This window comes from Talpa occidentalis, unplaced genomic scaffold (assembly GCF_014898055.3).
Source record: "Talpa occidentalis isolate TD23 unplaced genomic scaffold, MPIMG_talOcc4v2.1 talOcc4.5, whole genome shotgun sequence".
Classification (NCBI taxonomy): domain Eukaryota; kingdom Metazoa; phylum Chordata; class Mammalia; order Eulipotyphla; family Talpidae; genus Talpa; species Talpa occidentalis.
The window spans coordinates 39,262,942-39,397,933 of NW_023604861.1; the positions used below are offsets into that span (position 1 = coordinate 39,262,942).

The 134,992-nt window shown below is 37.8% G+C and overlaps 2 protein-coding genes, 1 long non-coding RNA gene and 1 other non-coding gene across 11 annotated transcripts; 3 read left to right on the forward strand and 1 right to left on the reverse strand.

Annotated features, from left to right (window-relative positions):
• Positions 1-2,912: 2,912 nt before the first annotated feature.
• Positions 2,913-2,988, forward strand: TRNAK-CUU (transfer RNA lysine (anticodon CUU)). The gene has a single exon. It is a non-coding gene; the product is annotated as a tRNA-Lys (tRNA).
• A 5,756-nt stretch (positions 2,989-8,744) lies between these two features.
• MTRF1 (mitochondrial translation release factor 1) lies at positions 8,745-39,491 on the reverse strand. 4 transcript variants are annotated; one of them, XM_037526933.2, is made up of 10 exons: positions 38,307-39,491; positions 36,071-36,487; positions 32,611-32,702; positions 30,555-30,636; positions 30,248-30,355; positions 26,411-26,583; positions 24,236-24,353; positions 20,993-21,129; positions 18,498-18,596; positions 8,745-10,174 (listed from the first exon to the last, which is right to left on the reverse strand). In XM_037526933.2, the coding sequence occupies exons 2-10, from the start codon at positions 36,477-36,479 to the stop codon at positions 10,061-10,063; spliced, it is 1,332 nt and encodes a 443-aa protein (XP_037382830.1). In that variant the 5' UTR covers positions 36,480-36,487; positions 38,307-39,491; the 3' UTR covers positions 8,745-10,060. The 4 variants fall into 4 exon arrangements, with proteins under 4 accessions (XP_037382830.1, XP_037382829.1, XP_037382831.1 ...); XM_037526932.2 differs by having other exon boundaries at positions 38,093-39,491; XM_037526934.2 differs by lacking the exon at positions 38,307-39,491 and adding an exon at positions 38,062-38,093.
• LOC129146953 (uncharacterized) lies at positions 38,386-41,069 on the forward strand. The gene is made up of 3 exons (XR_008554368.1): positions 38,386-38,630; positions 39,650-39,729; positions 40,870-41,069. It is a non-coding gene; the product is annotated as an uncharacterized LOC129146953 (long non-coding RNA).
• A 9,136-nt stretch (positions 41,070-50,205) lies between these two features.
• Positions 50,206-114,906, forward strand: NAA16 (N-alpha-acetyltransferase 16, NatA auxiliary subunit). Of its 5 annotated transcripts, XM_037526937.2 has the most exons (20): positions 50,206-50,478; positions 57,230-57,314; positions 59,308-59,412; positions 61,396-61,553; positions 63,532-63,666; positions 68,423-68,576; positions 73,195-73,314; positions 76,000-76,095; positions 82,216-82,322; positions 89,044-89,116; positions 92,093-92,262; positions 92,585-92,737; positions 96,167-96,295; positions 101,603-101,816; positions 102,855-103,048; positions 104,241-104,349; positions 105,057-105,155; positions 105,512-105,655; positions 109,132-109,229; positions 112,360-114,906. In XM_037526937.2, the coding sequence occupies exons 1-20, from the start codon at positions 50,425-50,427 to the stop codon at positions 112,555-112,557; spliced, it is 2,595 nt and encodes an 864-aa protein (XP_037382834.1). In that variant the 5' UTR covers positions 50,206-50,424; the 3' UTR covers positions 112,558-114,906. The 5 variants fall into 5 exon arrangements, 3 of the variants coding, with proteins under 3 accessions (XP_037382834.1, XP_054557675.1, XP_054557676.1); XR_005128292.2 differs by lacking the exons at positions 102,855-103,048; positions 104,241-104,349; positions 105,057-105,155; ... (1 more) ...; positions 109,132-109,229; positions 112,360-114,906 and adding an exon at positions 96,871-97,012 and having other exon boundaries at positions 101,603-101,642; XR_005128293.2 differs by lacking the exons at positions 101,603-101,816; positions 102,855-103,048; positions 104,241-104,349; ... (2 more) ...; positions 109,132-109,229; positions 112,360-114,906 and adding exons at positions 96,871-97,012; positions 99,747-101,596.
• Positions 114,907-134,992: the final 20,086 nt, after the last annotated feature.

Here is a 134,992-nt window from a genome sequence, read left to right on the forward strand (position 1 = left end):
AGTACTTGAATTATGGCTAGTACAACTGACGAACTGAATTTTATACAAGAACTGGGGTACAGGTCAGAGGCGCGGGAGGGTGAGAGGCTTCACCAGAGACAGAGTGGAAAGCAAAACAGGCAGACTGACAAAATACACCACTGAGGGGAGCAGCAGTAGAGACAGGAGAGGTCTGCTGAGCCTGTGGATTACTCCCTGGCTGGGGATTGAACTTATGCTGTAGTGGCTGCAGAGACTTAACCCCTTGTACTACCAGGGAGGCCCTTAAATGAGTTTGGTTTTTTTTTGTTTGTTTGTTTGTTTGTTTTTGTAGAAATCATGGTTAGGGTTATATTTCTAAGGTTTTATTTCCTTGGATAAATGTTTCTCTTCCATAAAATGTCTGAAAACAGGGCCTCCCCGGTGGCGCAGCGGTTGAGCGCTGGGTTGCGAAGCTGCCCACAGCCTCTGCAACGCCGGTTCGATCCCCGTCTGCTCCCCGGGCACCGGAGGAGAGTCCCACATGGCGCGCAGATCTCTCCTGATGCCCGCTGCTCCCCTCAGCAGTGTACTTCAGTCCTTCTGCCTGCTCTGCTCCCTGCTCTGGCTCTGGTGAATTCTCTCACCCTCCCGCGCTTCTGACTGTACCCAGTGCTTGAATAAATAAATAAACAAATATTTTTTAAAAAAATGTCTGAAAACAAAAATCAGTTTCTGTGTTTCTTTTACCTTGAAACTCATCACTCAACTCGACATTCTTTCACAGTTAATTATTCTCCAGAGGGCCTCCCCAGTGGCGCAGCGGTTGAGCGCTGGGTTGCGAAGCTGCCCGCAGCCTCTGCGGCGCCGGTTCGATCCCCGGCTGCTCCCCGGCCACCGGAGGAGGGTCCCACATGGCGCGCAGACCTCTCCTGCCGCCCGCTGCTCCCCTCAGCAGTGTGCCTCGGTCCTTCTGCCTGCTCTGCTCCCCGCTCTGGCTCTGGTGAATTCTCTCACCCTCCCGCGCTTCTGACAGTACCCAGTGCTTGTATAAATAAATAAATAAATAAACAAACAAACAAACAAATAAATAAATAAATAAATAAATAAATAAATAAATAAATCTTTAAAAAAAAAAAAAAATTATTCTCCAGAGACATTGGTTATCTTGTGGGTGGCAATGCCTACCTCTGGAGATATAATGATATTGTTTCAAATAAAACTAAATTATCTTTCAGCTTAGATAAAATAAGAGGAAAACCAGCGGAAAACTTTCTTAAAAGAATTCCAGCTAATAAATACAGACGAATGAGGATTACCATTTTATAGTTCCCAGTATAACAGTTGATTACCGCAAGCAAGAACCATTAATTGATGTTAAATCAACGAGATGAAAGGTCATTGGATATACAAGTTACATTTTTTTTAAGATTTATTTATTTATGATTACAAGAACTGGGGTACAGGCCAGAGGTGGGAGGGTGAGAGGATTCACCAGAGACAGAATGGGGAACAGAACAGGAAGACTGATGGAAATACACTGCTGAGGGGAACAGCAGGCAAGACAGGAGAGGTCTGCAGTACCATGTGGGTAGCTCCCTGGCTGGGGATTGAACTCGCGCTGCAGAGGCTGCGAACAGCTTCATAGCACCGCGTTCAACCCCTTGCGCCACCAGGGAGGCCCACATGTTACATATTTTGATATAACAATTCATCCTAATAATTAGCAGCTGAAAATAACAAACATTAATTTACTCAGTTTGTGAATGCTACTCAGGTATCCTGGAACAAAGGAGTGGGGTGCCTATGGTTCAAGAACTCTCCTGAAATTACAGTATTGGCTAAGGTCACACTCATTTCAAGACATGACTAGGGCTGAATGACTTGCTTCAAATCTCATTCCTGTGCTAGGTGATGGGCTTCTTCCTGGAGGGCTGTGGAAATATGGGGTTCAGTTTTGCCAAATAATGTGGGTCACTCCACAGGACTGCACACAACATGGAATAACCCAAGAGAAGAGCAGACTGAGAAACAGCCAGAAGAAAGTCTGGGTTTTTTTTAAAGATTTATTTATTTATGCGTACAAGAACTAGGGTACAGGCCGGAGGTGTGGCGGGGGTAGGGTGAGAGGATTCACCAGAGACAGAGTGGGGATCAGAACAGGCAGATTGACTGAAATACACTGCTGAGGGTAGCAGCGGGCGAGTGAGGAGTGGTCTGCTGCGCTATGTGGGTCACCTCCCTGGTAGGAGGCCAGGGATCGAACTTGTGCTGCAGTGGCTGCAGGCAGCTTCATAGTGCTGCATCTTAACCTCTTGCGCCACCAGGGAGGCCCCTGGAAGAAATTCTTTTTATACTCTAAAATCAGAAGTAACAACCCCACCACTTCTATTGTATTCTATTGTTAGAAGCAAGTCAATAAATCTGGTCCATGTTCAAGGCCAGATTACAAAAGAGCAAGGAATCAAAGGTTGATATGACACCAAAGCATTCCCACAGTTTTCGTGCTCATTTTTAAGGAACACTGTTTCCAAACTTAGCATCACTGATAGTGGAACTTCCTGATACGACACAATATGAATCTCAACATCACCTAGGAAGTGGTCTTGCTAAACGTGTTTAATCTGAATTTATTTTTTAAGTGTTTTCATCTTTATTTAGAAGTTTGTTGATCTTTTTGTGACCAGAAATATAAGATGGGGACTTAAATATCAATTCACCTATGGTCAAACTGTTAGGGAGAAAAGGATGTCCCAAAGCTATTTCCATACAGGCTTTGTGGACTCCACCCCCACCCCAGGCCAAAGCCAAAGACACTGGGAACTCCAAATCCCATCACCACCAAAGGGAAGGTGGCTGGGACCTGAGGGTGGGGTTAAGCAGCCAGGTGGATATAAAAGGCAGACACATGGGTTTTGGGGATGCCCATTTTTGGCTCTCGGCCAGCTCGCAGCGCCCGGCTAGCTCAGTCGGTAGAGCATGAGACTCTTAATCTCAGGGTCGTGGGTTCGAGCCCCACGTTGGGAGCCAAGCTGTTATAGAGCAACCCCGATATTAAACGGGTTCCTGGCTGTGGGTCCTCACCCGCACGCTTTAAAGGGACTTATGAATACTCTACTACAGACACACACAAAAGGGTTAATAAAAGGTTTATTTACAAGAGAAAAGGAAATAAGGAAAATGTACAACTCAGGGAGAAAATAGGGAAATAAAGTCTTTAATGCATCCTACCCGATCCAACGACCTGGAAACCCAAAGTCACTCTCCGAGCTGGCCGGATGCTGCGAGCTGGCCGAGAGCCAAAAATGGGGATCCCCAAAACCCATGTGTCTGCCTTTTATATCCACCTGGCTGCTTAACCCCACCCTCAGGTCCCAGCCACCTTCCCTTTGGTGGTGATGGGATTTGGAGTTCCCAGTGTCTTTGGCTTTGACCTGGGGTGGGGGTGGAGTCCACAAAGCCTGTATGGAATTAGCTTTGGGACATCCTTTTCCCCCCAACAAAACAATAAAAAAACTGGATTCCTTATGTAACAGAGTGGTCCCCAGGAAAAAGGGCCCCTCTCCCTGTTCTGTAACACTTACATATTTTTTCCTTTAAAAGTCACCTTTTCCAGGATCCTAGCAAAGTTAAGTGAGGACGTACTGTACTGTTGCTGTGGCTCCGGGGTTTCCACGAACTATTGGGGGTAATGTGGTACTCCAGGGAAGAGAGTGGTGTCTTTTTTTCCCTCAAAGACTTTGCAGGAAACAAAGCTGTGGTCCTTCCCGATTTGAAATCCCGTCCACTTCAGTCTTCAAATACTGTTGGCAGATAAAGGTTTGCTGCTGCCTGAGTGACTAGGTCTGTGTGTCTCAGGCAGCTGGGCTCAGTTTCCATATCTGGAGTTAAACTGTTTTTGCCTCTGTGAAATTCCTTCCAACAAAAGCTACTCTTTTTTTCACTCTGGTCACCGTTTTTTGCATTTGAGGGCAGCCTTCCTGGTTGTTTTGATCCCACTTAGAGCTTGGGATTCAAAAAGCTCAGTATTTTCTTCCTTGTTCTGTCTTGAATTTTCAGGGATTCCTATGTTCTCAGAGTGTTATAGGACAGGGAGAGGGGCAGCCCAAACCCCACAAACCTGCCTATTCTACATGGGTTCTGCCATCCGCCGCATCAACACAAAACATAGGAGACTTTAATGGGAAGGAACTTTAATAAAACTAGGAAACAATACAGGAAAGGCAAAGAGTCTAGTTTCTAAATGAAGCACCCAAAGTTACCCGTCCCCTCGTGGGTAAAAGTCCATCCAAATGGGATTGGCCCAGAACAAGGCCCCAAAGCCTGCCACAAGTCTAAAGCATCTTCCAGTGGGGACCCACAGCAAAGGGTCACAAACAACCGGACAAGCCCGGAAGGAAAAGAGCAAAATCAACATCAAGATAAAAGCTGCCATTGTCACCTCCCCACGGGTCTCACCCACATTTGTGTCACCCAGTCCACGACCAAAAGACAAGCACAGTTTCTTCACGTGTCTCTAGGCTCCATGCGCCTCTTCCAGGTCTCCTGGCTCCATCCTGCTTCCTTCCTTCCTCAGTCTCTTCTTGCAGCTTCTTCTCTTTCTGCTCAGCTCCACCCTCCCTTGGGTGGGGCAGGGAACCTCCCCCTTTCCTGGGGACCACCCTGTTACAAGAGCACTGATTTCTCCAGAATAATTTACAGATAAAAATTCATTTCTTATTTCTTCATCCTTCTCAGGTAAGTGGATAAAGGGAAATTGTCAGTCCCAAATTTGAGGTTTATGGCTTTCTGTTTCCAGTTTGATCACTCTTTTTTGTTTGTTTTCATACTGATTCTGAGCACAAACTCCCTTGTTTCAGACATTAGCTTACATCATGAGCTACTTTAGGAAGCCCTTATAAGCAAACTAGCAGAGTAGTGGATGCTTTTCCCTCCCCTTTATTAAAATAACAATTAAAGTCTATTTGGTTTTGTACCTTCAAAGCCTTTTTTTTTTTTTTAAAGATTTATTTATACAAGCACTGGGTACAGTCAGAAGCGCGGGAGGGTGAGAGAATTCACCAGAGCCAGAGCAGGGAACAGAAAAGGCAGACTGACGAAATACACTGCTGAGGGGAGCAGCGGGCGGGGCAGGAGAGGTCTGTCGTGCAATGTGGGACCCTCGCTGGCGGCTGGGGATCGAACCGGCGCTGCAGAGGTTGTGCAGAGGCAGCTTCGCAGCCCAGTGCTCAACCGCTGCACAACCAGGGGAGGCCCCTTCAAAGCCTTTTGTAAGTTGTTAGCCTGTTTATAATACACCCTGTAGTGGCCTGTACTATTCAGAGTTTATATATAAAAAAATGTTTGGTAGTGGGGTGGAGATAAGAACAAAAAAGAGATTACATTGTTTGCTTATCTTGGTAAATTAGGGCTGATAACCTTTGCACCAGATACTTGATTCAGTATTACCTCTTAGCCTGACTTTCTAGATGCAGACCAATTTGTATTTTAGAATATTTTGTAGTTCTCCCCATAAATGTTGTGTAGTAGAGATGAAGGCTCTATTAATTAGGATTTTATTTCTGGCATTTTTGATTTCTTTTAGAAAGGGGCTATATATAATGTTTGATTGTATTGGTCTTGATTCTATCAGATTATTTGCTTTCAGTATGCCTGGTGATTACTAATTGATTCTGCTTCACAGCAACTATAGTTTCCTTTGCATACTTCCAGAACTCTAGGTGCCAGACTTCTTTGTTTGAACTTCAATTTCATTCAGGTCATGGTTGGTTTCTAACTTACTTTTACATCAATAAGTAGTGATCCTCCCTTGATTTTTTTAAATTAAAAATCCCTTAATTTTGAAATTCCTGGTACCACTATCATCACATATTGTTTAAAAATGAACAACGATGTAAAAAAATTTGAAAATTAATTAAAAATAATAATTTATAGGACAATAAACCTGGTGTAATGAAAAGAAAAAGCTACAGCAGATAAAAGACTCAGGAATATACGTCGGATTGGCACTACATTGCATTAGTCAGTAGTTCCACTTTTTGCCATCTGTGTGGCTTTGACTGTCCTGGATGAGAAGGGTTTCCTGTTTAAGCTGCAGTAACTTTTTTGGCTATGGATCATCGCTCCTTCCTTGGAAGATTTTTATATCTCCTCTAAAGGATTTGGAATGACAACTCCTCGCTCTCTCTTGCTAAGAACTATAGCACTTTTCTGCCAATATTTTAGACCCTTCTACTACAGTAGCCACCACTTCCACAAACAGATACTTAATTAGCACCACAGGGATTGCCTGATTCTTCCACCAAAATTAACCCCCTTCGTGGGTCCATAATTTGATTGCTCTTATCCATTATGATTCCAAAATCATTATAGTTCCCACCACCATAGTTACCACTGCCAAAATTTTCTCCATCATTGTAATCATCATATCTTCCACCATCAGTACCATATCAATCACTCCCATATCCTGGTTTACCACCATCATAGCCTCTACAACTATAACTAGAACCACCACCATTGTCGCACCATCACCTCCAAATCCATTATATCCACTGCCACCTTCTCCACAACTACCTCTGCTGCCACCACCCCAACCACCATAAACTTTTCTTTCACCAGAGTTTCCACTGTGGCCAAAGTACCACCACCACTACCACCTCTTTCAAAGTTTATGATCTGTAGAGTTGCCAGATCCACCTCTACCACCTCTTGGTGTTCCAGCAGACTGCATCTATTGTTTAGAAAGGGCCTTTTTTACTTCACAGTATGGCTGTTAATAGCTTGTTCTCAATAATAATTTTTCAATTAATTTTTTCAGATTTATTTTTATGCATACAAGAACTCAGGTGTAGAATAGAGGTGGGGGGTGAGAGACAGTGGGGAGCAGAACAGGTGGATGTACTGAAATATACTGCAGAGGGGAGCAGCAGGCCACTCAAGAGAGGTCTGCTACTCTGCGTGGGGGTTAGTTCCTTGGCTGGGAATTGAAATCAGGCAGTACTGGTGATAGCTCTAAGACTTAACACCTAGGCCACCAGAGAGACCCTTCTCAATAACAATTTTATCAATTGTATCATTATGGTCAAAAATTACGCAAGCACATCCTCTTTTTTTCCAGTCTGCCTGTCTTCCACAACTTCTGTGATTTCAATCATGCCACATTTTTCAAAGTAGTTTCTTAAATTATATTTGTCTTTAATGCCACCAACAAAAATCTACTGTTAAAGGGGCAACAGGCATTACTGAATCCTCTCTAGGACCAGATCTCTGATTCCGCTACATGCCCATCAACCAACCTTGTGTGATGCAGCACATGTTGGTGCATAGACCTCTTCATCACAAGTCACAAAACCAAAGTGCCCAGAACATTTTGTTTGGGGTCTTCCATCACCACACAATCTGTAAGTGTGCCCCACTTCTCAAAAATGTTCTCTTGAAACTATAACCTGCAGTTTCAAAGCTCAGGCTACCAATAAACAGCTTTCTCAACTGCTCTGCTTCCGCTGAATCATGGTGTCCTCCTGCACCGCTGCCGTGCGGGCCAGAGTTGGGCTGTGGACCCTACTCGACTCTTCCAGCTTTTTTTTTTTTTTTTTTTTAAGATTTATTTATTTGGGCCTCCCCAGTGGTGCAGCGGGTTGAGCACAGTGCTGTGAAGCTGCCCACAGCCTCTGCAATGCGGGTTCGATCCCAGTTGACCGGTGAGAATCCCACATGACGTGGCAGACCTCTCCTGTCTCGCCCGCTGCTCCCCTCAGCAGTGTATTTCTGTTGTCTGCCTGTTCTGCTCCCTGCTCTGCCTCTGGTGAATCCTCTCACTCGCCCGCATCTCTGGCCTGTACCTCAGCTCTTGTATAAAAATAAATAAATCTTAAAAAAAAAACTTATTTATTTATGCATACAAGAGCTGGGGTACAGGCCAGAGATGCAGGGGGTGAGAGGCTTCACCAGAGACAGAGTGGGAAACAGAACAGGCAGACTGACTGAAGGACATTGCTGAGGGGAGCAGCAGGCAAGTCAGAAGTCTGCTGCGCCATGTGGATTGCTCCCTGGCTGGCCATGGATTGAACTCCTGCTGCAGAGGCTGTGGATTGCTTCATAGTACGGTGCTTAACCCCTTGCACCACCAGGGAGGCCCTCTTCCAACTTTTTGTAACAGGTTTCTTCCAAAATATGCCAACGATAGTACTTTCCAGTTCACTTTAAAAGATGCAGATAAAAAGCCAGGTGAAGAGGCACATATGGCAAAATTTGGAAGGATCCCAAAGGTAGTTTCTGTGCCCATGGGCTAGAGTGGCCACCCTCCCAGTATGTAGATTTTGTCACCGACTTGGAAATGCCTGAATTTAATAAATCTTTAATTTTGCTTTATGGTGCATTGAGGGCGTGGATGGAATTTACCAACAGTATCAGGAAGCAGTCAGACAAATTCATAATGTAAGTCATTCTACAAAGCTTTGTGAGACTCTTCAAAAGGTCCATATCATGGGGAAAAATGTTGAGGGATTAATTCTAATAGTAAAGAGATACAATTGAATTTTGATTGGATATTGGATTGGACAAAAATAGCGAACAAATGCAGCTAAAAAGGACATTTTAGGGATAATCAAGTTTAATTATGTAATAGCTATTAGCTCAAATTATATTGTATTATTATACAAGTAGATATAATAGTGGAATTATAATTTTGTAGAATGTCCTTATTCTTAGTATATGCTGAAATATTTTAGTGTTATGAGGTAGGCAACAAATTTTTTTTTTAAAAGATTTATTTATTTATTTATACAAGCAGTGGTTACAATCAGAAGCGCGGGAGGGTGAGAGAATTCACCAGAGCCAGAGCGGGGAGCAGAACAGGCAGAAGGACCGAAGTACACTGCTGAGGGGAGCAGTGGGCGGCAGGAGAGGTCTGCGCACCATGTGGGAAGCAGCCGGGGATCGAACCAGCACTGCAGAGGCTTCGGGCAGCTTCCCAGCCCAGCGCTCACCCGCTGCGCCACCGGGGAGGCCCAGCAACAAATTTTTAAAGTCCACAAACCACTGTGTGTGCACATGTACATGTGTGTGTGGGTGCAGAGAAAACAAAGGTGGCAAAATATTAACCACAGTTGAACCTATAGAGTTTATAGCGTTCATTGAACTGTTTCTTGAAATTATTTCTAAAAATTTTCTGTGTGCTTGGGAAATTTCAAAATAAAAAAATGGGGAAAAACTTATTTCTACCTACAAATAATTCCATTGGCTTTAAAATGCTATTTCAGCAAGTCTCTCTTGACGTACTTTTCTTCCAAGGAATGTCTAAAATAATAACCCCCTCTCTATCTTATTTAAACTTCCTGGTAATAATTGCTAAATATATCATGCCATTAGTAGTAGAGTGGGTGATTTATCATCTTTTGGCTCCCTCACTCAACTGGAAGTTCCCTAAGGTAAAGGCTAGGCTTTATCACCACACAAAACTGATTGCAGTAAATTACTCATATTACATTTATTACATATTAATAACTTAAGCCAAAGAACAACAAGAAATACAAGGCAAGCAGAATCTATTTTAAATATTGTTTATAATTTATGCAGTATAGAATTCATTCTGTTCTCAAAGAGCTGGACAATCTGTATCTCTGAGATACTCACTGTCACTGACTCATAGTCTGCACTTTTATTGAAAAGTAACATGTTAACTCCTAATTTAACATGATTAACAGTATGTTGTCTTTAAATAAGGGCTTAAAAAGCAGTTTATAAATCTGTATCACTAAATTTTGTCATGTGGTATCATCTTGAAGTAATAGATGAAAATGTGCTTAATTTGTAAAAAAAAAAGGCATGGAAAGAGAACAAGTGACCTGTCCTAAATCACATAATCAATTCTCAATATTTTCTCTTATCAACACCACATGATTGTTTTCTACTTTCCTCTGAACTGAATTCTATAAGAAACCTAAAAAATAAAACTTAGTTCAAGAAATGTTACTTGTTTCATTAAAAAATATATTTGTAAGTACAATGTATTTTTAGCTATATTCTAGGAGCATTCAAAGATATTCATGCCTTCGTCTGCTTCTTGAAATAGGTCCATTTCATTTATATAATAAAGCAGCATTTATTTTGGTAATTTAAGAGTTTCATCCAAAAATTCAGTAATGGCTTCTTCATCTGCTGATTGAAGCAATTTCTGAATTAGATGATCCAGGCACTTCTCCCCACATAGAAATTCCTGGTGAAAGAGAGAATTATTAGGAAAACTATTTTCTGCAAATAAAGGAGAACAAAACAAACAATTAAGTGATATTTTGGTTTTTTGCAGTCATTATTTATTTTTAAAGATTTATCTTTATTTATTTTGCATACAAGAATTGGGGTGTGGGCCAGAAATGCGGGGGGGTCAGTGGATTCACCAGAGACAGAATGGGGAGCAGAACAGACAGATTTACTGAAATACACTACTGAGGGGTACAGAAGGGGTACAGACAGGAGAGGTCACTGGGCCATGTGGGTTAGCTCCCTAGCCGGGGATAGAACTCATGCTGCAGTGGCTGGTGATAGCTTGATAGTGCTGAGACTTTAACCCTTGAACCACCAGGGAGGCCCTGCAATCATTATTTATTTATTTATTTATTTATTAATTTTTTTAAAAGTATTTTTTTTTAATTTTTTAATCTTTTTTTTTTTTTTTTTAAAGATTTATTTACTTATACAAGCACTGGGTACAGTCAGAAGTGCGGGAGGGTGAGAGAATTCACCAGAGCCAGAGCGGGGAGCAGAGCAGGCAGAAGGACCGAAGTACACTGCTGAGGGGAGCAGTGGGCGGCAGGAGAGGTCTGCGCGCCATGTGGGACCCTCCTCCGGTGGCCGGGGAGCAGCCGGGGATCGAACCGGCCCTGCAGAGGCTGCGGGCAGCTTCGCAACCCAGCATTCAACCACTGCGCCACCAGGGGAGGCCCTGCAATCATTATTTAATAGCAAAAAGCTTACCAAATGTAGTTTTACAATGTTGAACACAATGGCATACTTGGGATAATTCCTAGTGAGTGTTGGCTTTTTATATAAAAAATGAATCCAAAGAGTAATTGGAATTATTCTCTTTTAAAAATTGTTTAAGGACCTCCCCGGTGGCGCAGCGGTTGAGTGCTGGGTTGCAAAGCTGCCCGTGGCCTCTGCGGCGCCGGTTCGATCCCCGGCTACTCCCCGGCCACCGGAGGAGGGTCCCACATGGCGCGCAGACCTCTCCTGCCGCCTGCTGTTCCCCTCAGCAGTGTACTTCGGTCCTTCTGCCTGCTCTGCTCCCCGCTCTAGCTCTGGTGAATTCTCTCACCCTCCCGCGCTTCTGACTGTGCCCAGTGCATGTATAAACAAACAAATAAATAAAAAATAAAATAAAACATGCCTCTATAAAAAAAAAATTAAAAAAATTGTTTAAATTAGCATTTTGTTTAAAAATCAAATTTTCTAGGACTTGGATTTCCCAACTACTCTGAGAAACAAAACAAACAGATCTGAATCAACTTTTGAAATTTACTACCTCCCTCTCTTTAAAATTCCTTTACTTGACTTTTCTCACAACATTATTTTAGGTTCTCAAAGTACTTCTGAAAGGACATGTTTGTTGAATCACTTCTCCTCTTGTACCCTAAAAAAAAAATAATAAGGCTTTTTATTCTGTCCTGAAAATGGTACCCAAGGCAAAGAAGACTGAAATAACTGAAAGACTTCATGCCCCAGGCACTTGCTGCCACGTCAGTGTGTGTATCACTCCCTGCCAATGTCTGCCTCACCAGTCCCCTGGACTTGGCTCAGAAAGAGCCTCCCCTGACTATTCTAGATCACCTTTCTCAAGTCAACCCTCCAAATTTAAACTATTCAATCCGTAAGTTGTATCATAGTTCCAGTTTTTTTCTTAAATTGAAAATAAACTGTTTTTAAAATCTAGAGATGTATAATCAATAAATATTTATGTTGAAATATTTAGGGAGCCAAGTGTCTTAAGGGCTGCAACTTTTTAAATGGTTAGGTAGAAACACAGGTATATATATAGAAAGAAGAGGTGGAGGAGGAAGAGAAGAAATACTGCATCTAGATTTAGGGTTTCCATTGAACATCTGCTTAAAATTTTCAAAATAAAAAGTTGAGGAAAAAAATTCTGTTATGTTTAACTCCAAATAATTCCATTGAGTGAAAACCCACTTCCATTAAGATTTCCCTGTTGTCTTCCCTGCAGTTCCTCTCTGAAAAATTGACTAAAATAATGACTTCAAGTACCTCTCCTGTGTTACAAAAGTTTCCTGTAATAGGGTTGCTGGGATTAGTGAATTAGGATAGTTTCACATTTTAGAAATGCTCCAAATCCATATATTGACTTAATGGAAAATCTTTAATGTATTATAGAAATGTAGAGAAAAAGAGATTTTTAACATAGGCATGAACTAATCTTTTATATAAAGTTTTTGTATGTTCTTAAAGTTATACTTTATGTTAAGTGTACATGTTTCTCAAACTACAGGTGGAAATATATCTTACTATCTTTCTATTCCACAAAACAGCAGCATATAGCAAATCTCAGTTCAATTTTTAAAATAACTGAAAGCAAAAGCATATGATGAGATTTAAAATTAAGATTTATACCATCTTGGGCCCTCCTGGTGGCATAGGCAGTTGAGCGCAGCATTGTGAAGCTGTTCGCAGCCTCTGCAGCACAAGTTCGATCTCCGGCTAGGGAACTACTCACATGGTGCAGCAGACCTCTCCTGACTTAACCGCAGTGTATTTTGTCAGTCTGCCTGTTCTGTTCCCCACTCTGTCTCTGGCGAATCCTCTCACCCTCCTGCACATCTGGCCTGTACCCTGGTTTTTATATAAATAAATCTTTTTAAAAACAGATTTATACCATCTTGAACATAATATGAAAACGGCTTATAACATTAGTATGCCTCGAGGTCAAATTATGGTATTACCAAGGTGATTTTATCATTTGGAAATTACACAAAAAGGATTATTTCTCTCACTGATGATATCACATTTAGATTCAATTTGATGAACAGACTGCTAGAGATGCCAAGATCAAAGATGAATGAGATGTAGTTCCTAACTTTCAGAAGCTCATAATCTAGTGGGAAAGCTAGGGAAATAGATAAACCTCACAGCACAGTGCAAAAAATTAAACAATAAAATGAGGAGCCATTAATTTTGACAAGAACGGGGCATCAGTGAAGAGTTCAATCAAAAGAATGAATATGGAGAAAGGCATGGAAACAAAGCACATTTAAAGGTCAGGAACAAGGGGAAATTGCAGTGTCACCAGGTATGAGAGAGACTAGACAGGAATCTACATAAGGACTTTGAGAAACACAACAGAAACACAAAACTTTATTACATGCTAGTCTGTGCTTATTATCTAGACAAATGAAAATAAAAATAAACATTACCCTCAAGGGAATTCATAAGAATAGTGGGTAATCTCATAGAACTCAAGAATAGAAATGAATTAGCTGCAGACACCACCCTGGGAGTGTAGGTGGGCCTCAGGAATGAATGTGGGGGTGCATATCATCAGCCCTCTTTCCATACAGTTCTCATTTTTGCTCCTTTCAATAATATCAGCTTCATTCTCTCATAAAGACTGTTTTCTTTCCATGGCTAGAAATGTGGTTTCTAGCCTCTGGTAAATTTTACATATTTCAGTTTCAGTCACCAAAAGAGAATGAATGATTGTCTTTGTCTCCAGTTTAAAATCCTGGGACAAAACTCATTGGCTGGGGCTTGTTTGAATTCCTCCCCAAACAAATCAAATCTTGTGTTTGCTTAGGATCAGGATTATGTCAGAACATAGCAGCTCCACCAGGAACTAGGTGGATGAACTAGGGAGGTCAGGATCTAGAATAAGGGAGGAAGAGCGCCAAGCAGAATGCCCTCCTAGCCTTCACTGTCCTGCACACAGAGTTTAATGTTTTATTACAATTATAATTAATTTATTTTAAAGATTTATTTTTATTTATTTAAGCACACAAGAACTGGGGTACAGGCCAGAGGTACAGGGGGCTGAGAGGATTCACCAGAGACAGAGTAGGGAACAGAACAGGCAAAGTGAGCAAAAGGAGCAGCGGGCAAGACCGAAGAGGTCTGCTGCACCATGTGGGTTAGCTCCCTGGCTGGGGATCAAACTGAGGTCATAGTGGCTGGAGATGGCTTTATAGTGCTGTGACTGTAACCCCTGTGCCATCAGGGTGACCCTATAATTAATTTAAGGCTATTTTCAACCTTTTTCCTTTCACCAATGCATCAACAGATGCTTTCTTTTCAATACGTTGATTAATGATTATTAGAGCATGATAATATCACTTTCCTTAACTATTTCTAAGTCCGGCATGTGAATTTTGTAGTAATTTGTTTGTATTTTGGGCCTTCTCGGTGGCGCCGTGGGTTCAGCACTGTGAAGCTGTCCGCGGCCTCTGCAGTTCGGGTTTGATCCTGGCCCTGCCGGCTGGTGAGAATCCCACATGGTGCAGGAGACCGCTCTTGTCGCGCCCACTGCTCCCCTCAGCAGTGTATTTTGGTCCTTCTGCCTGTCCTGCTCCCTGCTCTGTCTCTGGTGAATCCTTTTTTTTTTTTTTTTAAATAGAGGCATGTTTTATTTATTTATTTATTTGTTTTGTTTGTTTTGTTTATACATGCACTGGGTACAGTCAGAAGCGCGGGAGGGTGAGAGAATTCACCAGAGCCAGAGCGGGGAGCAGAGCAGGCAGAAGGACCCAAGTACACTGCTGAGGGGAGCAGCGGGCGGCAGGAGAGGTCTGCGCGCCATGTGGGACCCTCCTCCAGTGGCGGGGGAGCAGCCGGGGATTGAACCGGCGCCGCAGAGGCCGCGGGCAGCTTTGCAACCCAGCGCTCTACCGCTGCACCACCGGGGAGGCCCTCTGGTGAATCCTCTCTCGCCTCTGGCCTGTACCCCAGCTCTTGTATAAAAATAAATAAATCTTAAAATAATAATAATAATAATGATGATATGTTTGTATTTATTAGGTCAAACTAAGATATTTTATAACTCTAAATGCTGGTTATCCCACCTCTGTTGCATGACTGAATACTATACAAAGCACCTCTTTTATGTGCCTCTTTTATTTTTTTTTAAAAGATGTTATGGGTCATAAGAATGTGGCCATCTCAGGGAAAACCACCACTACTACCAGAAAAGCTACTGAAAGAATATGGTGTAATTAGAAAGTTACGGCCAAACATGTTTGGCTATTACTGTGTGCTTCCTGAGGAAAGGGAAGTTAGTAAATACTTTCTTCTCTTCAACACAGCTGTTACATTCCTGTGCCTTAAGATAGCCTTATTGCTAAGAAAATAGAGGAAGTGGCATAAGATACAAAGAAATTTCTAAATGTATTAAAAACAAATATTTCCCTTATAAATTTAGAACTTTCATTCTGAGTACAGATGAGACAAAACTGAGTAAAGGAGCTCCAGGAATCACATGGCACCAAGGAAAAGAATTAAAACCTTTTGTCTCCTACCTTTTCCAGGTAGTCTGTCATTAAAATTGGATCACTTTTGCTTTCAATGGAAGCAAAATGGACATTTTTCTGTGTTTCTTCATTAATGTTTTAATGTCAATGGTCCCAGTTAGATGGGATTTAGTTAGGTTTATGTTTGAACTATCTTCACAGGGTCTTTCCCCCAACAGCATAACTGTAACACCTAAATCTAATGAACACATACGGTGGCAAGCATAATTTTAAGATGTACCCTTAAGTACAGGCAGACTATGTGAATATGTAGGAATATCACTCCAGCAACGAGGTGACTAAGCAGATTAAAACTGAGTTAATCAAAAGGAGTATTATCATGTTGGGCCTCATCTAAATAGGTGAGCCCTTAAAAAGCTGTGTGTGAGTCACTCTTTCCTTCCCTTACTGTCTGAAGATCCACTGTCATCATGAACAACACAGCAACTAGCTGGACCAGGAAGTTCATGAGCAACCAGGGGCTTCAGTGACAAGTGGTCATTGATGTCCTTCACCCTGGTAAGGCATCAGTATTTAATACAGAAATTCAGGAAAAACTAGCTAAAATGTACGAGATGCCCCTGATATCATCCTGATATCTTGATTCAGAACCCATTTTGGTGGTGGCAAGACAGCTGGCTTTGGCATGATTTACAATTCCTTGGATTACACAAAGAAAAATGAGCCCAGGGCCTCCCCGGTGGCGCAGTGGGTTGAGCGCCAAGCTGTGGTGCTGTCCGCAGCCTCTGCAGCACAGGTTTGATTTCTGGCTGGCCAGGAAGCAACCTACAAGGCACGGTAGACCTCTCCTGTCTTGCCCGCTGCTCCCCTTAGCTGTGCTTTCTGCCTGTTCTGTTCCCCACTCTGGCTCTGTGAATCCTCTCACCCTCCCTGTCTCTGACCCATACCCCAGTTCTTGTATAAATAAATAAATCTTAAAAGAAAAAAAACGAGAAAAATGCTATTGTTTAAAAAAAAAAAGAAAGAAAGAAAAATGAGCCCACATGTAGACTTGCAAGGCATAGCCTGTGTGAACAGAAAAAAAAACAGGGCCTCCCCAGTGGCGCAGCAGTTGAGTGCTGGGCTGCAAAGCTGCCCGCAGCCTCTGCAGCGCTGGTTTGATCCCTGGCTGCAAGGCGAGGGTCCCACATGGCGCGCAGACCTCTCCTGCTGCGCCCGCTGCTCCCCTCAGCAGTGTGTTTCGTCAGTCTGCCTGTTCTGTTCCCCGCTCTGTCTCTGGTGAATTCTCTCACCTTCCCCCCGCTTCTGACTGTACCGAGTGCTTGTATAAATAAATAAATCTTAAAAAAAAAAAAAAAAGAAGTTTAAAAAAAAAAGAAAAGAAAAAACAGCAAAAAAAAATTCAAGCAAAAAAAAGAAAGGAACACAAGAACAGAATGAAGGATGTCAGGGATTGCAAAGGCTGGTAAAAAGGAGTAAAGATTCTGCAGTTACTTTATCTGTGATGATTGTGTAGATTTTTCTTTTTAAATAGAGGCATGTTTTATTTATTTATTTGTTTGTTTGTTTGTTTGTTTATACATGCACTGGGTACAGTCAGAAGCGCGGGAGGGTGAGAGAATTCACCAGAGCCAGAGCGGGAAGCAGAGCAGGCAGAAGGACCAAAGTACACTGCTGAGGGGAGCAGCGGGCGGCAGGAGAGGTCTGCGCGCCATGTGGGACCCTCCTCTGGTGGCCGGGGAGCAGCCGGGGATCGAACCGGCGCCGCAGAGGCCGCGGGCAGCTTCGCAACCCAGCGCTCAACCGCTGCGCCACCAGGGAGGCCCTGTGTAGATTTTTCATGAGAAGATTATAAATTAAAACCTTAAACAAAAAAGGTAAGAGCAAAAAGGTCTGAGTCATTCCTACAAGAGATTCCAAGTGAGATGGGATTCATGGAGGGGACCATATAGCAAATTGCAGGCAATCTTTACCAGTTAAAGGGAATGTAGCTCAGATTTATGAACTATGATAAGCGTGAGAAAATAAATAGGTATTATTTTAAGTCGCTAAATTTATTACACAGCAATAGAAATCTGACATATGTGTATTATCTATATTGTATATATGTTAATACATCGTGATTGAAAAACAGGATTTTGGAATTTAAAAAATAACTGTTTCAAACTGACGTAACGACCATATTTCTTACTACCAAACTAACACAAATATATACAAATTTTAGGGTATTGATTAACATAAACTGGCTAATGATTTAAAATTACTTGGTAATATTTAAGTTATTACTCAACAATTTGATTATACTTTCATCAAAAATATGTTCAACGTCACTTGCAATCAGGGAAATGCAAATCAAAACTACAATGAGATACCATCTCACACCAGTGAGAATAGCACATACTAAAAAAACTAGCAACAACAAATGTTGGCGAGGGTGTGGAGAAAAAGGAACTCTTCTGCACTGTTGGTGGGAGTGCAAACTGGTCCAGCCACTATGGAGAGCTGTGTGGAGATTCCTCAACCTACTAAAGTTAGAGCTTCCATATGATCCAGCAATTCCACTCCTAGGTATTTACCCAAAGGACACAGAAACATCAATTCCAAAGAGCACCTGCACCCCTATGTTTATAGCAGCACTGTTTACAATAGCTAAGCTTTGGAAACAACCCAAAATGCCCAAAAATAGATGACAGGATCAAGAAGATGTGGTACATATACACCATGGAATATTACTCAGCATTCAAAAAAGATAAACACATGCAATTTGCAGCAACATGGATGGCGCTGGAAGGGATCATGCTCAGCGAAATAAGCCAGAAAGAAAAAGAAAAACACCGGATGGTCTCACTCATAACAGGAATCTAGGAAACCTAAATATGGACCAGGAAAAAGAATAACTATAAGAAAGAAAAAAATCAAAATCAACAAACAACTATGAACCAGAGACACTCTTTGAGGGGGAGGGAAAGGAGGGATTGGGGTCAAATCGGGGTTGCAATTGTATGGGGAATATAAAAATAAAAATAAAATAAAATAAAAAAATAAAGATTCATAAAGCATACTCAGTAATATTACCTTAATATCCCGAGTTTCATATGCTATCCTGTGGTCAGTGACTCTATCCTGGGTGAAATTATATGTCCGAATTCTTTCTGACTGGGCTCTTGTTCCCACCTGTGCCAAACAAAATCATGTAAACAAAATGACAAGGAACACAAGTGGACGGAAGTTAATATCTAAGATTACAGTTTGTAAAATTTAGTTATAGAATAAGAATTATTTTTGTGTGTGTGTTTCAAACACTAAAAACCAAGTTATCTTTCTATACCGAATAGTTCTTCCTCCTGGTTTCTACAGTGCTCTCTTTGATCAAAGCAGAAAATTCTGACATTTTGCAATTTAACAAACATTTCACGGGAACTTACAATCAGCCAACCTTTGATACAGACCCTGGGAGAGAAACTAATTTCAGCCCATCCATTCTCTAACTGCTCACTTTGAATGGTTTCAAGGATCTATTATATCTACTATACAGATAAATTCTATTATCTATCATTCAAAAATTCCTTATTTTCACTTACATTCCTGTAAAAATCTTCTCATTCATCTTCTACTTTTCTGGTTAAATTGTGTTGCCCAGCTTAGACTTCCTGATACAGTTTTCTGATACATTTTCTTCTTTACCAAGCAGACACAACTCAACTCAGCATTCAAAACACTTCATAATGTGGCCAATTTTCCCAGTGTTATTTCTGAAAATTATGTGAACCTCTATTATGCCACTTATTATAGCATACCATTATTATGTGTGTGCTTAAGTCTGCTAAACTATCATCTCAATAGAGGCCCTTTCTTAATACTCTACTACCATTTGTGCCTTTCCTGGTCCCAGCAATTGAAATATATTATCTTCCTTCTTTGGGACCCCATATACTTGGACACTTCTTCATGGTATGCACAACTTGCCTTATACTATAGTTGTTTGTATTCTTAGTCTGATCATCTCCCCTATCTCCAGAGTACACAATATACATACCATTCTTTCTTATACATTTTAAGATTAAAAAAAAAAAAAGACATTTCAATAAACAATATGAAACTAAACTCTTGAAGAGCTGATAATCAGAATTTTTAAATATTAAAAACTCTAACCTCAAATATACTAAATAAGGAATTATGCATTTTGGAACATTCCCCAGACCATCCATTGTACAACCAACCAGGTTTGGAAACTACTATTTCAAAGGACCAAATTAAGGCCCAGGATTGCATCCAGACATTCCCTACTCTGGGGTAGGGCCTAGATATTTACAAAGTTCTTTAGGTGATAAGTGGAATGAGAGTTGAGACCTTGGTATAATACTTCCATATAAAAGCTGCTATCTACACTAATTGAAGAAAAAATCCTAAACATTAGAAATAACTGAAAAATTACATACAGGTGGTATAGGAGACAAGGTTTTTGTTTTTTGGCACCTCAAGCCAGATTAAAGAAAAGAGAAACACAATTTGCATATGGCCATTCTTGAATACTTACCTTAAAAACTACTATGTAAAACATCTGATGCCAAAATGTCAAATGACAGGTAAGTTTCTATGTGTTTTATTAATTCAAATGTGGCAGAACTGATGATGCTTCTTATTACTTACTTGCCATGAAGTAATGGTTTTTAGATGAGCATCCCTATTTCCAAATGTATATGCTGATGTTACTCCACAAACTGGGAGTACCATAAATAAAGCATTACTATATTATTTATCCTGACAGTTTTATAACTTGCAACTGAGAATATGTGGGTAAGGAAAGCTGAAAGGGCAAAAGTGTGAAAAGCCCAGGACATCGAGGCAAAAAGGATAATTAATGTTTAGCTTCGTACAAATCATTATTCTAAAAAGGTCATAAAATTGTCTAAATTTACTGTAAGTCACCTCTCTGGAAATAACACAAAACAGTTATTTGGGGATTCTACTTTCTCTTTCAACCACTCTCAAAGACAAACTTTACCTTCTTAGAATGTAAATCATACTACACTTGTTTTACTTAAAATAATGACACCTTTACTTTGCTTAGAGCTTCTCTAATTATATTGTCTGAGTAAATTATAATGTGCATGTATATAGTAGACACCAATAAGTACAATAAGTACCCCTTGTTCCCAGATTCCAGCAGTAAAATTCACTGTTACCTGTCTTTTACAGCTTTATTTGTTTCTGATCCTACATAGAGTTATAATAGAAACACTGTCTTTAAATAAAAAAATCTAAAACTCTCTTTTTTTCCAGAGATTTGTCTTTTAAACCAATTTCCTCTCAAGTCAATTCTCATATAAACCCTGGAGGGAAATAACTGGGAAATAATTTTTAGTTTATGTATGTCATATATTATTTGTAAATTGGCATGTCCAAGTTTAGCCATAATCTGTCAGTTCATATGCATTCAAATTATTGCTTGTTTACAAATGAAAATGTTTCTCTAAGATATTACCATTCAATCAATAATAAATACTACATTTGCCATCTAGAATGATGACTATTTGTAGCTATTAAATTATTACACTAAATAATCTTACCTGCAGTTTTCTAGCACTTTGTTGTTGACACTTGTCTTTTTCAATAATCTGCTGGTAGAGTCTAGCTCTTAATACACGCAAAGCTATTTCTTTATTTCTTATCTGTGATCGTTCTTGTTGACATTCTACTACAAGTCCTGAAAAATAACAGGGATCAGAGGTAAATTGCAGCTTCCACAAATCAAATTTAGATAGAAGTGAGGAACACTTTAAAGGGGGAAATATGCATTGGGACAAGATGACAAAGGATTAAAAATATTTTAGACTTAGCACACTTTGCAAATTTTACCTGCGTTACGATAGTAATAGCTGTAGATGGTAGTTAGATTCTGATATCTTTTTTTTTTTTTAAATTCTAACAGGTTTTTTTTTTTTTTTAAAGATTTATTTATCTATTTATACAAGCACTGGGTACAGTCAGAAGTGTGGGAGGGTGAGAGAGTTCACCAGAGCCAAAGCAGGGAGCAGAGCAGGCAGAAGGACCCAAGTACACTGCTGAGGGGAGCAGCGGGCGGCAGGAGAGGTCTGCGCGCCATGCGGGACCCTCCTCCAGTGGCCGGGGAGCAGTCGGGGATCGAACCGGCGCTGCAAGGCTGCGGGCAGCTTCGCAGCCCCGCGCTCAACCGCTGCGCCACCAGGGAGGCCCAGATTCTGATATCTAAAAGAGATATTTCAGATTATAAGCAACATCTGTAGATGCTTACGCACTCCCCCCCTCCGCCACCCACCCGACCCCACCCCAGGCACTCTTTAATTCCTGGAGCTCTGCCTATCTGTCCTTGCTCATTCAGACACTGCCAAAGCTCAGCAAAGAGCAAGGTACTGCCACCTCTATGCCATACTGCTCTAGACTGTCTTATTCAAATAGCACTCACCTTTTCCCCTTTCAGTCACCAACACAGAGCTGATCTTTTTTTTTTTTTTTTTGTGGGACCCTCGCAGGGGGCCCGGGAAGGAACCGGTGCTGCAGAGGCTGCAGGCAGCCTCGCAGCCCAGTGCTCAACCACTGAGCCACCAGGGGAGGCCCCAGAGCTGATATTTTTAAAATAACTTTATATACAGAAGCGAATGAAGCTACTTAAAGTCTCTAAAAGGAAGAGTTTATACTGAATCTGTTCCTCAATAGTTTGGGTTCTAAATTCAGCTAGTCAGCACATCCAACTATATACATGTTTTGGCTATCCAATTTCTGGATTTGGGTGGGTTTAATCCACACTACATTACTAGCATAAACCTAGTCCTGAAATGGTGATCCCTGGAGCTTCAGGCTGTTCTAGTCTTAACTTTGTAACAACTACAGTGAGAGTCTTTGTTCAATCCTGTTCACAAAATCCAAAAACTATTAGCTTAGGCCAGCTGCATTCATATTGTGGTAATTATTTTGCTGAATGTTTCAGAAATTTAATTAAAATTTTTGTAAACTCTCCAAAGAAGTTTATATCTTTCAGGCATTTGCCTGGTGTTCGCTTTAATCTAGTATCCTTTTTCTCTACGACCCAGAATAATATAAAAATTTCCATTTCAAGATGGCCAGATATTCATGAGCTTTCATTCAAATGCTTGCCAGCTGATTTTGGTCAAAATACCTTCACTACTCCTCTGGCTTAAGCCAGAATGTTTAACTTAAAACTCTTATGTACTAGCTCAGTAATAATAAACTAGTTAATAAACTCATTACAGAGGAGTATTCAATCCTAAATATTCTCTTAGGTAGGAGTAGAGGATTTGGGGAGAGGAGGGTATGTTGAGTAACAGAAGCCCTATTTAAATAAGTTGCTGGGATTGTTTAAAAACTATAAAATGGCTTTGGAATAATCAGTTTTTTCAGTATTATTTCAATACACTACAGGAGATTCCAAAATCTTAGATGGTAATAGTACTAAGTGAGCATTTAACATATATTTTCTGTATAACTAAAATATCTTTTTGAAAGATTTATAGTTATTAATGAGAAAATATCATGTTTTTATTCTAAAAAGCCTGCCCATTAAATTTTTTTTAAAGATTTCTGAAATTGGGATATATTTTTACAATCACTGACTTGCCATAGCTTAATTGTCTATTTTCTTAATTGGCAGTTAAAAGAAATAATTTTTTATTTTTTTAATTGGCAGGTTTTTTTTACATTTCTTTATAGTTACAGTGATTTTCTTTACTGATCGGTTCTTAGATTAGATGAAATAAATTATCTCTTAAATGTTAAATAAAAATCCTTTAATCTTAAAGTATAGGATGATATAAAAGATTAAATCTGATTAGGAAGAATTAGAATTATCCATTACCTATAATGGAAGAAGGCAAGTGCAGGGACTACAACGGCCCACTTTCCCTCACTAAGTGGTAACAAACTAAAGAGGTCACTTTAAAACATAAAATATTAATTCGTCTTCATCCTTGTTTTGATCATTTTTTAAAAAAATAACTTTTCCCTGTATGAACATCTAACTATACTCCTATAGTACTATTCCTCCAATGGTAGAAAACAGAGCTGTTATAGAAGCAGTAGGTTAGAAAAATTGTGACTCTTCAAGAATCTGTGTGCAAGGAGAAAATGGAAAAATGACATACAGTTCTCACTTTCAATTTTAAACAGGAACATAAATCCCAACCTCAGGATCTTGGGGTGTAAGAAACTAAAGAAAGACAGAGTTCTCTTTGTAGTAGACATTGAAATCATGGCAAGCCTCAAAGTATGAAAAAAACAGACTCAAACAATCAATTGCTCATAATTATGTGGATTCATAGGAGTTAGTGTACCTCCACATGTCTTGCCTAAGGCAAGGTTTAGGAGGAAGTTAAAGGTTTGAGAGGAAGTTAAAGTTAAACAAAATATAAGTGGCTACAAAATAATTTGGCCCAAGGTAAGTTGGCAACAGAAATATCAGTTACTTTGTGCAAAGTACTTTCTGGCTGCCCACAGCATAATTTTACAATCTTTCAATATGTTTTCAAGTATTTTGGCTCATTTTATCAGAATTTTTATTGTCTTTTGCTCTAGCTTTTCTCGTTTTAACTTTCCTCTTAAACTAATTATTACTGAAATGGACTTCTTATAACAATTTCCAATACAGGCTTTGGATGAAACTCACTAAGTACCTAGGAATTCATGGCTTTAGTAGGTAAATTATAGTAAGGGTTGTACAAGGTACCAGACACTAAAACAGTACTATTTCCTTCCAAATGTTTTATGAGACTTGGAAAAAGGGTTAAAAATACAAAAGTAAACCTGTGAATTTTGCTTACCTGTGGGGACATGGACAAGTCTGACAGCACTATCAGTTGTATTGACATGTTGCCCTCCTGCTCCTTTGGCTCGAAATGTGTCTATTCGCAAATCCTTGGGGTCCACTTTCACATCTACCTAGAACAAAAGGTATAGCATATAAGGTCAATTCTACACTCAACTTTAATACTATATTTATTCCAAGATTTCTCAAATAAAATATACTGTTTTGTGTTGACATATCATCACCATAAAATTATGAAATAACTTACATGAAAGAAAGAACCATAAATTCTCTATTCTAATGGATGTTATTTTTGACACTGAGTTAGGATACTATGAGATCAATGAGTTTTACAATCTTTTAAGTTTCATCATCCATCATCCCACAAAGCTACATAGGATAGAATATATCATATATATAAGACCTTTATATATTTTTATACATGTAAAGTTGATCCTCATTATTCCTGATTTGGTATCTGAAAATTCACCTAATCATTAAAATGTGTTCCTCTAGGGCCTTCCCGGTGGTGCAGCGGTTGAGCGCTGGGCTGCGAAGCTGCCCGCAGCCTCTGCAGCGCTGGTTTGATCCCTGGCTGCCAGCGAGGATCCCACATGGGGTGCAGACCTCTCCTGCCATGCCTGCTGCTCCCCTTAGCAGCGTGTTTCGTTGGTCTGCCTGTTCTGTTCCCTGCTCTGGATCTGGTGAATTCTCTCACCCTCCCGTGCTTCTGACCATACCCAGTGCTTATATAAATAAATAAAATTTTAAAAAAATCTTAAAAAAAAGTAAAAAAAAAAAAAAAAGTGTTCCTCTAAATCAGTTATTGTAGCACTTTTTTTTTTTTTTTTTTAAATAGAGGCATGCTTTTATTTATTTATTTATTTTATTTGTTTGTTTGTTTTGTTTATACACGCACTGGGTACAGTCAGAAGCGCGGGAGGGTGAGAGAATTCACCAGAGCCAGAGCGGGGAGCAGAGCAGGCAGAAGGACCGAAGTACACTGCTGAGGGGAGCAGCGGGCGGCAGGAGAGGTCTGCGCGCCATGTGGGACCCTCCTCCGGTGGCCGGGAAGCAGCCGGGCATCGAACCGGCACCGCAGAGGCTGCGGGCAGCTTCGCAACCCAGCGCTCAACCGCTGCGCCACCGGGGAGGCCCTATTGTAGCACTTTTACAGTCATATGCAGACAAGTGCAAAGCACAAAAAATTTAACTTGCTTCATATACACATGTTCCCAGCTGAAGATGAACAAGGTGACACTCTACTTTCCTGGTGAAGATCCTACAAAGTGGCCAAAAAACAAAGATGAGAGGGGGCAGAGTCCTGCAGTACAAAAAGCCCAGGGCTAGCTGGAAGGAATCTGAATCCCAACCATGGTACCTGTTAGTGAACAGCCTCAGGTAAGTCACTTGATGCTTCTGAACCCCATTTTTTCTTTTGTAAAATAAAATAGAATCTATCAGGATGGACTGTTTTAGGATTTAAGATCATAATCTATGGGATACAAGTATAGAAATATAGCTATTTATTTATTTGTTTCCACTAGGAAACACTAGGTTCCTTATGTGCTAAATCAGAGTTCACCATGACATTATAGAACATTATGGGAATCTGTGGTGTATGTGTGTGTGCTCATACATGTACTTATTAGTGAACTGAAGAGACATCCAAAAAGATGTTTGTGTTCTAACCATGGGAAAATTATTTGGGAAGAGTCTTTGCGGATTTAATTCAGTTAAGATGAGATCAAAGGGCCTCCCTGGTGGCGCAGGCAGTTGAGTGCTGCACTGTGAGGTTGTCCGCAGCCTCTACAGTGCGGTTCAATCCTGGCCTGCTGGTGAGAATCCCACATGGCGAAGCAGACCCCTCCTGTCTGGCCCGCTGCATTGTATTTCTTCAGTGCCTGTTCTGTTCCCCGCTCTGTTTCTGGTGGATGCTCTCACCCTCCTGTGCATCTGGCCTGTACCCCGGTTCTTGTGTAAGTAAATAAATCTTTAAAAAAAAAATCAACAATATAGGTCAGGGATAAGTGGGGCAACTTTACCGGGGGGGAAGAGTTAAGGATTTCCCAATAGAAACTGTACAATTCAATCTGAAACACTGAAAATCACAGATTTTTCTAGAAGCTAAGCTTCTCAATACAATGCTCATTGATTAAGATGAGTTTTCATTGCAGCTTCACAAGGTTACCTCATCTGGCTGAGGAAGAACAATGACTGACATTGTTCCTGTGTGAATACGCTGCATCCTTGATGACAGGCCCACCTCAGGGATTCGCTGAACTCGGTGGATTCCACCTTCATACTTCAAATGCTTATAGACATCATCACCGGAAATTCGGGCAGCCGCATGATGCAACCCACCTAGGAAAAAGATATTATCTAGAAATATTAATGAATTATACTTTGAAAGGTCAGGATCCTAAGTGGTTCTTAAGCTAAGGTCTAAATGTGAGGTTAGAGGCTGAGATGAAAACATATACAAAAGTATATTTTCCCAATATAAATGTAATTACAGAAAGGAGCATATCAAGATATGATTTATGATTATCTCTGGGGCATAAAAGAACAGATATTTTTATTTGTATTTTTTTCAATTTTTTTGTTTCTAACTTTCTATAAAGACAAGTTACTTTTTATCAAAACGCTATTAGAAAAAAAAAGCACACTGGAAGTTTTCTGCATTAAACTATCCTATGCAATCTTAGGCAAATATGCCTTACATTAAAGATACTCAAAAAGATATTATTAATTTGATAATAATAAATAAATTTATAGGTCTTCCCAAGTTTCCAAAAATCTACTGAAATTTAACTTTTGCTTATCTGTGGAGCAGAGAGATTATCACAATAAAATCTTAACACCTAGGCTAACTTCTTTTTTTTTTTTTTTAAAGATTTATTTATTTATGCATACAATAACTGGGGTGTAAGCCAGAGGTGTGGGGGGTGAGGATTCACCAGAGAGAGTATGGCACAGAACAGGCAGATCTACTGAAATAAACTGTTGAGGGGAGCAGTAGGTGAGACAGGAAGGTCTGCTGCGCCATGTGGGTTGCTCCCTGGCCAGCCCGGGGATCAAACTTGTGCTTCAGTGGCTGGCGATAGCTTGAGAGCATTGTCTTTAACCCCTGTGCCACAAGCGAGGCCCTAGGCTAACTTCTAATTGGACATGTTTTTTTAAAAATACATTTATTATAAAATGCTATATAGACATAGAAACCATATGAATCATATGGATGATTAAAGAATTCCAAGGTCAAGAAACAGGTCATAGTTATCTGAAAAGCCCTCCTATATGCCCCTTCCCAGTTACAATCCCCTCCTTTTCTCACAGGTAACCATAATCTGGACTTTCATTCTTTCTGCAGTTATAATTTTATTACCTAATACTCAGCCCTAGGCACTACTGTTTAGTCTTGTCCATTAAAGATTTTGATGTCTTTTAAATCTCATAATCTATAGGTTTGATTCTTTCATTTCCTACAAATAGTCTGTTGAGGAATTTGGGCTATTGACCTGTAGAATTTCTCACTGTCTGAGAAATTTTGCTGATTGTATTTTCTTTGTGCAGTTCAATCTGTTCTCTGTATTGGCTGCAATTTGGCAGTTAGATCCAGAGACTGGATGAGCACTAACTAGCTCAAGTCCCTTGGAAATACTACAGGGGGCATATAACATATAATTGTTTCTCTTTTTAGGGTCTTGACAGTCTTTGATGCTTAATGTATCACGGAAATTGTAAAATGGTGATAGTCTAATTCTGTAATTTCTTTCTCACTTATTAGTTAAAATACATTTATAAAGAGACACTTGTACTCTTATAAAATCCTTAACCTAAACTACCTTTTTTTGAGTGCACTCCACTAAGTGTTTCTGGCACAAAATGTTGCTATTAAAAAATGTTGATGGAAATCTCATTTTATTTCCTGTATAAGTCACTGGCTCTTTTTTCTCCATGTCCAAAATATTTTTTTTTTCTTTTTAAAAAATATCCAATAATTTTACTGAGTATGTCTTATTCTAGTGTTGGTCATTTTGGCTGGATATCTTCATATGTGCTCTTTAAATATAAGGCTTCAAATTCATTTTTTCTAATTCAGAAGCGTTTTCTTAAAATATAGATGTTAGTATTTATGGCAGGCAGCCTCAGAGATGACCCCAGTGATCTCTGCCTCCTGGTATTTACCTTTAGTACCCTCTCAGATAATCTGACAGTATTTTCTCCAAACTAATTATAATAAGTAAATCAAAATTTAAAAATTATTTTTATAATTTTAATGAAAAAAGGCTTATTCTTTGTCTTTGATTTTAAAGTTGTATTAGTGAAATATTTCAATTTTCCCCTTTTTTAAAAAAAAGCTCTTTATTTAAAAAAAAATCTTTATTCTGCCAGTGACTTAGTATATTTAAAAGAAAGGATTCCCACACATTTTTTTAGGTATGCTCTATATACCTGGAACAAAATTGCTCTTCTTCATTTATTCTTAATATTAGACATTATCTCTGTGCTAACAGCCATCAAGTATGTCTCCTCAATTCTGTTCTCTCACCAAATCTGGTTACATAACTTCAACATTTATTGAATATTTCTAAGTGAATGCTCGCCATTACCTCAATCTACATAATTCAAAAACTACTTACCATTATTCTTCCCAAATGAATTCTGCCTTCCAACTTCTATTCCATTCAATGGCATGAATGAATGTCAAAATCTTCCTGGCTAGAAAGATTAGAACCCCTTGAGGTTCATCTCCATTGTGTCAGAATAGACTAGTGGGATACAGTGGCTCTCAATAAGACAGACTTAAATTCAATCCTAGGATTGCTATAATTATTGTGTGAATTTGGGTTAGTTCATATTCTCTAAGCCTAGATCTTCATCTATAAAATGGGATTAACAGTACGTATCTCAAAAAAAAAAAACCTCACAGGTTAGAGGATCAAATAATCTATATTGCATATAAGATATCAGGCAAGCAACAGCCCTTCGGGTATTTAGTCAGTTACCAAATTTTGCCCATTCTTCCTTTAAAGGTTTCTCACACATTTCCCTACTCCCAATTCTAACTCTTAGTCCTACCTGAACTATTCTAATAACCTCTCTGCAGTCTGCCTTAAATATAGTCTCTTTGATCTATCCTGCATACTGTTATCTAAATAATCTTACATATATATACACACATATGTATGTTACATCATATTGTAATTAATAAAGTCTTCAATAGCTCCTATTCCTTAACAATCAAGATCTGTTCAGCTTCTAAGGCTGTTAAAACTGTACTCACTCAAAGCTATTTCCTGTTACTTCCCATCACAGTATACTCCAGATAATCAGCTTTATTATCCTCATATACACTAAGATCTTTCCCACCACCATGGTGTTGCTCAGGTGATTTCTTCCCTTGGCTGTTACTACCATTCCCTTACCCACTAGCTATATTTAAAATCTGTACCGAGCACAACTTACATCAACTTTCAGACGAGTTAGGGGGCAAAGAGAGGGAAAGAAGATTACTATCAGATTTTCTGATTTAACATACTTGAGTATCTTAAAGTTTAAGAAAATGCAGTTATCATTATGTTGTACAATTTTTATCAGCCCAACAAAAGTGGAAACTTTTTGAAAATAAAGACAAATAATTAATTTTTTCTGTGTTGCCATGAAAATCTACTACATCATTAACCACATAGTTTAACTAGTAATATTTTCCAACTGTACCACATAAATAATAAAGTTCTTTGGGATAAAAACCTTAATTTATCTTTTTAACAAAAAGCAATGCTTTTCAAGGAAAGGTGCATATATATCCTCTCCAGTGAAATTTTCTATAATTCAGATTTTCCTTCCTTCCCTCTATTCTACTAGCTAAGAATTCACCTATAGTAAGCTACTGTCATAGTATTTGATGAGCCCATGTCACATTATACAGTAGATATAGTGAAAATGTTTTTTAAAAAAGGACAAAATGATTCTAATCAAAATCAGAAATAAAATAATTTTCAGTATCATCTATGGATGCGCCTACCATAGTCAGCTGGTGTATAATTCAGAAGTTCAAATTTCCAGTGCTTAAAACGTGAATAATTCTGGTACATGTCAAATACTTCCCGGGTAAACTGTTGGCAGATATCACCTAAAAGAAAATACATAAAACATCCAGTCAGCAGAAATGTCTAAGAGAACAATTACTGGGTATAATAAGCCCCTTAGGAAAGGAAGAGTAACTATTCCAAAGTGAAACATATTTAACCGATTTTTACAGTAATAGCGTGTCAAATCAAGGTAAAATATACTATTTTTCAGATCATTCATAGTGGAATTATTTTACAGACCTCCAGTAGTTCTTCCAGATGTCACCTCTAAAATAACATCATTTTTGTCGTACTTCTCCTTTGGCACTAGAATCTGGAAAAGCTGCAAAAGGAAAAAAATCAGCTTTAGTGTGCATACTTTCCACAGCATACTAATATACTTGAACTTAGATAAAAGGACCCCAAACATCAAAAAAATCAGTAATTAACAAAATCATATAGCATCCCAATGAGATCTAGTCCTAAGATACTGTATTAAGTAGAACTAATTAGACCTAAAATAAGTAATCAACAATTCATGTTAACAATGAAGTTACTTTTCATGATATTCTCTACAGTACTATCATATTATCTTAATTTTCTAAAATGCAGAAGTTTAGATCAAAGTCTAGAGTGTTCCATTCAATTTTCTTCAGATTTTGCCTCTTATTAGTTCCAAACAATAGCTTCTTTCATCTAATAAATGAAGTAAAGCTTTGAATACCTTCATTTGGAGAAAATGAGGACTCTCATATATGAATGAGTATTCATAAATGACAGCAGACATCAGGCCATGTGCTGTATCTTTTCAGTGGAGTCACTCAGTTTAGACTATGTTGAGCACTCCTAACAAAAGGCTCAAATTGTTTCTTGGCTGTCACAAGGAAAAAAGGGGCTTTCTAAGGGCCCTCTTTGGTGGCACAGCGGTTAAAGTCTCAGTGCTATCAAGCTCTCACCAGCCACGGCAGCATGAGTTCGATCCCCAGCCAGGGAGCTGACCTACATTGAGCAGCAGACCTGTCCTGTATCACCTGCTGCTCCAGTGTATTTCAGTCAGTCTGCCTGTTCTTCTCCCCACTCTGTCTCTGGTGAAAACTCTCACACCCTGTACCTCTGGCCTACACCCCAGTTCTTGTATGCATAAATAAATAAAAATAAATCTTACAAAGCAGGGAGGACTTTCTAATAAAGAAAGTAACCAGGGCCTCCCCTAGTGGCGCAGTGGTTGAGGGCTGGGCCGCGAAGCTTCCCGCAGCCTCTGCAGTGCCGGTTCAATACCTGGCCACCGGGTGAGGGTCCCACATGGCGCCCAGACCTCTCCTGCCATGCCCACTGCTCCCCTCAGCAGTGTTCTTCGGTCCTTCTGCCTGCTCTGCTCCCCGCTCTGGCTCTGGTGAATTCTTTCACCCTCCCGCGCTTCTGACTGTACCCAGTGCTTGTATAGATAAATAAATAAATCTTAAAAAAAAAAAAAAAAAAAAAGAAAGTAACCAACTTCCTCTCGGAAGAAAAGGGAAGCAATTTGGTTATTACTGAAAGGTCTTTCAAATCAAACAAGCACCTACTTGTTACCACTCTCCTTATTGTCTATTCAAATATTCCATCTCTGCTAGAACTGACACAGTCTGCAGGAGAATTAGACTGAGTCAGACGTCTTACTTCTGCCATTGATTAGCTAGTTAAATCAGTGGTACATAATAACTGATACCTTTGCCTCACCTCCCTCAACCTTTCCAGAAGCCCCTCAACTAGATTCCCAGAGTAGGGAAGACTGAAGGTAAGGGTGACAAATATGACAGAGAGGATCATGATTATAGTTCTGTTTTTCAATGTTTTAAACAAGTCATTCATTAAGCTAGGAGCTAAAGACTTGTGGTAATTAACTGTCATTATATCCTTCAAGTCTCTCCATTCTATCCAGTTTGCAAATTCTTTAATCTTTAATTAAAATCACTCCACTTTCTAAGACATAAAACCTTGACCAAAAAAACTTGACAGTCCCCCATGGTAAATGAAATTTATCAACCAATGTTCCCTTTCTTGAAAATTAATAGATTCAGCTTTGTAATATATTTTTGCTTGGGGTTGGGGGTGGAGGTGTATATGTGGGGAGCGGGTTGTTGTTTTTATTCTTTGACATCATAATTTCTTCCATCTCATTTTGTAGCAAATTACAGCACTAAAATAGCTTGATCATTTATTGTAAAAGACTTAAAAACTGGTGTATGTAAAATACTTCAGTAAAACATTGTCTGCCAAGGACAGTATTCCCTTATATTAACACCTACTGAGATTAGTATACCTCTCAAAAACATACCTCATTGTATAACATGTTGATTTTTTGAGCAATGGTTTGCCTTTCTTCCAAAGCAAGTTCTTGTAACTGTTTTTCATCTTGTTTAATTAGACCTATAAGACAGCAAAAATAGATAATGGTAAAAATTTTCAAATACAGAGAAACTCCTAAATATCTATCTAATCTCTGTCTACTAAAATTTAGTTTAGTTGTAAAGGAAAGGGATAAAAGAACAGATAGATATAGTTGAAAAATGTCAATGAGTGTTTGCTAAGTATATCCAAAACTGTCTGTGAGAAAAGAAGTATGATCTTGCTCCCAAAAACTTGTGATTTGAATGTCTGCAAAAAATTATAAAAATTAGTGATTAGTCAAACAGTTTTTAAAGGTTAATTAAATATGAACTCAGATAAGGTAAATTTGATAGTAAATTGACGTTATCACTTTCCTGTCTCAAGATAATAGCGACTACTTAGTACACTGAGTAATTTAGCATAGCTACAGTCAGAAGTAAAAATGCATGTAATTTTGCAATCTCTTAATATGTTCACATCTAGTAAACATTTTTTAAAAACAGTGTGAATCGGGGCCTCCCTGGTGGCGCAAGGCGTTAAGCACCACACTAAGAAGCAATCCGCAGCCTCTGAAGCATGAGTTCCATCCCTGGCCAGCCAGGGTGCAACCCACATGGCGAAGCAGACCTTTCCTGTCTCGCCTGCTGCTCCCCTCAGCAGTGTATTTGAGTTCTGTTCCCCACTGTGTCTCTGGTGAATCCTCTCATCCCACTGCATCTCTAGCCTGTACCCCAGCACCTGTATGCATAAATAAATAAATCTTTAAAAAAAAAACAACGGTGTGATTCAAACAAAACACATCTTAGTAACCTTTGCTTTATGGAAACAATGGTTCTTTTCACATCATTTCAAAATCTTATGATGCAAAATTGTACTCGGTTTGGAGGTCAGACTACAAGTGGTAAATTTATTGTAATCATCTAGGATGAGATATAATGAAGCTACAAATAATGGGAAAAATAAAAGGGAACTCGTGGAAGAGACAAACGCTACTGGACTCTGAATTATTGTGCAGTGGATAAGAACAGAGTTTTATTGCCATGTCTTGACTGACTTCAAGTCAGTTTTGACTGACTTCAAATCCTTGCTCCTCTCCTGATTGACTGAGCAACCTTTAGTATTTCAACTTCTCATCTCTTTCTTCAACTATAAAGTTGGGATATGAATAATAATTCCTATCTCATAAGGTTATTGTGAACATTCAAATGAAATAATATTTGTAAAATATTTAGCTTATACCTGGCTCAGTAAGAATCAGTCCATGTAGCCATTATCACTATTATTATAAAACAGCAGAATTGTAAATCAGGAAGTGACTTTAGAAACAATGTTATCCAATCTAGTAATAGGGAAAGATGTTATTTCAATATAATTTAGAAAGCATTTAGTAAACTCCTATTGTTATTACTATTGCTTTCCCAAAACTAATTCATAAATTGAGTGGCCTTATGCAAAGAAGTTAAAGGTTAGGTGGGATAATTCTGATGCCACTAACAGTAGGCAGGGAAATGTAAGGCTTAGGGCATCCAGGAGTTTACAAGTGTAACTTGACTGGCCTTGACATTTCATACTTCTTTAAGGCTTTATGAAACAGACTGGAGCACAGTCAAAAATTTAGGAACTAAAAGGCAACAGCAAAATTAGGATAAATATTGAATACAAAATTAGCCCATTGTGCTTTTCTCTCAGCTTCTATATATTTTGAAAAAATTTCCTGAGAAAAAATGTTAAGGCATATTTCATATTAAGAAATACTAAACTTAAAAACACTCTTCATATCATAGACAAAACTAACTCAAATAGATCTAGATGTAAATGTAAGGACTAAAATTATAAAATACTTGGAAGAAACACAGATGTAAAACTTTATTTCCTTGGATTATTTAACAGCTTTAGCTATGACACCAAAAACAAAAGCAATAACAGAAAAAAAGACTGGACATCATCATACTTAAAAAGTGTGATACTTTGGGCAACCCAAAGAATGGGAGAAAAGTTTTGCAAGTCATGTTATCGGATAAGAAACTTATAGCTATAATATAAAGAATCTTATAACTGAAAAATAAAAACTCAATTTAAAAGTAGTCAAATGGTCTAAACAGTCATTTATCCAAAGATGATATACAAATGGCCAGTAGGCACACAAAAAGATGTTCAACATCATTAATCAGGGAAATGCAAATCAAAATCACTATAAAATATCACTTCATATGCACAAGGATGACTAGAATCAAAATGGCAGATTATATGGGTTGGCCAGATGTGGAGCAACTTAAACCTTAAGGTGAAGAGCTAACCTCTTAACTTGGCATGTAAAAGGATGCAGATGCTTTGGACAAACAGTCTGCCAGTTCCTCAAGAAGTTAAGCATAGATCTAACTGCGTCTGAACAAGAAATTGAAAGGTCTAAAATATCATAGGAGTCACAACCTATGTCTAAACAAAATCATGTACACAAATGTTCATAGCACCATTGCTTATAATAATGAAAAACAATAAAATTCAGCAATAAAAAGAAATGAATTCAAATTCATATTATAATATATGCACAAAATTCTATCATATTGAGTTACTTTTGTATATGATGTCAGAAATACAAATTCATGTTATAATATAGATGAATCTTAAAAACAATGTTAAGCGAAAGAATCCCATCACAAAAGGCAACATATTATATGACTCCATTTACATAAAATGCCTGAAATAAGTAAATCCATGCAGACATAAAGCAGACGAGTGGTTGCCTAGGGCTGGTAGGGAAAGAGGGAGTAGAAAGAATCAACTAAGAAGTTCAGTTCTTTTAAGACCTCTAAGCTATAGGAACTGTATCTATGACACTTCTATTTAGGATAGAACTCAATAAAGGTCTGCTCATAAATTAAATCACCAAAGCAGTTAGGTTTAGTAGCAGTTTAACTTTAGTAGGTTAAATACTTCACCCAGAACATAGTACTGCCCGCATAAGTGTAGAGCTTATTTGTAGGTTTTTTTTTTTTTTTTTTTAAATAGAGGCATGTTTGTTTGTTTATTTATTTATTTGTTTGTTTGTTTGTTTTTGTTTATACATGCACTGGGTACAGTCAGAAGCGCGGGAGGGTGAGAGAATTCACCAGAGCCAGAGTGGGGAGCAGAGCAGGCAGGCAGAAGGACCGAAGTACACTGCTGAGGGGAGCAGCGGGCGGCAGGAGAGGTCTGTGCGCCATGTGGGACCCTCCTCTGGTGGCCGGGGAGCAGCCGGGGATCGAACCGGCGCCTCAGAGGCTGCGGGCAGCTTCGCAACCCAGCGCTCAACCGCTGCGCCACCGGGGAGGCCCTTATTTGTAGGTTTTTTAACAGACTGAGGTCAGCAAAGCTTTTCAACTTAGGAAATCAATTCTGTAATGGTAAACACAATATATTCTACCTACTTGTACACATTGAATCTAATTCTTCAATTGTTTGTTCTGCTTCTTGAATTTCTTGGTAAATGGCTGCAAGTGGTGCCAACTCAGCATGTCTTCGATGCAAGGACTTTCGGTCCCCTTCGTCCACAGAGAGATGCTGCAAATGCTGATCAAGTGTTTGGTACTCCTTACTCAGGTCTTCCATATACTTCTGTAGTGCTCTATGCTTCCTGGTATCTTGATGACAACATCTCTTGGACAAATTCTTCTTTAACAGATGATAGAGAATGCAATTCCTGTTTTGTCTAAAAACCAACAGGCTTGTATCAAGATGAAGCTGTGTAAATTGATGAGAATGAGGGTGGATGTGGCATTGGTGGTGACCATTAAGAGATGGATGTCTAAAAAGCCAACCAAACAGATGACGATTCATCTCAGCATCTGAAATATAATAAACATAATGCAAATAAAAAGTAAACTCTACAGATGTAATAAAGCTGGAAGGAACTTAAGAAATATTGTTTAGTTCACTGCCTTAGTCAGTTCCAAACATAGTCCCCAAATTCTGTAACCCACCAAAAAGGAAATAATTCTTCAAACCTCTGAATATAACATATTAAAATAAATGACAGCAGTTCCCTACCCACTCAATAGGCACGATTAACAAAATGTGTATAGTGTAACTAAAAAATATATCAGCAGAATGGGTTAAATTTGTTATTTTCCAGAAAATATCCAGAAATATCTAGAACCTAGAAGTAAGCATGTGAACAAGCACTTGAAATACCTGAAATAGTCATGCAAACCCTAAGTGGTTCACATTCTTAGATTTCTAAAGTTTGAAGGAAACATATTACCTATTTTTTGTCTAATTCTTTAATTCAGCTATCATAGGAAGTCAAGTAACTTTAAGCATGATTATTCACTCAGCTTGATAAAGGCAAAGCTTGTCTGTTCATTGTTCACTGCTTTCAATTCTTCAATTATTCTTCAAAGGTGCTCTCTTTTAGCTGAGATTATAAAGGAGGAGAACTTCAAACATTAACAAACTAAATTGGACAATGGTGATAATTACACTAAATTAAAAAAGCAGAATATAGAACAACATAGCCTCAGGATTTTCTACAATTTTTGGTATACATACATATTAAAGAGGTGCACAGGGTATACTGAAAAAAGGAAACAGAAAAAGAAGTATGCCAAAATGTTAACAAAATGATTCCTAGTTACAGGATTATGGATAGGTTTTGCTTGCTATTTTTCTAGCATTTAGTGTTTTCCAAGTGTTCTATCCATATAGCACTTATTACTTTTACAATCAGGAAAGAAAGATTACTTTAAAAAATTGCAAGTTAGATGAAATGGGGAGTGTACAATAATTATCTGTTATACTCCCCTCTAACAGAGTTGAATAAGAGCTAACATAGGTACACAATGGTTTTATTGAGTGAGAAAAGGAAAAAACAATGGGTTCTAAGAAAAACACTTTGCCCCTAAATCCAAAGGTTCAGAGATAAAATAAAGGTTGAAATTTATCAAAATCAACCTCTGTCTCTAGTTTTTCTATCATACTAGGAAGTACATTTATATATTAGCTCACTTGATAAATGTAAACTAGTAACGTGACATCATTATCTCCTGGGAAATAAAACATTCAGGATGGTCTCTAAAATATTAAAATTTGCAGCTTCTACCAATGAACTATAACATACTAATTGACATTTGGAAAGGTCTGTGGAAGAATGCACCAGACAGAAGTTGTAAAAGTTACAAGTTCCCCAGCAGAAATATCTGTTCATCATCTTTACATCTAGCCTTAAACAAATCAGAGGTGTTTCCAATTGAAAATGGTTAGAACAAAAGAATGGCAAGCTTTTTGTTAAATTTGTCAAAAATTTTCATTTTGGGAACGGTAGTAGAACCTACAACTCTAGAGATCAAGAACCTCAAAGTTAATGAGGGGTAAGTGGAGGAAGGAAGCAACCAAGACGTTCCCTCTCTAGGGTTATCTATACCTGAGATCAGCAAGTCTCCCCCGTCACCTACCAGTGACTGGAATACTCTCGGTGGCAGATACTATTCTAGAACACTCCTTAGCTTCGGCGTGACTGACACACAGCACGCGCGAGAACCACATGTAAACCATACTGTCTGACTCCGTTTAAGGAGTACACCCGTGAGGAGGCGGTATGGTATAAAAAAAAATCTGGAAGGGAAAAATACATTTTAAGGTGAGAAAAGAGAAAAGAATTGTGAGTACCTAAGAAAAAGAAGGAAGGACGTTAATTTTCCTTGCTGAGGTCGGAGAGTGATCACGTTCACTTCCGGGTTCACTTCCGGGTTCACTCCTCCTGGGTAACTTCTCCGGTTCCTCCTCAGCGGGACATTTCTCTAGAGCAGTCTTCCTTGGGTTTGCTTAACAATGAGCTGAGAAAACGCTAGAGAAAAATGGCAAATCGAAAAGAAAAAAAAAAATGACAAAGGAAAATCCCCACAAGAGGACCACGCACCACACGTAGCCGCAGCCGAGCCCAGGCGGGGATGGGAGACTGTGTCCAAAGTGCAGAATGAACTACAAGTCCCGGTAGGTCACCGCTAAGACTCCTGGGGGTTATAGTTCATTACTCACCGTGTCCCCAACCCACACGGGTATGGGAGAGGGTGTCCCGACTGCAGAGTGAACTACAATTCCCGGCAGGTCGCCGCTAAGAATTCTGGGGGTTGTAGTTTATTACTCACCGAGTTCCCGACCCACTCTCTCTTTTTAGCCCAGATAAGTACAGCTTTTGGTTTTCGCTCTTTTAGTCAATCCCAGGAGCGAGACTCTTTACAGTTCTCATTAAGAGACCTGTACATGTAAAATACATGTTATATAAAATTACAAGTTTCCTTATATATGCAGCGATTAAAGGAGTTTTTCCTGGAATTATTTTCATGAGGACCCTCTTGTCATCATTCCACAAATTAAAGGGGTTTTCCATGTTAATAGTTACACTTTCACCTTTCATTGATTGAGAAAATAATAAGTTAAGGAGACTATAAATCTATATTTTTACAAATCATAACGCTCCTTCTCCTCCCCCTCACTCCCGTGTAACAATATGTAAGTATATATACATATCTATAATCATTAAATGTGGAGATATATACATATATAGTGATTTTATAGATATTACACACACTTACAGACTTTAGGGGCTTAATGTGGGTTTATAGCTTGAAAACCACTGATTAAAAAGGGAATTACAAAATCCAACTGGTGAATAATTTTAAGAAAATATAAAAATATTGCCTTATTTTTAATATTCCAGGGGAATACAATCCTTGGTAATCACATCTATAAGTTCTTTCACCTCCGTGCCTCAATATTTCTTCCTGAAAAACAAATGCAAAAATAATCCCATATTACTGACTTCTATAGGATATTTTCATAGGTTATTACCACATACATAAAAAGGAGAATTCGACACAAATATAAATATCATTTATTACTTACTTCAAGGTATCTACTTTTATCTACTGCATCTTAGATAATGTTCTAAGTGGCTTAAACCTACTAATTCGTTTAATCCTCACAACAATCCTAAAATAACTATTTTGCAGAAGAAAAAAGGCACAGCGAATTTAAACAACTCTTTGAAGATAAAAGAACTAGTAAGTGATAGAATGCAGATTTAATAAAGGTAATCTTTCTTAATGATCTGTAGCTCCTAAGCGCTTATACTGTCTCACTTCCTCCCCAAAGGGAAAACATTCAATCATTCATTCAATAAATATTAAGCACTAGCGTATTACTCACTGTTCCAGACATGAAAGCAGTGCATAGAATAACAAAAATCTTTGTAAGCACAGTGCTTGGGCCTCGCTGGTGGCACAAAGGGTTAAGATGCAACCTATGGGGCCTCCCTGGTGGCACAGGCGGTTGAGCCCGCACTTTGAAACTGTCCGCAGCCTCTGCAGCACAGGTTCAATCCTGGTCAGCCTGTGAAAATCCCGCATGGCAAAGCAGACCTCCCCTGTCTCGCCTGCTGCTCCCCTCAGCAGTGTATTTCGTTGGTCTGCCTGTTCTGTTCCCTGCTGTGTCTCTGGTGAATCCTCTCACCCTCCCGCGCATCTGGCCTATACCCCAGTTCTTGTATAAATAAATAAATCTTAAAAAAAAAAAATGCCCCTATGAAGCTATCCCCAGCCCCGGCAGCACAAGTTCAATCCCCAGCCGCCCAGGGAGCTACCCATATGGTGCAGCAGACCTCTCCTGTCTCTCCTGCTGCTCCTCTCAGCAGTGTATTTCAGTCAGTCTGCCTATTCTGTTCCTTACTCTCTCTGGTGAATCCTCTCACCCCACCCCCACACCTCTGGCCTGTACCCCAGTTCTTGCATGCATAAATAAATCTTAAAAAAAAAAAAAAAGCACAGAGCTTTTATCCAACAGGGAACAAACTCCAAAGGATTCACATAACTCATTCTCCTAAATTATCCAACAAAATCCTTTAATTCTGTATTTTGATTTGTGAATGCATATATAGAACTTTAATGGTATATGTAAAGCTTGATTCTCCTTAAAAACAAGCCTACTGCTATGGACTGCATTGCATTGCCACAAAATTCAATGTGTAAATCTAACACACAGTATGACTACTGGAATTTTCTTTGAGGAGATAATGTAATAACCTTTAAGATTAAATGAAGTCATATGGGTGAAACCATTGATCTGCTGGGATTAATGTCCTTCTAAGAAGAAACACTAGAAAGCTCTTTCCTCTTTCTTGTCCCATACCCCTCCCCCTCAGCCTTCTGTTTCCTTCTTCCCCACCTCCCTTCAGGAGCACAAAGATAACATGAGCATACTGCAGAGGGCAGCAACTGTCTTCCAGGCAAGAGAAGAGGCCTCAGAATGAAACTTACCTGGCTGCACCTTGATCTTAGACTTACGCACCTCTGAAACTTGAGAAACAAATGCCTGTTAAGTCATCCAGTCTATGGCATTTTGATATGGCAGCTCAAGCTAAGAAACTTACATAGTCTTGAGATATACATAAAATTTTATGTGCTTTATTTTATTCCTCAATTAAAAAAAAATCCCTAAAGATATTTATGCTTGGTACTGTAAATACTGCTTGCTATTTCATGTTATTTAAGGGAAATATAGCTATAGCTATATTTATTAATATGCAGGATGTCTGCAACATATCATTAAGTGAAGATGCATCTTGAAGAAAACTAGCAAACCATTTCATTTTAAATACATATGTAATATACATTTAAAATCCGGCCCAGGGCCTCCCTGGTGGTGGAAGAGGGTGAACACCGCACTGTGAGGCAGTCCACAGCCTCTGCAGCAAGAGTTTGATCCCTGGCCAGCCAGGGAGCTACCCACATGGCACAGCACCTCTCCTGTCTCGCCCACTGCTCCCCTCAGCAGTGTATTTCAGTCAGTCTGCCTGTTCTGTTCCCCACTCTGTCTCTGGTGAATCATCTCACCCCCCGCATCTCTGGCCTGTACCCCAGCTCTTGTATGCATAAATAGATAAAATAAATCTTTAAAAAAAATAAAAAATAAAATCCTAAAATCCAGCCCAAAGTGATGCAAATTCACAAAAGAAAAGTTCCCTTGAACTATAGTTATCAAAGTCACTAACGTGGGCCCTCCCTGGTGGCGCAAGGGGTCAGGATGCACCCTATATGAAGCTATCTGCAGCCATTGCGGCACAAGTTCAGGCGGGGGCCAGGGAGCTACCCACATGGCACAGCAGACCTCTCCTTTCTCCCCACTGCTTCCGTCAGCAGTGTATTTCAGTCAGTCCACCTGTTCTGCTCCCCATTCTGTCTCTGGTGAATCCTCTCACCCCTGACCCCTCTGGTCTGTACCCCAGTTCTTGCATACACAAATAAATAAATGTTAAAAAAAAAAAGTCACTGACATTTCAGAAGACTGGAGCAATGTAAAATCCAAACTGAGTCAGAAGTCTTTGAGGGTCTTCCCAGTGGCGCAGCAGGTTGAGCATAGCGCTGTGAGGCCATCCATAGCCCCCACGCCAGTGCGCTGGTTCTATTCCTGGCTGGCGCAGCAGACCTCTCCTGTCATGTCCACTGCTTTTCTCAGCAGTGTATTTCAGTCAGTCTGCCTGTTCTATTCCCTACTCCGTCTCTGGTTAATCCTCTCACCCTCCCACACCTCTGTCCTGTACCCCAGTTCTTGTATGCATAAATAAATAAATCTTTAAAAAAAAAAGTATTTGAGAGGAGACCTGTCCATCAGCTACAGATGGGAAATTAGGCACTAAAAGAAGAAATCAGAGGAGTGCAAAGATTACAGATATTGACCCATGTCCCCAAACACTGACCACAGCCTGGCTGCATAGATGCTGCTCCTTAAAACCTTGGATGAACGTGACTGACCCCATTTTTTCCTAGGAATTTACCCCAAAATTTTTCTATTTAGTTCTTTGACATTTCATACTCTGATTTACGTAGAACATATTCTCTACTTAAATGTTAATTAAAGACACCAGACAACAAAAAGATAAAGTCTAGAGGAAGTGTAGGTAATCTTTATTTTCTTTATTATAGTATTCTGAATTTTCTGAAGTTTTGTGATGAATATTGTTGTAAACAAGAACACTATAGAAGAAAAAAAAATCACTTAATGTTTACTATAAGACCTTATGGGAGTTGTTATTATTGAATCCTTTTGTGAAGCTAAATAACTCCTACTTTCAGAGTGTGATATATTACAAGATAAAAATTTCCAGAAATAGTAATAAAAAGATTCATTCTAGGGGGGTGGAGGGGAAAGGAAGGATTAGGGTCAAAATAAGGGGGGGTGCAATTGTATGGGGAATATAACCAAAATGAAAATGCATACATTGTGCAAAAATGAAAAATGATGTAAGAATTGTATAAAATAAAATATTAAAAAAAGATTGATTCTATAGGGGAAAAAATAGCACTGTGATTAAATTAGCAACATGAGGTACCACATCTAAGATATATCGCACTATAAAGTCCATTATAAACAGTTTCTTCACTGAATGAATGTATGATCAGTTTTGAGAAACTAAATGATCTGTGTCCCCCCTCCTCCAACTTGAAGCAAGCCAAAACAGCAAAACATATAGTACCAGTTTTCTGATTTACTTAGAGCAAACTCAGCCCAAATCCCAAAGGAGTAGGGAATGGGGATTTTCACTCATTTGTTTTGTTTTTTTATCCCTACAATACCACCTGGTTGTTTTCAAAATTCTGACACTCTTGTGACTGTAGTAATGAAAGGTTGCTTTGCGTCTCTCAACAGGGATGTGCCTGTATTCCACATTAACAAATTGTCCATTAAAGCTTTCCTCAGAGAAGCAGAAGAGCACCAGGCCTTCCTCAGCCCTGGACATTTTGGGGACAGCCAGAGCACTCTGTTTCATGCTAAGTTAAAACTTTTGGTCCCATCTGGGAAATTTTCACAAACCTAGAAAGCAAGATAAAATCCCAGCACACAAGTCATAACACACTCCAATTCATAGCACACTGTGCACTTGGTTTTTCTGGTTCCCTGGAGCGTAGGCGCTTTTATATTTTTTTTAACGATTTATTTATTTATGGATACAAGAGCTGGGGTACAGGCCAGAGGTGTGGGGGGGGGGTGTGAGAGGATTCACCAGAGACAGAGCGGGGACCAGAACAGGCAGATTGAATTAAACTGCTGAAGGGAGCAGCGGGCAAGTCAGAAGTCTGCTGCGCCATGTGGGTTGCTCCCTGGCCAGCCTGCAGGGAGGCGCCTGGAGTTCAGGCTCTTGACCACACGTTGAGACATCCTAAAATGTAAAGATTAGCAACTGTTTGGGATCTCAATCAGATATATTTCACTATAGAATGGGTGGAAACGGCACTTATTTAATAATTTGATACAAAAGTCAAGCTCTCAATAGGTGGAAAAGAAACACCAAAAATAAAGAGTATTCTATTTATATTCTTTTAAACTATTTTCCCTGAGAAAGGCAGAATATGAAGGATGAAAAGACAGCTTTCTTATTTTCATGTATTCATACTGGTTCTCAAATTTTTCTTAGCTTGGAAAAAATACTAAGACATGTGCCACCTGCTGGCACTACTCAACCTGAATCTCTCAAATAATTTTCAGTCAGATTTTTAAGAGGTCTTAAAGGTCAATCTACTAATTTCTCTTTGTTCTAAAAAAAAAAAAAAAAAGCAAACTAGAATTAGCCTATGTTGAAGACAAGCTTTGTTAACAAGGTCACTTAGTGTCATCTCCTACAACTTCTTGGTAATTTCATCTCTCGTACATTTATCACCCTAGATTTCATGCTATTTTTCTCAAATCATTTACTTTGATTTTGAGAGTACATTCCCAAAGTTTCATTTTGATAATTTTTTCCCTATAATTTTCTCCTAGGAGTAGTCGTCAGTTTTAAACATAAAAGTGTTTTCCAAATTAGATACAATGTGGTCTACATCATGGAATACAATGTAATCTATACTGTATGTTCACAGACATATTTTTATTTTTTCCCTTTTCAATATGAACATTTCAAACATTAAAAAATGAGGGGACAGTATAATAAATCCCCATGCACCCATTATGAATTCTTAACAGTTATCAACTGTTTTACCCACCCTCCTCTCTATTCCATGGAATTATTTTGAAGCATATACCAGACATATATTTTCATCTGCAAATACTGATTTCCCTGATTGTGTCAATTTTTTTTCTTTTCTTTTCAAAATTTATTTTTTGGTAGGTTCTTATCAGGATTCAAATAAGGTCTGTACATTGCAACCTGTTGCTATGTTTTTGATTTTGTTCAATCTCTAGGTTCCACACTCTTTTTTTTGTTTTTTTCCTTGCAATATCTTTGTTGATGAAACCAATTCTCTGACTTAAGGATTATTGAAAATGGGCAAATTGTCACTTCACCTGCAAATTCTTGGAGTCCTCTGACCTCAGAAGGGACAGGGAGTGAGTGGCCAAGTTGAAAGCTGGAGAAAGGACAGTGGAGTATGCACAGCAAAAGCTTACTTGGGGCAAGGCAAAGCAAAATTTTTGTTTGAAGCAAAGCCGTAAAGCAGCACAGCTCCTGTTGCCAGGAGGGAACTCGAATGAATTGCCATTGATGGGGTTCAGGAGGCTGTTTTTATCTGTTGGAGTCTTGTGTTAGTATTTGTTCTCTCTTTTTGGGAGTCATATACTAGGGGGTAGTTTCGCGTATTTCTTTGCAGCTACTATCCACTTGGTCTAGGCAGACTAAGTCTTGCTGCCTAGACATCGTACCACCATCTCCTCTCAGCCCCTGCTTCCTTATCTCCCCATGCAGCTGTCTCCTGACCTTGGTCATTCCCTTACTCATTTTCACACAGGATAGATATTTCTAGACCTAAGTTGTAGTGTTTCCTCGTTCCTTTGTTCTCTGTGTTTCCTATAATTTGGTTTAGAAGTTTAATCAGATTCAGATTTAAATATTTTTGGCAAAACTACTTCATAGATGGAATAAATATATCCAAAGAAAGGTGTAAAACATTGAATTGTGTTTTTTAAAAATGATACTAGAAGCTCTTGACTGCTTATATCCATTATTTCATTAGAGCCTGCAAAAATGGTGATATTTTATCCTTCCATCTTCATTATTGGCAGAAGCCTTTATAAAAGAAACTTATTCTCATCAACTATTGTTTGCATTTGCTTTGTAATTTTTAGGTTTTTTTTTTTTTTTAAATAGAGGCATGTTTTATTTATTTATTTGTTTGTTTGTTTTGTTTGTACATGCACTGGGTACAGTCAGAAGCGCGGGAGGGTAAGAGAATTCACCAGAGCCAGAGCGGGGAGCAGAGCAGGCAGAAGGACCAAAGTACACTGCTGAAGGGAGCAGCGGGCGGCAGGAGAGGTCTGCGCGCCATGTGGGACCCTCCTCCGGTGGCCGGGGAGCAGCCGGGGAGGTGCTGCAGAGGCCGCGGGCAGCTTCGCAACCCAGCGCTCAACTGCTGCGCCACCGGGGAGGCCCTTTAGTTTTGTTTTTTTAAAGATTTATTTATCGGCTTCTCTGGTGGCGCAAGGGGTTAAGCACCGCACTATGAAGCTATCTGCAACCTCTGCAGCACGAGTTCGATCCCAGCCCGTCAGAGAGAAACCACATGGCACAGCAGACCTTTCCTGACTCACCCGCTGCTCCCTTCAGCAGTGTATTTCAGTCAATCTGCCTGTTCTGCTCCCCGCTCTGTCTCTGGTGAATCCTCTCACCCCCACACCTCTGACCTGTACCCCAGCTCTTGTACACATAAATAAATAAATCTTTAAAAAAATAATATCCCATTGTCTGGATGTACCATAGTTTATTTATCCAAGGAAAGGATTTTGAATCATCCACATAGATAATTGGAATCATTGCAGATGGATATTAGGAGTTGAAGTAGAAAGGAGGACTAATGTCCCTTGGCAAATAAATAAATGAAGGATAGTGACTAATAAGGAAAGGAGAGGAGACACAACTGATGGGCACAGAGTGAAAATAAATGTCCTTTTCCTTAAATGAAAGTGACATGTTATGATTTGGAGGGGGCAAGATGATGGAAAAAAATGTTAATTCTCCCCCCCACCCCATCAATATTATGTAAGGAGAGGAAGATGCAAAAAATCAAGGAGTGGGTAGTCCACTACAAGAAATTCTACTGAGAACTTAAGAAGACTATGGACTGAAAATAATCTTTGGATTTGGCTACTAGACAATCCTAACATGTAAGCTTCAGGAAGGCAAATATTTTTGCTTGTTAGAAGACTACTTTTCACATTGTGCTCATTGAAAAAATGGATTGGTGATAGTTCAGAGAATGTATTCAGAAGACAATTGGAGGCAGAAGCTAAATCTTAAGAAAAAAAGCGCTGCTGCTTTCCTAGAAGAAACTTATTTCTTGCTCATTTTCCATAGGGATTAAAAGTGGCACTTTTCTCCTTATAATGCTTCATGGTTTCCCATTGTGGCTTGATAAACAAAACCAAACCTTATTGCCTGCGATGACAAACTCTGCACAACCCGGCTAACATTTTCAGCAACTGTATGCCAATTTCCCGCTCACTCACCCCCCATTCTTGAAACTGAAGTTCACACCTCTTTTATTCTTTGATTGTGCCAATCTTGTTCCTGCATTGGAGCATTTGCATGTGGTTCCCTTTGCCTAGAATGTGCTGTACCAGCTTTTCACCTTAACTTCTCATTCTTTAGGTCTCTGTTCACATGAAATCATCTCTCCAGAGGCCTTCTAGATCATTTCTGAGCATCTGTTTTAAAGCAATCCTTTCTTCCACCTCAATTGCCTTCTACATGACCCTGCTTTATTTCTTTCATGGGACTTCCATAGTCTGGAATTATCTTGTTTATGTGTTTAATGTTTGTCTTTTCCCATTAGAATATAAGCTATATAATGAAGGGTAAAATGCAAATAATAGGGGGAATTACTAATGCATAAAAGTTCAGGTAAAGCAAAAGGAGATGGGATCAAGCCCTCAAAGGGAGCACGAAGTGCTGTTTCTTGGTACAAAATGAGAACAGGGAAGGACAAAGAGAGCAGAAACATTAGGGAATCTGAGGTATAATGCATTGTGCAATCTGATGAGTTCTTTTCCCATCAGACTTTAATTACATGGCTAAATTAGCTGTGGGAATAGCAGCAAACTACTTGATTTTACCCTGCCAGCTGGCTCTGCTGTGTACATGGGGTGGAGAAAATCCTTTTGCAGATTCTTTTCTCCTTGGCTCTAGCTGGCTTAGCAAGAGAACCAATGGCTCATATCATGTAAAAAAGCTTCAGGAACTGTTCAAGTCTTTACAGATACTGTTAGTGGTATTTCACTGTGTGATCTAAAGGAGATACACCCTATCTAAAGAAATAGAATGGAACATCAGGGTGGAGTTCTAGCATGCCCCTAAAGGGGCTTTTTTTTTTTTTTAAGATTTTATTTATACAAGAGCTGGGGTACAGGCCAGATGCGCAGGAGGGTGAGAGTATTCACCAGAGACAGAGCAGGGAGCAGAACAGGCAGAATGGCTGAAATACACTGCTGAGGGGAGCAGCAGGTGAGACAGGAGAGGTCTGGCGCACCATGTGGGATTCTGGCTGGCAGGGATTGAACCTGCTCTGCAGAGGCTGCGGACAGGTTCACAGTGCAGTGCTCAACCACCTGTGTATATATGTACATTTTCCCTCCATGGACTTAGGAATGACTAAGCATTCTATTCACATAAACCTGTTGTGAAACAGGTAACAGCAATGTTATTAAAACTCCACTCTCTGTTGAAAGGTGAAAATAAGATTTGCTCCCGACTACGCAGGAAGCCAGTAATAAAATTACAGCCCTTGGTTAATCCAGGTTTTCTGATTGTGCATGCCTTACATTTTTTCTACGTTCTAAGGTTCAGTTTGACAACTACCAGTAACACAATTGATATTCTTCAATCTCCCACCTTTCCTCACACTCCCAACTAGTGTAGAAAACCAAGGTATGTGTGCATCAAGTATGTTCTGGCATGTGAAAGTCAGAAGGGAAAAATATTAAATATGACTCTTTATAACTCCCCACTTCCCAGTGTTTGGCATCATAGGTTTCCTTTGATCTGCAGGGAGATCCTGGAGAGGTTGTGGGAAGCAGGAGATGCTGGCAGTGGTGGCAAGCAACCAAATGCAAATGAAGAATCAGCACAGGCCACCTGAGTCAGGGGTGGGAAGCCATGGTGAAGATCTAGCAGCTATCCCAGAAAGTGGAGACACTCAATTTGTATTAATTAAGTGTGTGTCTGGATTTGGCCCATAGGAAATTTTCATTAGAGATAAAGTTTATTTATCGCCCAGATATTTACAGTTGGTCCTGTACTTCCCCCTTCTCTTTTTCTTTTTTTGATTAGTCATTTTGAAGTTATGCAACTTGTGCAGTTTGAGATGAGGCATAGTGGCTTGAACTAGCTGAGATACATTCCTAAAAAGTTCTTCTTGTGAAAGTCAAGGGATGGCCTGACAGCAGCACTGATGGAGTTTTAGTTCTTCCCAGGATTAAATCTTTACTTCTGAGGATGTAGATAAAGTGGAAGTCAAAGTGTATCCAGTAATCAGTAATGTCATGATGAGCAAACAGCGAGTATGGATTCATGGAAATGGTTAGTTATGAGGGTGCTGTGAACAGGTACTTCTCGGCCTCTACTCTGTTATCTACCCGTTCAAGTGCAACTCAGCCTCCTTTCCCATGCAGCCGTCCGTCCTTGCCTATTTCCTCACTAGTAGTTAGGGGAGGCTAGTTTCTATCAGAACATGTAGGCCCCCTTAAAACTCCCCCCTTTAAAAAGTCTCTTTCTCATTTTAAAATACTCCTGTGACACTCTCTCATGTCAGATCAACTCAGGCAGAGTATATAAAAAAACATTTCAAATAAGCCCTAGTCCAGCTCTGATTACAGTCCATTAAATGTAATTTTGCATCAATTACTCCGAGGTCTCATAAATATGCACAATTTATACCTAGAACAAGCATAGGTACGTTTATGCACCTAATGTTCATGTACTTCTTAAAATTAAACCTACATTGTATGCTTGTTCTTGTTATTGATGTATTCGTGTCTTTCGAGCTTTTCTAGACACTTTTATTACTATGCTATCTTTTATGTCCCAGAGTTGGAAGTTCTGATAGAAGAAGGCTTCTCTTAGAATCTAAATTGGGGGGACTGGGGAGGAGGGTAAGGAAAACAAGCTCGTCCCACATCAAGAATATAGTCTGTGTCGGGAACCGTTTAAATTCAGAAGTGGAGAAAGATGCAAAAAAAAAAAAAAAAAGTCTGATCCGAAATAACTATTATCTAAGGCCGCAAATCAAACAGTACCGGTGTTGTCCTGGGGACCACCCTGTTACAGTGTCTCATGAGGGACTAAGGTGCTTGAGTCCCACGGGTGGGGAGTTTTTGGTAGCAGGGCGTGGGGCCCAACACTTCCCCTTCCCCCGCGCCCCCACCGTCCCCGGGGGCGCCCCTAGCCTGCCAGCTCCCCTGGCGACCCCGACCCTTTGGCCTCTACACCCAGCCAACCACTCCGCCCCCGACCCCCCGGCGCCCAGCCTGGGGGCGCCCCGCGCATGCGCACCCCGCCCAGCTCGAGGGGGCGGGTCCTGGCTGCCATCTTGCGGCGCGCGGGAGCCGCCGCTGCTCACCGAGAGGCTGGGCGCTCGCTGAGGGCGTCTTCCTCGGACCCGGTTCCTTACCTTTGCCAGCCCTGCCCGGTCCCAAATCGAGCCCAGTGAACTGGCCCGTCCCCCGCGGCCCGACTCTCAGCAGCCCCTGGTCCCAGTGCCCACCCCGGCGACACGGAGCGGCCGGGCGCCGCGCCCCCCCGACGACCGCGATGCCGAACGTGCAGCTGCCGCCCAAGGAGAGCAACCTCTTCAAACGCATCTTGGTGAGTGGCGGGGGGCCGCCCGCTGCCCCGGGGCGCCCCGGGCCGGCTGCGGACCGCGCTCTGGCGGCGGCGCCTGCGTGGGCCGGGCTCGGCTCTGGCTCGGTTCTTTGTTTATCTCGGAGCCCGCGAGGCCGGCCTCCTCGCCGCGGCGGGGCCCCCTGGCTCTCGGAGGCCGCCCGGGGCTGCGGTCCGCGCGCTCCCGCTCCCGCCCCTGCCCGCCTCGCCCCCGCCGCGCTTTCTAGAAACTTCACCCCGCCCTGCGCAGTCACCGTGGGCCCGGGCGCGGCGGCCGGGGCGGGGGTCCCCGCGCCCTCCGCGGCGCCTCGCGGCCCCCGGGACCCTCCCCCTCCGACACCCCCCCTCCCCGCCCGGGTGATCGCTTTTGCCTGCTTCTCCGTGGAGCTGGTGGCTCTGTGCTTAATCGCTTGCACAGCGCGTTCCGATGCCTGTTAAAGTGGGAGCGATCCCGAAGTGGGCCGGGGCGGGGGTCGTGCTGGGAACTCCTGGAAATGACTGGGAAGTCGAGGGGCCCAGCCCTCCGTGGAGAGCGCTCGTTTGGTGTCACCTGACTCTCTCTCTCGGGCTAGCACGGGGAACGCGAGCTGCCTTTTGCTTTTCTGAGTTTCAAAGTTGAACGCATCTGTTTTAACTCACAAAGGCCCTCCCTGCATTGAGTACACGATTAAAGCCGCACAGAAATGGCTAGTTTTGCCCTTGAGAGGGGCACTTGGTTGCAAAGTAGAAACCTGAATAATGGGCCGGTGGTGATGAGTGAGAAGTGAGTTTTCTGTAGATGTGTGTCAGCGTCCTTCACGGTTTTCCAGATTATGATTTTCTGGGAGGAGAGGCAACGTTTCTTTCCTTTCTTCTGTATGTTCTGGGAGGTGGGTGGGGAGGCGGCATTGATTTTTAACGGTATTTTTAAAATAAGGATTTTAATTTAGGAGTGTGCTGCAGAAGTGAATGATTTTATCATCTCGCAGCTACAATAAATGTGGGTAAAATTGTGATAGAATAAAAAAGTTTTATGGGACCGTTGCCCTTTGCCACCTGCAGTAAATGTTCCATTATTATCAGTGTATACATCCGTACCAGTTTACCAGGTAGCCTATCTTGTTCTTCATGGCCTTTATTTTCTTGTCTTGTTAGATATAAATTACCTTTTTTTTAAAATTAACTTTTCAACTGAAAACTCGCGTTTAATTTTTTTTAAAGATTTATTTATTTATGCATACAAGAGCATAAAGGGTTTATTCTTCAGAGCTTGTGGTGGTTCTATGACCAGCACTTTATAAATAAAAAGAGTAGAATAGAATAGTCTTAAGTTATCAAAGACAGATAAAATTTCATAATAGCTGCTCTACTTCCAGCCAGTAGAAATTTCCTATTCCAGAATGTTTTTAAAAAGATGCAGAGTAGATAGGATGAAAATTTTAAGTCTTAATTTTACATGGTGTCTAATGTTGCCCAAATGGGAGACCAGTGTAAAAACAAAGTTCTAATTAAAGCATTGTGGTGGTAGTTTGCTTCACTGAGCTTTGTATCTTTTTTTCTTATTTTACTTTCATTTTTTCATACTGTTATATTTTTCACAGTATGGAATTGGGGAAGTGAACTTTTTTGCCCCTGTTAAATTTTTTTCTTTTTCCTTTTTCTTTTGGTGTATTTAGTGAATCTGAAACATGTTAATGAAAAATCGTCAATAAATTGTTAGCTGGATTTCAGCTAACATTTGGCAATTTGCCTTATGCCTAAAAGGTGGCAGAATACTTATTCTCATATAGATAGTCTAAGTCAAATCATGTTTTTAGTAACATAAAGAAAAACAATTTATATTAGTTAGAAAAAGGTAAAGCTGCAGCTGAGTTACCCTTATATTCAAATAAATTGGGAAATGGTAAAATTTCCTTATCCATATATAAAATGTTATAAGGTTCTACAAAAGTGAATGAGTTTATCGTTTTACAGTTGCAACAAATGTGGGTAAGTTTTTGGTATAAAAAATTCTATGGCGGGCCTCCCCGGTGGCGCAGCGGTTGAGCGCTGGGTTGCGAAGCTGCCCGCAGCCTCTGCAGCACCGGTTCGATCCCCGGCTGCTCCCCGGCCACCGGAGGAGGGTCCCACATGGCGCGCAGACCTCTCCTGCCGCCCGCTGCTCCCCTCAGCAGTGTACCTCGGTCCTTCTGCCTGCTCTGCTCCCCGCTCTGGCTCTAGTGAATTCTCTCACCCTCCCGCGCTTCTGACTGTACCCAGTGCTTGTATAAATAAATAAATAAATCTTAAAAAAAAAATTAAAAAAAAAAATTCTATGGCAAAAAAGATTCTATAATGAAATTATTTTTTTGTTTAGTGGACTACCAATAGTAAATTAAAGAAATACAAATACTCAAATATATATTCAAACACATCTATACGTATTTAGCAGCTAGTTTATCACATCTTCTTGACTTATACCTGCTTGTCTTATTCCCCAAACTAATATTAACATTGCCTTTTATTGACTTTTGGAGTCACTGTATGCCCTCTTTTTTTTTTTTTTTTTTAACTTCCCTGTTGATTTCTATTTGTTTTTAAATTTTTAAACGTAGTACTTTTTTTTTTTTTTCTTATATTGTTGTTGGTTTTTGGACAATATATTATTTCTTTCCTCAGGTGTGGTTACTATAGATCTCCCACCACCAGAGTACCCATAGTCCATCACCATATTCCATTGTGCTCTTCTCTCTCTGTCTGTCTCTCTTTCTCTGTGACATCATTTTCACCCCTCCTCTTTCCCTTCCTCTCCTGGATGTCTCATATCTGTCTATGGTCAGCTTCCAAGTTTTGTTTTTGACCCTTGGTTTGGATTTTCTGTATTTCACATATAAATGAAACCATCTGATTTTTTTTTTCCTGAAGATATTTATGCAAAGAAGAATTGGGGTGTAGCCTTGAAGTTTGGGGGGTGAGAGGATTCACCAGAGACAGCGGGGAGCAGAACTGGCAGATCTACCAAAATACCGTGCTGGGGGGCAGTGGGCAAAACAGAGATCTGCTGCACCATTTGTGGGTTAGCTCCCTAGCACCATATGTGGGATTGAACTCAGGTGCAATGGTAATGGTGCTGAGACTTAACCCTTCTGCCATCAGGGAGGCCCTTGATATTTATCTTTTTCCTTCAAACTTATTCTTGCTTAGCATCATCTTTTTCAGTTCTATCCATGTTGCCACAAATTACATGAGTTTACCTTTTTTTGATTACTGAGTAGTAGTCCATCATGTGTATCATGTATCTATATCAGATCTTCTTGATCCATTCATCTCTTTTGGGAGATTTAGGTTTCCATATCTTGGCTGTTGTAAATAGTGCTGCAATAAACATAGGAGAGCAGGTTTTCTTTCAGATTAGTGTTTTTGTGTTCTCTGGGTAGATTTCTAGGAGTGCAACAACTGGAACTTATTGCAGATGCATTTCTAGGGTTTTGAGGAACCTACACAAAGCTTTCCATAGTGGCTGGACTAGTTTACATTTCCACCAGCAGTGAGTGTGGATTCCTTTTTCTGCATATCCTATTCCAGCATTTGTTGTTTCTGAGTTTTGTTTTTTTTTTTAATATGGGCCATTCTCAACTGTGTGAGGTGTTATCTTATTGTGTTTTTTTTTTTAAGATTTATTTATTTTATTTATACAAGCACTGGGTACAGTCAGAAGCGCGGGAGGGTGAGAGAATTCACCAGAGCCAGAGCAGGGAGCAGAGCAGGCAGAAGGACCGAAGTACACTGCTGAGGGGAGCAGCGGGCGGCAGGAGAGGTCTGTGCGCTATGTGGGACCCTCCTCCAGTGGCCGGGGAGCAGCCAGGGATCGAATTGGCTTTGCAGAGGCTGCGGGCAGCTTCGCAGCTTCGCAGCTCAACCGCTGCTGTGCCACCGGGGAGGCCCTTATTGTGGTTTTAATTTTCATCTCCCTGATAACAAGTGATGGTGAGTTCATATGCCTCTTGACCATTTGCATTTCTTTGGAGAAGTGTCTATTTAGCTCTTCTGTCCATTTTGTTTTTGGTGATTTGTTTTGTTTTTGTTGAGTTGTGTGAGCTCTTTGTACATCTTTGATATCAACTCCTTGTCAGATGTGTTTTACTCTCTATGGATGAGATGATCAGACCTAAGTATGTTAAATGACTAAGTGTTTAAGTTTCTTTAGTTAGTATTAAAGTTGTGATTAGAATATATTATTTCTAGTAAGTATATATTTATTACTAAACCTAAGACTTTAACCTGAGAACTTGGATGTTGGAGACAGGCTGCTTGTGTTTGAATTTTGGCTCTGAATCTGTCAGTTCAATAACTCTGCCTCAGTATCTCTATCTGAAATTGAGATAACATGTATCTAAAAGGCTTTCCTGGGTTTAAGTAAGGATTAACTAAAAACAGTGTCTGGCACATAGTAAATGCTTCCAATAACATCTAGCTATATTTATTACTGCTATTAATAGTATGCCTATTACTTCCAGACCACTTGATAAATCAGGAAATTTTTTCCCCCTTATTGTCCTCATCCTTATTACTTCTGCTTGATTCTTCTTGTCTTTTGTCATTTGAATTTCTATTGTCAAACTCAGTTACTTTTTATTTTTAAGTATTTTCGGAATAGGTAAAATATTTGCATTGTTGAATATTTATATTTCTCTATTATTCTTGTCTCCCAACCATTAAATTCCTTTCCACAGAGTCAGTCAAGAAACCTCAACTTAGTATGGCATGGTGACTGTAGTTAAAACTAATATATTGCACATTTGAAAGTTAAGCGAATAGATCTTAAAAGTTCTTGTCACAAGAAAAAAATTTTTTTTGAGTTACATGGTAGTGATGGGTGAAGACTTATTGTAATGATTATTTCACATTATATGCAAATATCAAATCATTATGTGGTGCACTTGAAACTGATAGTGATGTCAGTTACACTTAAAAAGGCATCTATGTTTTTTCCCAGGACACTTTTATAATTCTTTCCTTTATATTCCAACCTATTGCAAAGGTTAATTATTTCTTCCTCCTTTGCTGTTTCGCTTTGAACCTAGTAGTAGGTATTTCTTGAGCAGCGCTTATTTGTCTAGACCCTGGGCATGCGATATTGTTTAAAATAGTGAAGGAGACTTCTTGTGTGGTGGGGAAGATAGGCAGTTAAACAAGTAATCAAATAAGTAAGAGTTTCAGGGCATGATGGTTCTGTGTGGAGACTAAAATTAATTAATGTGATAAAATGTGTGTAGGGGGTGCAGGGCAGGAGGATGGCAATATTAGGGAGATCATGTAGGTGACATGTGAAACTGATGACAAGGAATGAGCTGTGGGAAAATCAGGGGAAGAACCCTTTAGGATGAAGGGATATAATTACAGAAACCTTGAGGTGGGAATAAACTTGGCATGTTGAGTAGTAGAAAGAATGCCCATAACAACATTAAGTGAGAAGAGAATGGAAGATGAGAAATTTTTGTGATCAATAGCTGTGGAGGACAGGAATTGATTCCTTAACCTGGTTGGTGGCATATAGGAATAAAGATGTTGCTACACTTGTATTATCAACAGAATAGTGAAGGAAAGACCCTGGTCTTTGGAGTCAGACCAGAGTTTGCATTAAACTGAGCCACTTATTTATTTTTTTTTTTTTTAAAAGATTTATTTATTTATTTATACATGCACTGGGTACAGTCAGAAGCGCGGGAGGGTGAGAGAACTCACCAGAGCCAAAGCGGGGAGCAGAGCAGGCAGAAGGACCAAAGTACACTGCTGAGGGGAGCAGCGGGTGGCAGGAGAGGTCTGCGTGTGTGGGACCCTCCTCCGGTGGCCGGGGAGCAGCTGGGTATCCAACCAGCGCCACAGAGGCTACAGGCAGCCTCACAATCCAGCGCTCAACCGCTGCGCCACCGGGGAGGCCCTGAGCCATTTATCAACATGTTTTATGAGCTCAGAGTTTTAGTCTGCACATGTATAAGGTGGAGATTTGAGATGTATCTTAAATAATAGTTATGGGAATTAAATTAGATAGAACTAGTTTCATACAGATACATAGTTGGTCAAGAAATGACAAAAATTTTTTGATGTATGCTCTGGTTCTATTCTTGAAATAGCAAAGTTTTTTATGCAGTTTCTATTATTTTTCTGTTATCACCTGTGGTTTTGCTTTTACATTAAAAAATCTAGTAGTATTGGGGCCTCCCTGGTGGCGCAGCGGTTGAGTGCTGGGTTGCGAAGCTGCCCGCAGCCTCTGCAGCACCGGTTCCATCCCCAGCTGCTCCCCGGCCACCGGAGGAGGGTCCCACATGATGCACAGACCTCTCCTGCCGCCCGCTGCTTCCCTCAGCAGTGTACTTCGGTCCTTCTGCCTGCTCTGCTCCCTGCTCTCTCTGGCTCTGGTGAATTCTCTCACCCTTCCGCGCTTCTGACTGTACCCAGTGCTTGTATGTATAAATTAAAAAATATATCTTTAAAAAAAAAATCTAGTAGTATTGGTTGACTATTAAATTCTCTTTATTAAATCCTCCTTGTCTCCTCTGAAAGTGGAAATACTTAAGATACTAGAACAATCTGGCAAGCAGTAGCAGGTAGCAAAAGTACACTTCGTGTTACAAGTGATACAAATTGACAGAAAAACTTTCCGTCACATGGGTTTTAGATCTAGTTTTGGACCTTGAGTTTAGTATTTATATGATGCAGCAAAAGTGCCTGATATATATTCAGTTTATACTAATTTTTTGTTCATATTTCTTTACAGAAATGTTACGAACAGAAGCAATACAAAAATGGCCTCAAGTTTTGCAAGATGATTCTTTCAAACCCAAAATTTACTGAACATGGAGGTAGTGTCTCATCTGTGAGAGTTTGCTATGAAGAAAATAATTCTAAAAGTTGATATATGGGATTGCTAACAGTAAAGAATATTAGCCAGATTCCATGACCTTGTGGCTCTCTATTGTAAATGTTCAGCAATTTTATTTATACCTCATAGGAGTCTTATTTATGTTATTTTTATTATGCTTAGTTATACATAATCTTATAGGTGAGAAGTGCTTGATTCATCTGTAGGGACAATTGGATGAGGTTTATACCAGTATTTTCAGAGACCTGAATTGACCTATTACTTTGAATAGATCTCACATTTATCCTTTGGTATTCTATGTAAGAAATAAGGACAGTCATTTCGATACATAGGTAGTATAAAATATGATTAAATACACTTTATTCTTTGGTTGTCCTTTTTTTTTTTTTAAAGATTTATTTACTTATATAAGAACTGTGGTACAGGTCAGATGTGTGGGAGGGTGAATGGATTCACCAGAGACAGAGCAGGGAACAGAACAGGCAGACTGAAATACACTGCTGAGGGGAGCAGTGGGCGAGACAGGGGAGGTCTGCCCCACACCATGTGGGTATCTCCTCAGCCGGCTGGGATCGAACCTGCAGTGCAAAGGCTTCAGATAGCTTCACAGCGCTGTTCTCAACTGCCTGTGCCACCAGGGAGGCCTGGTTGTCCTTTTTCATGTGTCTGCTCAGCTATATAAATATGATAGTGTTTATTTGCCATTAGATTATATATTTTTCTTGAACTGTTTTCTAGCACTGGTATTATTAAATGAATATTTTCCTATCTCATCCATTTTTCCATCGGTGACCAGTGCTTGTTGAAAGGATAGATCAGGTTAGACATTCAAGTTATGATCCTATAGCTGTGCAAAGCTAATTGGGGTTTCTGAATGTTAGACTTGGGTAATTCTTCAGACCATTCTATTAGGAGAATAGGCTCACCCTAGTCCACTTTCTAATAACATTTAAAACACTCTTTAAAGAAAATGGAAAGAAGTCTTCATCTTACAGAATTTTAGAAATTAAAAGCTGTTTTTAAAAGCTTTTTAGCCATAGAGTCCCTATCCAAATGGGACCTTTTGTTAAACTCATTATTTAAAAACAGTTAAGATGTTAGGAGCTGGACCAGTGGACACCATTTTGAAAACCAGAGATCAGTTTGGAAACCATTACTCTATTCTCATTCCCCTCTTGTGAATTTTTCAGAGGATTATTTCATTCTAAATCATTTTTCATTAAACATTCTTCTGTTGCCACCCCCATAGTCCAGTGTTTTACTCCTAAGATGCAAACTGATATTAATTAACCTAAGTTGAATTAGTTTGAGTAAATTTGCTGACAAAAATGAAATCTGTTACAGGTTTCCTCCCCTATCTGAAAGCAGAATGTTGTTCTTATTTGGTATGATTTGTTAGGTTATTTTTTAGATCTGGGGACTCTTAAGAAATTTTTCATATAAATTAATAGTAATAGCATTCCCAGACCCCCAAGATAACCCACCAAATGATGCCAGATAGGAATGTTTTACTTTCGGTTACCAGGAAACTTGTTGTGAATAGGGTGATTTTTAAGTTGCGTACATGTCTTAAGGTAAGTTAAGGTAAATTGTTTTTGTGCAGTGTAAATCAGATGATGATTTTATTAGATTGATACCAGGTGAAAGCTCTGGAATTACTGCACTAGATTTGACTACAGATTTTAGGTGCCTGCTGTTACAATTTTTCAACAGAATAATCTCAATTTCTTCATGAGTTAAAAAGCATTTCAACAACTCAGTCCTAGTCTAAGGAATTTCAGAAAAGGACTTCGGCTAGACTCTAAGCAAATGCTTGAACGTGGTTTTATGTTTCGTATTTGGAGAGATGTTCTGACTATATAATTTAAAAAAATGACTCTCATAAGCATTGGCAAATCTCAAATATTAAAATAGTGCTAGAGAATAATTTATGTCTTTAACATGTGTAAATAGCGGTTGAAATATTTTTTCAGAGACTTTGGCTATGAAAGGATTAACATTGAACTGTTTAGGAAAAAAAGAAGAAGCATATGAATTTGTTCGTAAAGGACTTCGTAATGATGTCAAGAGTCATGTTTGTATCCTTTTTACAGTAATTGAATAGTTTGATTTCACGTGTATATTTTTCACTTACTAGTTTTTCTAGTTCAAATTAAAAGGTAACATTTACTATGAAAAATTTCAAACCTACATAGAAAAGAAAATTTAATAAATTGTACCCATTACTTATCTTCAATAATTGTCAACATTGTGTAGTATAAAGTTTCGTCTGCTTGTTACTCTTGTTTGCTTGTTATTGAAATATTTTAAAAACAATCCATATATAGTATGTATATCTTTCAGTTGTGCTCAGTGTGAGGAAAAAGTAACTGATAAATTATATATGACTTGAAGCCCATTTTTTTTATGTATACATAAACTGAGTGATACTTTTATATCATTATGGATGATCATTTACCTGTTATAGTGAAATGTGTGTTCCTTAAACTTTCTCTTAGAAATTTTGGAAGAAAAATTCAGAAGAATCTTAACTTAAAATACTTTATATAGTATTAAGTATGATAATATATATTTTTAAAGATTTATTTATTTATGCATACAAGAGCTGGGGTACAGGCCACAGATAGGGGCGTGAGAGGATTCACCAGAGACAGAATGGGGAACAGAACAGGCAGACTGACTGAAATACACTGCTGAGGGGAGCAGCGGGCGAGTCAGGAGAGGTCTACTGTGCCATGTGGGTTGCTCCCTGGGCGGCCGGGGATTGAACCTGGGTGCTACAGAGGCTGCGGATTGCTTCATAGTACAGTGTTTAATCCCTTGTGCCACCAGGGAGGCACAAGTATGATATATTGATTCTTCGACTTAGTTTCTGTTACGTAGGGACATTGCTGTTACTGCAATAGAAACTTAGAATTGTGCTTGTAAAACACAAAAACTTAAGGATGGATCATTGAAGTTTATTTTTACTTCTGTTTTGCCTGTTTATCCATGATCTTTTCACATATTACCCTTAAATATCTTACTTTTTTTTACACTCATTTCATCGAATAACTGGCCAGTATTGACTAACAAGTCTGAGCAGAAACATTATTTAGCTTAGAGTTCACTCAAAACACTACTTATTTCTTCATCTCATTACTTACCTAGAGTGAAGAGAGGACATGTAAGTATGATAGTTTTTTTGGCTCCAGGATAGGCCAAGACATCAATTTATAATAAACAAAAATTTAATTTTTGTTGTCTTTACTATCACTAGTGAATTGATGGCTACATGTCATTTTAGAATTGATTGAATATAAATTTGTTTTAAAAGATAATTGCATATATCTGTTGATATGCAATATCTGTTTCTATACATAGTGATGAAGAATAAGTGAATGTTGAGGTCTTGGGTTAGAAAAGTGGGGGGGGGGCTCCCCGGTGGCGCAGCGGTTGAGCGCTGGGTTGCAAAGCTGCCTGCGGCCTCTGTGGCGCCGGTTTGATCCCTGGCTGCTCCCCGACCACCGGAAGAGGGTCCCGCATGGCGCGCAGACCTCTCCTGCCGCCCGCTGCTCCCCTCAGCAGTGTACTTCGGTCCTTCTGCCTGCCCTGCTCCCCACTCTGGCTCTGGTGAATTCTCTCACCCTCCCGCGCTTCTGACTGTACCCAGTGCATGTATAAACAAAAAACAAACAAACAAATAAATAAATAAAACATGCCTCTATTTAAAAAAAAAAAAAAGAAAAAAGAAAAGCGAGGGGGTAGAGGTTAGGAAATATGCAAAATTTTCAATAACTTTTTAATGTTACTTACAAATATTATGGATTTCCAGCATGTACACTAGCCTAAGAACCTTCAGGTGCTCATTTAGCATGTCAACTAACAATTTAACAATTGTCAATCAAGTTTGATCTGGTTTGATCTTATACCTACCCCCTCACTGTCGTGCTCCCTTTGACTCCAGGTCATTCTGAAGTAAATCTTAGACAAAATACCATTTTGTTAATGTGCACTTTATGTTAAATATGTAGCACAGTATATGCTAGTATCTGTGAATGTCTGTTTCCTTAACTTAATAGGTTGGCATGTATATGGACTCTTGCAGCGTTCTGATAAAAAATATGATGAAGCTATTAAGTGTTACAGAAATGCCCTCAAATTGGATAAAGATAATCTACAAATTTTGAGGGATCTCTCTCTGTTGCAGATCCAAATGAGAGACCTTGAAGGTTACCGAGTAAGTACTTTAGTCTATATGAATGTACATGTTTTTACAATAGATACAACTTAAGAGCATGTCAGTTCTGAATGAGATGAACATTAGCCACCATCATATGATTTTATTGTTCATTATAGTCTGTAGTAGAAGGGCAAAGTCACTTCGTACCTTCCCTCCAATGAAAGTTGTGGACCTGTATATTTGTCAGGAAAAGACAATTGTTTTTCATTTAATGCTTTAAAAAAACTAGAATATCTCCCATGTACAAAGTTCTAGATTCTCTGTGGGATTGACATTTACAAATTTGGTAAATAAGGCTTTTATAATTGAAATCTAAATGTATTGATAAGTTTTTTTTTTAATTATAGGTTAGTAAATATAAGGCAATGTGAAGATTGCCATGAATCAATCTTTCTGTTGTACAGACCTCTTCAACTCTGCTGGGCATCCCCTCTTAGTATCCTCATCGTATTCAGTGTGTCCAAAATGGAATTCTCTCCTTATATTAAGGAAGCCACCATTTCTTTGCAGTTCTCTTTAAATAAATCTTTACATTTTACTTTTGTTTTTTAACTGCTGTATATATCCTATGCCTTACACTTAGATTTTTGCAGAAACTTCAAGGGTTCTGAACTTAAAAATGTTATCTTTCTTTAGTACTTTATGGCTTTACTTTAGCAGTACTTAGCAGTCTGAGTATAGTGGGGGAGTTAAAGTCGATTATGAAAAAGGTAAAGAAATTAAGAATATTGGCAAGAGGGTGGTTAAGATAGTGAAATAAAAGAAGGAAGAGAGCAGGTGGTTAAAAATGAAGGACTCAAGGAGCTAGAGATACTGGTGATGTCAAAAAGGGTAGGAATATTTCCAGGTGAAAGTGTGGGCTGCATAGGAGCATGGCCAGAGGGTGAGGTGTTTGAATTTATGGTTTCTGGGTGGCATTAAGGTCAAGAGTTTGACTGTGGGGTTGGGGCCTTGATTCGGGATGGGAGGGATATCAGAAGATGAGAAAATCTTGACTCTAAGAAGATAGAGTAATTTACAGTGTTGAATTTACCCACAGTAATAGCAGGATTTGGTAGAGAGAATACTGATCCAGACTTTAAAGGAGGGTAGTGACAGAGAAGCAACAGTGAAAATATGGCACAAGAGTGACATAGCTTAATGTCCTAGTGTAAAAGGATCCGTACACTTAAACATGTGAGGGTAGAGGAGTCATACTGTCAAATTTGATTTGTTAAAGATATCTTTTTTCCCCTAAAAGATCTGATCACATTATTCCTTATGGCATATATTATAGATGGATTTACTTGGCACCCATTTCAACAACAGAATCATTAATACCAAACACTTTGTTTTTCAAGACTTGATTGTAGCTTGTATTCTTCATGAGACCCTGTTTAACCAAGCAGTTGCACTATGAATAAGTGGTGTCTATGTTGGGAGGTTGGATTTTTCTGCTAGTGAAGATTTCTTAATTCTTCTGAGGCAGCCATGGTAGAATTTCTGGTGTTTCCTCCCTAATGTCTCTAATGTCCCTAAGATGTTGAGCTTAGAATGGCAACATTAGTGCTTTTGCTAGAAAATTCCAGTTAGATATTTGTTTCCCTTGGCTGTGTCTACCCTGTCTCTGGGGCCAGTTTTAACGATGTAAATACACTGTAATGTCATATAATAATTTCATATAATAATAATTTCATATAATAATACACTGTAATTTTATATAATATCTTAGTGTCTCTTGTAAGATATTTAGTTACCAAAAGAAATTCATATTATATAAAGGTAACTTTTTGAAGCAGTCCAAAAGCATGGACCTCTGGGTCAGTTTTTCAGTGACAGTCTTACATGTATTCTAGAATTTAAAAATTTAGATAAGGAACATAAAAAGAATATCCATTCTTTTCTATAACTCATACTTGATCATTATTGTTTTATTAAGAATGATGAAATCTAAATATGTTGGAGAAAACTAAGGTTAAAAATTTCTTTTTTTAAGGAGACGAGGTATCAGCTTCTTCAGTTGCGTCCAACACAGCGGGCTTCCTGGATTGGATATGCTATTGCATACCATTTGCTGAAAGATTATGATATGGCACTAAAACTATTGGAAGAATTCAGACAAACTCAGCAAGTAAGAACTTCATTTTAATATTTTCTCCTACTGTCACAAACTAAAATAGTTGAGTTCTATATTGCTCCTACCTCCAAACAGGAGTTAAAATCAAAACCTATGGAAAAACTTAAAAAATTTGAAATAGTTGGAAAAAGTTAAAACAGAATTCTTTATACAAAATAAATTTTGTACACTACAATTTCAACAATATTCAAATTAATAAAGAGTACAGGGCCTCCCCGGTGGCGCAGCGGTTGAGCGCTGGGTTGCAAAGCTGCCCGCGGCCTCTGCAGCGCTGGTTCGATCCCCGGCTGCTTCCCGGCCACCGGAGGAGGGTCCCACATGGCACGCAGACCTCTCCTGCCGCCCGTTGCTCCCCTCAGCAGTGTACTTTGGTCCTTCTGCCTGCTTTGCTCCCCGCTCTGGCTCCGGTGAATTCTCTCACCCTCCCGCGCTTCTGACTGTACGCAGTGCATGTATAAACAAAACAAACAAACAAACAAATTAAAAAAAAAAATGCCTCTATAAAAAAAATAAAATAAAATAAAAAAAGTGTTACTCCCTTGCTCATTTAAAAAAAAAAGAATACAAAAAAATGAAAATAATTTTCTATGGAATTGTTTTTCTAATATATATTGCTTTATATATGTAGAACATTAGATTTATTTTAATAAATAACTTTAATGTTTGTAAATACAACAGTATAAAAATACATTGTATCATAAGAGAAATGAAGTAGATGTTAGCATTTTTCCATAATTGCTCCAGATTTTATTTTTATCTTTTTACTATTTAAGATTTATTTATGCATATAAGAGCTGGGGTATAGGCCAGAGGTACATGGGGTGGGGGTGAGAGGATTCACCAGAGACAGAGTGGGGACCAAAACAGGCAAATTTACTGAAATATACTGCTGAGGGGAGCAGTGGATGAGATAGAAGAGGTCTGATGCGCCATGTGGACTAGCTCCCTGGCCAGGGATCAAATTCGTGCCACAATGAATGCCGACAGCTTCTTCGTTGTGCTTAGATTTAACCCCTTGAGCCACCAGGGAGGCCCTCTAGATTTTGGGTTTTTTTTTTTTTTTTTTTTTTTAATTTTCTAGAGGCATGTCTTATTTATTTATTATTTGTTTGTTTGTTTGGTTTATACATGCACTGGGTACAGTCAGAAGCGCGGGAGGGTGAGAGAATTCACCAGAGCCAGAGCAGGGAGCAGAGCAGGCAGAAGGACCGAAGTACACTGCTGAAGGGAGCAGCGGGCGGCAGGAGAGGTCTGCACACCATGTGGGACCCTCCTCCGGTGGCCGGGGAGCAGCCGGGGATCGAACCGGCGCCCGCAGAGGCCGCGGGCAGCTTTGCAACCCAGCGCTCAACCGCTGCGCCACCGGGGAGGCCCTCTAGATTTTGTTTTTTAAAGAAATAAAATGTCACCTCCCAGGTACCTATTAGAGGTACCCCCCTATTAGAGCTACCCCCATTCTGAAATTGCTATGGATCATTCCTAGGCATATTTATATTATGTATAATTTCAATAAAAGTTATGAACTATTGTTTTGTGTACTTGCAGAGTTCTTTTAGGGAACTGTTTTGCCATGTCTTTGTTCTGCCCTCCAAGGTCAGCTTTATTAGATAAAAGTGCTGTCAGACAGCATCTTTCTCTGATTTATCTCACTTATTAACACGATGCCCTCAAGGGTCCATCCATACTTTGTTATGATTGAATAATATTTCACTGTGTGTATATATATTGGCTTTTCAGAGAAGTCATGACACATTTCTTTTTGAAAAACAAAAAAATACATCATGACTTCTGACAGCCTAATATATGTATGTGTATGTACATATATGTATGTCTATATACACACATATGCTGATAATATACCAAATCATGAGAGAGGAAGATCTGTTTCAGGGGTTTTGGAATATATAGAAACATGAAAGTATCAATAGTTTGCACACACACACCCCACCCACATCTTCATCTGTTGATGGACACTTAATTGTTTTCCATGTGTTGGCTATTGTGTATAATGCAATAGTGCAGATATCTTCCTCCCCCACCCCCCCAGTCTTTTGGGACTATTTACTTTCTTTGAAGACCTCTTAACACAAGTGACTACAAGTATTTTAGATGTAGGTTTGATTGAAATGGAGTGCTGATCAACCTTCTGTTAACCCCTTAATCTTGAGCCCTTTGTCTCTATTCCTCTGTACTTGTGTCAGAAATTTTACCTTCTGGGGGCTTTTGCAGGGCAGATTGTCACCCTCCACAACGATTTCCTCTTTATAACTACCCTAAACTTCTTCAGCTTTTATTTCATCACTTTTTTTTTTTTTAAGATTTATTTATTTATTTATACAAGCTCTGGGTACAATCAGAAACGCGGGAGGGTGAGAGAATCCACCGGAGCCAGAGCGGGGAGCAGAACAGGCAGAAGGACCGAAATACACTGCTGAGGGGAGCAGCGGGCGGCAGGAGAGGTCTGCGCGCCATGTGGGACCCTCCTCTGGTGGTCGGGGAGCAGCCGGGGATTGAAACGGCACTGCAGAGGCTGCGGGCAGCTTCGCAACCCAGCGCTCAACCACTGCGCCACCCGGGAGGCCCAAAATTTCACTCTTATCTTTAGGCCTAGGGAACTATTAATCTGCTTTCTGTCTCTCTAAATTTATCTTTCTTGGAAATTTCGAATAAATGCAATCAGATTGTAATGCTTTGTGTCAAGATTCTTTTATTCAGCAAGATTCTCTTATTCAGGGGCCTCCCTGGTGGCGCAGCGGTTGAGCGCTGGGTTGCGAAGCTGCCCGCAGCAGCGCCAATTCGATCCCCGGCTGCTCCCCGGCCACTGGAGGAGGGTCCCACATGGCGCGCAGACCTCTCCTGCCGCCCGCTGCTCCCCTCAGCGGTGTACTTTGGTCCTTCTGCCTGTTCTACTCCCCGCTCTGGTTCGGTGAATTCTCTCGCCCTCCCGCGCTTCTGACTGTACCCAGTGCTTGCATAAATAAATAAATAAATCTTTAAAAAAAAAAAAAAAAAGATTCTCTTATTCAGCATGTTTTTGAGTTTCATCTATATTAAAGCATACATTAGATCATTTGTTTTTAATGCTGAATACTGTTTCATTATATACTTTGTTTATCCATTCATCAACTGATAGACATTTGGATAGTTTTTAGTTTCAGAATTACATATAATGCTGCTATGAAGAGTTGTGTACTAGTTTTTGTGTGAACAATTGTTTTTATTTCTCTCTTGGTTAAAGCTCTAAAAATGAAATTACTTGGTTGTATGGTAAGTATATATTTACCTTTTTAATAAATTGCCCAGTTTTCCTAACTGGTGAATCATTTCACATTCCCATCAGCAATAGATGGAGGTTTCAGTCTTTGTCCATCTCCCAGCACATGTTATTGTTCATTTTTTGATGATAATCTTAGTAGGTGTGTAATATAACAGTTTTAATGGTATCTGCATTTTCCTAGCCACTGTGATAATGAACATTTTAAAAAATGTCTATGCATGTTTTGTGCTCATTTTTTAATTGGGTTATTTTTCTTACAGCTGAGTTGTAAGAGTTTCTTTTATAGTCTCAGTTTAACTTGCTTATCAGCTATCATTTAAAATTATTTTCTCCCACTTTGTAACTTATATTTTCATGTCATTAATAGTGTCTTTTAAAGAGGAAAATGTTTATAATTTTTTTTTTTTTTTAAATAGAGACATGTTTTTTATTTATTTTATTTATTTGTTTGTTTATACATGCACTGGGTACAGTCAGAAGCGCGGGAGGGTGAGAGAATTCACCAGAGCCAGAGCGGGGAGCAGAGCAGGCAGAAGGACCGAAGTACACTGCTGAGGGGAGCAGCGGGCGGCAGGAGAGGTCTGCGCGCCATGTGGGACCCTCCTCCGGTGGCCGGGGAGCAGCCGGGGATCGAACCTGCGTCGCAGAGGCTGCGGGCAGCTTCGCAACCCAGCGCTCAACCGCTGCGCCACTGGGGAGGCCCGAATATGTTTATAATTTTGATGAAGCCCAGTTTTTTATTTTATCGTAAAACTGCCTTGACACCTTTGTTGAAAACCAGTTGACCAGAATACAAGTGCTTATTTCTGGACCTTGTATTCTGTTCTGTTGATCTGAATGTCTATCCTAATGCCTATATGGTACTATATTGATTACTGTAGTTTTATATACATAGTACTGCCATCAATATAATGAATTTTGTGATCTATGAACCTAGAATGCCATCAATATAATATTGAATTTTGTGATCCATGAACCACTTGTTTAGATTTTTAATTTCTCCCAGCATGTTTTGTAGTTTTCAGTATATAGGTCTTATTTCTTAGATTTGTTCCTATATATATTGTTCTTTTTGACATGATTTCATTTTCAGGTTGTTTATTGCTGGTATATTCAGATGTAATTGATTTTCATGTATTGATTTTGTACTTTGTCACTTTGCTGATAAACTCTGTTATTAGTTCTAATGTGTTTTTTTGGGGGGGCAACTTCTCTAGGCTTTTGATGATCTTTATACTTTCTGTGGGGGGGGCAGTATGTGATTTTCTGATCTCTTCACTTTGCTACAGGCAGACATCCTACCCCTTTGTTTTAAAGAATTTATTAGTCTTCTTTGCTGTTAATTACGCTTCTGTTTCTAACTGCTTGTGGGTTGCTTTTTAGAGATTGGTTTTCCTCAGAAAACAGTTAAATTAAGGATCTGTAGCACCTTTAACTAATTCTATAAGTAAGAATAATTGGATTTTTTTCCAGGTCCCACCCAATAAAATAGACTATGAATATAGTGAACTGATATTATACCAGAATCAAGTGATGAGAGAGGCAGATCTGTTTCAGGAATCTTTGGAACATATAGAAACATATGAGAAACAAATATGTGATAAACTTTTGGTGGAAGAAATCAAAGGTAAGTTTACTTGCTTTATTTTTTCATGGCTTCAAAGAAAAAGACAAAAACCCATAACACTTAAAGAAGACTTGCTGTATGTCAGTCAGTGTTATAATAAAGTCATTATCAATTAATATACTTTTTTTTAAGATTTATTTATTTATACAAGCACTGGGGTACAGGCCAGAAGTGCGGGAGGGTGAGAGAATTCACCAGAGACAGAGCGGGGAGCAGAACAGGCAGAAGGACCAAAATATACTGCTGAGGGGAGCAGTGGGTGAGACAGCAGAGATCTGCTGAGCCATGTGGGAATCTCCCTGGCTGGCCGGGAATCAAACTGGCGCTGCAGAGGCGTGGACAGCTTCACAGCACTGCGTTCAACCTGCTACACCACTGGGGAGGCCCTAATTTATTCTTTTTTTTTTTTTTTTTTAAAGATTTATTTGTTTGTTTATTTATTTATACAAGCACTGGGTACAGTCAGAAATGCAGGAGGGTGAGAGAATTAACCAGAGCCAGAGCAGAGAGCAGAGCAGGCAGAAGGACCAAAGTACACTGCTGAGGGGAGCAGTGGGCACAACAGGAGAGGTCTGCGCGCCATGCGGGACCCTCCTCCAGTGGCTGGGAGCAGCTGGGAATTGAACCGGCACTGCAGAGGCTGCGGGCAGCTTCGCAACCCAGCGCTCAACCGCTGCGCCACCGGGGAGGCCCCCTAATTTATTCTTTATAGCAGTTCTCTGATATAATTGTTACATACATTTTAGAGAGGTAGCTGAGGAATAGAATGACTTGCTCAAAGTCACACAAAGGAAGTTGAGTGGTGCTTAATATGAATCCAGATTTCATTTTCTTATTAAGTGGTATGGTGTATTGTGTTCATATTCTCTTGCCTCCCCCATGTATAGAAAAATACAGTGAGAATCATTAGTGATGGCACTGGGATTATCATGAAAGCAGGATTCCTTTACTTTCATTATGGGATAATTATAAATAGGATACGGATAGCTTGTTAAAAAATGCGCTTCAGTGAAGAATCAAGTACATTTTCTTTAACAAAACTTTGCTCATCAATCACCCAGTACCCTAGCAATGCTGTGTTAAATACAAGGCTTAGCTAAAATGATAATGTTTCATACAGTTACAGGACTTCTCAATCTTGTCGAAAATAATAGCTAATATTTACTCTTGTGTTTCAGAGTTCTTTAAAAAATTTTTTTAAACACTTCTCACATGGGTATGATTATTCCCATCCCTTGCCCCCCCTCCCTGTGTAGAAGAACTGGGGTATAGGCCAGAGGTGCCTGGGTGAGAGAAGTCACCAGAGAAAGAGTGGGGAGCAGAACAGGCAGATTAACTGAAATACACTGCTGAGGGGAACTGTGGGTGAGACAGGAGACGTCTGCTGCCCCATATATGGGTTAGCTTCCTGGTCGGGGATGGAACTAAGGAATAGAGATGCACTAGCTGAGACTTAAGCTCTAGGCCACCAGGGAAGCCCTATCCCCATTTGCATAGTTGAGGAAACAGGTAAGATTAAGAACTTTATCAAAGTTACCTTGCATTTTAGGTGGTAATTTGTAAATACTTCTTTATGATTTCAGGTTTTTCTTTAATTTTTTTCATCCTTGATGTCCCCTTGTGTCATTTCCTCTCTCCTCCATCTCGTTTCAGAGCTCTCATTGTTTACTGATGTCCACTAGTTTTTGAAAGTATTTTACTTTATCAAATCATCTGCTGTGTAAATGTCCAGTATTTGTTTTCATTGTTCTCACTTGCTTTACTACACATAATTATCTCAAACACCCTCCATTTTGTTGAAAAATGACTACATTACATCTTACCTTATGACTGAATAGTACTCCATGCCGTAGATACACCATATATTCATGATCCAATCATGGATATTAGGCAGCTTCCTTGTCTTAGCTATTGAGCTATCAACATAAGGTTTGTTATGATGATTTCATATTCTTTGACTAGATGCCCAGGAGTGGGGCTCCTGGGTTGTATGGTATTTCCATTTTAAGTTTTTTAAAGTAAAAAAATGTTTTTCCATATTGGTTGTGCAAGTTTACATTCCCATTTTATTGTTGGAGGTCTTTTTAATATGTGCCGTTCTCAGGGTGTGAGATGGTTATCTTATTGTGGTTTTAACTTGCCTCTCTCTTATGTGACATAATGATGAACAGTTTTTTTCTTGTGTCTGTTGGCTTTCTGGATATCCTGTTCAGTGAATTGTCCATGTGTGCTGCCCATTTATTAATTGTGCTCTTTGCCTTTTATTTTTGAATTGTGTATTAAGAAGTTTTTATATAGTGAAAGAAAATACAAGATGACTAAAAAGATGTCTATCCTATTGAATGGGAGAAAAAAATTCATAAAATGTTACTGATAAGGGTTTAATGTTAAAAATATGTTAAATAACACAATTCTGGGGCCTGCCTGCTGGCGCACTGGTTAAGCGTCAGCATTATGAAGCAGTTCTCAGCTACTGCAGCACAAGTTCAATCCCCCAGCCAGGGAGGTGACCCACATGGCACAGCAGACCTCTTGACCTCTTCTGTCTCCTCGCTGCTCCCCTCAGCAGTGTATTTATTTCAGTTAGTCCACCTGATCTGCTCCCTACTCTGTCTCTGGTGAAATCCTCTCACACCCCACACCCCCTGTACCTCTGGCCTGTACCCCAGTTCTTTTTTATTTTATATAAGAACCGGGGTATAGGCCAGATGCAAGGGAAGGTGAGAGGATTCACCAGAGACAGAGCGGGGAACAGAACAAGCAGACTGAAGAAATACACTGCTGAGGGGAGCAGCGGGCGAGACAGGAGAGGTCTGCCACGCCATGTGGGACCCTCGCCGGCCAGCTGGGATTGAACCGGCACTGCAGGCTGTGGACAGCTTCACAGCGTGGCGCTCAACTGCCTGCGCCACTGGGGGAGGCCCATACCCCAGTTCTTGTATGCATAAATAAATAAATATTAAAAAAAAATAAACAACACAAGTCTGGTTTCATTCTCTACCTGTAATTGATGGGTGAAAAGAAAGTTATTTTTATGTTCTCGTGTACTGATATTTTCTGAGTAAATCTTAGTTTTTGGGTTTTTCTCTTTGTAGCTTAAATAGGAAATGCAGTGACAAAAAGTGAATATACAGTAAGAGCGATTCTAGTTAAAAAATTCTGGTTATAACTTGTGAATTTTGTAGGTTATATTCATTCATATATTGCTTAGTGAGAATAATTTGGGGGTCATCACTTTGACTGTAAAACCAATATTCTGTATTGCTGATAGAGATAGATAATGGTATTTTAATAGTTTTAGTGAACTTTGCAGGCCCAGAGATAATTTATATTTACATATTTATGTCTTTTGTAGTCATCAGTATATTAAGATATTTTGGAAAATCTTTAATAAGATTTTCAGTTTCCTTATGATGTGCGAATGTATCTACTTATATTTATTTCTCTTGACCTCATGGTGGCAGCAGATAATTGGTTTTTGGAATTGAAAAATAGACTGTTGTCTGTTAAATCTAGGAGGCTAAGGAGGGTAAAAATTGGGCTAACCAGAAACTGTGGCGTAATTGGGCATGTTTATAGTTTAAAGTGAAATACACAGTGTTTGTGTATTCAACTGTACCAAACACTGTGCTTGCTACTTTTAAGTATATTTCATTTGATTATCACAGAATTGGACTGAGGTAGTTGATATTTTATAGGTAAGAAAATGAGCTTTTGAAGTTTTCAATTTTTTTAAGGTCACAAGGCTAGAAAGTGTGTAACTGGTAATTACAGCTAGTTAGCCTTATGATAGAGCTTGAGTAATATTTAGTAATGAAGTGATAGTATATAATTATGCTACCATTACTGTAATATACTTCTCAAAAAAGATAAAAGCTGAAATTACTGAAAACATTTCAAAGAGCTATTTGTTTGAAATAGATTCTTTGGGCAACAGGAAATCTTTGGAATAGGTGATTGAGATATTTTTTTCAGAATTTTCCTTTTATCTTGAATTAGATGTACCTTCTAATATATCTGAAAAGTTTAACTTCTCATTTTACAAACCCACTTTCAATTTGTATGACTTAGTAAAAGGAATTAAATCTTGGTGGTGACCCATGTGTGAGCATGGTTTCTATGGGTTCTTGCTGTGAAATAGTATTTAGTGTTAATAGTAATGTTGAGTTAAGCTTCTCCAATTTTAGTGACTTGGAAAGAAAACTTAAGAAAATTGAGTGAAGACTTATGTAATATACGATGAGAAAAGTACATTAAAGTCTTACACTATAAAAGGATATTTCATTAAAATTATTTGCCAATTGGTATAGGGAGTTTTTACTTATTTAAAATGTACAGTACAAAAATTTTTACTGACAAAACAAATATTTTCTCTGTATATTTGGAGTGTGGGCAGGAGCCAAAAAATGAATGTTAGTATAATAGAATTTGTAAATGAAGGTTCATTTCTGAAGGCAAGCTGTGAATTATTCTGTGTTTACTTATGGAAAATACAACATGCCCCCAAAGGAAGCATATGTTCTTTCATAAATATCTGTTACGCTAATAATGCTTATTGAAATCTGTGTGATCAGAAAGATAATATTTAAAATAATGTTATTTTTAAACTTGATTTTAGGAGAAATGCTGTTGAAATTGGGAAGACTAAAAGAAGCTGGTGAAGTATTCAAAAACTTGATTGATCGGAATGCAGAAAATTGGTGTTATTATGAAGGCTTGGAAAAAGCTCTGCAACTTAGTATGTAATGATTTTTCTCTACTTTCTCTTAAGTAGTGTTTGAAGTATATAATAAAATGTAAAATTTAAATATTTGAAGACTACTATTAATATTTTCAGAATTAGCATTCATTTTTCCTCTTAGGAAAATTACAGGTAAACATGGGAGTGAAAAGGAAGTAAGATACTTATATTTAAGTGATAAGTGATGATAGATAATTTGAGTTTCCTTGACTTGTTAAAATGTTACCAATTTAGACTAACTAGAGAGATGAGAGAGAATTCTGAATATTCCTTTTTTGGGAAATACCATGTTTATTTAGTATTTCTAAAGAATTAGAGATCTGTTACTCTCAACCTCTAAACATAAGATTGGGAGCGGAAAAATTTGTGAGGGTATACTAGTACATTATATCAACATTAAAAAATTATTCTTTTACAGGTGGGGAGGAAAGGAGAAATACTCTCTCTTAATTTTAAACTAGACTAAATCATGTAGAGCAAAATGTTGCACATCTTTCAAAATTAGGTAATGATCCTTTTCAGAATCTAGAGTAGCATCCACATTTTCCTTAACATTTTTATAATTAAATGTTTTTAGGACCAGTTAATATTCCTAAAATCATATTTATTCATGGATAAATATATGGCTGAAATCATTATGAAACTGGCTTGACAGTATCCAAAGGGAATTTTTAAATTTAAAAAGTATCATAGCAGAGCTGAATGCTCTGTTTATTATCTAGACTAGCCCCTAATCAAAAAGTAAGACCCAACACTAAAATGGTATTTTTGGGACCAGGGCCTGACTTCTCATTTTGAGAAGCCTTTTATGTATATGGTCAAGATTGTTATGGTTACTAGGTTACTGAATGATTGTTTAGCAGTTTTGTCCACACTAAAATTTTAGCAGGAATTAATTAGTATACTTGTAGTTTATGGTCTTAATCAATGTATTTGAAGTATATGCTGTGCCAGTAAAAGATTTAAATAAAAAATAGTTATAGCAATAAAAAGTATGGTAAATAGGTAGCTATCTATATTCATTTATAGTAATATCAGCTGTGAGGAGAAAGCTTATTTATTGTATCCTAGTCATTATTAGAAATTAATCCAGGTTGCATTCAGATTTTAGTATCACAAAAGTCAGATGTCTAAAGTTTAGAAATGTGAGCTAGCTTGTTTTTCTTTAAACTACCAATTACTGACAGTTAATAATACAGAAATCAAAATGTTTTACTAAAGTGAATGTAATGTGTTCCATTTGTCAGGATCCATGCTTACTATTTAAATGTATTAATAACAAAACTAATTACATTACTTTATCTTTTTAGGTTCCTTAGGACCTTTTCTCCCCCCATGGTAAGTTCTGGAGCTCCAACTTGTGACTTCCAATAGGGCATTGAAATGGTCTTCTTTTGTTTTAATGTTAATTTAACTACATTTTTAAGACTTGTTATCTTGGGTAATAGAGAAATTTTTTTATAGTTATAATTTGTCATTCTTTAAGATTAGGTATAAATATGAGAATTGCTTTTTAAAAAAATATGCAATAATTTTCATGTAAATTTTAATGTAAGGGTCCTTGATATTTCTTGAAATCCCTAAACCATTAACAATATGTGAAAATCAATTTTCACATATCCTAGTTTTAGAATCCAACCACATTGGAGCTCCAAAACATATTATTGGGGGAAGGAAGGAGTCAAAACAAAGTCAGCTTTAACCTTTTAAAGTGCAGTGTATATAAACTTGATTAGAACACTATATTTGCTTATGAAGACACCTAGATTGCTAACACCAAGGGTTATTCTTAAAATAATTATACTTCTCTGGTCTGAGTTAAAATCCACTTAAAAATTTCAAGCAGGTTTATAATAACTAAAACTTATATTAAAAGCTTTGCTTATATTAAAGTTTGCTTATATTAAAAGTTTGCTTATATAAAAGTTTGCTTATATTAAAAGCTCTGCTGTAAATTGTCTTCTTGCATATATAAATAATATATGTAATCTGTATCTTCATGGCCCTGTTTTAGAATAATGACTTAGACACAGATCCTATTTTGTAAATTGTTGTACAGTAATATATAGTTTATATACAGGTCTATTATTTCATAGTATAAAATTAGGTTGGTCTTGGGAGAGAAGATGCAACTTCCTTTTAAAAGTATATTTTATATCATTTGAGAGAAATGATTGTCACTTTAAATAATCTTTACCAATGGGCTTCTTAGAGTCTCATTTGAAGATTTTAAGTGTCATAGCTGCTTTAGAAATTTAGTTCTTTTTAAATATAAAACATTTACATTCATGGTTCAAAAATTCTTGCTGTTTTAAGCTTTAATCTATAGATATTGCAGACTTTTGTGAGGATACGTATAGACTTCATTGGGTTAGTGTGCTTTATATACTATGTTATAAAGGAATTTTTCTTTTTCACATGCACTAAAGAATATAAGATTTGAAATGTAGAAACTGTTGTGATGAAAATTGCATTTTTCTGGAGATTGAGTTAAAAATGGGGTTTACTGATTATATTATTTTACCACCACAGTTTTTATTGTTGTTCTTTCCAAAATTGAGAGCAGCTTTAATATTGATAATGCAATTTTTATTTATAATATAATTTTTAAAGTTTATTAGTGCTTTATCATAAGGTAAATATTTTGATGCTTTAAATTTTACACATATTTACTGATAATAGGCACTTTAGAAGAGAGGCTTCAAATTTATGAAGAAATTAGTAAGCAGCACCCCAGAGCAATTTCACCTAGAAGATTATCTTTGAATCTTATCCCAGGTAATAATAGGATATTTTTTGTGACAATTATTCATGGAAATTGATCAACACTATTTACATTTTAAAAAGTGTTTCTGTTATAGAATTTAATCTGCACTAATCTTGGGGTGGGAGTATTCACTTGTGAATTTTTTATGCATATATTAATAACGTTCACGGTTACGTGTTGGTTTTAAGCATCAGAAGTCATCTATGTAAAATTGTTTTTCTTACGTGACTTTGAAAATTAATCATCATATTTAGAAGATAAATTCCTTAGAGTTAATGACAAATTATATGTGAGGAATTGTGATTTAAGTGGTGGAAGTTTTAGATTTTTCTTTCTAGAGCATAAAATCAGAGGAAGAGTTGTAAGCTCTTTTACCACCACAGTGTTTTAAAAAAAAATCATCATTCCCTTTGAAGTTCCTCTGTTCATCGTAAGCTACTTTCCTGAAACTTTTTATCATGCCATTGTTTTTATATGACTACCATGTATTTTGTCTTCGGAATAAAAGAAAAAATCTGAATTACCCCGGCCCCCTTTTATTTTTTACTCTATGTAAATCAGACTGCTGTGGTGTATATTCTGTGCTTTGCTTTACTAGTATACTCATGGCCTTGATCCAAGTGATTAGATATAGCTGAACACGTTCAATTTTGGGTTGTATAAGAGGTAAAGAATATATGAGCTCTTCGTACAGTGTATTTGTTGATGATTTTATAGGGAATTGTGCCTTTTCTTAAAGTTGTATTTATTTTTAGCTGAAAGTACTATAAATTATAAATTATTTGTTTGGATTTCTGGCACATCTTTGTAGAAATTAGAGCCTAGAAAGCCAATATAGCTTAAAATTTTTTTTTCTATTCTAGGCATGAGGGAGGAGGGACTGCTTTTCTAATGAATTCTCATTTATGATGAAAATATTTAATTATAGTTTACAAAAATTAAGTTTTGTAAGACTTATTTTAAAAATATTAGAAGTATCTTAGGACATATGTTGGATTAGACAGCAGATACACACTTATTTAAGATACTCATTTCTTAGTACTGCATTTCATTCCACAGATGATGAATACTACCCTTATGATCCTCTTTTATTTTTAATTTGGCTTTGTGAAATACTGAGCACAGATTGATCATGTATTTCAGGAAACATTAAATCCAAATGAATATTATCAGGCTTGCTGGGGAGGGTGCCGGTGTTCTGAGATTATTCTTCAGTCCAGTGAATTGGGGAAACTTTGGGTTAAACCCAGGTTTCTGCAGGACTTCTTAGATTTTTAATATATGCATTATGAATTTCCAAGATAGAATGTACTGTTGTAGGGAGGAGCATTTCCCTAGTAAAATTACTTTATGAGGACCTCCCTGGTGGCGCGAGGGGTTAAGTCTCAGCACTATCACGCTATTGCCAGTTACTGCAACATGAGTTTGATCCTGGGCCAGGGAGCTAACTCACATGGTGAAGCAGACCTCTTCTGTCCCACCTGCTGCTCCCTGCAACAATGTATTTCAGTAGATCTGCCTGTTCTACTCCCCACTCTATCTTTGGTGACCTGTGGCCTATACGTATCCTAGTTCTTGTATGCATAAATAAATAAAAATAAATCTTTAAAAAATACTTTATGAAAGATGCTTGGATTCACATTTTCTGTCTTTCATAGCAGCTTTTTTGAAATATATTCCACATACCATAAATTCTGACTTTAAAATGTACAATTCAGTGTTTTAGTATATTCATGGAGTTGTACAACCATCATCACTATCTGGTTTCAGGAAATTTTTATCACTCCTGAATAAAAGCCCTTGTACCCATTAGTAGTTATTCCCCATCCTCCATCCCCCTCCACTAGCACCTGGTAATAAGTAATCTATTTTCTGTACCTATGGCTTTGCCTATTTTGGGCATTTTATTTAAATGGAATCATACCATAGCTGCCTTTTAATGTTGAGCTTCCTTTTTTTTTTTTAAATTAAGGTATGACTATTTCAGAGAGTGAATGGAGGTGTTTTCTCAGTTTGAACTCTCAAATTCATTCACACACCTTCAGGAAAGAAAGTTCTGAGCTTCAATATTACAAACAAGACTTCTTAGTTTTATTTTTTTGGAACATGGAATTTCAAATATATACTGTATACACTTCTTGGATTTTTTTCTTAGTCAATACAGTTTGGTAAAAATCCTCAGTATATTGGTAGTAAATTGGGTTATAATTTGTAGGACAGTGTATTTTAATTGAAATAGAATTTACTTCAATTGGTTTACCTGGACCCAGCTATTGATTATAAAATTTGATTTGATTTGTAATGGTATTATACTAGATCCTTTGTATTGGAAATGCTGTTTTTGAAGTGCTAGAAGGATCATTTTACAAGATAAGTTTCAGTTGACAAGTCTGATGGCAATAGACCTCAAGGGTCAGTATCATTGTGAGGTTCTCTCTTTAATAACATGTATTTACAAAGCTCCAGTGACTATATATAAAATTTTACAAATAATTGTACCTTTGCACAAGCTCATGAGGTCTTTTTTTCTGTCTAGAAATTATTTCATTTTTAATATGAAAGGCATCTTAGAGTTGTCCAAAGCAGTAAGATCATTTTCAAGAAATATGATGGGACTTGAGAATGTAAGGTGAAAGTTTTGGATAAAAGGCTTTCTGGTTTTTAGATGACTTAGTACCTAGTGAACATAGCAGAAGTCCTGAGGAAATTGTCTAATAACTTAAAATATTAAGTTCTGTGAATATAATGTAGGGATATAGCTACCTTTCAAAATATTATTCAAATGTTTCAATTTACCATGGCCTGTTAGTCTACACTGGTCAAGGGGGGAAAGCAGAAAGAGAATCTGGTATATTAGATATAAAATGTATGATTAAATTTTGCTCCAATATTTTATTTTTGTTTTTTTTAATTGAGTTAATTCACATATAACATTGTATAAATTTAAGGTCTATGATGTGCTGATTCAGTACAGCTATATATTGTAATAATACTACCACCGTAGTGTTAGCAGTACCTCCACTAGGTCACATAATTACTTCTTTTTTTTTTTAGAGGCATGTTTTATTTATTTATTTATTTTATTGTTTGTTTGTTTATACATGCACTGGGTACAGTCAGAAGTGCGGGAGGGTGAGAGAATTCACCAGAGCCAGAGCGGGGAGCAGAGCAGGCAGAAGGACTGAAGTACACTGCTGAGGGGAGCAGCGGGCGGCAGGAGAGGTCTGCGCGCCATGTGGGACCCTCCTCTGGTGGCCGGGGAGCAGCCGGGGATCGAACTGGCGCCGCAGAGGTCGCGGGCAGCTTCGCAACCCAGCGCTCAACCGCTGCGCCACCAGGGAGGCCCATAATTACTTCTTTTTTGTACTGAGAGCATACTCCATTATTTAGAATAATTTCAGGTGAATCAGATATAGTCTGAGTTTGCTGTTCATGTTATTTTAGTAGTGGTTTTTGGGAAATCAATTTTTATATGAAGCTGTCCTACCTATCTAGAAAAAAGTATAGCATCTTTATAGTCAGATTAACCTGTTTTGTAGCTGTAAATCATATCACATAATGATTGATGGATGGGTCACCTTCCTGCAAAAGTAAGACTGTGAATACTGTTATTTTAAAATAACTAGGAAGGTGGTTCTGTGAGATGGTTCTTATACATAAAGAAAAAAATTAAAGGTAGGTAAATAGTATTTTTGGGATATGGTGTATAATTGAGCAGTTTATTAGTTATGTGTGGACTTCTTGTTTAGGTATACATTCGTACAGTTCCAATTAAAAGGGTACAAAGAATTTTTAAGTATAAAGTTTTTTTTCCAGTTTCTGTTCCCTGGCTATTAAGTGTACTTTCCTGGATACTGCCATTTTTACCAGTAGATGAAATATTCTTCCAGAACACTCTGCATATACAAGCAAATATGTGTGGGGGGTGTTTTTATGTAATTATATTTTTCTCTTTCCTTTCCTGATTTTTCTTTTCACTTAACTCTGTGTCTGGAGTTCAGTCCCTTACCGGCACATATGGATCTTCCTTTCCTTTCTCATTTTCTGACCAACTATTTAATAGGAGAAGAGGCGTTCAGTAATTGATAGTGGGGATATTGTCTTTCAAATCAAATCTGCCAGTATGATTTTAATAGACTGAAGAAAGTTGACCAGAAAGTAGAGGTCAGAGTAGCCTCTGACATGAAGATAAAATGCTACTTTTCGTGGTAAATGATAGCGAACATGGTAAAGATTAACTGTGGAAATACAGTAGCTGAAAGATACCCAGTCATAAATTGATAGACAGCATTTATTGAGTGGTTACTATGTGCCTCATACTCTGCTTGCTTCTTTTTCCTTACCTTGTTTGAGCCAAAGAAGAGTATGCTTGAGAATGGTGTTGGTGTTCCTCTCATCTTACAATGCAGAAAAATGAGATTTTTTTTAAAGATTTATTTATTTATGCATACAAGAACTGGGGTACAGGGCAGAGGTGTGTGGGGGTGTGTGTGAGAGGATTCACCAGAGACAAAGTGGGGAACAAAACAGGAGGAATGTCTGAAATACATTACTGAGGGGAGCAGTGGACGAGGCAGGAAAAGTCTGCTGCGCCATGTGGGTTGCTCCCTGGCTGGGGATCGAACTCGTGCTATGGTGGCTGCAGATAGCTTCATAGGTTGCGTCCTAACCCCTGTGCCACCAGGGAGGCCTCATGAAAATGAGAGTTTTAATGGACAGCTTATTTGCCCAGCTTACTGTGTCATATACAAAGTAAGTGGAGGAATATAAATTTCACTAAGCAACAGCATCTCTTACTGTTACCACAAAATTGGTGACTTTTGCTTTATATTAGAGGAAGTGCTAGTAGGATTTGATCTCTGAAACTGCTTCATTTTTTAAGGAAGTAATGCTGTATTTTTAAACCAGGGTGAAATTTTGTTTTTTTGTAATCTGTGGTTTTCAACAGACCTATATTTTATATATGATCCAATAAAAAAGCAGAAATTATTTGAATAAAACTCTGTAGTAAATATAGTTTGGTAAATGTTGAGCCTGTTTTTATAGTTAATAAAATTTCCTCTCAAAATTTAAATTTTTCTTTCAGAGTTTTACTATATCTAATTATGCTCATCGTGCATATTTTGTTTAGTACAGTTAGGCACAGGAAATTAAAATAACCCATTTCAGTAGTTACTCATAATATACATGTCTTAGTTATTCATGACATATATGTCTCTTTTTTTAAAAAGTGGACAAATCAGTATCCTCATATGCTAAACTTTCCTGTCAAAAAGTTAATTTATCAGAGTTAAAACCTTTGTATTTAAAATTAAAAATTTTTTCAATTTTTTATGCTTTGGGAAAGTGATGCCATACATTTTTTTTGTAAGCATTCAGGAGACTTATTTACTTGGTTTTGCAAATAGGGTATTTTTATTAAATGTAATGTTAGAATGCTTCAGGGGCTCAGTCTAATAACATACATTTATTTATTTATTTTGAGACATAAGCATGTTTTGTTTTCTTAGTGTCTATTTCACCCAGTAGAATGTTAACAGTTCCGTAAGAGCAGGGTTAAAAAAAAGTTTTGATCTCTTAATATCCACTGTATCTGGACAGTGCCTGGCACATAGTAGGAGCTTAATACATGCTTGTGGGATGAATGAATGTTGGAATAAGTCATTAGTTGATTCAGAAAACAGTTGTAAATGCCATTTTAGTGTTTAAGAGATATCTTGATCGGTGTTTGAATATACTGTTGGTTATAGTAGAATCTTGCCTGATCTGCGAAGTGCTTTATGAGTTGTCTGTAGATAGCAGGACTGAGTAAGTGAGATCAGGACAGGTACTTGCTAAGGGGATTATAATGGATAGTAGGTTACTTTTACTTTCAATTTAAAGCTGCACAATCATTTTTGTTTACCTATCTTTTTAAGAGTTCTTTGAAGATAATTTGAAGATATCTAGGGGAATATATAGTGCAAACTTAGATATTTGGTGTAATACTTTTTATGGTAAAAAATAGTGCTGACTTCTGGAGTTTAAAATTGAATAGGGGGATAATTGTTTGTAAGGGAGTTTTATTTATAAAATTATTCTTAAGACCGTTTGCATCAATAAAATATAACAAAATACACTTTTGTTTCTAGGTGAAAAATTTAGAGAACGAATGGATAAGTTCCTGAGGGTTAACTTCAGTAAAGGTTGTCCACCCTTGTTTACTACTTTGAAATCTTTATATTACAATACAGAAAAGGTAAAATTTGGTCTTTATTCAGTTTTGCTTTAGTCTTTTTAAAACTCAGTTACATAGATTTCCATTAAACAAATGCTATGATTTAATCATGCTCTCTATTCTAGTAATGTTACTTGCGTTAGTGTTAATAATCAAATTATATGAGTATATGATAAGTACTATCAAAAGAAATGTTAACCTGAGATTTACGGAGTAAAGACTTTGTAAAAGTGCCAAGAGTAAAGGTATTTTTATGCATATACTTTTGTAGTAGGATTTTAAATTTGATATCACCAGAGGTCTGTATTTAGCTATTTTTTGATTAATTATGTTATTTTATAGTGTGACTGCATATTTTAAATTTTGGTATCCCTGCTTTTTAAAGGAGTACTGTAGTTAATTGAGGCAGTGCAATATTAAAATGCCATTTGTTTAACAAAGGACTAATAATAGTTTTAACTAATAGGATACATTTTAATAAATAATGATAGTTTTAGCTAGTTCTTAGAAGGGAGTGATACTTTTGTGTTTTTTTAAAATTACAAAATAGGTACTTGGTCTTAAACTAGAAAAGTAATTAAAAGTTAATGGAAAACAAGTTATACTTTTATTTCCAAGCAATCATTGCTCATTCAAATCTAAAACCTTTTTTGGGGGGCAGTTAAAGAATTTTTAGGAAGATACTAGTGTGTAAAGAATATATTTTATTAGAAATGCCAAAACATTTTTAGTTAAATGTCAATTATTTTGCTTTGACCCATAATAATTTGTAAGTTAGCAATAATTGTAAAGAGTAAAATAGTAAAAACAAGATCAGGTATAAGTAGAACTGATGTTGGCACTCCATTCCCTGTGGCAGCAGGTTTCATAAATTAAATGGAACAACCGATAACGTCTAGTAAATATCTAGTAAAAACCTTAACATTCTTTTATGTCTGAGGTATGTGTTATCTGGCTGCAATAATAGTACAATTTATTTTTTGAGAAATAATGATTGATTCACATGAGAACATAGAACAATGTCTACCTATAATTCTGTGGAATATATAAGTTAACATTTGTCAAAAGATGAGATAAATTACAGAAATAATAAAGAAATTATGTGAATTAGAATATTGTTTTTGAGGGGCCTCCCTGGTGGCGTAGGTGGTTGGGCGCAGCACTGTGAAGCTGTCCGCAGCTTCTGCAATGCCGGTTTGATCCCTGCTGGGGAGATACCCACATGGCATGGCAGACCTCTCCCTATCTCGTCTGCTGCTCCCCTTAGCAGTGTATTTCAGTTAGTCTGCCTGTTCTGTTCCCCGCTCTGTCTCTGGTGGGTCCTCTCACCATCCCGCACATCTGGCCTGTACTCTGGTTCTTGTATGCATGAATAAATAAATCTTTTAAAAAAATACTGTTTTTGAAATACTGTCTTGCAGCAAATGATAAATATATTAAAGAATTTGTTCTTTAATATATTAAAGAACTATCACTGAACTTTCACAATTTCCACAAGTTGCTTTCACTTAAAAATAAAATCCCTCCAGTAGTGATCCAAAATTACCATCTTCATAGAAAAGGGAAGATATTTAACATTACCACCCAAGTTGGTGAGTTGTATATTGATCCTTTTGCACACATTTCTATGCGTCAATATAAATTTGTGTTTGTAACCTTACAGAAAACAATGTATTAGTGTTTATTAAGAACCACAAAACATTCACACAGTATACCCATTAATTTTTCTAAGAATCTGTGGAAGAAAATAACCCTAACCAAAGCTATGTGTAAAAGATATCTATGCTTTTTAAATAGTGAAAACTTAGAAAAGCGAAGTTCAACAATAGAAGTATGATTTTTGGTATGACACTATGCAGTCTTTAAAAAGGAAGATAATAAAGTATTCAGTAGCACAGTAAATGCTGATGAAATTGTTGAGTGGGGGGGACAAAATTTTATATTCAAAATTATTGCAACTACTTATATTCACCACAAAAAAGATAACAGAGAAAAAATTCTGGAAATTGCTCACAATTTAAAATACTAAAGGCATTTTCCTTTTCTTGTTATTTTTTATTAACAACATTTTTAAAATACTTTTTTGCAATTGTACTATATCCTTAGCTACCTTCAAAATATAATTTTATTTTCAGAAAATAACTTCCTTTCCAAGTATTTTTTATTAGTTGTTTTTGTTAACAGGTTTATTGATGACATGCCATAAAATGTACGTTTTGAAGTGTAATTCAAAATCCAGGAATTTTTAGTATATTCAGAGTTGTCCAGACATCAATCACCACAGTATTATTTTAGACAAGTTTATCATTCCATCTTCCTTAGCATGGGGCAAATCACTAGTCTATGTCTATGGATTTGCCTATTCTGGATGTTTCTAAAAACAAATCAGAAAATAGGTGGTTATTTTTCCTTGTTTCTTTCATGTAACGTAATATGTTCATCTTTGTGGTAGCATGAGTGAGTGCTTCATTCCTTTTTGTTTACATTTAGATTTCTTTGTGAGAAGCATGAATTTCTCACTGAAAGGGAAAAAAATAGTAAATAATCCTAATTTAAAAAATTCAAAAAGGCATTATTTACAGAGGCTTCAGAGAACCTACCAGGCAGCATTTTGAGAAAATGATAATTGTAATGAGGTGCTTGAATTAGTTTCTTGTTTATTTTAAAACGGTTTTAAATTTTGGGAGAGCAAAGAAAAGGAAGTGCTTTTTCCTATCTAGAAAAAGCAATATAGTATAATGTCTAATGACATTTCATTTGTTAATCCCCGTATGATTTTTGCCAAATATAAGTAATACTATAGTGTTATTTACTTAATATTTCTTGCTAAATTTGATGACATTTTTGTTTCTTATAAAGGCTACGGGTTTGTGCTAGTTTATTTTTCATACGGCACATAAACTTTAACTTCAAAAAGTTGGTGAATTACCTGTCTTGTATTCTTCATGTGTATCACATTTTGGGAAATGCTGGTATAGAATAAAGAGCATTGCTTGGAATGAGGCCTGGATTGGAATGGTGACTCCATCACTTGTTTGCTTGAGCAATTACCTGAATCTGTTTCTGGAGTTACTGTGCGTTTTAATGAAATGATAATTTTTTTTTAGTGCTGAATTCAGAGATGGTGTCAAGAACTAATCATCTTCACTTTACCCCACCCTTCTCATCTTGTCTGTACAGAAAATTACTGGTGTTTTATTTTAGTGTCATAGTTCTTGGGCAACTTACCTTTGTAACTAGATCCTTCAAAATTGAAATCCCACTAGTAATTGTACATTTACTGAAAAATAATCTAGTACTTTTGTTCCTTGTTGATACACTGTTGTGCTTAGTTTCTAATTTGGGTTAAAAAAAAAAGGAGATTGTTTCGGCCCATAGAAAAATTACACCACATAATTCAAGCTGTTAATTTTGAAGCTTTTAAGTTTTTATTGATCTGCGATACCTTACTTAAGTAGATCGGCTTTCTTGATTTTAAATGGTAGTGGCAAAATATTTTCTAGAAGAATAGCCATTGCATAGTAAGTTTTACAAGAAAGGAGTTGAATATACTTTGTATTTTATGTATAATTTGTAAGTAAATCTGAATTGAAATGGGACCTTATGCCGAAATAAAACTCCTTCAACTAACTTTCATAAACAACTTTGGAAAATTGTTTTCACTTAATTACTGAGTTAATGACACTAATATAAATTTTTTTTGGATCAAGAACTATGCTTAATGAATGAATCACAAAGGCCATGGCTCTTTAAGATTTTTTTTTTATGTATAAGATTTCATGTGTACTTTATCATATCTCAAATCTTGTTTTGAAGTTTTGAAGCTGAAGATCTGTTTTATTCAGTAATATTTGTATTACTTTATGAAGAATTATAGGTGACATCAGTCTCTGTTTTATTATTAAAACTGACTTAATTTTTTCCACCCTCTAATGATGGAAAGATACACCCTTATTTAAAACCAGCTTTAGCTGCAGTTTTTGAAGTTGCCAGTAGATGGCATTGTAAATTGATTTTAAAAAAGGATTTGCCTTAAATTTATTAACAGGTTCTGGAATAAGTTCCTCTTATTTAGCATCATCTGGGATTTCTTTCCCTTCAACAATGTCATGAGGAAATGACATTGAACAAAATGGCATCATTTGAGGAAATAGTTTTGTTATATATTATTGACTTAAGTTGCAATGTCCAAGAACCAATCAGTGACATTAAATGAGGAGTTGCTGTACTGCATTTCTCAGCCTAGAAAAGAATATTTTAAGTTACAGATATTCTAAGTGAGATTGATGGGGTGGTATTAGACATGGTGAGTTAAAAATGCCTATTTAAATTTGCTTTATAATAGTTTTTTTTGCAACAGTTTTAATCAGCTTAATCAGCTCAAAAGAGGTTGGTGGATCCAGAGTGATCTGATTCTATCAGTCTTGGGTTTTACCCCCAAATTTACACCTCTAACAAACTATGGGTAATGGGTAATGCTAATGCCAAAGTTGATGATATTAATGGTATGAGGTTCACATGCTGAGAACTAGTTGTTTTTTGTGTGTGTGTGTAGTAAAACATACTTAGCAAATGCACCATCTTCATCATTTTTCAGTGTACAGTTCAGTGATATTACACATCCACATTGTTGGTAGCCATCACTATCCGCCATGTCCATAACTCTCTTCATGTTGTATCGTTAAACAATACCTTCCCTTTTTTCCTCTCCCCCTCAGCCCTTGGCAGTCACCATTATACTTTTGATCTATATGATTTTGACTGCTTTAAGTACCTCAAATGCAACCATACAGCATATTTCTTTTTGTGACTGACTGACTTCACTTAATGTCCTTAAGATTTATGCATGTTGTCATATATTGCAGATGTTTCTTCCTTTTTAAGACAATAATATGCCATTGTATATATCACATATTGTTAGTCCCTTTTTTGTGAACGGGTACTTGGGTTACTTCCACATTTTGGCTGCTTTGAGTAATACAGCTATTAGCACAGGGGTGGGGTGGTACTCATCTATTTGAGACCCTGATTTTAGTTATTTTGGGTTGATAACCAAAAGTGGAATTGATAGATCATTTTGCAGTTCTGTTTGTGTTTTGAGGACTGCCATACTGGTTTTCACAATGACTACACCATTTTACATTCCCATCAGCTATATACAAGGTTTCCAGTTTCTTCATATCCTTGTTTACACCTGCTCTCTGTGTTTTTGGTAATAGGTGTGAGGTGGTATCTCGTTGTAGGTTTGGTTTTTATTTCTGTAATTAATGATCAGTATCATGTGCGCACTGGCCCTTTAGAAAAATGTCTATTCATATACTTTGCCCATTTTTGAATCAGATTGCTTGTTTTCTGTTGCTGAGTATTAGGAATTCTTCATATATTACGGTTATTATTCCTTTATTGATGATTTGCAATTATTTTCTTCAGTTTTGTAATTTGCCTCCTTACTCTGTAGGTAGTGTCTTTTGATGCACAAACTTTAAAATTTTCATGAAGTCCTGTTTTTCTATTTTTTTTTCCTTTTGTTCCTGTGCCTTTGATGTCATATCCAAGAAATGAGTACCAAATCCAGTGTCATAAAGCATTTCTATTTTTGTCTAAGAGTTTTATTGTTTGAGGTGTTATTTTTAGGACTTTGTAACACCTTGCATGTGGTGAGATACAGGTCCAACTTTACTGTTTTGTAAAATGTGGGACTTTGTAGGTTGGGATTCTAATTTGGATTCAGAATTAAGCTTATCAGATCATACCATAATATTACAGGGGATGTATGACGTGAACATACATTTTTTGTAGCCATGTATAACAAAATCTGTTTAGGACTTTATGATACATGGTCTGCTCTTCAGTGGTGGTGGAACTGTAGTAGATTTCGGTTAGTTTATAAAGACACTTGGGGAAAGGAAAGAAACGATTGTTTTTTTAAATAATAAAACTGTAAAATCCCACATTTTATAAAATAGTAGCAGAGTATCAGATCTTATAATTTTAGGTTAATAAGTGAATTTGGGTAGGAAAACCTATAATCTTATCTGGTACAGATTCTGTCTGCCTTTTAACTAGGGCTGCTAACAATAATAAGCAAATCGTTGTTATTTTTCACTTGAACTTTTGAAGCCTTCAGTAGATATTTAAAACTAATTGTACCTACTTTTTGTTTGTCTTGCTATTTCTAATTCATGTGACTTTTTTGATACTTTTAGTGCATAGAACATTTAAGTGTAGTTTATAATATTTTAGTCTTAACTGAGCCTAGCATTGAAATGCAAATCTATCAGAATGATCACTAAAAAATAAGGTAATTTAAATTTGAGGTAGGCGTTTACTTAACCTTGTTTTTTCATCAATTCACTGAATATTTTAATCATCTCATTTTTTTGTAATCAAGAGCACTTTAAAAAATCTGAATGTGTAATGGCTTCACAATTTAACAGTAAGAAGCAAATGCAAGTAGATTGTTAATAATTGCATTGGAAAAAAGTTTTGTAGTAAATAGTGCTAATTTGTTACTGCTATAGCTTATTGAGCTGAGGTTAATGAGGTTTTCTTTCACTCTTGTTAAAAGACTGTATTTTCTGTGTCCTCACCCCAGGCAAGGGGAGAAGCAGCTACCCTAGTAGTTCTCTCATTTTATAGTTCTGAAATAAGCTGCATATTTCTAAATTTTATTTAGTTCATAATAAATAGAAATACCTTGAATAAAATATTAAGATGTTTTAAAACTATGTTTCTTTAACAGGTTTCTATAATCCAGGAGCTTGTTACTAATTATGAAGCCTCTCTTAAAATGTGTGACCTTTTTAGTCCTTATGGTAAGCTAAATTGAATTGGAATTTGATTATTCATTTCTATCCATTTTTAATTACAATAAAACTGTCTTATGTTTATGATGTACATACTAGATGGTAACTATTTACTAGTTTTTGCAGTTAGTGAATGAAATGAGAACACTTTCAGTCATGTTTAAGTTTTCCATAATCTTGTGAAGTGGGAGTTAACCTTATTTTAACAGTAAAAAGATAAGAGAGGTTGAACAGCATACTTGACATCATGTAGTTAGTGGAAACCTATTTTTCTTGAATCCCTACTTCTCTGATCTTTCTACTGTTCTATTGTTTTTTTTTTTTTTTTTTTTTAAATTTTCTAGAGGCATGTCTTATTTATTTATTTATTATTTGTTTGTTTGTTTGGTTTATACATGCACTGGGTACAGTCAGAAGCGCGGGAGGGTGAGAGAATTCACCAGAGCCAGAGCGGGGAGCAGAGCAGGCAGAAGGACCGAAGGACACTGCTGAGGGGAGCAGCGGGCGGCAGGAGAGGTCTGCGCGCCATGTGGGACCCTCCTCCGGTGGCCGGGGAGCAGCCGGGGATTGAACTGGCTGCAGAGGCTGCAGGCAGCTTCGCAACCCAGCGCTCAACCGCTGCGCCACCGGGGAGGCCCTGTTCTATTGTTTTAACTCTTGTTAATTTGGTTCTTCATTTCTCTGTAGGAGCATATGTAAATCAAGGCAACTTAATTTATAAAACACTAGATTACTTTGTCATAAAGAACTTTAGTTTGTGTTCTTTATGTGTGTTTTACGTGTCATTGCCCTTTTATTTTTGTTAGTTTGAAATAAATTTCATAATAAAATGATAACACAGAAGTAAATAGAATAATTAATCTTTCCTGTGCCACCATCACCCAACTTCTTCTATTGTTAGCTCTTGCCAGTCTTACTTAAAGTGCCTTCTGTCTACTTTTTCTCTGTAATATTTTTATTTTTTAATTTTTATTTTTTAAGATTTATTTATTTATACAAGCACTGGGTACAGTCAGAAGTGCGGGAGGGCGAGAGAATTCACCAGAGCCAGAGTGGGGAACAGAACAGGCAGACTGACAAATACACTGCTGAGGGGAGCAGTGGGCGCAGCAGGAGAGGTTTGCGTGCCATATGGTACCCTCAGCGGCGGCGGGGGATCGAACCGGCGCTGCAGAGACTCCAGGCAGCTTCGCAGCCCAGCACTCAACTGCTGTGCCACCAGGGGAGACCCTCTGTAATAATTTTAAAGCAGGGATACATTTTACCTATCAATGCCTCAGCATGCATCTATTTCAACATTTTTTTAGAGATTTATTTAGGGGGTGAGAGGATTCACCAGAGACAGACAAAGTGGAGGCCAGAACAGGCAGATCTCCTGAAATACACTGCTGAGAGGAGCAGCGGGGAAGGCAGGAGAGGTCTGTTCTCCGTGTGGGTTAGCAATAATCTGGCTGGGGATTGAACCCAGGACATAGTGGTGCTTATGTTGAGATTTAACTACTTGGCCACCAGGGAGGCCCAGTATGCATTTATTTAAAATACTTTAGCAAAAGATATTACCATACTGTCTTATACAAAATAAACTTGCAAACCATAGTATTTAAAATGTAACCCACATGCAAATTTCCCCCAAATTGTTTGTGTAATTGGTTTATTTGAATTTGAATTCAGCTAAGGTCTACACATTTGATAGTTATGTATCTGCTATTCTATTGGTCTTGACCAATAATCTCCACTTCCTTTTTAACAAAAAATGCTATTTATTGAAAGGTTATTTGTCTCACAGAATTTCCCATGTTTTGAATTTGCTTGACTGATATCTCATGGTATCATTTAATATATTTTTATATCACCCACATTTCCTATAAACTTGCAGTTAAATTTATAGGCTGATTAGATAATGGTTCCATATATTACTGCATAAGTGGTGCTTTCTACTTCATTTTATATCATGTCTAGAGGTAAAAAGCTTCTCTGGTTGTGTCTCTTCATGTGATAGTAAGATTGATCACGTTTCAGGTGTCACCCTGTTCTGCCCAAAGTCCGTCATTGATCTGTCAGCCTAATTAATGATTTTAGTCTTCTTGAGGATCGTTAATTCAGCCCCTTATTTAATTCAATCATAATTTCATTTGCATTTTAGATGGAATTCTTCTTATGAAGAACTTCCCCCCATCAAATATTTGGTTCTCCTGAATTATAGTTTATATAGGAGGAACAAGAGAAATACTTCACTCTTTGCCTTTATTTATTATTGGTGTTTAAAATTATGCTAATTTGTATTTGCATTGTTGTTGTCTCATTTGGTCAGATTTTCTACATACCTCTGGGTTTTCTTTTTTCTTTTTTATTATGGGTAATTCTTTCTACCTTATTTTATATCTGTATATCTTCCCTTCTGAACTCTGTTTTGAGAACTTGATCTTTCTTCTCTTTAGCTTGAAGAAATAGGGTAGGGAACAGGATAGAGCTCAGATAGATAATTGTGTATGACTCCTTTTGTCAAATAATCAAGGTTAATTCCATTTAGTCAGGAATGTAGCCTCTTCATTAGTGTCAACTTTGGGTTTCCCTCATTAAGTGTTGAGGTTTTGAAAATTTTGAGTCCTGTTGTATTTTATGCCGTTATGGAAGTCTCACCATGATAGTGACATCCTTTTTCCATGTTATTTTCCTTGCCTTTTCCTCGGCCTATGACCATGTGCTGTCATTCGGAGAATTCATCAAATGAGATTGATTTACCTCATTTCCCCAGCACTGGTTTTTTGGAGTGAGATAGTATTTAGACGCCTATGAAACTGGCTATGACTTTTCGAACTTTATGACATGACATCCAAACCTCTTTCTGCAAAAATTGGTCATTTTTGCTGGGTTTTTACTGTTTGTTCTAATAATCCTTAATTTCATTATATATTGGAAGGAGAAAGTATGTGATTTGCTTTACATTGCCATCTCTATAATAATTTTATATTTGTTTAATTGCAGAGAAAGGAGAGAAGGAACCCCCAACAACACTACTGTGGGTTCAGTATTTCCTGGCACAGCACTTTGATAAACTTGGGCAATATTCCTTGGCTTTAGATTATATTAATGCTGCAATTACTAGTACTCCAACACTAATTGAATTATTCTACATGAAAGCAAAAATTTACAAGGTAAACTTTCATTAAGATTTTGAATAGTTGAAGAATCCGGCAGCTTAAAAAACTCTGAGATTTATCTTTTATTGTGGAAATAAGTTCTAACATACCTATTCCTAATAATCTCATAATCCTAAGGAGTTTTATTTTGCATAGTTGTATAATTGGAGATTCTGCTCTCAATAAATGAATTATAATTTATTTAGAGTTCCAGGTAAGTTTGATGGAAAATAGTTACTATATTTCTAACTCGTCATTATAAACTTTTCCCATTTATATTGTACCTATATTCTCTTAATCATACATTGTGATTTTTCAATGTTTTCATTTCTTAAAGCATATGGGTAATCTCAGAGAAGCTGCAAAGTGGATGGATGAAGCGCAGTCTTTGGACACAGCTGATAGATTCATCAATTCCAAATGTGCAAAATATATGCTACGTGCAAATATGATAAAAGAAGCAGAGGAAATGTGTTCCAAGTTCACAAGGGTAGGAAATACATAGTGTGTAGTTGCCTGAGTTAGTAGAATTAAACTTAAGCTCTATGATGATTTGTGAAGTTTGCCTCTGAAGTTCATATTAATTTATTTTTCTTACTATATTTTAGTCCCATTGAGTTCACATTCTAAGTGTGGTTTCTTATTGTGGCTGAGTGTGTGTGTACATGCATGCACATGCACTTGTGTTTCTAGGATCTGGTTATAAGCAAAAACTGACAAAAATACTCATACGAAAATAAAACAGTACACTACTGTGTATGCATATAAATCTGGTTATAATTCTTTTGTCTCGCTAGTGATTTGTGACTTTTTTTTTTACTTTATTTTGTTGTGAATGGTTTTTAATTGAAGTGTCTTACTTCAGAAGTGCTTATAGTTTTTTCTTAAAGATTTATTTTACTATGCATGCAAGAACTGGGGTCTCTGTGGGGGTGGGGTGGGGGTAGGAGTGGTGAGAGAATTCACCAGAGACAGAGTGGGGAACAGAACAGGCAGATCTACTGAGAGACACTGCTGAGGGGAGCAGTGGGTGAGACAGGGGAGGTCTGTTGCACCATTTGGGTTAGCTCCCTGGCCTGATGGAACTCAAGCTGCAGTGGCTAGTGATAGCTTGATAGCGCTGAGACTTTAAGCCCTGTGCCACCAGGGAAGCCCCTGCTTATAGAGTTTTTTTTATAGAAGAAACTAACTTCGGTGGACTTACTAGCTTCTGTGACATTATAGAATATATCTCTGAAATTGTTGGGGTAAACATCCTTTTCCTCCTCCCTCATCCTTCCCGTCATAGACTTTCTGTTACATTATAAAAATAATGTATATTGCTAATTAAAAATATAAGTAGGCTAATGAAGTGGAGTAGATAGCACAGAAAGAGATAACATGTATATTTGGAAACTTGGTATTAGCCAGAGATGATGTAAAATTCATAGATTACAAGATATAGCTGGAACAGTTATTTGTGTTGGAAAAAAAATAAAATGACATCCTTGTTTTATATTGTAGACAGATTAGTTCTAGTGGATTAACTTCAGAGTATGAAAAGCAAACTTTCCAAACATTTTGTAGTTTACCTTTTGAGCTTGAAGTAGGGAGCATTTCTTAAGATAACAAAAGCTAAATTACAAGAGTAAAATTGATAAATTTGGTTTAAGTTTATAACAAGGAATAGCTGTAACAAAGTGAAAATATATACAGTAGAAATGGAGAAGATATTTCTATCTCATGATAAACTCCGGAGAATTCCTGGAAATACTTATACTTGTTGAATGTGACATTGAAGCCTAGTGAGGAAGCCATGTTTGCAAGTTTTATTTGCAAGTTTTAATTAAGATACTTTGAAATAAATTATGTTTCTAAATGCACATTACATACGAAGTAGAGAACTTTAGTCCACAGGAGAGGTTCAGTACTTCTGCTGATTAAAAATGCTCATCATGACTTATCAGGGAAACACAAATCAAAATCACAATGAGATACCCACCTCACATCTTGAGAATGGCCCATATCAAAAAGACCAGAAGCAACAAGTGTTGGTGAAGGTGTAGAGCAAAAGGAACCCTTGTACACTGTTGTGGGAATGTAGACTAGTCTAGCTCCTGTGGAAAACAACATGGAAGTTTCTCAAAATTGTAAAGCAATTCCACTTCTAGGTATTTACCAGAATAATGCAAACATGCTTATTCAAAGGGATATATGAACATTCCTATGTTCATTGAGGCACTATTTACAATAGCCAAGTTATGGAAATAGTCTAGGTGCTCAGCAACATAACAGTGGATTAGAAGAAGATGTGGAATATACACAATGGAACTGTTTTTTGCTCTTCATTTATTAAGTTTAGACACAAGTATATATTTTTAAAAATCCTATGTATTGACATGGGAAGAATACATCAAAATACATGAACTCTTGTAATACCACCGTTCTTTGACCAACAAGGTGATAATTTAGCTTTGGATATTTTGGGAAACAGTACATTAAAATATGACAGTAATATCAAAATGTCAAAAATTGAGAAAGATAAAGGAAAATCTAGGAAAATGTCCAAGCACAAAAACAAGATGTGTGCTAAATATTTCATGTAAATCATTTTGAATTAAAAAAGATGAGCTCTTTACTGTTTGAGACAACGTGGATAGAACTGGAGGGAATTATGGTATAGGTACGGTAAGTCAGAAGGAAAGACAAATACTGGATGATTACACTAGTGGAATGTAGAGAAACCACAAAGTAACAGACAAAACTAAACCAAAACAAACCCTTAAGATCTGCTGTAGAATTGAAGCTACCAACTTGAGATGGGTGAGGATGGGTATCTGGGAGAGCAGAATGTGATGGAGGCCCAATGGACTTTGGTGGAGGACTGTGGTTACCTTGGTGGTAGTGTAGTGTGAAGAAATGTCAACATATACCTCTGAATCACATATGATGGTATATGTCATTATTTCAATGAAAAATAATTAAAAAGCACGCAACAAAATAACATCAAAAGTAGTACAGAAGGGCCTCCCTGGTGGAGCAAGGGGTTAAGCACCACACTATGAAGCAGTCCGCAGCCTCTGCAGCACTAGTTCGATCCCTGGCCTGTCAGGGAGCAACCCATATAGTGCAGTAGACCTCTCCTGTCTCACCTCTCACCTCTCAGCAGTGTATTTCAGTCAGTCTGCCTGTTCTGTTCCTGGCTCTGTCCTGGTAAATCCTCTTCCCGCCCCCCGCATCTCTGGCCTGTACCCCAAATTGTGTGTGAACAAATCTTTAAAAAAAAAAATAGTAGTGCAGAAAGCAGTCAGCAAAGCCCAGCAAAACCCAAAAAACAAAAGGCAGAAGATGGGCTTTTTAAAGTTACTGTCTTAAATAGTTTATATAAACCTTTGGTATTTAATACTTGGAGTTTTCTTTGTAGTGTTGAATATCCCCACAGAATTGGGTAATAGGACTATACAGTTCTAAAACACTAGGAGCTTTTTTTTTTTCAATTAAATTTTATTATTTTCTTATATTGTTCATTTTTCTACAGTATTTGATTTCTCCCCTCAGGTGTTGCCCCTCTAAATCTCTCATCACTACCATACCATAGTCCTTTGTTTTCTTCCCTCCCCTGTTTGGAGCCTTCTTCCTCCCCCTATCTTGTATGCCTTAGATCTATAGTTTGCATGCAGGTTTTTTCTTTTTCCCCCCCACACTTTGTTCGGTTTCCCTGTAATTCTTCCTGAAGTGAAACCATCCAATATTTTTATTTTCCCTTCTGACTTATTTCTATTTCACTGCACATAATCCGTCCCTCCTCCATTAAAACACTAGGAGCTTATGGGAAGCACATGATACATCCTTAGTTGCTATTTATTGTCATACTAATACTTGTAGTTATGGGATCTTTTGTGTTGTTTGCTTCCTATAGTTATAAATGCTTCCATTTCAGGAAGGAACATCTGCCATGGAAAATCTCAATGAAATGCAGTGTATGTGGTTTCAGACAGAATGCATTTCAGCTTACCAGCGTTTGGGGAGATATGGGGATGCCTTGAAAAAATGCCATGAAGTAGAGAGGGTAAGTTGATAGACTTGACTTCACTTTTCTCCTATAAGGTGACCAGACCAGAACAAAAGGCAGGTAGATGTCTACATGAGATCATCTACCTCTTCTAATTACTTTGGAAATCTCATTTTAAAAGAAAGAATTCTTTATCCTTTTCCTTTCAAACAATCAGAGGTTGTGAATAAATGGCTTTTTTTTTTTTGATTCTTTAGTGGCTATGATTTCAACATGCTACGTATTTTCTGAAGAAAGAAGGAAGAGATTAGTAAGCCATTGTTAACATATTTTCAAAAATTCTATTCCTTAATTGAGCTATTACTTGATTTTCAGCATTAGCCTAGAAGGATACACAAGCTGGTGGCCATCTCTTTCCCCTTTACATCAGGTTCTGCTCTGTAGTCAGCCTCTCTCCAGTTTGTCTTCCCAGGATATTTGTTCTCACATTCACTACTCTGTACAGCAAACGGCTGGTTTGCAGGCTTATTTTATTACTTGCTTTTAGGATTATGTGTGTGATACCTTAGTGAGGGAACTTTTCTTTTCCTTTGTGTGAATTTTTGTTTTCCTGTTCTTTGTCATCTCTGAAGCACTCTCCTTCCAAATGGACAACAGGAGGAAAAGAGCCACAAATGCACCCCTGAGGCAGTACTCAGCAGCCCTCAGTTGTGGGGTCAATCGGCACCACTGTTCCCATCTGACGCAGTATAAAACCACAGGCATCATAGTCAGGTGAGCCTGATGTCTGCACTCTGGCAGTCACTTTGGCCTTTTTCCCCATGTGAAGTTTTTGAGGTTATGTCACTCCCCTAAAGCCTACATTTTAGGGGGTGGCTTTTGATGGAAATTGGTATTAGGATTATACCTGAGCCTTTTTAGAAATAACGTAGTTATTGCTGTGTGCATGTGTGCGTGCTTGTGTGTGTGCACATGTGTGCATGTGTATTACTGGTTGCTCCCCCCACCCCCGCCCCACCCGGCCCGGGTATCATAGCTTTATGTATCTGGGGAAAGTCTCTCTTGTCTGGAAAAATACAAAGCCCGTAATGATAGGTGAACATTCAGGCAATATCTGTGCATTTTAGTTTAAATCAGGCTAGTAACTGTAGATTACTAGCTTGTTTTGACATTCCCATTAAGATGATCATCACTTTAAAAGCATTCTTGTTATTAAGGAAAGACACATTTTTATTAACCAAGACATTCTCAAGAGGTGGTAGATTGTTTGAAGAGGCAGCTAAACGCTTAAGATCAGTAACTCTAGTAAGTCTGTAGAAATTTATCAGATTTTCTGGGAAAATTAAGAATTGAACATTGACCATCCTTAGGGACATTATAACTGTAATCTCTACCTTCAATTCTATTCTTCCTATTCTGAATAACTATGTTACTTTGTTTTTAATATTTTGGGATGATTATTAGAATATAATGAATAGGTATTCCACTACTAAGTTCCACTTAGGTTGTGCTTTCCCTTAAATTTTTAGTGATTTTGGCTAATAGGGAAAAAAGTCTATGATGTCAGCTTAACCTACTGGTAATTCAAGAGATATGATTTGACTGGTAGAAAGTATTTTTAAAGAAAAAAATTACAGGAAATATTAACTATCAGAGAGTAAAGCATGGCAGAAATCACTGTCTACTTATGTATTTGGTTAATTGCTAGACACTTTAACTGTATTTAGAGTTTCCTATTGGTGTTTGAGAAAGAACTAGGAATAAACGATCCCACTCATGCTACTTGTAATGTTATATTAATTCATACTAAAAATAAGACAACTTTTGTAGTCATATGTAGAAATGTCAGTGCTTAGTACACATAGGGTGATTAAGTATTTACGGACTGACTAAATCTTCTAAAATTACTTTCTAATAAAATAAACATCAAAAAATTTAGTGATAGAATTGCAAGAGTTTCAGAGTAATTAAGAATTCAAAGGCTTACTGTATAGCTATCTTCATGAGTTAATTTTTAGCTTTAAATATTTTAGTAAAGAAACTAGTACCTTTCAAAAATAAAACTGCAGTTTTACCTTCTAAATAGAGAAATAAGTTCAAATAAGGTCTAAGTTATTTTATTGAATATAAATATATGGGATATATATATTGCTACGAGCTCTTTAATAATTGGATTTGAAATATTAGAATTCTAGAATGGCTCAAACAATACCTTTCTGTTTTCTTTTGTGTCCTCCCCTTAGGATTATATGTAAAGATTATGTAGTCCAACCCACTCTGATGTTTAGAACCTGAGTTTTTAATAGTCAAAGAAAATTACTGCCTTCAAAATATTAGATATAAACTTATGTTCTGAATAATATTTTATAACATTTTCTTTTTTATGAACTGAGTTTTTTTTTTGAGGTTATTCTTCATGTCTTTAGTGTGCTTATTTATAAAGAAGCAGTTAGATATATCTCTCAAACTTTTGATAAAATAGTGTTTCTGATAGATCACAACTACAGGAAGTTCATAACTATCTTCTAGTACATCTTAGTCATTATCACACTGACACATCCGTAATGATGATGAATTCTCTATAATGGAAAAGGAGCTACTTATTACCCTAGTTAGTCCTGTTACCATTTTTGAAGTACAGAGATTGCTGTTGCCTCCCTAAACTTGTGCTCTTATAAATCTCCTTGAGGAACTCTGAGACGTAATGGGTGGGAGGATCTAGATCATAAGAGAAAGCCTAATGAAATTCCTAAAGAAAACCATACTCTTAACTGTGAATAGTATTGATTCTTTGCTGACTTGACTTGTCTTCTTTGATTCAAGACTAATTTTGACAGCCTAAGCAATTCCTGCCAGTATTATCTCCTGCAACCCTACTGTCTCTCCCCCCACCCTTCATCCAAAGAGAATTAGTGTTTGCAATGAGGGGAAATTGAGTTGAAGATATGAGCTATAAGCTGAGATTTGGGTACTTGGCTTGTGATGTGATCCTGTCCATGTTAATATTTGGTTGAAGTGCAGGAAGCTGACTTTATCTGTTGTGTTATCTAGTGGGTTTTTTTTTTTTTTTTTGGTAATGTTATATGAGTTTGGAGACTTAAAGAATCACCCTAAGATAGTATGAAGGAGATGTTTGTGGTGATGGAAGAATCCTGTATCTTGAGTATTAGCAATTTCACAAATCTACACGATAAGATAACACAGAACTATGTACACCTGTTATACCAATGCTAATTTTTTGGTTTTGATATTGTATTATAATTATGTGGGATGTAACCTTTTGGGGGAAACTGAGAGGAAGTATTGACCATCTCTGTACAACCTTTACAGCTTTCTCTGTGTCTATGACTCCAAAAAAGTTAAAAATAAAGAGAAAATCACTTTAAGATTATTTGTTTAAAAGTAGGATACTGCAGTGTACTGTTCCTTTCTAAAGCAAAGATATTTTGTAGTATCTTAACTTTCCCTGATTTAATCTAGCCACATTTTGTCTACCACTATTAACTAGCATAGAGTGATCAACATCCAGGTTTGCCTGAGGGCAAATAGGTTCTTGAGACTTTCCTGACTGGACTGTCAGTGGAAAAACTGAGAAGGCCTTCAGCAACCCAGGATAAGTTGGTTACCCTATTTATGGAAGACATTAACTGGAGAGAGGCAGCCTATAGGCTGTTACTGATAAAGAGGCGGATGGCTTAAAGGTTTGTGGTTCCATATGACTTCCTTGACTTAAAATCTTTGTCTACTAATACTGCTAGGAGTATCTCTTGAAACGTCTGTCTGCCTTTCATATAAATATTTCTCAGTCTAAACAAGGTCCTGTAATCTCTTAAATGCTTTCATCTCATTATATGTTCATGATTTTTGGCACTGCCCTTTTTCCTTAGTTGTATTGGATTTTAAGATATTCTTACGGTGCTAGATATAATGTGATTTACATTAATGAAAACCACAAACAATTTAATCAACTATGTAATCCTCTGATTAAAAGAAATAAAACTAAGTTGATGTTATTTTTCAGTTTCCTTGTCTTATGGGAGGAATGCATAACATTATTAAAACATGATCTGAATTAACGAATGCAAACTAATATGAAATGTTCGTTTTTTCTCTGTGGGTGTGATTTTTTTTTTTTTACTTCTACATTGTGTCCTATTAGAATTCTCTTAAAGTCTCAAGTACTTAATGTAATTCTGTGTGTAGTGTTTCTAATTGCAAGACTACTAAAATTGTCAGATGATATGGAAAATAACTAATGTGTTCTCTGCACAGCAAGTACCAGACCTCCATTACAGGGAGGATGTAGTGCAGTAGAAGAACTTGGTTTATATTAACATGGAATCATTCATTTTTCTATGTTTTTAGAGAAACTAAAGTAGGGAAAAGAAGACTGAGGTAGAAATGCATGTAGAGGAGAAAATAAAAATAAAAATTAGGGAGGGGGTTAATGTTTCCTTATAAGGTATTAGTTCTTAGACTTTTTTTAGGGGATGGTGATTAGATAAAAACTTTTAGAATTGAATAAAAGCTTTGCTCTTTCTCCTTAGGAAAATGTTATTATGCTTATTTATACATAGATTCCCGATAAAGAACGTCTGCTAAAGGTGGAATGTAGGTAGATTAATGGGAATGTAGTAGGAGAAAGCCACAATGCTCTTAATTTATATAGCATTTTCTGTTTAGATGAACATTAAACTATATTCCTATTTGACCTCCTTAATAGCCTTATGAAATTGGCTGTAGTTTTCTGTAGTCCTTAATTTAGATTAAGTAATTGAGGTTCTAAGAAATTTGGAGGTCTACATGCCTAATAAGTACTTTTATCTCCTGAATTGACAAATGTGTGCTTGTTGAACATCTGCTGTGGTAGGCCCTGTGCCAGGCAGTGGGAATGGGGTTGACAGGATTTGGCCTTGAAGAGCTGATTAATAACTTGTTGAGTACAGCAATCTAATTTGTAAATACTTTACATGAATCTGTATATTTTATTCTTCATTTAGAGCTTTGGCTAATTTTGGGGGAATACTGAATCCATGCTGATCTGCAGGGGACTACTGTGAAGAAATATTCCATTAAAACAAATATACCAATATGTGCTAGTTTCTAGATTTAAAGAATAACCTGATTATTTGACATACTGCATAAAAATTGAGTATCATCACAAAACATGATTTACAGGAAGTGGTCATTTATTGTAAAAAGAAATTTAAGTTGAATGCAAAGAACTGGGTATCTTACTGGTGAGGGCAACTAAATGAAATTGTGGCTGTTTAAACTCTTGTTCGGGCTTTGCATAATTTTTTTTCCCAAAGGTATACACTGTTGACATAAATGTAAGAGATGCTTTGTGGTTTTGTTTTTAAGCATTTTTTTGAGATAACCGATGATCAATTTGACTTCCATACATACTGCATGAGAAAGATGACCCTCCGTGCCTATGTTGATCTTTTGAGATTAGAAGATGTACTCAGAAGACATACCTTCTATTTCAAGGCTGCTAGATCAGCGATTGAAATATACTTGAAATTGTATGACAGCCCCTTAGCCAATGAAAGCAAACAACAAGAAATAAATTCAGGTAACTGAAAAGAACTTGCATTAATTAAAGATTTGAAGAGATCACTAAATTTCAGGATGCCATTGATAAACAATACACAGAAAAATATATTGTCAAATGATGATAACATTTTGGGAAAAAAGAGAAAAAGTAGAGGGAAAATTTAGAAAAAAATTTAAAAGGATGATGTTCTGTAGCTGATATTTCTAAATCATGCATAGAATGACTTGGATTTTTTTCCCTTAAGTAAGTTAAATTCAGGAACAATAGAAATGTATGTGGGCTAGCTTCTTTTTTATTTTAAGTAGTAACTACAAATAGCTTTGAACCCCTTAGGGGAAAAAATACACTTTCACCACTTCAAGTACTTACTTTATTGAAAATAATAATGCCAATGAGAATATCTATGCAGCTTTTTATTCCCAAAAATGTTAATTTCGGGCCTCCCTGGTGGTGCAGGCGGTTGAGCACAGTGCTGTGCAGCTTTCGGCAGCCCCTACAGTGTACCAGTTCCATCCCTGCCGGCCTCAGAGCAACCCACATGGCTAGCATATCTCTCCTGTCTCTCCAGCTGCTCCCCTTGGCAGTGTATTTCGTCAGTCTGTCTGCTCTGTTCCCTGCTCTATCTCTGGTGAATCCTTTCACCCTCCCGCACATCTGGCCTACACCCCTGCTTTTGTATAAATTTAAAAAAAATCATTAAAAAATGTTAATTTCTAGGAATATTTTTAGTAGCATATTTCTGATCTTTCATTCATAATACTTATATAGTTTTTAGAGATCACATATGTATTCTGGTATTCTAAGAGTACAGTTGGTGTTATCAGCCCCATTTTATACAGTTTGGGACTTGAGACTGAGATAAAGTGATTTATGTGTACTGTATAGAAATCAGAACTTTTGTTTTCCAGATATTGTGCTGGTCATTGTGAACACACTTTCTAAACATTTTTGCATAGTTCCCTCTTTCTCTTTCCCCACAAGAAGCTATACTAATAGTATGTATTGCAGAAGAATGTAAGAAAATGGAAACTGATTCCATTCATTCATTCACAATAGAAAACTTGTCAGCTAAAGAATTGAAGAAAATGCTTAGCAAGCAGAGAAGAGCTCAGAAAAAAGCTAAATTAGAAGAAGAGAGAAAGCATGCAGAAAGGGAGCGTCAACAAAAAAATCAAAAGAAAAAAAGAGATGAAGAAGAAGAAGAAGCCAATAGTCTTAAAGAAGAACTTATACCTGAAAAATTAGAAAGGGTGAGAGAAATTTACTTTATTTAATAAAATTTATGTTTTTGTTCTTCTGACCATAGATGTGATTTGTTCAAATATGTAAATCAGAAGACTTGTCATATTTCAAGGTCATTGCAAGTCATCAATGACTTTTGAGTGATAATATGCACATTTTGGCAAATGTTAATGATACATGGAATTTGTAGTTGTGGTAGACAGACTAATGGCCCTCCAAAAATGTCCACAGGTTAATTCTGGAACCTGTGATTATGTTGCATTACTTTGCAAAGGGGAATTAAGATAGCAGATGGAATTTAAAGTGGTAATTAGCTGGCTTTTAAAGTAGGGAAGATTAACCTGAATTATTTAGGTGCACCTATGTAATCACAGACTTCTTAGAGTGGAGGAGTGAGGTAGGAGAGGTCCTTAAAGTGGAGGAGTGAGGTAGGAGAGGAAGTCAGAGTGCTGTGACAAGGACTCAACCCTCTGATACTTGTCTTGAAGATAGAGAGAGAAGAACGAGAAGAATGTGGGCAGCCTTGGGAAGCTGAAAAGGTGTTAAAACATTGTCCCATGGGGAGTACAGTCCTCCTGACATGTTAAGCCCAGTGAGACTCTTGTTGGATTAAACCTAGGGATAAATTTGTCATATTTTTGGTAATTTGTTATAGCAGCAGTGCAGTTTATTAAATGTGAGAGCATTTTATATATCTAGCTTTATGTGTTTTAGCTATTAAGGGGAGCAGAGCCCCTCTTCTCCAGTATTTTTTTTAAAGTGTTAATTGTTATTTGGGGACCAGATTTAGGGAAATATTTTTGGTTAATTTATTGACTGTAGTATAATTATTTTAAATTTGTCATTTTTTAAAATTTTGTGGTGCATTTATATTGTTTTCTTACTTTAGATGTTTGTGGTACATCAGTACTTAATGTACCATATCCTGAAGTTTCTGGAACAATTTGCTGTATTTTTAAAATAAAATTATGTTGATTTTGTCAGAAAAACAATGTTTTTTGGATTTCCATTTTGGAAATTATTGTCTGTTTCCTTTAACTTTGCTTATAGATGATAGTTTTAGAATGGCTTCATATACATATTTAGCTGTATAAAAGAACTGTATAAATTACTTCAGGTATATATTAATATAAAATTTTAGGGGAATTTGACTTGTGTTTTTTTTTAAATATAATAATTTTGTTTTCTGTTTTAAAATAGATAGAAAATCCATTAGAAGAAGCTATCAAGTTCCTTATTCCTCTTAAGAACCTTGTTGCTGATAACATTGACACTCACCTATTAGCATTTGAAATATATTTTAGAAAAGGTAATAGTTTGAATTCAGTTTTTAATCCTTTGATATATTAGTATATTTGGTTGTATTACATGTAATCATTTTAGATATATTTTTGTTTCTAGAATTCCATTTTAACTTTCCACAAAAGTTGATAATCCCTTTTTCCTGTTACACATAACTTCACTAAGTAGTGAATTAGAATATTATGGTCAAGGGACCCTCCCTGGTGGCGCAAGGGTTAAGACTCAACCAATGAATCTGTCTGCAGCCTCTGCAGCATCAGTTCGATCCTGGGAGCAACCCACATGACGCAGTGGACCTCTCCTGACTCGCCGCTGCTCCCCTCAGCATTGTACTTTAGTCATTCTGCCTGTTCTCTTCCCCACTCCCTCTCTGGTGAATCCTCTCACCCCCCCCCACCCCCGCCACACACACCTCTGGCCTGTACCCCAGCTCTTGTATGCATAAATAAATAAATCTTAAATAAATAAAAATAGAATATTATGGTCAAAACCATTTTTAAAATAGTTGAAACAGTTATACAGATTGTTTGCTTGAAGTAATGTCATGATTTCTCAAGCTTTTCTTTAGAAGATTGTTGTCTTTGACAACCAGCTAGCTTAGAGTTTTGCTTATGAAAGTTATAGGAAATACAACATTTTGAGGCTAAAATAAAGTGAAGAAAATAACATACATACATACTGATGCTGTTACTTTTATATTTTTTTCTGACACAGGAAAGTTTCTGTTAATGCTGCAGTCTGTCAAACGAGCTTTTGCCATCAACAGTAATAACCCATGGTTACATGAGTGTTTAATTAAGTTTTCTAAATCTGGTAAGTATAAAAAAATGCAACGTTTGTGTAGAAGAAAATATGAAAATTGAGCTGTCTTCCATTAAGCTGAAAATTAAAGAAATTTGCACAATGAAAAATACAAAAAAATAACATTTGTAAAGTATTTAATTTGTAAAGTATTTATTTAAATGATATACATTTATCTCTGAATTAAACGTACTGCAAAAAGATACTAGAAATGAGTGCATTTTTAGGTTAGAATATATATTCCAAAGGATCAGCGGTGTTTTTTACTCTGTAAAATGTATCAAGCTTAATAATAAATATAAATCTATTCGAGTTGATTTTAAGTAACAGCCAAAAACTGTTTAAACCCTGATTTTTGCTTTTTATAGTGTCTAATCATAGTAATCTTCCAGACATTGTGAGCAAAGTTCTTTTTCAAGAAATGCAAAAAATATTTGTCAACAAGGATTTGGAAAGTTTTAATGAGGATTTTCTCAAACATAATGCTACCTCTCTTCAGCATTTGCTTTCAGGTATGTAGTTCCCAGGATTAAAATGTTTATGGAAAAAAGAATAGGATAAAAGGGAGGAAACCATTTTGGACGATATTCAATCTCTCTATTATATATTAAAAAAAAAAATGAATACAGTACCATTTATTGGTATCTTTGAAATTTTTGATCTTTGAAATAGCAAAGGTTTTTTTGTTTGTTTGGTGAAAGGAGATTAAAGTATGGTAAAGAGGTAAACAAGCATGCTTGTATTTTGCTGCTTAAAGTGTAAATTGTCTCTGCCATTTAGGAAAACAGTCATCCTTTTTTTTTTTAAAAAAGATTTATTTATTTACACTTACAAGAACTAGGGTACAGACCAGAGGTGCGGGAGGTGAGGGGATTCACCAGAGACAGTGGGGTACAGAACAGGCGAATTGACTGAAATACATGCCGAGGGGAGCAGCAGCGTGCGAGTCAGGAGAGGTCTGCTATGCCATTTGGGTATCTCCCTGGCTGTGGATTGAATTCGTGCTGCAGTGGCTGCGGATAGCTTCATGGCTTGCTTCTTAATCCCTTGCACCACCAGGGAGGCTCATTTTTATTGAGAGCTTTACCTACCTGTTTCTTTAGATTTAATCACACTTCTATAAATAATTTTATTTTTTTAAAGATTTTTTTTTTTAATTTATGCATACAAGAACTGGGGTGTAGGCCTTAGGCACAGGAGGGGAGAGGATTCACCAGAGACAGAGTGGGAAGCGGAATAGGCAGATCTACTGAAATAGCACTGCTGAGGGGAGCAGCAGGTGAGACAGGAAAGGTCTGCTATGCCATATGGGTTAGCTCCCTGGCTGGTAATTGAACTCATGCCACAGTGGCTACTGATAGCTTGATAGCGCTGAGACTTTAACCCCTGTGCCACCAGGGAGGCCTGTAAATAATTTTAAAGAATTAATCAAAAGCAAAGAAAGAACTAAGTGCAAAGGTTAGATGAAAGAAATGCTCTGTTTAAGTATGGGGAAAATAATAATAAATATTTCATGTATGTCCAATAGTAGGGGAAATAGTTTTAGGATGGAATACCAACTAGTCATATAAAATGATATTGTGATAATGGGTAAACAGAATTAAGAGAGAAGTAAACAGAATTTGCCTATACTCTCAACTGTGTATAAACATAGGATAAAGACTTAAAGTATAAGCCAAAGGTTTTCTGGTTGTGTGGTAGTGAGTGCTTTACCTTTTCTTATATTTTTCTTGCTTTATGTATGTTGTATCTTTAGGATTTATTTATAATCATGCATTAGTACAAGAAGGATTTTCAGCAGTTTATACACATTCATAAAATGGGGGCTTCCCTGGTGGCACAAGGGGTTAAGACGTAGCCTGTGGAGCTGTTCACAGCCTCTGCAGCAGTTCGATTCCCAGCCGGCCAGGGAGCAACCCACATGGTGCAGCAGATCTCTCCTGACCCAGTGCTCCCCTCAGCAGTGTACTTCTGTTGATCTGCCTGTTCTGTTCCCCGCTTTGTCTCTGGTAAATCCTCTCGGCCCCCCACACCACTGGCCTGTACCCCAGTCTCATGTATGCATAAGAGTCTCTTGTATGCATAAATAAATAAATATTTTAAAAAATTCATAAAATGGTGGCATAAATGCAACACTAGACAAAAGATTGTGAAGAGTCAATTGGGGAAAAAAGGAAGCACATACTATAATTGTGCTCTCACTTTAAGCCATGTACTTAATTAAATATTTTAAGCTAAGCTTTCTTGGGGCCCTCCCTGGTGGCACAAGGGGTTAAGACACAGCACTATGAAGCTATCTGCAGCCACTGCAGCATGAGTTTGATTCCCGGCCAGGGATCACCCACATGGCACAGCAGAACTCTCCTGTCTCGCCCACTGCCCCCTCAGCAGTATACTTCAGTCAGTCTGCCTATTCTGTTCCCCACTTTGTCTCTGGTGAATCCTCTCACCCCCCTCCTCTGACCTATATCCCAGCACTTGTATGCATAAATAAATAAATCCTATAAATAAACAAACAAACAAATAAATAAAAACTAAGCTTTCTTGTTTAACGGGAATATTTCCAGTTCTGATATCTATGGAGAAAAACGAATTCCTATGAAAAATTACAAAATTTGTCAGTAAGGGTGGATGTTTCTCTTCATGAACATTAGTGGAACAAAACATTATTACAGTTATGGGAAATGCCTTTCCAACCATTGTATGAAATTCTAAGAAAGATATTTTTCATCACATGAAAACACCGTAAAGAAGGGGCTTCCCTGGTGGTGCAGGCGGTTGAGCGCCACACTGTGAAGCTGTCCGAAGCCTCTGTAGTGCCGGTTCGATACCCGCCGGCCTTACAGCAGCCCACATGGCGAGCAGACCTCTCCTGTCTCGCCCGCTGGTCCCCTCAGTGTGTGTTTCATCTGTCTGCCCGTTCTGTTCCCTGCTCTGTCTCTGGTGAATCCTCTCACCCTCCTGCGCATCTGACCTATACCCCAGTTCTTGTATAAATAAAAAATAAATCTTTAAAAAAAGAAAACACCATAAAGAAAATCAAAAGACCACTTGGGGAAAGTATACATAGATATGTAACAAAAAACTAATAATAAGGCTGTTGGAAATTAACACTAAATCATGTAAATAAAAGCCCAGTAGAAAAGTGAGCTTACAATATGAGCAATATAATTTACAGGAGGAATATAAACATGTTTTATTAACAAATAGTTTTAAAAACTTGTGAATATGCATTTTTCCGTCCTCTCAGTCCTCCTCCGACCCCCCCACACACATACTCCCATGTGACAATTTTCTTCCTTAGATGTTTTCTTTTATGGTATCTCTTTTTTATTTCCTTCAAATTTTGACATATTGATGAATGCTATAAGGCAGCTCATACTTAAATGTTTAGTCTCATAATTTCTGAGGAGGGGGAGTTGTTTATCTTCTGTAAAAATTTACCAACTTGGGCCTCCCCTAGTGGTGCGGGTGGTTGAGCGCTGTACTATGAGGCTGTCCGAAGCCTTGCAGTGCCAGTTTGATCCCGGCTGGCCAGCAAGGATCCCACATGGTGCAGCAGACCTCTCCTGTCTCGCCCGCTGCGCCCCTCAGCAGTGTATTTCATCAGTCTGCCTGATCCATTCCCCGTCTGTCTCTGGTGAATCCTCTCACCCTCCCGCGCATCTGGCCTGTTCCCTGGTTCTTATATGGATAAATAAATAAATCTTTAAAAAAAAAAAACTTACCAATTCACCATCTCTTTGTGACAGAAAAAGTCCTGATTTGTAATATTGGGGCCCCAGGCTATCAGATGGGATGGTGCTAATGGTAGTTGGGAAGACTTAATCAAAACTGATACCTGAGAGCTGGTAGGAGTAATAGCCCAGTGCTGACTAACTGCTGGAACCACATACGAAATCACTGATCAGAGTATTATATATATATATAAAATCAGATCAGATGTGATACATAAGAATGTTCACTTTGAAATGTTTTGTTATTTCAGGTGCTAAAATGATGTATTTTCTGGACAAGTCAAGACAAGAAAAAGCAATTGCTATTGCTACTAGACTAGATGAAACTATTAAAGATAAAAATGTAAAGGTAAGATTTTCCAGAGTGATTATTACAAATTTATAGATATGCAGTGATCTAGCAAAACATGTATCTTTTTTTTTTTTTTCCCTTAAGATTTATTTTTATTTATTTATATAAGCACTGGGTACAGTTAGAAGCGCAGGAGGGTGAGAGAATTCACCAGTGCCAGGGCAGGGAGCAGAGCAGGTAGAAGGACCGAAGTACACTGCTGAGGGGAGCAGCGGGTGGCAGGAGAGGTCTGCGTGCCATGTGGGACCCTCCTCCGGTGGCTGGGGAGCAGTCGGGGATCGAACCGTCGCTGCAGAGGCTGCGGGCAGCTTTGCAACCCAGCGCTCAACTGCTGCGCCACCGGGGAGGCCCCAAAACATGTATCTTTACACTGTAATTACTGAGTGGCTTTCAAGTTAAGAATCTCAGTTCAACCAGTCTTGATTTGTGTTACATATGTGACCTCTTGGCTTCCTTTCCTTCTGTATATGATGAGAATAGAAATACTGTATCTCATAGAGTTGGTGCAAGGTTGACTGAAATATGCTTCAGTATTTAGTACCTGCCTGGCACAGATTAAGCATTCAATAAATGGGAACTGTTAGTAATAAAGGACATTCATACTTCAATGATCATAATTTTAGAGGTTCACTTTTGTTTTATTTAAGGTAATTGAGATAACATTGGTTCACAAAACTATGTTTTAAGTATATAGGATATTCAAATACATTATACCACACTTATTACAAAATATCAATAATCTTCTACCATAGTCCCCTGGACTCCCTCCATTCTCTGCTTCCACCCTCTCTTCCCCTCTGTTAATACTATTTCTGCAGTCAGAATCCAAGGGTCTGTTTTGGTTTAGTTTTTTCTGATCTTTGTTTTTAATTTTCCACATATGATTGAAATCATCTGGTATTTGTCTTTATCCTTCTGACTTATATTGCTTAGCATAAACCCCTTTAGTTCCATCCATGTTTTTGCAAATGGCAAGATTTTATCTTTTTTAATAGCTGAGTAGTGTTCCTTTATGTGTGTGGGTATGTATATATATTATGTATGTGTATATATATATGTATATATGTATTATATGTATTATACACACACACACACACACACCCCACATCATCTTTATCCAGTCATCCATTGATGGCACTTATGTTGTTTCCTTAACTTGGCTATTGTAAATAGTGCTGCAGTGAACATAGGGGTGCATATATCTTTCTAAATTGTATTTTTATATTCTTTAGATAGATATTTACAAATTCAGTGGGTAGATCATGTGATAGGTTTAATGTTACATTTTTGAGCAACTACAGATTCACTTTTTCAAGTAAAATAGCCTTCTCTTTTATAGGATCTGTCCATTATACAGTCATTTTATGATGAGTCCTTTTTTATTACAATTTAATGGTCTCATAATGATTGTCACCAACTAGATCTTGTGGGTGGGGAATATAAATAACTGAGTATGCAACTGAATCATACTGTATTTATTGGTGTAATTGTCATGTGGGTCTGTGGGTTTGGTTTTTTTTTTTTTTTTTTTTTAATAGAGGCATGCTTTATTTATTTGTTTGCTGGTTTGTTTGTTTTGTTTATACATGCACTGGGTACAGTCAGAAGAGCGGGAGGGTGAGAGAATTCACCAGAGGCAGAGCGGGGAGCAGAGCAGGCAGAAGGACCGAAGTACACTGCTGAGGGGAGCAGCGGGCAGCAGGAGAGGTCTGCATGCCATGTGGGACCCTCCTGTGGTGGCCGGGGAGCAGCCGGGGATCGAACCGGCGCCGCAGAGGCCGCGGGCAGCTTCGCAACCCAGCGCTCAACCGCTGCGCCACCGGGGAGGCCCGGGTTTGGTTTTTTTTTAGTAAAGTATGGAAATTTTTTTTTAGTCTTTAGGTCTTTCATACAAGTGGTTGTTGAATTGCATAAAAATAGTGGTTCCTAAATAGCTTATTAAAAGGAAAATTTCAATTAAATTTAGATAGTTATAGTGTCATAATGGTTTCAAAGTTAGTGAATTGGTATGAGAATTTGGTTTTTCTCACTCACTCTATTAGCCAACTCTAAATAAATGTGAAATAACTTTTTCCATTTTGTTACTTCACTTATTTTTAAATATCTTTTTAATGTCAATAAAAATGAAATTCATAGTTTTTGTTGTCTTGTGTAAATCAGTCTTACGTAAGCTTAGTTATGTGTCAAAATTTTCAAATTATGCTGTCTTAGAACGAATTAATGTGTTACACAATATCATTGTGTTACTGGGATCACATTATGATATTTTCACCATATGATCACATTTGCAGAATGGATTAGTCTCGTAAAGTTGGGGTCTACTGTATTAGAATTTTACTGCTTATGATCCAGCTATTCCACTCACTGTATCTGAAGTATATTAAAAGTTGTAATATGTACCTGATATTTATTATAATAGCAAAGATATGGAAACAACCTAAGTGTACATCATGGATGAATGGATAAAGAAAATATATACATACACAAAGGAAAAAACTCAGCTTTAAAAAAATAATAGATGAAATCATGTTATTGGCAACAACATTGGACTTTGAGGGGGGATTATATTAAGTGAAATATTAGATGGAGAGACACAGACACATATCATTGCACTCACATATGGAAGAAACACAGCAAATGGAAAAACAAAACAAACAAAAACACTAAGATACAGGGAATAGATTGGAGGTTACCAGTGAATAAAAGCGGTGTTAGAGGTGGGTGGGTGAAAGGAGTGGAGGGGCTCCACTGTATGATGTCAAATGAAAACTGTACTTTTAGTGGCAGTTCTGATGTAGAATATACAGATGTCAAATTCTCATGTTGGATATGAGAAATCTACAAATTGTTATATGAACCAATGTTATCACAACAAAAATTTATCCAAAAAAAGTGAATCTCCTTTTTAAATAAATAGGAATTTACTGCTTTATTAAAAACTTTGCAGTTGATTTTTATATTTAATATCTTCCTTTTCTGAGGTGATTCTTCACTGTAGATAGCAAGAAATTATTTTAGACTGATGCCTACTCAGCTTTCTGTTGGTTAATAAACACATTACCTCTTGAGTAAAGTAATTATTAATGAAGCTTTTTAAAAATAATCTTTATTCTCTTTGTTCCAATAGACTTTAATAAAGGTTTCTGAGGCACTGCTTGATGGCAGCTTTGGGAATTGTAATTCCCAATATGAAGAATACAGAATGGCCTGTCATAATTTGCTTCCTTTTACATCGGCTTTCCTACCTACTGTGAATGAAGTTGATGGCCATAGTGCAGCACTAAACCATACAGCTAACTATGATGTCTTAGGAAATGAAATTTGAAATGTCATTAAAAATTGACTTCTTGCACACTCAAATAAATTCAGATAAGAGTTTCTTTTCCAGGGTCTTAATGTAGATATGAAATGAGAAAATTGGAATTTCTAAATGGAGTATTCCATGAGCTTATTTTATTTATCTTACTGCCAATTTGCATAAATATTTGTTGAAATTGTTTATACTTGTACAGTTTCTTAAATTCTCAAATTATCATCATTGTGATAGGTGCTGTCGTTTCTGTATCATTCATAAGATAATTTCTTATTAACCTAAGTTGTGTGTAACCCCTCTGTATTCTTTCGATCCTGGTTTCAGGACCTAAGTTTTGATCTCTTAACTGGTTTGTTTTATTGTTTATTTGCGTGTTTTTTAAAACTAAAGCACCTCAATCTTAAAGTGTTAATTGTGTATTAAAAACAATATGGAACACTTCTTGACAGACATTGAGGTTTATTTTAAAATTTAACTTGCTCTTTTTCTCATTTTTTTCATGCTTTACAATTTCCTTTTTAATATTCATGAAAATGATACTTTCTAGTTGAATGAGGATACTCCAGGTTTATGTAGATGATTCAGATGTGGAGATTGGTTTGCCTTGGTAATGGAAATCCACTAGTAATTTGTTGCATGTAATAGACCAGTTTTAAAGACCCACAGGCAATAATTATGCCTTTCTGACTAAGGTGTTTTCTGTATTAAGAAACATTTATAATTAAATGGTGTGCTTCAAGGGAGGATGATAGGAAGGATTACAAATTATAATGAAATATCCTTACTCTTATAGCCATACATTGACTAAATACATTCTTATGTCAGTAAAATAAGAATTTAAACTGTCATTAGTTTAATACATAGCATTGTTGAACAATATTTTCTGGGGGAATAGCTTTTTCTCTCATGTACAGCAGTAATAAATGCAATATTTCATTATTTTGTTTCAGAACTGTAAATATATCTATAATATGAATACTTCCCTTTAAAGCAAATAGAAATCTAAGAAGGGAGGTTTTATTTAGACAAGCAGTTCTAATTAAAATGACTTCTTTTCACTCTTAACTGTTAGATTCAGATTTGGGGAGAAAAACTGTAAAATAATGCCACCCTGTATAATGCAGTAATAAATTATTTTGTACAAAATCACATTTTTTTTGTTTTTGCTTCATACTATCAAAATATTTGTGCAAAATGTTTTCTTCTTGAGGCAGTAAAAACTTAATTATAAAACTTAAATTATAAAAACATAAATCTTACAACCATCTACCAATATATTCTGGTGCTACAACAGCTTGGCCTCTTTTTTGTGTTTTAATAACTATAGAACTATTAAATCTTTCTCACCAAAAGTCTTGTCAACTGTGCAAGCCACCAATTGCAGAAGATACAAGTTAGTTATATTTAATGTGGAAATTGCATTTTCAGTGGCAGTCTTGTTAAAAAGTATTCCTGGACATCACGTAGAATTTTCAGGTATAGAGTTTTCCTACAATGGAGATAAGGACAGTGGTAGGTATGGAGGACTGGACAAAAGTATTACACTGGAACTAGTGAAATTTGTTTGTGTATCTGTTGGTGTATTGAAGTGGAATTTACCATTCTCCCTATTCCCGTTTCATTTTTAGTGGAAACAGTGTATACTTGGGATGTGAGTAGGGATCTTTTGGAGCTATGTAGGCATGGTTGTTGAATGCCTGTGACATGCCAAACAAATTTTTTTATATTGAAAATAATAGCAAAATCACTGGAACTTCTCATAATCTATGGAACTTTTTTTTTTTTTTTGGTGGGGGTGAAGTTCATAATGCAGAAAGAATGAATCATTTAATGTATTTATTGAGCACCTTTTAGCTTGAAGATACCATTACTCATTACCGTTAACCACATACCATTCTGTGGTTATCAGAGATCTGTACATCTTCATTTCTGCCCTCAATACTTCCCTTTATTTTGTGACCTTGGTGAAAACCTTTATTGAAATCTGTGCCCATTGTGTGACTCTTTCTAGTGGAAGCTGTTTACTTTCTCACTACCTCTGGAGAGAGTGTTCATAGTATATTCACTCCCAGCCTCTGGTTCCAGCCCATTACTCTTCCACTATTGTGTAAAAACCTAGGTTTCTTTTAAGATTATAAGACACTGGGTTGTACCACCCTAGAGCCCTCTTTATTGTTGTCATTTGTTCACTTCTCTTGACTGGAGAACTTTTTGTTGTCTCCAGCTATGCTTACATTCTGGGTGCTTTTGGCCTGTTACACAAATTCAACACTGATTGTTCTGTTAGTTTCCTGATCTCTCTAACTTATTAAGTGATTTTTTTTCTTCATTTTAATTAAACTAACCAATCCCATAGTGACTCCTTGATTTTTTTTTTTTTTTAAGATTTATTTTTATAAAAGAGCTGGGGTATAGGCCAGAGGCGCAGGAGGGCGAGAAGACCCACCAGAGGTAGAACAGGGAGCAGAACAGGCAGACGACAGAAATACACTGCTGAGGGAAGCAGCAGGCGCGACAGGAGAGGTCTGCTGTACCATGTGGGAGCCTCTCCAGCCGGCCAGGTCCAAACCGCGCTGCAGAGGCTGCAGACAGCTTCATAGCGCGGCGCTCAACCCGCTTCGCCACGGGAGAGGCCCAAGGAAGTCATGAAAGCTACTCTGACCCTGATCTCCTATTCCTTTTAACCTCATTTGGATATCCCTTTCATAGCTGTTCAACCCCTTTACAACCTCCCATGACTTTTCCCAATTAGCTTTTGCCACTAGACTTTAATTTTTTGGTTTCATATCCCATCAGTTCAACTCTTTTTAACTTCATTATTCCATTCTTCTATCCCATGTGCCAAGAAAAAAGTCCCAACATTGGTTGAGTTAAACTTGTTCTTAGCTTCCTCAAGGCTGTTATCAAGGATTATGTACTCTCACAGACTGATGCCTGCATATTAGTGAGCCCAAACTATGTTTACAATTCTGCTATTTCAACAAATCTCATGTTTCAGCCCACCTTTCTTGTGTTTCAGTAGGTATGGTAAGCTACATAATGTGGTAGCCCCCCCCCCATGTCTATGTTAATACTCGAAACTTGTGGATATGTGATCTTTGTAGTTGTGACTGAAGATCTTGAGATCAAAGATCTGGATTGCTGGCATGGGCCCTAAATAATCTAATTCTGCCATCCCTATCTTTCAGGGAATTGGTCCATTTCATATAAATTATCAGGTTTGTAGGCCTAGAGTTGTGCATAATGTTCCTTTATTGACTTTTTAATGTCAATGGGCTAGTAGTGATGACCCCTCTTTCTTTTCTGGTATTAGGAATTTGTCCTCTCTCTCAGATGGTGAGCCTGTCTAGAGGCTATCAATTTTTATCTTTTCAAAGAACCAGCTTTTGATGGCACTTATTATCTACATGACATTGGTTTCCATTTATTCTTTCTTTCCTGTTCTGTATATTATTTACTTTTTTTCTGGTTTCTTCAGGAGGAATCTTAAATTATTGACTAAAAGATCATTTTCTAACACTGCTACCCATTTTTCTCTAAGTGCTATTTTTCCTGCATCCCACAAATGTTGATTATTTGTATTTTTTATTAACATACTCAAATTTCTCTTGAGATTTCAACTTTGACATACTTTATTTGAAAGTATGTTGCTTAATCTCCAAATATTTAGGAATTTTTTAAACTCTTTTTATTATTGATTTCTAATTAAATTCCTTTGTGGTCTGAGAGTAGACTTTGTATGAACTTCCTTCTTTTAGGTTTACTAGTGTTTTTTGTGACCAAAATATCAGTGAATATTAAATGTGAGTTTGAGAAAAATGCATATTCTGCTGTGGTTGGTTGAAGTAATGTATAAATGTCAGATCCTGTTGATTGATGGTACTGTTCAGTTAAACTTTTATCTTGATTTTCCAGTTATATGCTCTTATCAATTATTGATTGATGGGTGTTTATGTCTCCAACTATAATAGACAATTGGTCTTTATCAGTTTTCCTCTTGTGCATTTTGATGTTCTGTTGTTAGGCACATACACCTTAAGGATTGTTATGTCTTATTGGAGAATTCACCTCTTTATCATTATGTAATGATGCTCTCCTTATCCCTGGTAATTTTCCCTGCTCAAAAGTCTGTTTTGTCTAAAATTAATGTAGCTGGCATGGTCTTTCCCCCCAGGTTTTAAACTTTATATTTAAAAATAATGTGCATTTCAATAATTAAAATCATTTGAACAACAACAAAAAAAAGCACTCTGCGTTTTACAGCCTGCAGGACACCTTGAATCCAGTGTCATAACTTTTGCATTCATTCACCTTGTTCTTTGTTTTGAGAATTTTCCAAAATAATGACACTCTACAAATCACATATCTAGGAAGCTCAGAAAACCCTATATTGGGTTTCTGAGTTTTCTTAGTATAGCTAAGCATATTGTAACCTGCAGAAAATCAAAGACAATGAGAAGATCTTGTAAGAAGTCAAATTTTTAAAAGTCCCAACCAACTGTAAAGGAAGAGAAAAAAAACAATGGCAATGAATTATGTTTTTATCAGTCTTTCATTTACCTATTTAATCTGTCTACCATGTAATACAGAATTTGGTAGTCCTAGCCACATGTAGCTTTTGCATGCTACCTGAGGACTGGCTTACCTGAGGACTGAATTTTAATTGCTGTTTAAATAGTTATAGGTGACCAATGAGTATTATGTTAATTTATCTAATAGTTTTTGCCATAAGAGTTATCTTTTCACAATTCACCCACCCCTAGGGATCCTTTTTCCAAACTTCAAAGACAGCTATGTAAGGTGGGAGTTGTCCACTTATTTGGGCAATCCATTTATTTAGCTTGATTGTATGCTCTCTAAGGTCACCAACCTGGTCTGTCTTAGATAAGAAACACAGCACAAAGTATCCAGAATGTTTAAAGTCACTAAGTACTGACACTAATCTCATTTGACCCTCATAGTCACCTTGTGGGAGAGGCAGTATCATTTTACATGACAATAAGCTAATCAGGATGAACTTTCTAGAACCACACAGCTTTTCAGTACCAACAGCCACACTTTTGCATTCCAATTTTGCATTGTATTCCTTCTGTTTGTCATGCTTCCTAACCATGTAATATTTTGTACTATCTTGTTGGTCTGGCCTCATATGTTTTTAAAGCCTTGTCTCAACAAAAGTCAGTTCTCTTAGGGCAGTGCCCTGGTTGAGCCCATAAGTACTTCATTCCCAGGTAAGATTTCCCAGGTCAGGGCTGTATGTAATTGTTAGTTCAGCGTTTCCCCACTGGAGGGCAAGCTTCCAACCCAATTTTACTTTTCTGATTTTCTTTCTCAAAAATTAAAAGAACTGCTTCACATGGGTCTCTGCTTTTTGAGCTTTATTTACAGGAGGTTGTATATAAAATTTTTGATCCAGTATATCCTGATCATTACTCTTTCAATCACTAGATTAAAAATCCTAGATGCTGCTTTTGTTAAATGTAAAGTCCACTGCCAAGTGGTTTGTTGGAGTGGTGGGGTTTGGTGTGGGAGAGGGCCCTGAGCTGAGAGTGAAAGAATGGGCACAGTTCTCAGCAGGTCACAGCCTCCCTGGGCCCCCTTTTTGATAGACTGAGGGTTATCTTGGTGACCAGTAGCCCATGACTTTATTTACAAATTGGTAGACTCTAGAAGTAAAGGACTATGTCAGACACATGTTGGTTACCCCACAGGTACCTTCCCTGGCAAAGAGTAAGTTTCCAAGAATACAAGGGGTATTTAAACCACAGCAGCTGCCTTGTAATTAAAGGGGTAGAAGCATTTAATGGTTCTGTACCCCATTCTGTCAGCCTCCTTGGGTTTAAAAGTCTACACATTGGGAGTTCTGAGTGTGGAACAAAAGTAAACCAAGTCTTCTAATGCATGGTTCAAACAGTTCCATGTATAAAAATAATATGGCAATTCTATGTATACAAATCTGACTGTTCTCATGCACATAAAGATTTTAGTTTCTCTCCTTGCACCACAGGTCTGCATTTGAGTTTCCTTGCAAAACCTCTGTCCATAGGCTCTGAAGAATGTGTCATAGCACAACTACATCTATGGCCACGGGGATCTGAGCATCATGTAACCCTAACAGCTTTTTCCAAATGTGATGTCCATCAGCTACTATCACCAGTATGATCAAGTAAACTCTATTCTGTGTTCACAGGAGCCCTCACCTTGACTTTACAGGTCTTTGCTGCTGATGGAGAGGTTTAAGTGATAGGGTGCTACATTAGTGCAGGTTCTCACCTAAGTTAGGGAGAGGCACTTGAGGTCAGAGAGACTCATAAGAGACTCATAAGATTCTGGTCTTTTCCATTCTACACTTAAAAAAAGAATAGTTTATTATCAGAAATGATAACTATCTGATCTACATAAATGTAAAATTATAACCATTGACAATCATGGGCCTCCGTGGTGGCCTAGGGGTTCAGTCTCAGCACTATCACTGCAAAGGCCTGAATTTGTTCCCTAGCCAGGGAGCTAACCCACAGAAGGCACAGCAGACCTCTCTTAACTTGCTCACGACTCCCCTTAACAGTGTGTTTCAGTAAATCCACCTGTTCTACTCGCCACTCTTGTTTCTAATGAATCCTCTTTCATACCCCACACTTCTGGCCATACTCCAGTTCTTCTATGCAAAACACACACACACACACAACCATTGACAATCAACAAGCAAAAAAGCTTGCAGAGCTGAGTGGGATTGACTGATTTCCATTTGTTACACACTTCTCTCCCCTTCTTTCTTATGAGCACATACATGTTAGCAAGCATCAAAACTTCAGGAAAGTGTAACAAAATGGAAAGTCTGCCATTACTCCATTTTAGGCTCAAAACACTCATATCCCTCTGAAGACCTCCTAGGAGCAGAGTTTAAGGATCTCTGCACTAACCTTTCAGTCTCTGCTCAGCTGCTTTCTCAAATGCTTTCTGATTCCTCTAATGGAGTTAGTCTGCTTGGAATACACACTAAGTCCCATATAGCACTCTTCATGCTGCATTTCTCATGTTCTACTTGATTGGTCCATTATTTGGTTGCTTTTCTTACTGTTGCTCCTGGACTGAGTCCAGGAACAAGTGTCACTGTCACTGCCTGTGTTCAAATGTGCATTCTGCCACTTAGCAGCAGTGTGATCTCTTTGTGCTTCAGTTTCTCATCTATAAAATGGGGCGCTAGTATCTTCATAAGCTGCAGCAAAGCTGCAGTATCTTCATAAGCTGCACTCAGTGAAAACATGAGTGCATTTGCAAAGCAAGCCCTTAGAACAGGGCTTGAATCAGTGCCATGTCAGTGTTTGCAGTTACTGTCCTTGCTATCTATCTCCCACAGCCAGGACTTCCTCCAGGACTTGGGCTTCTAGTGGATTCTACAATGTAAGATGGCTTTCCATTGTGCCTGAAGGAGTTTTTTGTAGACAATGGGAGCTTTGTGTCCAGCCCCTCTCCTGGGACCTTATCCTAATGGAAGCAACACTGTTAAGTGGCTCCCAAGCAGACTGCCCATGGTCACCCTCTGAAGCACTTAAGAAACTTCTACTGGGCTCTTTGCAGACATTTTTTTTAAAAGATATATTTGAAATATACTCATTTCAAAGTGAAATCTTCAAAGTGAAGATTCTTTTTTCATTAATTATCAATGTATTATAGTGGTTTAAATATATCTCACAAGTCAACCAATGAAAAAAGATATTTTGAGTGTAGCAATTCTAACAGCACTCTACATTAGGCTGTAGAGTGCCGTGGTCTAGTCTAGAAGACTACCCTCAGAGTGTCAGACTTGGTTGGCCTGGGATGGAAGCTGGGAAATATTTCTTTTGAAAACCTTTACAGTCTGGGCAGAGATCTATGTTTGGCACTGAGACAGTAGTTCTCCTGCCTGGCTGCATGTTAAAATCACTTGAGACGAGTTAAGCTTCTGCTCAGTACCCTGCCTGGTATTCCTAATGAATTTATTTGAGTGAGGCCAGGACATTGGCTTTTTTTTTTAATGCTCTCTATTTAAAAAGAAGCTTCCCCTGCTCTGGTTGAAGATAATATAGGAATGAGCTTTCAGAAACTGAGGTGGCTATACTGGAAGGCAGTAACAGTAGGATGGTGAGGGAGCAGTCATTGCTTCGAAAGCAACATTTTCCTTGTTCTTCCTGAATCTCTTCCTAGCACATGATCTGAGAATTGTATATTGAGGAAAGAACTAGATTTCGGAGTAACTGGGGTGTGATGCCCTTCAAGTTGGTGACTTTGGACAAGTCATTTACCAGTTGTGTTTTATCAGGGCTGCAGTGAGACCTGATCTGATGGAAGCTTTTCTATAGCATTGTGTAATGAGAGCTGTTATCTTTACATTAGTGAATATTTGATTCTCATAATTCTCTGCAAGGTTACTGGTTGGACCCTTCTGAGCCCCAAGAGGCAATTACTTTCTGTAGCTTTTTGCTCTTGAGTTGGGGGGGGGGGTCAATTCAGAACCTCCAGCTCCTCCAGCAATCTACAAGTGCCTGGGATCAAACCTCTGGTGGGCTTCCTCCCCAGCCCAGGGTCTTTCCAGTATGTGGATGCCAAAGATGCACAGACGTGGTTCCCACAGGGTGAGATCCATGCTTAGGGAGCTTAGGGAGTTTTGTATTCACCTGTTCAATCCCAAGGAGCTCCTCACCTCAGATCATTCAGTGAGACACATTCCTTTTTTTTTTTTTTTTTTTTTTTTTTTTTTTAATAGAGGCATGTTTTTCTTTATTTGTTTGCTTGTTTGTTTGTTTTTTTGTTTATACATGCACTGGGTACAGTCAGAAGCGCGGAAGGGTGAGAGAATTCACCAGAGCCAGAGCGGGGAGCAGAGCAGGCAGAAGGACCGAAGTACACTGCCGAGGGGAGCAGCGGGCGGCAGGAGAGGTCTGCGCACCATGTGGGACCCTCCTCCGGTGGCCGGGGAGCAGCCGGGGATTGAACCGGCGCTGCAGAGGCCGCGGGCAGCCTCGCAACCCAGCGCTCTACCACTGCGCCACCGGGGAGGCCCGAGACACATTCCTTTTTAATTCCTCCTTTTAATCTTCCTAACCAGAAGCATCTCATTTTGGTGTCAGTTTATTCTTAACACTCACTGATCTCTCTTTTGAACAAGAAAGTAGGCCTTTAACAGTCATCTATCTCTAAAATTTTTATAGTGGTGTTTTGTTAATATTTTTTCATTTATGGCAAATTATACTTGTTTACATTTGTTGCAGTGCTTTTCCATTCTCTTTTAAAATAATTTGTTTACATGAAAAAGATTAGTTAACTTCAGGAAAAATAAGGTAGATAAAAATCTAAGTTCAAGTACTGGATCAAGTAGTAGTTCAAGTACTGGATCGTCAAATGCAAAAGAATGACGTTAAATCCTTTCTTCATTCCACACACAAAAATGAAATATTTGGTACACTGACATGATCTAAAACTATTGGAAGAAAACAGTAGATTTTGAGACCTAGGGATAGGTAAATGGTTTCTAAAATATAAAACTAAACCGTGTAAATAGCAACAAAAGATGAAAAAATTGAACATCATCAAAAGTAAAAACTTTCTGGCTGGAAATGAGACTAAAAGAAATTCGAAAGACAACCCACAGGATGGGAGAGAGTACTTGCAAGTTATGTATCAGATAGCGGACCTGTGTTCCAAATATTTAAAAAAACTCTTATAATGTAACAATAAAAAGATAAAACCCACTTACCAAATGGGTACATGATCTGAACAAATATTTTTCCAAAAAACATGACAAAAGGTCCATCGCAAGCTTAAGAACTAATCTTTGAAATTTGACTATAGAATTGAAGCACCCAGGGCCTCCCCAGTGGCGCAGCGGTTGAGCGCTGGGTTGCGAAGCTGCCCGCAGCGTCTGCGGCGCCGGTTCGATCCCCCGGCTGCTCCCCGGCCACCGGAGGAGGGTCCCACATGGCGCGCAGACCTCTCCTGCCGCCCGCTGCTCCCCTCAGCAGTGTACTTCGGTCCTTCTGCCTGCTCTGCTCCCCGCTCTGGCTCTGGTGAATTCTCTCGCCCTCCCGTGCTTCTGGCTGTACCCAGTGCATGTATAAACAAAAAAACAAACAAATAAATAAATAAATAAGCATGCCTCTATTAAAAAAAAAAAAAATTAAAAAAAAAAAAAGAATTTAAGAATTGAAGCACCCAGTGTGGGGGAGAGTGGCGGAAGAACAAAGCAAAGGAAGCTCAATGGACTATGGTTGCTGGGAGGGCACTAAAGGTGATTTGGTGGGGGGTACACTACAGAGGTGATACCTGATGGGCTCCTAATGTTACCTCAATGAATAAATGTATTAAAAAATAAAATAAACTCACAAAAGGTCAATCAATAAGCATATGAAAAGAGACGTTATTAATCCTCAGGGAAATGAATACCACTTCACACCTACTAGAATGGCTATAATAAAAAAGACATAAACATCAGTGAAGTTATTGAGAAATTAGAGCCCTCACACATTGCTGTTGGGAATGTAAAATGGTGCAGCTGTTTTAAAAAAACAGCTTGGCATTTAGCCCAGTAATTTCACTCCTAGATAAATGAAAACATATATTCACACAAAAATTTGTACTTGAATGTTCATTCATAGTGGCATCAAAATGAAAGTGAAAACAAAAATTTCTGTCACTTGATGCATGGATAGGTGTAAGTGTAAAATGTGATTGTGATGGTTTATTTGATGTATCAATATGGCTGAGTCATGGTAACCAGGTATTTGGTCAAATATTCTGAATGTTTCTGTGTAGGTTTTTTTTGATGAGATGAACTGTTAATATAGGTGAACTTTGAGTAAAGCAGATTACTCCCCCATATGTGAGTGGGATTCATCCAATCAATTGAAGACCTGAATAAAGGAAAATACTGACCTTCCTTGAGAATAAAGGAATTCTGCCAGTACACTTCCTTTGGACTCAAACTACAACTCTTCCTGGATCTCCAGCCTGCAGGTTTTCCCCATCAGATTTTGGACTCACCAAACCTCCATAGTCACATGAGCCAGTTCTCTCTCTCTCCCCCCCCATATGTGTGTGTCTCTGTATACATATATTTAATTATATGCATATATGCACACACATACATACATGCCACATGACAGGCCAAATCCTGATGATCCCTACAATTCAGTCATGAGTCAAATAATGATATTGTAGTCAACAGTGGATTACATATACAATGTAGGTGTATGGAAGGCTATACAATCTATTTTACTATCTGGTGTTCACACAAAAATGAAATCACTTAATAATGTGTTTCTCAGAACGAATATATCCCTGTTGTTAAGGGACACATAACTGCATGTACACATCTTGTTGACTTTGTTTCTTTGAAGAACCTTGACTAGCATAGAAGTATATCCATACAAATATTATTTGGCAATTTTGGCAATAAAAAAAAAAGATCAAAGTACTAATTCATGCTACAAACATGGGTGGACCTTGAAAACATTTAAGTGAAAAAGCCAGTGATAGTTTTGTGATTTCATTTATAAGAAATGTCAGAATGGGTATATCCATAGAGACAAAATACATTAATGGTTCCTTAGGGCTGGGGACTGGATGTATGTGGGAATAGAGAATGATTGCTAATGATTGCTGTGGGGGATGAAAATATTCTAAAATTAGAATATGGTGATGGTTACACAACTCTCTGAATGTTAAAAAGCAGTGAATTGTGCACTTAAATGGGTGAATCCTATCTCAGTACAGCTGTTTTTTTAAAATGCATGGGTAGCAAGCAAATACAACAAAGTTTGCAAAGAGTAAGAAAATGTTGGAAATGCTGGGAAGTATGGAATTGCAGCCAGACGTTCCTTGGAGAATCTTGTGTACCTCTCTGGAGACACACTGTCTGTACATGTTTCCTTTTTATTCCCGGTTGTGTTATTCATAGTCACAAGCAAATCAATCCAATTTTGGCTTAGACTGGTAGCTGTATTACTTAACCTGCTTAAAAATATGAGAGTCAAATATAGGTTGGCTTATGAACTGAGAGGTAGAGATGCTGACAGATGCTAAAAAAGCATTCTGCAATACACATTGCACCAGTGCCTGGAAGGAGGATGGAAATTCATGTCATGAGGGAGGTTTATGTGATACTACATGATCTGAGCACTTCCATTCATAGAGAGTCTGAGCTGCCTCTCATCCTAGAGTAGGGGAAGGAGGGGTTTTAATGTCCAGGACCTTAAATTGTCTTTGAAAGTCAATGTCTCAGATATTATTTTTTTGAGAGTTGGAGCCAAAATTTTTTGAGTGGTTATAGTCCATTCCCTCAAAAAAATTTTTTTAAAAAACAGATTCATCATAAAAATCAGTTCACTCTACTAATCGATAAGAAACACCTAATAAAAGCCTTTATTAAGTAGTAAAGCATCTCAGGAGCTATTTCTTTTCTGAGAATGTGTTACCCAAACCCTTGTGATTTGGGTAACAGTGACCGCACCTCACTGGTCGCAACTGATTCTACGAATGCCGACGACATGGGCAACTGATCCACATTGGGCTGACCAGACCCTCTTTCCTAGAAATGTGATTCAGATATTGCGGTTAGTTAATATACTTTCTCAAAGAATTTGACTATTTTAACAGTTTTCATTATATGCACTCGGAATTGCAATGGGTGTTATTTCCCGGGTTCCATAAACACTTGCATTTTAAAGTAGAATATTCAGGCATGGACCGCTAGCGAGCAGCGCGCCCACGAGCGGTGGGCAGGAAGAGCCGGCGGGAGCACGTCTGGTGCCCGAAGGCTCAGGTGAGGAGGCAAGAGCCGCGTTTGTTCTGTGAATTCGTCAACCCTGTCAGGTAGGTATGGCTGAAAGCTTATGGAATAAGTGGAAAAGGAAGATGTTTGCTGAACAGAGAAAAGAAGGAATGCTCCAAAGGAGCTCAGCAGGCTAAAAGGTATTTTTTTTAAAGATTTATTTATGCATACAAGAGCTGGGGTACAAGCCAGAGATGCGGGGGGTGAGAGGATCCACCAGAGACAGAGTGGGGAACAGAACAGGCAGAGTGACTGAAATATCCTGCTGAGGGGAGCAGCGGGGGAGTCAGGAGAGGTCTGCTGCGCCATGTAGATTTCTCTCTGGCCGGCTGGGGATCGAACTGGTGCTGCAGAGGCTGCGGATTACTTCATAGTGCGGTGCTTAACCCCCTGCTCCACCAGGGAGGCCCATAAAAGATATTCTTAAAATAAGATACTGATGTCTTAATGAAAGATGGTCAAGAAATAGCAACTGTTGTGGTACTTAATATTTTGTGATTTAAAAAAATGAAAAAGATAACATAGAAATGGAGACTGAAAAGAGAAAAAAAGGAATGTTCTAGACCAGGATGACTGGTACCCCATATGGATGAATTACAGGCAAAGAAAAAGGCAAAAGGCAAAGCGAGAGAAAAAGAAGGGGGAAAACAAAGCAAAAGCAAGGGCAGCTAAGGGCTTGGCCTGGAAGATCCTTAAAACCAGGGAAAGGCCACCTGGCACAGATTAGAATCTTTACATTGATTTTAGGTCCCACCAGACGAAAACTCTGTATTTTAATTTGGTCTTTTTCTGTAGTTCACACTTGATACTACGCTTGATCTTAGCCAAAAAAGATAATCACATTATCCAGCAGAATCCAAATTCATTCATTGAGTTAATTCATTGTTCGTTTAAAAAAAAAAGCACAAGAGCTTTATTAACAGCAGGACATTTTGCATCATTCTTTTTTCTCTTTAAACCTATATCTATTTCAAATTCTCCATTTTTTAATTGTTCACAACCAATATCTTAATTTTCTAGAACAAAAATACATTAATAAATTGAAATTAGAAATTTAAAAATTTGTGGTGACCATAAGTCTCAGTGTGTTTACAAGTTAAATATGCCACATATTTTCATTAGTATACAACATAAAATGGTGTAACATTGATATCAATCACTTTTCCTACTTATGTCCATTTTTAAATCAGATAGTTTTATCTGTAATCTATATATGTATAAGGGTGTGTGTATCTATGTGTAGATATATATGGTGATTAACCTTGTTCAAATAAGTGTGCAGAGGAGACTGAATGTAATTTGTATACCAGTGTCACTCAAATCTTTGCAATTCTTGGTTTTATGCCCCTGTAGGGTAACTGAAAAATTGTCAGGATTTTCTGCCCTCCCGCATTAGTATTAGTGATAGACACCTGTGGGCTTGCACGCGTGCTTGATGGTGGACCCCTGGAGTAAGGTGTGGATGTGCATAGGAGGGCACACCTGGGCTGAGACTGGTTTTATATGGGTGGTGTCACGGGGACGCCAGCAGAACAAAAGCAGCAGCAGAGAGAGCAGAGAAGAGCCTGTGAAAAAGCCCAGAAAGAGTGAAGGCTCTCTGGGGCGGGGGAGGCCTGCCAGCCTCCTGGATTCCCGGGCCCCCCACCAGCCTTGCACTTGGTTGCCTCACTACAAATGATGTAAAAAGCTCAGTAGCCTGAAAAAGCCACCCATGGTTCCAGGACACTCCTTTACCCATCTGCCCAGATCATAGAGATCCTGCTCTGTGCCTTGCTGGCACTATAGCCCCAAATCACTTGGTGACCTTATACCAAATATTCTAATGTTCTGTCAGTGGACAATTGTACCACCTTCCGTGAATGACTAAGGAGATTCTGAGCCTAAATACCCAGCATCCTCACTTCACAGGTGGAATAACCCTGACGTATATTGCTATACCATTATCTTCAGGATCCTCTGTGGAAGCAAGACGTAATTTCCCACAGTGCTAACTTGCTTATTAAGATACTCCCCATTGCCTTTTTTCTTTCCCTTGTTGCTTCCAATTCCTCTGCTGATGATTCCTGGGACTACCTCCTGTAGGGAGCAGGAATGGCCACTGAGCAGGTTTTCTAGGATCCCATGCAGACAGGGTAAGGGAGGAGTTTTGGAGCCCTCAGGGGGTTTGCAGGTCTTTTATTGGGGTTCACCAGGCATATGGCAGGCAGGGGTGCTGGGGGGCCGGGAGGCTGGCAGGCCTCCCAGCCCCCAGCAGGTCTTCACTTTGTGGGCTCTCCAGCCTTCTCTTGGCTTCTGCTTCTCTTGCTTCTCGCTCGACTTCTGCTCGGCTTCTACTGGCGTCCCCGTGACGCCGCCCTTAAAAGCCCAGTCTTAGCCCAGGTGAATCCCATCCTACCTATGCCCACACCCTACTCCAGGTGCCCGCCATCAGGCATGCATTCAGGACAAGGATCCATCATCTATCCTGATGGCGGGAGGGCAGAAAAGCCTGACATTTTTCCTTACCCTACACCTCCTTACTACAGTATTTGCCCTCAAGTTTGGTGGGGGAGCCAACCTTCAGGAGGTTGAATTGTGCCCCAGGGAAAACCTCCCCACCTCCCAAAATGTTCTAACCCAAGAATCTGTGAATGTGACCTTATTTGGAAAAAGAATCTTTATAAAATAACAAATTCAACAGTCTCCAGATGAGCTCATTCTGGATAACCCTGGAGGAATGATCCTAAATGCAAATACAGTTGCTTCTAAGTGAGAGAAGACACAGAGATGGCAGTGATAAGGCAGATGCAAAGATTGGAGCGATGCAGACACAAGTCAAGGAATGCCTAGAGCCACCAGAACCTGGAAAAGAGGATTTTTCCCTAGAAACTTTTGAAAGAGCATGTCCCCACGGACACCTTGATTTTGGACTTCTGGTCTCCAGAACAGTGAGTAAAAACACTTCTGTCATTATGAGCCAGCATATTTGTGGTAATCTTTATTATGGCAGCCACAGGAAATTAGTTTGTGGAGATGGATAGTAGAGATGGTTACACAACAATATGTATGTTCTTAATACCACTGGAATTAATCACTTGAAAATGGTTAAGATGATAGATTTTATGTTATGCATGTTTTACCACAGCAAGATAAGAATAGACTCCAGAGATTAATAACAGAATTAGATTTAGTCAGTGCGCAAGGGATCCCATGAGCTGGAAGGGAGTACAGGAGGAATAGTTACATGATATGGGGTGGGGGCTGTGGACAGAGGGGGCTATATTTCTCCTCTTGTAGCCCCGTGTTGTATTCCCTCAGTGGACTTAGAAGACTTCCTCACACTCTGAAACAAACAATGTGTGATTTTATCTGGGGTACAGCAAACTTTTGCAGTCTCTAGACTTGGAAAGGTCTAGCAAATCTCTTTTTCTCCTGGCTCCATAGCTCCAGATGACTGCTATCACTGAAATGGACCCAGTTCAGTCAACTTGTTTCTTTTTCTATCCAAGCCTCTCCTTACATAAGAATTTATTATTTTTCACTGTGGTCCAAATAAACTTGAACTTCGACCATGGAATCTAGGCAGGCTGCAAATTTATTAACAACAGATAAACTCATGCCATTCGCAGCAACATGGATGGAGCTAGGAATTATGCTCAGTGAAATAAGTCAGAAGGAAAAAGAAAAATAACGGATAGTTTCATTTACAGGAGGGATATAGGGGAACAAAATAAGACATCAGGGGAAAAAATAATAACAATACAAAACAACACAACACAATAACAAAAACAGACAATTATAAACCAGAGACATCCTGCAAGGGAGGAGGAAGGAGAGGGATAGGAAGGAGGGAGAGAGGAGGAATACAACAATACAACAATATGTATGGCGTCCTTCTGACTTATTTCACTGAGCATAATTCCTAGCTCCATCCATGTTGCTGAGAATGGCATGAGTTTATCTGTTGTTAATAAATTTGCAGCCTGCCTAGATTCCATGGTCGAGAGGGAGAGAGAGAGAGAGGAGCACAGGGGACTGAGGTGATGGTGCACGGGTGCATTGGTGAAGAAAACGCTATGGGGACTACACCTAAGGGGGGAAAGCAAAATTGTTTAAAAGTGAGCAATGATGTAAAATATATATAAATAAAAAAATAAAAACAACATTAAGAAAATAAAAATAGTCCTATGCAGAAAAACACCACCACCTAATTAGGATGGGGTAGAAAAATTACGAAGAGGTGAGAGGTTTGATTTATTAAGATATCTAACTTGCTTATACCAAATACCTTTTTAATCTTTGCTTTTAAGCATCAGCATTCACACCTCAGACAAGTTCATTTTTCTAAAGATCTGTGCTGATTTTCTCTCCCAACTTTATTTTCAAGGTACCTCAGGTGCACTAAATTAAACTCATCATCCTCAGTTCCCCTTCTACTCACTTCATTTGTCCCTCTTATTTTATCAACCTTTATTTATTTGTTACTAATATATTGAAGACCCATGAACTCACTATCCGGTTAAAGTCTAAACACATTGATAATAAAGTGAATTATAACACATTGACAAAACATCTTTTATGTACTCCTGCTCTAGCCCAAGTCCTCACACTGCTCCCCCTTCTCTCACTTGATATAGCCATTAGAATTTTGTGCTTTTATTTATTCTTGATTTAAAATATTTTTTATCATACATCATGCATGTGGACAAAATAATGATTTGCTTCATTGGATTTTGAGTTTTGTTTTTTTTTTTTTTAAGGATACCATGCTATATATAATCTTTTGGGTTTTTTTCCCATTTGATTTTCTGTTACTGAGTGATTCATGCTGTTTGGGACTGCTGTGATTTCTTTTTTTAAAATATTTATTTATTATTTATACAAGCACTGGGTACAGTCAGAAGTGCGGGAGGGTGAGAGAATTCACCAGAGACAGAGTGGGGAGCAGAGCAGGCAGAAGGACCGAAGTACACTGCTGAGGGGAGCAGCAGGCGGCAGGAAAGGTCTGTGCGCCATATGGGACCCTCCTCCAGTGCCTGGGGAGCAGCCGGGGATCAAACCGGCACTGCAGAGGCTGCGGGCAGCTTCACAACCCAGTGCTCAACTGCTGTGCCACTGGGGAGGCCCTGCCGTGATTTCTTTCATCTTCACTCTTGTATAGTATTTCATTGAGTGACCTTCCTGGTATTTAAGTATCTGGTCTCTTGAATGTCAGAGTTTAGGCTTTTTCATTTCTTACTGTAATGAAGTTTTATTGTGGATATTCTCATATGTGGTTCTTTTTCCTACTGGATTTGTCTATGGTTTATAACTAGGAATGGAATGTGGCTGGATTTTAGGGTCTGTCAATGTTTAGTTTTGCAAGTTAAAGCCAGACTGTTTTCCAAAGCAGTTGCAACAATTTATACTCTCATCAGCAGCATATAAGAGACCTCCTATTGATTTTCCTCTTTAGAATCTTTTGGTTTACCAGATTTTTAAATTTTTTGCCAGTTGAATGGATATAAATTGGTATCTCTTTATGGTTTTTATTTGTATTTCATGGATTATTTATGAGGAATTCAATAAATGGAGCAGGAAAAAATGATTATCCATATGAAAAGTAAATCAAATTCCTATCTCACATTAGATATGCAGATCAACTCCAGATGGATTAGTGATTCAATGTTAAAAGCAAAACTTTAAAACTTTCAGAAGAAAATGTGAGTAGGTATCTTTAGAACTTGAAGGTAGAGAAGGATTTAACACTGGACATAAAGAAGACCACTATAAAATAGAATTGACTATATTAAAGCAAAAGACTTGTATTCATCAAAAGACAAATTAGGGCCTCCCCTGGTGGCGCAGCGGTTGAGTGCTGGGCTACGAAGCTGCCCGCAGCCTCTGCAGTGCCGGTTCGTTCCTGGGCCACCGGTGAGGGTCCTGCATGGCGCGCAAACCTCTCCTGCCACCTGCTGCTCCCTTCAGCAGTGTACTTCGTCAGTCTGCCTGTTCTGTTCCACGCTCTGGTGAATCATCTCACCCTCCCGCATTTCTGACAGTACCCAGTGCTTGTCTAAATAAATAAATAAATAAATCTTTTTTTAAAAAAAAAAGACAAATTAAAGGAGGTGAAAAGATAAGTGCAAACTGAGATAAGTTTGCACACAAACTACAAATCAATAAACAAAGGACAACAACCTGATAGAAAGATAGGCAAAAGACATAAATAAGCATAAAGCCAATACTCACATGGCAGTGCTCCCAATTTCCTCAGTTTTAGGAGCATCTTTTGAGAAGAAACAGAATACTATAAAAACATAGCTCCTCTGGTCTTCTTCCAGGCTAAGAAAAAACAATAAACGTCTAGAAAAATAAATGGCAAACAAGCATTCAACCAATAATCTAGGAAAAAACAACTAAATGGGAAAAAAATACTCTTATTTATTAATATATTACAGTTTTACTCTGTAATTTTGATGATTCCTGCTGCCTTACACATTTTGGTACTTAACAGTAGATAGTGAATCTAGTGATTCACTATGTGTGAATTTCTGTAAGTCTAACTTTGTTTTTGTGACTCAGAACAGATGGGCTCGTAGTTTTAAGACATTAATATACATTATAAAACATGATCTTCTTTCTCTGAACCCTGTGCCCCGTTGGCTATAAGAATAAAGCATCCACTTGAAGGAAGAAATCAGATTTAATCTAAAAGGTATGGAATAGCTATGCAAAGCCCAGACCCTGTGGTTGAAAACAAAGTGCTTAGTCGTCATTGCTGGGGTGAATCAGAGCACAAAAGAGGATGGAAATGCCCCAGGCCAACACACATATTGATCTCAAATCAAACAAATATTCTTCTATAAAACAGACACTACCTTGTACAGTGCCTCAGAGAGCACTTGTTTAATAAAGGAAATATTCTAGAAAGGAGTTACTTCTTTTGTATTGGATTATTAAAAATGAGTTCACAGTATTTTATTTGTAATTTTTCATTCAGGGAACCTGCTCAAAATATTGATATTTCTGAAGAAAGGTTAGTAGAGAGTATCTAACAAAATTGATGAAATGATAATTGCCTTGTGTTGGTTGCAAAAACGTATTTCACTATGGGTTTAATCTGTGTAGACAATGTGAAAATATATATTAAAAGAATTTTGTATTTTCTTTGATGCAACAATTTAGCACCAAGGATTTATTCCTAGCAATCATGGAGATGCCTCAAAGACATAGCTACTAGAATATTTATCAGAATGTCATCTATGATAGTGAAAAAGTAAAAATTCTTATTGTTAAAAATGGGAAATTGACTAAAACTGCAACTTACCTGTAAAATAAGGAGAAATAGCATTTGAGGACATGGTAACTGATCATACAGGTTACAACCAATATATAAGGTATTATAAAACATATATACCATTGCATGTCTAAAGAAAACAGACTGACCAAAAAAAAAATTAATAAAAAAGAAGAACATACTGAAAATGTATGTACCAAACGGGAAAGAAAAGGTAGCATGAAAGATTACAGGGTCGCAGGCAGGCCATGGCTTACATAGAGAATAGCAGATAGAAAGCAGCACAGGAATAAAGACAGAAGCACAAAGAAAAAAACTTAGGAAAGTATTGATTTGAAGGAATAAAAAATATAAGTTTGAACCAACTCTTAAGAAGAAAAGTAGTGAAAATTGTGTCTAGAATTTAAGTCCAAAGCAGTGAATATGTTGATACTACATTACAATTAAAAGGCTTGGATGCTGTAAAGAGCATATTCTATGAGAGTAACAGAAATGCATAACAGAAATGTATGTTAGAGCTCGGGCTCAACAATTTAGAACACTGCTATGCTCCAGGCACTGTGGCCATGCCTTAATCCTCTGCATAATCATGGGATAAGAAAAAATTGCAATGATCAGGTGGCTTACTCAAGGCCATATGACTATTATGCCTTATTTAATTCAACAATGTATTCTTATAAATATTTTGAACAATTAGCCTTCCTTTAATCATTAAAATTTATATTCTTTCATGTTACTACATTCAACTTCCACAATTAAAAGAAACATTGAATTTTGATACATTAAATTCCCCTATGCATTTTAATATCATCAATTTTACCAAATTTTTCTAAGCATTTCATTAACTCACCAGTGCAATAACACCAACTCCTCATAACTTAAACACCTGAAGAATTACTTCATACACAAAGATCATATAGGTACTCTTTATGTCTAGTGTCTTTTGCTTGTAGAATTTCAAAGAATTATCTACATTGTAGCATGTGTCAACGTTTCATTTCTTTTTATTGCTGAGTAGTATTCCATAGAGTGGGTGAGCACAATTTGCTTCTTCACTTATTCAAGGCATTTGGGTAACTTGTAGTATTTGGCTATTATGAATAAAGCTGTCAGCATTCTTGTGCTAGTCTTTGTATTGTTACAGAATTTTATTCTTATTCTGTTCTTACACTTACTAATTTCTTGGAAGTATACACTTGAAGTTACAATATTTTGATCCAAGTCTATTTCTCTTTTTCCAGTGTGTGCAATAATCTTTACCAGATTCTAAAGGTAAAGATAAACAAACAAAGTAGCTGCTGTTTGTTGATTGATTCTTGGCAAAGACCTCAAATTGCTTCTTTGAGCAAGGGTAATGCAAACCTGACTCATTCACTGAGTGACTTTTATGCTTAACTTGCATTTGTCTTACCAGTGGAAATTTAAGTCTATTACCTTCTCATAGATTTGAGCTTTTTGAAATTTAATTTCTTTCTCAGAAATGATGTTGGCTTAGGTTTCATATGACTGGCATTGCCAAGCTCATTGTCCTGACATTATTACATGTTAACATAGTGACATTTTAACATTGATATTTTAGTTGAAAATTTATCACTGCCTTACTAGTATCTTATTACCATGAAGTGTTTAGAGGTTTTCTTTTATTGGTGATGAAGGACTGTGGTAATTCTTTTTTGGTGGGAGGCATTTGGCTTGGTTGGTTATTGTGCAATACTTGTATTGGAGGACTGGCCGCCTTTCTACATTGTTATCGAGATAATCAACTAGTGCTAATTAGTTTTTCCTACTATGTGTATAATTTTTTCCTGGAATTGTTTCACACATGTGTGTGTGTGTTTGTGTGTGTGTGTGTAATTCCTGGCTTACACAGTTTTTTTTTTTTTTTAAGATTTATTTATTTATACAAGCACTGGGTACAGTCAGAAGTGTGGGAGGAGGGTGAGAGAATTCTCAGAGCCAGAGTGAGGAACAGAACAGGCAGACTGACGAAATACATTGCTGAGGGGAGCAGCGGGCTCGGCAGGAGAGGGCTGTTGTGCCATGTGGGATCCTCGATGGTGGCCGGGGAATCGAACCGGCTCAGCAGAGGCTCCGGGCAGCTTCACAGCCCAGCGCTCAACCGCTGCGCCACCAGGGGAGGCCCAGCTTACACAGATTTTAACTGCTGTGTAAGCCAACATTTACTTAAGGACACAAACTTTCATATATATTAATAAATGTAATATTAAAAAACTGCTGATTTATTAACTTTTTCCCCTTGAGTTTTGTAACACTCATAAATGCTTACAAACTCACCCCTTTCAATCAAGATAATTTATACTTGTGGTTCTCAAAATGTGATTTTTGGATCAATAGTATAGTAAAAGCAACAACTTCACCTGGCA

Excerpts from the sequence above, each read along its gene's own strand:
- MTRF1 (XM_037526932.2), bottom strand. The coding sequence starts at position 38,192 with ATGGTTTACATGTGGTTCTCGCGCGTGCTGTGTGTCAGTCACGCCGAA. Across the intron at positions 32,703-36,070 it reads ATTAGATTCAATGTGTACAA|GTCTAATTAAACAAGATGAA; the intron begins GTAGGTAGAATA and ends GCTGTCTTATAG. Across the intron at positions 30,356-30,554 it reads ATCTGGAAGAACTACTGGAG|GTGATATCTGCCAACAGTTT; the intron begins GTCTGTAAAATA and ends ATTTTCTTTTAG.
- NAA16 (XM_037526937.2), top strand. The coding sequence starts at position 50,425 with ATGCCGAACGTGCAGCTGCCGCCCAAGGAGAGCAACCTCTTCAAACGC. Across the intron at positions 59,413-61,395 it reads TGATGTCAAGAGTCATGTTT|GTTGGCATGTATATGGACTC; the intron begins GTATCCTTTTTA and ends TTAACTTAATAG. Across the intron at positions 61,554-63,531 it reads GAGACCTTGAAGGTTACCGA|GAGACGAGGTATCAGCTTCT; the intron begins GTAAGTACTTTA and ends TCTTTTTTTAAG.